The sequence below is a fragment of the Sander lucioperca genome, chromosome 8 (genome assembly GCF_008315115.2).
Source record: "Sander lucioperca isolate FBNREF2018 chromosome 8, SLUC_FBN_1.2, whole genome shotgun sequence".
NCBI lineage: Eukaryota > Metazoa > Chordata > Actinopteri > Perciformes > Percidae > Sander > Sander lucioperca.
In genome coordinates this window covers 32,907,275-33,046,215 of record NC_050180.1, presented here as the reverse complement: position 1 = coordinate 33,046,215, position 138,941 = coordinate 32,907,275, and the positions used below count along the sequence as shown (strand labels likewise).

The window sequence follows — 138,941 nt, the reverse complement described above, 5'->3', positions numbered from 1 at the left end:
TAGAGTAGGCCTAGACCATGCTCTACAATTTACAAAGACCCAACAATCCCCAAAGAGCGAGCGTTTGGTGCGACAGTGGCGAGGAAAAACCTCCTTTAAACACGCAAAAAAACCTCAGACAGAACGAGGCTCTTGGTGTGCGGCCATCTGCAGCTGCCGGTTGGGACACACAGACACAGATAGAGATATGGAGAAATATGATTCATAATAATTATAGCAGTAGGTATTATGAACAGTGGCAATTATTGTATGAATAAAGATAATAGAAGAATGACTAATTTGTTTCAAATCTACGGAAAATCGGCAGAAAATTTCTGCGGTATTCTGCGTCTGCAGATTGCATGTGGCCGTGGTTATCAGGCAACTTGCAGGTACACGGACCGTTTTTCTCTAGAGCATGAACCATAGAACTAAAACGGATAGAAAGGCCATTTCCATTCAAATCAACGTAGCAGATTGGTCAGAGCCGCAGCCATTTTTATGATGATTGATTTTTATTTCAACTTAACTGAATGCTTCATCCACACAAAGCACATCGCTATGGCCACGAGTGACAGCTTTATTCGGCTTTCTCACCCCTCTCATATAACGACCCTGTCTGTCTCCTAAACTTTAACCCTTGTGTTGTCTTACTGACGACCATGCAACCTGTTCTTGTCCTCCTGGGTCAAAATTGAAAATGGCCACTATTTTAGTTTTTAAAATAGTTTTTAATGCTTTTTTTTCAACGTTTTTTGCGCTTTCTTTTACTACCACTAGTATATACACCACTAACACCAACTTATTGCTACTAGTTTTATACAGATTTTTGAATTCATGGTCAATAAACCTCATTTATATGAAATTATGCCCATTTTTTTTGGTTAAAAAAAATGAAATTATGAATTATTTTAAATAGTTAATATCAGAGGAACATATGTTGATGGATAATCACAGACCGTCAAAGTTGAGTCAATCAAAAAAAATCTCAAGTGCTATAAAATTGAATAAAACATCCAAAATTCAACTGATTATTAATTGTACTTGCAAAGAACATTGTATGGAACATCCATGCTATTTTGGGGCAATATGGTTGAAAGAAACCCATATTTCTGATATAAAAAAAAACTTTGAAAACGGGTCAAATTTGACCCGAGGACAACAGGAGGGTTAACATGCTCAGCAGGCCACCGTGACATCTATTCATGCTCGCTCCTCAGGAGGTAAAATCCAACAGGACACATTTTATTTTAACAATTTTATTTTGGTTATCATAAAACATTTTGGCGGAGCCGAGCCCCGATCCTATACTTAGAGTAATGACTGGTGCCGTTTTACATGGACATGTATTCTGATTAGGCTGTCATTTGGATAGATGTCTGCGGCGGCCACAAGGCCACCAGACACAGTTCACATGGAAAACAACAGGAAAACAGACAAACAACAGGCATAAAAAGATTTGAATGTGCTCACTGCAGGGCTGTCCAATTAATCGAATTTTAATCGCGATCACGAGTTTGGCTCCTAACGATCACAAAACCTGAGCAATCGGGGGGAAAAACATATTTTGCTCATTACGTTTTGCAGGTAAAGGTAAAGGTTTTTTTGTCTTGTGTTCTGAATGGAAAAAAGGTTTAAGTGGGAAAAGTATGAAGGGAAATGGCACAGTTCAAGGTGTTTTCACTGTTGATTTGTTTAACTACATTAGTGCTATTTAACTTCATTAAATGCAACATCTTTCTCTGTCTCTTAATCGTTAATTTCAATACTGACCAAAATAATGATTCATCGTGATTATGATTTGTTTGTGCCCTAGCTCTCTGTCACTCATTTTCTCTCTCATTCACACACAGATGTCCATCGGTCCCACGTTTGTTTCAAGCCGGAACTGCATGAGCAGTGTTGTTGAGAGACGTTTCACAGAGCCAGCAGCACGCCTCGGCCTGACTGGAGGCTGCTGGGAAGGCAGGGTAAGAGTCTGGGGCCAGGAGTGGAGGCCAGCAGAGGTGAGGAGAGGGATGTATGTGGAGCGCTGGGTCAATCGTGTGGTTAAAAGGCCTCTACTGCTCCCTGTTGGCCACAGAGAAAAACACTCTCCACTGTGTGGACTCTCTATGAATGTAAATGGACTGTATAGAAACTGTATTTATATAGCGCTTTTCTAGTCTTAACGACTACTCAAAGTACAGGAACAGGACAGGAAAGTACAGGATTCACCATTCACACACATTCATACGCTGTGGCCGAGGCTGCCATGCAAGATGCCACCTGCTCATCAGATAAACATTCACACACGTTCACACACCGATGGCTATGAACCTCAGTACATGGGACGCACGCTCTACCAGGTGAGCTACAAGGGCGCCCCAATTCAGAATGGTTTGACACATATTTTACCTTTAACGAATATTGCGCCCCCTCATGCGATTCGGATATTGCACTATAGTCCAGATTGCCATTTTCGATAAAATTGCGCTTAATTGTGCAGCATGTTTATGTTCATGTGTACTCAAATGCCTCCTAACTCAAAACCTGTGGCGCTTTTCTCTTCAAAAGCTCCCCCCGATCCCCTCAGAACCCAAGACAGAGTTTATTTGATTGCTGGTCAAACTATGTGGTGTCACTATGGGATAACAAAAGCCTGTAAGCCTCCTGCATTACAGAGCGCAAGCACAACACTCTGTGTGCATCCAACACACACGCAGCTGGAGTTACAGACGCTAACCGCCGCAACCTGTTATTCAAGCTTTTCTCCTGTAAACACGCTCGCTTTCATCTCATCCGCCTTCTGATTTTTGTGGAGAGGTGTACTCCGACACATACACACACACACACACATATACAGTGAGAGTCAGTTACAGCTCTTTGCGAGGAGATGTACACAAATATATACACTTGTGCTGGACCACGTTGATTGCAAGTTACAAGCATGCAAAATGTGGTCCAACACAAATATGAGCAGTAGACAAAAGGGCAAGAATGTGCACTGTACACAAGATGCAGTCCAGACGAAAACAAGTAAAGGACAATCTTAACTTTCTTGAAATCAGTGAAAAGATTAAGATGTGGTAAATTCTCTAATTTCTTCTACGAGAATAAACCAAGAGTATTTCCTTTCTTCTAGATATTAGTGTCAGACAGATCACACTTGATTCAAGAACAATGTCAAATTAATTTTCTTTGGAGAACTTCTGAAGGAAAGTTGGACAAAAATCTGGGTTTTTTTCCACTTATGAAAGATATGTTTTGCATTGCTCGTATGAGTGAGACAGCGAGGGTCAGTGTTGAGAAGTAACCGAGTACATTTACTCAAGTTCTGTACTACTATTTTTTTTTTAAAAAGATACCTGAACTGTACTCAATTGTTCCATTTTCTGCTATAGATATGACTAACTTTGCAAGTTAAGATTTTACACATAAAACAACCCTCTTATATTATTTATAACAACATAATATAACACTCTGCATAATGTTTTCTTTCTTGTACTTTACTTTATTATATGCAACTTTATACTTCTACAGCACTACATTTGTTTGTTGGTTGGGGGGGAAGTATTGTACTTTTTACTCCAACTCTTTATCTGGCATCTTGCTCTGACTTTGCAGGTTCAAGTTTTATAATCAGTTTATAAAAAATATAATGCATGTTATAAATCAAACTAACCAACAGTATATCAATTCCTAGGGGTGTACTATTCAGAAAATTTCACAATTCGATAACGATTTTTAGGCTCAAGATTCGATTCAAAATTGATTTTCGATTCAAAAAACGATTCACAGTATGTAAACGTAGTTACTTTTCCCATGTGATTGCAGTAGACATACAATTTAAAAGAAAAGAAACACAACAAATTAAATGTAGTTTGATATTACTTTATATGTCTTCATACAAAAATAAAAACTTTTGCAACTAAAAACTGCAAAGTGCCAAGCTTTGGCCAGCTTTCAAATACATTTAATTCAAGTATAAAATAAAACTGTTAAGTAAAAAGAGCTTTTCATTCAGAGTTCAGTGGGAGTTTAGAGCATTGAAAGACGGTGCGGTGGTTGACTGGCAAGTTAGGTACTTTAGGTTGTTGTTCATCCACGTCTTTAATGTTAATCTCTGGGTGACGGCGTACCATGTGAGTTCTCAAGTTTGTGATGTTTCAAAAATACTTAACTTTCGCTTTGCATATAGCATGATTCCTATCAAGTTCTGTCTTCCCCTTGAGGCTATAAAAGCCGAAATGTGCCCAAACTCTCGCCTGCCATGAGGATGGAACAGGTTGAGTCATTCTTTCTGTGAGGTTTGCCGACTAAACTACTTCTGCTGCACTCATTCTTCTTTTGATTATGACAAGAGTGCCCAGGCGTCAGTGCATTCGATGCAGCGCCATCTATGGGAATGCGAAGGTGTTTTTCAACTTGTTACTGTGCAATCAGCAAAATGTACTTAAAGTTACTACAGTAAAAGTACTCATCATGCAGAATTACCAATTTTAGAATAATATGGATTATAATTATTGTAACAATGTGATCATCACTTTAGTGTTGCAGCTTGCAAACATGGAGAGGATTATCTTTACTTTAAAATGACTAGGTAGGCTCAATAAAGTTTTATCTTTTTATTTATTTGTTGATTATATGTTGTATTATTAATGTGACTCTGCAAAGTAACAACTCACTTAAGTTATGAAACAGATGTAGTGAAGTAAAAAGTACAATATTTTATAATATTTATATTGTTATTTATAAGTATTACGCAGCAGAAAATGTAATTATTCAAGTTGAGTAACTTAGATAATGTACTTATACTTTCCAACACTGCTTTTGAACGTAAGAATATTTATATGTTTAAAGATTTGATATTTTTCAATGAGGGAGAAACAGTAGTTTTGTGGAAAAGAAGATTATTCAATAAGCAGTTTTTATATATGTAAAACATGTCCGGAGGGGATTTCTAACATCATTAAAATACTTTTGATTCATGTACATTTTGCTGTTAACTTGTAGTATTATTTTCTACGGTTATGGTTCTGAAAATGTCCCCCATTACTAGTGAAAGTCAACTAGCTCCTGCCTGCTCCAGTCTTATCAGAGTGTCTATCTGAGCGCTGCCTGTCTGGCAAAAGAAGCAAAAAGGGGGGAGAGAGATGGAAGGTATGACACACTGCCTGGTCTGAAGCCCAGACACCCAGCTCCTCTTACCAATGAAAGGCATGAAGAAAAACACAATGGCACAATGGTGGTGGCAGGAGGGAGTACAGTGTGTGTGTGTGTGTGTGTGTGTGTGTGTCTGTGTGTGTGTGTGTGGCAGGTTTGTGAATGCATCCCTCCTGCACAGTTGGCAGCCGTCTCTGCTAACTGTGAGTCACTGCTTGCATGCACCTTGTGCGGATGTAGAAGGAGTGAAGAAACTAGAAAATATTCACATTAAACAAGCTGGAATCAGAGACAATCAAAACAGATAAATCGATTATCAAAACAGTTGGCGATTAATTTAACAGTTGACAACTAAATCGAATAATCGATTCATCTTTGCAGCTCTATATGTGTGTCTGTTTACAAATTGCTCAGACTGCGCTCAAAATCGGCATCTGAACCCAAAGCCACATAACAGCGGGAAGTCGTGAGAAAGCCATCAAAGGGGAAAGAAAGCAGCTAAAGAGCAAAAGAGAGAGAGAGAGAGAGAGAGAGAGAGAGAGAGAGAGAGAGAGAGAGAGAGAGAGAGAGTGAAAAGACAGAGCCGGGGGAGAAAGAAGATGTCGAGTCAGAGCGAGTCGGCGACATGTGTTATTTATTTCCCCCCATGTAAACACAGAGAGAATGCAGACATAATCAATAAGAAACTCCAGATTGTAAATAGACGGCTCTAATAGCCTAAACACTGGCCGCTATAGTTACACTCACACACACACATATCAGCAGCACTTAGACTCCACACACAAAGACGAGGAGGGGGGGGGGAGAGCAGGGATGGGTAGTGGAGTAAAAGGAAAAGATGTAAGAGCATAAGGAGTGGGAAGTAGAGAAAGAAGGGGCCAGGCTGGGCGGGCCACCCTTATTTACCAATAAAGAGTTCTGATGAGAAGATAAACACACAGGAGACAGTCTGGGCAGGAGGAGGGAGGGAGTGAAGGAGAGAGGGAGGAGGGAAGGAGAGAAGGGATTTGAGCTTTTTATCCTACACTTTGTTCCAGCGATAAACAAGCAGTAGTAGGGAAGCTGAGAGAGAAAAGGTGTGAAGGTGTAGAGGTCAGACATCTGCTCCATGCAGACTGTAGGAGTTCCGCTGGGTTTCCACAGGCAGCGTTTTTCTGCAGCTCTGCTGTATCTGCAACGTGCAGCGGATTCCAAGAGATATTCTGTCACCACAACGTGATGCCGATGGTGTTCACGTTTTGCAGACAAATTGTTGTTGGTGTTTCGGTCAGTCTGTCAATCTGGCCGATCGCAAACTATTCGGCAAGTTTTCTACTCCAGTCACACACTTTGCCGCTTAAAAAGTTGTGTTGACTTTAGTTCAAATTAGGGCTGCACCATATGGGGAAAATATGCGATATGCGATAATGTTGTTGGATATAATATATGTATATATATAACGTTATTACTCGCGATACATAAACAGATATTAAATAGTACTCAGTTCTGCATTTGAGAAAGAATGACAGTTACGTTTTAAAGTGCAGTTTTCTACTGATATTTTCTTTCAACTAACACAATCAAATCTGTTTTGTGTCCATCGTTATATGTCGCAGCCTTTCGCGACATGTATATTGTGGCAGTTGATATTGCGATGACGTTTAAAAAATTTTTTTTATAAATAATTGTGCAGCTCTAGTTCAAATAACGTTATGTATTGCTAGCAACCAGCTAGTGGTCATTGCTACAATGCTAATGTTACTACAATGCTACTACTACTAAAACAAATAGTTTATAAAAATTCACCAGGAGTACCAACAGGCTGGGCAACCCTCTGCCAAGCTAGCTGTTAACAATCTTGTAGTCACACAGAGACGTATCATAAAGTAGGCTAGAGGAAAATCACAAGGCTAATGAAAAGTGATATAATATAATATTCCCATTTACATGTAGCCGTGCAAAATACGAAGTTTACCAGCGGTGGCAGACTTGTTGGACCTTGCGTACACAGCGTCCATCTTTCATTCCTTCAACCAGCTTCTTGAAAAGGTCGACGTAGCGATGTGTGCTCATATCCAAAAACCTGTTGATATCCAAGTCTTTGATAATTTTTAAAAGTAGCTGTGTTTCTCCTTCTTATCAGGCCTGCAGCCCTGCAAACTGTTGGCTGTTTGGTTTGTGTACAGCAACCATAGCAACGCACAGAGCTGACCATAAGCCGTAAATATAGCCTGGGTGCCAGACGAACTTAGCCCCGCCCGCAACATTTGAGGTCGGGAAGTTCGGTCTGGACTTGATCCGTTGTGGAGCAACTATGCTCGGACCAGAGCTGTTCGGACCAATCAAATTGTACGCCAAAGTTACTTACAGAAGGACCCCAAACTACGTCATATGCAACTCCCCTGTATACCCTACTACTAACTTACTGATTTACCTGACAGAGAACGTTGCAGATTCAGAATGTAATCACAAAATATCACAATGAAAATGTGGAGTAATCAGACATTAGCCTCATGGACTCATGGAAGTGTGCTACCCACCCGGCCCGTTATGAGAGCTAATCAGCACATATCTATGTTAGTGTTGGCAAATGGCTTTTTGTTGAGTTTCCTCTTAGCGAAAAAATAGACATGGAAAAGAGTAGCAGCTTTTTTTCGCCAACCTTATTCCACACAACAGTTCCTTTCAGCTATCCGCTCGTGCTCCAGGAAAGTGAAGAAAAGTTAGTTTGGTATATCAAGCAATCATGTAGCTAATGTTGGAAGCAGGAAAAGAGTCAAAGGTGGTAACCCCCCGCCCCCCCGCGCTGTTGTAAACATGGATGTATTAAGGTTGTGAAGAGTTCTGCAAGTCTGCGTGTGGCGTGCAGGTTACCTTCCTTGTCTGCTAGCCTGCCTATAAGTGGCATCATGCTCTGTCTGCCACTTGTTGTCTGTAGCTGGTTGTGCTTTGCATGTGTGTGATTCTGAAACGTCCTTAAATTCGGGAATTGTCGTTTGTTTATTCAAAGTCAAAGACAGTCCAAAGTAGTGCTACTTTGCAAATTTTTGTGGGTCTGAGGTGTATGTCACATTTTATCTGCCAAAGTGCTCAGTCAGTGTGCAGTGTGAGAGGGGGAGTGTCCAGCGGCTAGAGCGGCAAAAGCCAATGTGTGCTTCTTTTACCAATATATATTTAACGATATCTTTTGCATTTCTAATCCAAACAATGTCAACTACGAGCACTTACGCGTGCTCGTAGCAAGACACCTGTCAAGTTTGAAATCCATCGGACTAACGGTTCTAGAGATATGCGCATAACACACCACAGACACACACAGACACACACACACACACACACACACACACAGAGACAGACAGACGTTCCTGCAATTTATAGATAGATTGCTGCATGTATACATGGCTTTCATCAACAAATTCAAGCAGTCAGATATATATGATCTCCCCTTTTATTGTATCTGCTCTTACAAAAAGACATTTCCTGAATGTAGCAGAGTCTGAACACAGCGGACAAAAGGTAAAAACAAAAAAAAAGCAGTGACCGGAAAATCAACATGTAACATCATTAGGCAATAATCGATTATGGTCTGCCACTGCCTCGATGCAGAATTGCCCAGGTCTGCATCGCGATGCATGGATGCAATGATTCATTTCAACACCCCTAATGAGTAACATACGGTGGCCCTGACAGCTCAAAGCACTGCAAATTAAGAAAACACAAGCAAATAGAAACAACACAAGGAAATGAAGTAACATCTTTACCAATTTACCAGTTTTCCAGGGGACACCAAAAAAGGTGACACGCTTGTTGCTGCCATTTGTGGATTATGAAGTTGTTGAAGTAGGCCAAGCCGTCATTGTAATTGCATCATTCAGATATTGTAATAAACAATAGGCTAACGTTAATATCTGAATCACAATGTTGTATTGTTGTAATAAGCCAAAAAAAAAAAAACATAGGTCATGTCCCAGCTGTGTGCATCAGCTTTTAGTGTCCCCCAGAAACAGTTTTCCGTTCCAAGCTTCTTGCAGCGCTTTTTAATTATTTATTTTTAATGTTTCGCTAACCTTAACCAAAGTGCTTTTGTTGTATAAATGAGGCACAAGACATCTAAAATGTTTACTTTCGATGGACTGGTGAAGCCATAAAAACATGCAGTCTCAGGTAAGGAGTTAAAACAAGCGGATACATTTTAAGATCATTTACCAAACCCTAAAGGGGAAATAAAGTTGTGTCATCAGTTGTGGTTACAAATATTGTTTGGTTTAACTATACCCTGAAAACTGCAGTCAGGATTAAACATGTTTCTCAGCTACGTAGACTTTAAAACTATTAAGTTTTAGCAGCTAATAGTTATCATTTTGTCCCTCTTCAGAAATGAGTTAAAAGGTAAGTTGAGCAACTCTGCCCAATCCTTTTAATATTTCTTGAAGTTGGAAAAAAACTGTAAGTGCTCCCCTTATTTAGTCGCCCACTCTGCTTTGCCACCAGACGTTCAGAAAGTCTGGAGTCCTGTTAAAAACATGTATTATACGTGAATACATTTCATTTTTAATTACAACTTGTCTGATGCTGGTACGCTTAGACATAAACGAGTGAGTAAAATGAGACCGGTCGCATTCAGAACCCCAAATTACTGCTAATTTGGTGAAATGATTAGAGAGCAACCTTCCCGTAAACATCAACCATAAGCCTGATGTTGACCCATTAATTGTTTGCAACAGCTACTTAAAAATAGCTTCTTATCAGCTCCTATTTTGTAGAAATGTTCACAGGGTTTCCTTAATGTGGGAATAATGAAGCGAAGGCTTTGTTTAGAAGCTGCTCTTTTACTTGGAATTGATATTTGAGCGATACTTGTGCAAAAGTAGTTGCACTTGAGTTAATTGTATCAGTGCTCCAGCCGTCCCTAAGGATGTGGCTTTTTGTGCTCTTGAATTCAGACCCTGTGTGTGTGTGTGTGTGTGTGTGTGTGTGTGTGTGTGTGTGTGTGTGTGTGTGTGTGTGTGTGTGTGTGTGTGTGTGTGTGTGTGTGCGTTCGTGCACGCGTGTGGTTTTGGTTGTTCATGCGGTGTCAGAAGTCATCAGGGTGAGGCTGAGCGGCGACCCCATGACCCCCATCAGAGATCAGAAGTGAAGCACTTAGCGGTCGCCCCCCCCCCCTCCCTTCCTTCCTCCGTGATCCACGCAGACAGCCTTCTCTGATTCCACCGCTGCTGCTAATAAAGGCTGCAGGAGGCTAATTCAAGTCAACAGTTGAAGGGGAGTCCTTGAGAAGGAGAAGAAAAGTTAAGGGCGGCGCTGTCACTCAACTCGCAGCTCTGCCTTCTTTAAGCAACTGATATTATACTGAAAGTGAAACAGGAAATTCATTCCAGCGGGACAAATATGTAAAGAGAAGCCATCATATACTATAGGGAGCAGAAAGGGAACTGCTGCGGGTTTTTTTTTTTTACATTGTATTTTCTGCCATTTTAATAGTTTCTGATTTCTTGCCAGGTCAAGTACTCCAGTCCAATCAATTACCATCGCCAGGTTCATTTACAAGTAGTCTGGTGCAACAGATGTACATTGCTGGGATAAAGCCTGATGGACCAACCCAGTCTCACGGCAGTTTGTGAAATGGGCACGTTATTTAATCTATTGATTCGTGTACACGGACACGATTCTCTCGTTTATTTCAATGGGAAGCATCTTTCGTGATCACTACGACTACACACGACCACGGTAGCGAGTAGTATGAAATGCCGACACAGGACGTTCACCCACCGGGGATCGTGGCCTGCGTGTGCCGTTTAATTTCCCCGTTGTTCTTTTCCTAACTACAACCGTGCATCCTAATCTTAGCAATGCACAGGATAGTTGCGATTGATTTTAAAGAAATACATAAAGTCAGAGCGTTTCTTTTCCCATATCTCAGAATAGATAAACGGTGTAGCCAGACCATACTCCTGCGTTGACACAGAACTGTGAAGGTATAGGTCAGGCAATGCGAGACTAACAGAACTTTGGCAAATTCTTCACAATAGACACAGAAATCGTTTGGAAAAGTCTGACAGTGTAAAAAATCAGCGATAGTGCTGTATTTTATATCAGTATTATACATACTGTATAGTGTATGTTGGCAGATTTACAAATAGATATTGCTGTAAATACGTGTTTTATGGGCTGCAACTTTAGCTATTTTGACACCTTTTTTAATTTAAAATATTTTAAGATATCACATCCTATGTTTTCTTGTATTTTTTGGTCTTAATTCACAGCTTCTTTTTCTGAAAGATTTACTTGTATATAGGCTATATTAGCCCTCCTACACAATCTGGACTGTGGTCACAACATCTACATCTTACAACTTATTCCCTGTTATATATTGTTCTTAAAGTATATTATTTCTTTTCTTGTTTGTCAAGCAATTCTATTATGTTTACATTCTTATCTTTTCATAGTCATAGTTAATATTTAATAATAAGCTATTGCACTGTTCAATCCCTGCACTGTTCACTTTTGCACTACCACCATTACACAGACTCTACCATAGCACCTTATCATGGTCATTGAATCACATGGTCAGTCCATACCAGACCTTTGTAATCACTTCACAAATTGTTAACTCTTTAAATTCCTGTGATTTTTATGTATGTGAGCTATATGTGTGTATGTGTGTTTGTTGTGTTATGGTTGTCTAAGCTACTATATGCCTAAAATTTCCCTCGGGATGAATGAAGTATCTATCTTGTAAGTGTATTGTTCAAGATTGACTGTTTGATAAAGTTTAATATTCATCTGAAAAATAATCTGCCTATTGCCACAACTATTTCATAACCAGATTTGAGGGGCAGACATTTGTGTATGCAAAACAGGATATTAGTCAATTTGTATCCAAACTTTTTGGGCTCTATTGTTTTTTTGCTTTGTGAAGGAGATGCCTTTTGTGTTTTTGAGTGTTGGAGAGCCTCTGTACTAAAACAAAATATGGAGGATGAAGTGATTGTTCAAATCCAGACTCTTGTCCTCTGTTATCAAGTAAGTCAAAAGCACCCCCCCGCATATATATGATGAATTAAAACTTGTTTTACTGCACCTTCAACAGTGAATAGGGCTGGGTATCGCCAATGATTTCCTAAATCAATTCGATTTCGATTCACAAGGTCCTGATTCGATTAAATTTCCGATTCAATTTGATATCAGGAAATTTACAATATCAATTCTGCTGGGATATAAATGAGATTCTCAGAGATCTTCTGCTGTAAATTGTACAAGCAAGAAGCAACCCCTTAAATATGTTTATAATACAGCAGGTTAATGTTTACATTAAGAATTCACCCCCAAAATGTTTGTGGTGGGTTATACATTGATGGTGAAATGGATGTATTAAAAGATTGATTTCTGGATTTTATAAATCAATATCAGATCACTCTGAAAGTCATATTGAAGAGTTGAAAAGGTCTGACAAAGGCTGGACAAAGAAAACGGAGAGACAAGTGATAATAACATTGTTAGGATAAACCTATGTGCTGTAAGAAAATCCCTGTCTCCTTCCCGGAGGTTGTTGTCTAGAACCATTAATTGCTGGTGCTGCGTGGGACTGTGGGAGTTGTTGCTCATTTCCCTCCGTTGGAATGCCTGCTTCATTAAATTGACTGAGCGGGACGGTTTTGAGGAGAAAAAGATGATAGTTTCTCAGGGTAATAACAGGCCTCAGGATAAGCTATGTTTAAGAGGTTACCGCAATGGCTGCCCTGTCCTGCACCGCAGCACTCCCATGACCCTGGCTGCTGGGGACGGCACTGGCCAGACACAATTAGTGGTCACAGATACCTAGGTGCGTGTGTGTGTGTGTGTGTGTGTGTGTGTGTGTGTGTGTGTGTGTGTGTGTGTGTATGTGTGTGGGTGGAGTCTTGCATGCTTGGACGGATGGGCGTGTGTGTGTCTGCATATATATGAGTGCATAGTGTGTGTGCATTTGTAAGCCCATAAAACCCACATTCCACATTCAGTATCAGTGTTGGTGGGTTTGTACTGCCCGTCTGTCCGTCCGTCCGCCTGTCTGTCTGTCTGTCTGTCTGTCTGTATGTCTGTCTGTTGACAACGACAGTGTCTACTGTCAACATGTCCCTGAATAAGCGCTGGACAGACTGTTGGTCAGTGGAAATATATCTGCCACCTATATGAAGCTAAAACACAATGGGATTGAAGAACTCCTGTCTTTCTTCCTCTTTTTGGTAAAATATTGTTATTCTGTCTAACTCCATTTTTTTAGTAAAGCTGATGATGATTTGGGGGATTTTAAACTGAGAAAATCTTTACATGAAGATCAAAAACCAACCACTTACCCCCCTTTTAATGATTTTAAAGAAAAGGAAAAACGTTTTATTTCATGATTACTCATCATTGTACATCATTACCTCTGAATACATTTGTCCACTTGCAGCACTCTTGCAGGCTCTTTTGAGGCTTCTTCTATCATTCTTTTCACTCAGATTAACAAAAGGAGAGCACTTTATAGCAAAAGAACAAGAGAAGACATGGAGCCAAGTGTTCGCAACGGGGAGGCTCATGTGGACAATTTGGCCCTGCAGGAGACTGAACAGCGGCGTGTGTGTGTGTGTGTGTGTGTGTGTGTGTGTGTGTGTGTGTGTGTGTGTGTGTGTGCGTGTGCGTGTGCGTGTGCGTGTGTGTTAGTATTTATTTTCAAGTTAACCAGAAAATAGCTTTCTGTCTTTTCTTTGTCTGTCTAGAATGTTTGCAAAGGGCAATTTACAATTTATGAATCCCACCTATATTGAAAATTATATTTACTGCTTTGTTCTGGAACTTTTTTGCTGAAGTGCGGTAATATAATTTGATTATGTGATTTTTGGACTTGTTCACTTTGCCTCCAATATTTATGAAATCTGAACTTGCAGCCAGTGCACGCAGACAGCGTGCTGTATTTGCTTGCATCAATCATCACTTTTCTTTCAACTGTAAGGTCTCTGAAAAGCAATCACTTTTCACATGTCTATTGTCTAAATATCAAAGGGGGATTTTTGTGTTTTTAACATATTTTGTACAGCCTTGCCATTGTAATTTGGTTACCATTGCCTGTATAAAATATGGACGTAGTCTCTGCGATGTCACTCATAGGTTTCTGCAGAGCCAAAATTAAGCTCAAAATGGGTGACTCCCGGTAGCGCCGGCTAATCCAAAAATGGGCAAAGAGGTAGAGCATGGATGGAGCTGAGGCGGGCCGAATGACGCCGACAGTTTATACTTTCCTCCTGTGACGGCAGCAACCTGTCACTCAACGTGGCCACGCCCTTAATAATGCGTAACTTTAAGGCTGAATACCATTTAGATGAGTTATATGACGATAACGACATTACTTGCAATAAACGACCAGGTATTAAAGTGTACTCAGTTCTGCCTTTCTGCTGCTTTCAGTAGTCAACTTAAATGCAGCAAATTCATTGTTGAATTTAAAGGGTAACTACCCTTTTTTTTCAACCTGGACCCTATTTTCCTGTGTTTCTGTGTCTAAGTGACTGATGGGAAAAACAATCTTTGACATTGGTCCAGTATTAAGCAAGATCGCTGCAGTCGGCAGCGGAGAAACAAGCTACAATGTAAGTTAATAGGGCAATTGTCCAGCTTGTATTTACATTCATGAAAGTGCTGTTTTTGCCACTGACAGGCTCAGATTAATATCCTAAGTGGCTGACAATATTATGGAAAGGATTTCTAAGGAGGTTGACCTTTCTGTTAAAGAGTATTACATACAGTAGTACATCTGCGAAATTGCGTTCGCTAAACCCACCAGAATCCATGAAAATAAACAGTAATTTTAGCATCGTAAAATACACTTCATTCAAAGTCGACAGAAACAAAATAAAACTATGAAAAGCAGTTTTGGGTCGTCATTCCACTTTTCCAACCATCACAACTCTAGTTTTGGTTGAAATAAACACATAGTTTACTGATTTACATATGAAAATACGTTGATTCTATACACGCTAAAAGTATTGTTTTTTTAAATGGAGTCTGGTGGGTTTATCGCTAGCGACTTCAGAGCTGTTTCTGGTTAAACAGAAAGATCTCAAAGAGGTTTTAAAGGTCTATCTTTGTAGGGATTCTTTCCATAATGTTGTCAGACACTTTAGTAGCAAAACAAAAATCACTTTTAGTGGACCAAACTGACGCTGAACATTTGCCCCATAGGGTTACATTGCAGCCAGGTCTGTGGCTGCAGGTTACAGCGTTCACGATTAATACTGGACCAATTTCAAAGATTGTTGTTCCTATCAGTCACTTACACACAAAAACATAGGAAAATAGGGTCCAGGTTTAAAAAAAATGGTAGTTACCCTTTAAAACAAATGAAAGGAAATCATTTCCAACATTCTTTTATTGAACATTGAATTAAATATAAATGGCACTGATATACTGTATTTTCTTTCAGCTAAAAAAATCTCTCTGAGTGTCTTTCGCAATATGTCGCAGCCTTTTGCAATGTGTTTATTGTGCCAGTTGATATCGCTATGACGATAAAAAACCCGATATATTGTGTAGCCCTAAGCAACGTCTTAAAGTCCTCCTTTATAATAAAATCTGTATGGACCACATTATTTAACTGGATTTCGCATTTATGTGGAGTTTCTAAAAAATAAGTTTTGCATATCAGTTGCTCTGTGAACCGAGTCGAGGCTCATGAAGGCCTCTGGTTATCCTCACTGTACCTGCTCAGGACCAACAGGCTCTCACACACACACACACACACACACACACACACACACACACACACACACACACACACACACACACACACACACACACAAGTATGGCAGTTCTATTGGGGCTCTTCACATTGTCCAGACGGCCCAGTGTCAGGCAGCGAAATGAATGGCTGTTTATATTAGAAGGCTGGTTTAATGAATTAGACCCACAGCTCCTCTGTGTCAGCACCAGGCACATACAGACCAGACCCTCTTCCTCACCCCTTACACAAGGTAGGGGGGGGACACCCTGATTGCGTCCTTCGGGACGGGTGAGTCAGGACGCCCAACGGCGCCCCTCTAAGGACTCCCTGCTTATTTACAAAGGGCATCTGGCCCTTACCATCCCCCTTCTCACTAACTTCACCCATCGCATCTCCCCCATGGTAGCCGAGATGGGCAGCGGCCTGCCTGTTTATATACATGTGTGGGAGGGGAAACAGAGTGGGGAGGATTACTGAGCATGTTTGAACAAATATGTATACAACATGAGGTTTGCCACCCAGCCGTACATATACACAGGCCTCCAACGAGACCCACCTCTGGTTCTACTCAATCTGTGCGAGAGGAAAAGAGAGAAAGATGGCTGTCATCTCACATCTTCATCAGCCGGCTGAGAAGAGGAGCTTCTGACTCCGTGCCTCAGGATAGACAAGGATTAACAGATGGAGAGGAGAGGAGGAAACAAGAGGATAGGGGAAAGGAACAGAGGGAATGAGAGGGGAGGAGAGAACAAGAGGGTGACATAAGTGGAGATAACGAGAGGAGAGGAGTGGGGGAGGGAGGGGAGGAAAGGAGAAAGGAAAGGAGAAAGGAAAGGAGGAAACAAGATAGGAAAGCAGAGGAGAAGAGAGAACAAATGAGGAGAAGAAAGGGGAAAGGAGGAGAGGAGGAAACGAGGGGGGAGGAGAGAACAAGAGAGGAAAGTAGAGAAGAGAGGAGGAAACAAGAGAGGAGAAAAAGAGAGGAGGAAACGAGAGGCGGGGAGGAACAGGGGAGAGGAGAAAACAAGGGGAGAGGCGAGAACAAGAGAGGCAAGGGGGAAGGAGGGGAGGAAACAAGAGAGGAAAGTAGAGAGGAGAGGAAGAAACAGCAAAGGAAAGAAAAGAGGAAAGGATGTGAGGAGCATGGGAATGGAGGCTGAGATAAGTTTGTCTCTCAAGTGACTCTTGAGAACTATTACAATAATTTCATGAATCCAAGTAACATTTATGGTTGAAAAAAACCCCCCGAAGAACATGCGGATGCTCTCTGGATGTCAAATACAATTACAACAAAACGAGACACACATTTTACAATCAGCAAAGCTTCTTCTCTGCACACACACACACACACACACACACACACACACACACTCAAGCTTCAGGAGCAAATCACCAACTGTTCACACGCGGCCATGTGCTAAGAAATGATTCCTTCTTCCCTTCATAAACCAGTAATCATTTTTTGCGCTCATCTCCATCTCATTTTCTTTTGTCGTCTCCCTCACCCGCTCCCTCTCTCCTTCGTCTCTAATTTACCCAGCATCCTGCAGTGCACAGGAGCCTCGCAAATTGCCTTTGTCCATTTGCGTACGAGGCTGGGGACAGTGTGTGTGTGTGTGTGTGTGTGTGTGTGTGTGTGTGTGTGTGTGTGTGTGTGTGTGTGTGTGTGTGTGTGTGTGTGTGTGTTTGTGTGTGTGTACATGCGTAGGGAGTCTGAGGCAGCGGGGTGGTGGGTTGAGATTGCTGTAATCATGGAGTGCTACCTGTTCATTAAACACACAGTGGGAAACCTGCTCACAGCGTTTAGGAACCAATTAAAGCAGCACAATCTATTAACATTAGCAACATTAGCTGGAGGAGTGTGTATGTGTGAGTGCCTGTGTGTGGAAAGAAGACAATTCAATATACAAACGTACAAGTGCGTCAGTCATTTACAAAGCACTTCCTAAAGTGACTAACTGACTGACTAACTGTTGATTGATGAGTCGTCGAACGTGCAATCAAGTGAGAACATAAAAGAATAGGGGGGATGATTCAGGAGGATAATACAGCAAGGTAAATTCAAACTTTAGCAAGTTTGTGAATGGCTATGATTATAGTACAATGTCTGTGAAGATGGTGTGTGATTGCTCAGGTAGGGGGGGTGGGACTTGTCAGGTCTTCTGGAGCGGGAGGGCTCAGAGAGGTGCGACAGTGATTCTACCAAGTATAATTATCCACGTACTCCCTACCTCACACAATAGAGTGTGATTTGATATAGATGAGCAGCCTTGGTGGGACCTCGTTTGTTGCGTCCCGAAACTGATTTTTTTTTTTTTTTTAGGATTCATCCATTAAAAAACTATTTCCAGTTTCCAGCTGTCTGTTGTGAATTCGGTACTTGTGGGAAAGAGAATGAACCAAGTTGGAGAGGTTTGGATAACAGCAATGCATTTGACCAGTTTCTTTCAAGATGGAAGAGGATGAAGAATGATAAAACTCACCAGAGAAAGTACACAGAAAGAAAGAAAACAAGAGTCTTCAGCCACTAGCAGCTCTTTGAGGCTGTACTTAGAAACAGCGGTGGTCAGTCATGTATTTTCATGTATTGAAACAATCTACTTGCCGGAAGTCCATTTTTACTGGCCCCTTTACAAATATACATATATATCTTTTTAAACATCAAAAGCGTAGAGAGAAAAAATGTAAAAAATATGTAAAAAAAAAAAAAAAAGAAAATGGCAAACTTTGAAAAAAAAACATTTGGAAAAAAAACGTCAAAAGCGTTGACAAAAAAACTAACTATTTTCTAATTAGCACACAATTTAAACCAAAGCTGAGGCTGATGGGTCATCAGTTTTTGAAGTTACAGGAATTTGGAGTATTTGACAAATTTGAATCTGATGATGGCGTAAGATGAAAAGTCAGAAGATTATATTTTGTAGCAAATCTCGTTTTTGGGAGACATTAACTCAAAACCATGAATGTCAACTTCATAGTGGCGCTGGACGAGTCAGAGAATCACCAAATACAACAAGACACATCATCTGGGAAAAATGAATGTCTATACAACATTTGGTAGCTGTGCACATATTCGAAGGATGAGTGAAAACTCTGACCTTCTGGTAGTGCTACGGCTTCTTCCTCTGGGGAACATGAATATCTGAACCTAATTGTACAGTGATACATTCAACAGTTGTTGAGATATTTAAGTCTGGACCAAAGTAGTGAGCCAATCAACCGACAGACAAACAAAGAATCAATCGTTAAGTCTCAAAATGGAGGAAAGGCCTGACACAAAGTGTGTGTAAAAATCAAAACCAGAGATGAGGCATTAAAACTGAACCAAAATGCTTATCTGCATCAGGCAGGTGGTTAAAAAAAATCTCATTTCTTTCATCTAAACTTTTCCAACAAAGCTCCACTCTGTGTCACCTCCTCTGTGCCATATTTAATACCCATATAACGACAGACCAGATAATGTCTGAAGTATAATTGTTCACCAGGAGAGGTAGAAACATGCAGCGCCATTGTCCGTCTGCCTTTTGTAGGTAGTTAAAAGGGGGATAAATAAGATGCACTTTAGACTTTTAAGAGATGTTTTCCCCCCCTCCTGCCTTAATCACCGTGAAATTACCTCTGGGTGAGGGCTGTCATTAAAATAGAAGAGGCACTTGCTTCCTGGATGCTCAAGGCGCGTATGAAGTGCTAATAGCACAGCGCCTCAATGGCGCTAACAGTTTTAACGGGCCTTGTATTATCCTGCTGTGCATGCAGTCGCGTCTACACCACCCACTCACAGAGGATGTCTGATGATGGTGTATTTCTAGTTTCTCACAGCTGTTACAGTACTCTGATAAATACACAGAGAAAGATGTCATCCAAAGCTGCAGAGCCATGTAGTTATTTTTGGCGCTGGGTTTAAATAATCAATTCTCTGATAAAATCAATCTTTGTCTTTTGAGTGATCTGATATCGATAAATTAATAATGTATGCCTTTTCAACTCGACTGTCATGTTAGTCCTGTTGAGTAAAAAGTAGTTTAATAAACCTTTTGGGGCTTAATCGTAACGGAATCATTGACCCGGTGCATTATAAAACATATTTGAGGGTTGCTTCTTGCTTGTACAATTTACAGAAGAAGTTCTCTGAGAATCTCTTTTATATCCTAGCAAAACTGGTATTGTAAGTGAAATTTCCCTAACCTAATCGATTTCGAATCGAATATGTAATAAAATCGGGACGTTGTGAATCGAAATCGAATCAATTCAGGAAATCATTGGCGAAACCCAGCCCTAGTTATTTTCAAACTAAATTCATTTTCCTGCTAAGCCCGCATGCTACACGCACATAGGTTCTGCTCTGACAGTATGTGCTGCAGCTCAGTCAATATTACAATCCAACACAAGCATGATTCTTTTGCTTGCACTTCAACGTAGAAGGCAAAGTGACTCCTGCTGTACGTGCACCATTATTGCTGCTGCTCCCAGTCTCAGAGGCCTAGGCTTGGCCCTGGGTGGATGTCCCTCAGGGTGGCTTCTGGCCGCCAGGCAAGCAGTGACGGGGCCAACAGCCTCCAGATGTTAGCCTGCATTAGGGCCTGACAGCCTGTCATGTCACCGCCTACACTACCACACAGTTCCATCACCTCCCATCTGCTGCCCAACACCTCCTGAGGGAGAGGAGGAGGGGGGGCGGGCAGATACCGCAACTATGTGACTTCACTGTACTTCAACCCAGATATAGAAGACAATACATCACAACATTAACAGATGTGTCATGCTGCCGGACTTGTTAAGTTCTTGTTGATAAGTGAACTGTGTGTGTGTGTGTGTGTGTGTGTGTGTGTGTGTGTGTGTGTGTGTGTATGTATATATATATATATATATATATATATATATATATATATATATATATATATATAGAGAGAGAGAGAGAGAGAGAGAGAGACCATGTTTTACATACATGTATATATATATATATATATATATATGTATGTATGTATGTATGTATGTATGTATATATATATATATATATATACACACACATGTATGTAAAACATGGTCAGTCTCCATCCGCAGGCAACATGCACATCTCCTTTTAATCCAGTACACACACACACACACACACACACACACACACACACACACACACACACACACACACACACTTTACACTTTACTTTTCTAAAAATAACTGATTTTTTTTTTCATATAACACAACATGCCACAAAAACTTTGAGCAATCACGTAAACTAGAGCAGAAATGATCGACAATAACAATTTAATAACATCTAGCAACTACTGTATTTTGATAATCAATGATCGTTCCAGTCAGTTTTTTTAAGTGAAAATGCCAAACGTGCTGGTTTCAGCTCATGGTTTTGATGCTTCTCTGTTTAATGTCATTGTAAATTTTATAGAATAATTAAATGAATAAAAAAAACAAAGGAAAAACATTCAAATATAAATTGCAATGATAAGATTTAATGTAAACTGAATATACTAATAACTCAGCCTTAGTATCATTCAGCATCCAAGATATTCATGTAAGTGAATTATTTGCAATGAACTACCTGGTTGACATGTGAGATGATTTTCAGATTGACCCAAAAATGAAATAGCTTGATGTTTGGCTCCCCCTCCTGGAGATACAGAGTTACATCATGGACAGTACATGAACCACCTCAGACCTCGCAGGGAAAACTGATCTGAGAAAGTCTCACCAGAACGGACGGACGGACGGACGGTCTGTCGATGGATGGATGGACAGACGGATGGATGGATGGATGGATGGATGGATGGATGGACGGACGGACAGACGGACGGATGGACAGATGGATGGATGAATGGATGGATGGACGGACGGTCTGTCGATGGATGGATGGACAGACGGATGGATGGATGGACAGACGGACAGACGGACGGACGGATGGACGGACGGATGGATGGACGGATGGATGAATGGATGGATGGACGGACGGACGGACGGACGTTATTACACCGGCTACTAGAACTGACAGCCTCTCTCATTGGAAACTACTTAAACATTTGCTATTTGCAGAGTCTATCTTCATTTTATTTATGCACTTCATGTCCACTTCCAGTTTTTCCATTGAAAGATTGTAGTTTGCACTTTTAAAATTGCATTTAACGTTACAAATATGTTCTAAACTACACTAATGTGTGACTGTATTGTGAGTGGGGTTATGGGGTGGGTGCGGTTGGTACAATATCATAGAACTTCCTCGCTCTGTTGCACTTGTCATGTGCAAAAATACCAATAAAGAAATTTTGGATTAAAATTGGATTCAAAAAGATTTAAGAAGAAAAAAAGTGGGCCTGATAACTTTGACTTAAGTAGATTTTAGGGCTGCACAATATATCGTTTTTTTATCGTCATCGCGTTATCAACTGTCGCAATATCCATCCATCCATCCATCTTCGTCCGCTTATCCGGTGTTGGGTCGCAGGGGTAGCAGCTCCAGCAGAGGACCCCAAACCTCCCTTTCCCGAGCCACATTAACCAGCTCCGACTGGGGGATCCCGAGGCATTCCCAGGCCAGGTTGGAGATATAGTCCCTCCACCTAGTCCTGGGTCTTCCCCGAGGCCTCCTCCCAGCTGGACGTGCCTGGAACACCTCCATAGGGAGGCGCCCAGGGGGCATCCTTACCAGATGTCCAAACCACCTCAACTGGCTCCTTTCGACGCGAAGGAGCAGCGGCTCTACTCCGAGCTCCTCACGGATGACTGAGCTTCTCACCCTATCTCTAAGGGAGACGCCAGCCACCCTCCTGAGGAAACCCATTTCGGCCGCTTGTACCCTGGATCTTGTTCTTTCAGTCATGACCCAGCCTTCATGACCATAGGTGAGGGTAGGAACGAAAACTGACCGGTAGATTGAGAGCTTTGCCTTCTGGCTCAGCTCTCTTTTCGTCACAACGGTGCGATAAATTGAGTGTAATACCGCACACGCTGCACCGATTCTCCGACCAATCTCCCGCTCCATTGTCCCTTCACTCGCGAACAAGACCCCAAGGTACTTGAACTCCTTCACTTGGGGTAAGGACTCATTCCCTACCTGGAGAAGGCACTCCATCGGTTTCCTGCTGAGAACCATGGCCTCAGATTTAGAGGTGCTGATCCTCATCCCAGCCGCTTCACTCTCGGCTGCGAACCGATCCAGTGAGTGCTGAAGGTCACAGGCCGATGATGCCATCAGGACAACATCATCTGCAAAGAGCAGCGATGAGATCCCCAGCCCACTGTCGCAATATACATATCGCAAAAGACACTCAGACTTTTTTTTGTGTTAGTTGAAAGAAAATATCAGTAAAAAACTACACTTTAAAATGAAACTGTCACTTTTTTTAGTGGTGCCTTTTATATTAAATTCAATGTTAAATTTGACAGATGTTGACAAAGTTTCCTTTCAGGGACATAATTTGAAATTGGGAAAAATTTGAAGTTGTAAAAAAGGTAATACACTGCAATGTATCGCAGAATATTGGTCTTTGGTGTTTTTTGCCCGCAACGTCTCCTCCCAGGCAGCGCGGCAATGGTTATGTTTAGGGTTGAGGTTAGGGTTAGCTGCCTGGAAGGCACCGCTGGAGGCAAAAAACACCATCGAGCCAGAATATTGCAATAAGAGTAAAATTGCTAAAATATTGTATTGTGACATAAGTATCCTGATGATATTGTATCGTAAGGCCTCTGGTGATTCTCACCCCTAAAGGCTCCCTCCAACAATGCAGATACAAATGTGTATAACAAGAAAACCATGCAAGTAAAAATGTGAATCTAAGACATAAAAGTAGTAGATAAAATATAGGGATAAAATAAAACAATATATAGGCTATTTGCGGTCATCAGGTGTACAGTAATGTGAGATAAAAGCCGTGCCGAGTTCCCATAAAGCCAATATTACTGAAAAATAATCATGAGAACGGGCTGTGTCCAGGACAGCTGGGATGTTCCCATCAGTTCAGCCAATAACTAACATCACCTACTAGAGACCCGTTTACAGCGAGTCAATGGGAACACTAAACAATGGCGACAACCTACTGTATGAGGAAATTTGTACAAAATCAATTCAACCCTTAGTAGATTCAAAGTTATTTAACGGCTACTATAAATCAACAGCATTAAGGCATCATAATGTGCACGTGCCAGACAACCCAGAGATTATTCATCTTTAAATACCACTACAAGATGTGCAATTTATACCTATGCTCATACGCAACATGCAATAATGGAGGCAATAACAAGAGAGGTAAATAATTAGCAGACAACAGAAGCCAAGACATGACACACAAGATCAGCAGGAAAGAAATAAAGACAGCCAGCAACTTTACTGATATTCCCAAGCAAGCAGCAAGCTTTGTTGAAACAGCTGTCCCCAGTATCTCCGGGTAGAGAACTTAACTCTGGTCCCAAACAGCTGATATGACAAACAGCAGGGCCAGGCAATTTAGGAAAGTGAGTACCAAACACGAGCAGCAGTTCATACCTGCATGCAGCAGCAGGGAAGGTGGTGCAAACAGGAAGTCACATCATTTAAACAGGAAAGCTTCAACTGAAACATGTTATGAACAACAGCAGCAGCAACTTTACAGCAGACACTGCAAATGACGATGATGATGAGTTTGAAGAAGGAAGCAAGAAGGAGCGCTACCGCAGGTCCTTCATTCCAGCAGCAGTCAGGCTCTTTAATACAACATCATAATATAGCACTGCAAGCTGTTTCTGCAATATGAGCCATCACTGGACAATATTCTGCACTATGCTTTATTATTTATTACTCTGTGTCACCTCCAACTGTGCAATATTTCATTTCTATTCATCCGCACCTTACTCATCTGTATATCTGTGTTTATACAGTTTCTGTTTTATATACGGGTGTTTATTATGTAAATATGTTTGATTTATTACTATTATTACTATAACTAATTCTATTTTTTCTATTTCTTATACTTAATGTATATTTTTGTTTCGCCTATGTCTACCTAATGTGTATTTGTGTTATTCTGATGTGTGTACATTTTTTCTTTGAGCTGCTGTAGCACAAGAATTTACAGTGCGGGATTAATAAAGTCTATTATCTTTCATTCGTGAAATTGTGGCTTCTTCAATTTGAGGGCTTACTTTTTTCTATAGTTTCAACCATCATTTCAATCAGTTAGAAAAACATGGTACTCACCGAGGTAACTGCTGAGATGTGGGAACATAGGCTACCTCTTTAATGAAGTCCTTATGGAGCAGAGACACAAGCTGCCAGATTGTAAAATTAACTTTAGTCAGATTTCTAGCTAGCTAAACTACTTCATTTGGAGGTAAAACACAAAGTTAGCTTACTTGCAATGTTTGTAATAGTGTATCATTGCACAGGAAAATGGTGTTGTGTACAACTATGTCAATTAAATGACCAACCTGTTCATTTGTTTAAAACATGGCGGATTCCCCAATTGCTCGTGTCGCAGTCATAGACTGTATATAAGAATGGACCAACAGATCCCGTTGCTCTGGACGGAGACCAGTGAAGGCCGTTAGAAGCACTTTTCCGGTGAGCGTTACTGCGCAGCCTCCAACTGAGAGAGACGACGTAAATGTGCCGTGAGCAACCTGTCTGAAAGTTGTAAGTCTTCTGGTAGCTGTGCCAAGAGAAATCTCAATCATTCCCAATCTTGCAGAGACGGAGAGCGTAGGTATATGTAAGGAGATAACATAGTCACAGGCTAATTATTGATCACTAAAATGATAGTTAACATTAGTAATTACACTTAAACAGCTAATGTGAGACGAAACTGCCTGCGCGCTTCTCCTGTACTATACGGTAATTCCTCTACTATGAGACAGTAAGTCGCGTGGTTATGACATAATCGTTAGCCTATTTTTACAAAAACGTCTGCTACGGAGCCATAACGTGAGGTACAAGGTAATGGAGCCTTTTATACATTGTCGTGTTTCTTTAGAAGTAAACAACGGACAAATAGAGTCTTTAAACGCTTCAGATGTAAAGTTATTCTCTGTCAAAGTGACGTCAAAATGAATGGCAGTCAATGGGATGCTAACGTCGGGTGATCGCTTTGTAGCATTAAAATGGCGCCATAGAAGATTCGAGCTCTGAAGCGAAGCTTACCCCCTTGCTCGTGTCGCAGTTCCATTTCGAATCCTTGGATTCCGCTCGGCAAAGTACCCGGATTTAGTTCCAACGCTAACAAATCTCTTAATATGCGTTCACTAAACTGCTCTGGTTTATCTCCCTCCTCCTGTTAATAATTATTAACACAATATTTAGCTAGGTAGCAGACTTTCACTGGTTAAAATACCAAACAGATAGGCCTACAGTACAACTGATGCTAATCAACTGTAAAACTGTTGATGTTCTGTATTTAGCCAAATATTGTTTGTGAGAAAAAAAAACATCACTCTGTATCAGATTATGTAAAACCGCCAGGAGTTTTGTAGTTTATCAACACCAACAGAGTGGCAACTCTTCTCTAGAGAAATGATCTGTGTCATTCCTTTAAACCATTGACTGTAACATTAATATTAACAGTCTATGCATTCAACTTTTTTTTTTTTTTTTTTGTAAAACATTATCATATTTCCATTACAAGTAAGAAAAGCATAACATTTTATGTTTGTCCAACCAACAGCCCAAACCTCAAACAATTATAAAAAATAAATTAAACATTTTAAAATAGCTGAGAGCAAAAGTGCACATCCTCACATTCAGAAGCTGGAAACCATGACGTAGGATTATCAAAATAGTTGTCAATTCATTTTCTGTCAATCAATTATTCAACTAATCATTTCAGCTGTAGGCCTACTTGTACATTCTCACGTTTTCTTTGCCAAAATCTTTTGCAGTGGAGTGAAAAGTACAATATGTCCTTCTAAATTGTAGTGAACTACAAATATTTATAAAGTGGCATGACATTTAAGTAGTCAAGTAAAGTACAAGTACCTCAAATTTGTACTTATGTAGGCATACATCAGTACTTGAGTAAATGTAGCCTATTAAATCCCATCACTGGCCAAAACTAATGATCCTTCATTAAGGTTAAAGGCTATATTGTTGAAACTGTTGTAGAGACATGTAGCAGAATAAATAAATAATATTAACACTGGAATTATATGCCTGAACAAGCCTGAGGATAAATATACAGGAAAGAGACCGCACATATACACTTATAGCATCGGGACAGAGTGACAGATAAAGTAGAAGCCACAAGAGGATTTGGTCAGGAAACGATAACTTTATTTAATCTGGGATACATACTCTTGTTATATTGGATTACTTGTCAGATAGAAAACACAGTGGCTTTTCAAAATAAAAGCAAGGTCCATTTAATTAATTATATTTATTTGTTTTTAAAACACACTTCAATAAATATTTTTTTTCTTTTAGTCTTTTTTTTTCCTTCTTCTATTTTACAAAAACGTACAGTGACTGTAAGAACAGGGAACAACACTGGATTAAAGGTCAGCAGTGTAGACACAGGCCAACACAGACACTGCCGACGCCACGGGTAATAAAGAACCTAAAAATACCTTTACACATTTCCAAGTGTCTTACACAACTTTGTCCACATCACTATATGGCAGGTATAAACAACTCTTTCAATTATTTAAATGAATGTTAAGCACTATTTGACCACTGGTCTGCAAAGATAGGTAGCATCACACACTGAAGAGAGCACAGAGAGAGCTAGCTCTAGGTTAAGACACGCAGGTAAAACAGATACAATGCACCCTAATGCAACCCCCTGCTCTTTAGCATTGATCTGTCTACCGCTCACATCCTTCAAATTTAAAAACTGTATTACAATGAGACAGAGCTTTACATACTGTAGATCTGTTCCACTTTTAAAGGGAAGTTAAGGAGGGAGCAGCATTGGGTTACAAATGGGCAGGGCCACGCGGAATCTGCGAACGCAGAATTCTGCAGTATTTTCCGAAGATTTTCAGCAGATTTTAAACAAATTAAGGATGAAACTCAGAATGTTAACACATCTCCACCCAGGCAGAAAAAAACTGTCTGCTGAATCCCACAGATTTTCATTCTGGATTAAAAACTGTAAAGTAACAATATAAACTACACATAGTAAAGCACTGCAGTGAATGAATGACCGCAGTGCCTTTTGCAGAGGTAAACACATCAGGTAAGTGCAGTGACATATGAAGCAGATGTGTGAGAGGATAGGCAAACGCTTCGTACCTAAAACCTTATTTTTGAGTGTTCAAAGGATCATACTGGTGTTTGTGCAAGTTTACTTCATTTACAACAATTTATGTATGCTTTGCCTTACTGCTAGTCTGGCTCAACGGATGTACATTGGGATGTCCCTCCCCTTTTCGCTACCTCTGCTATGTATTTTCCGAGGGCACCATTGCTGCATCCAGGGCTTAGCGCCGCCCAGGACGGATGTGATTGGTTTCAAGAAATACAAAAAAAAGACAGAGCGTTTGGCAATGCAAGACTACTTTACTGCTGACCGTTTTCCAAAACTTTGCAACCTTCAGGGACTTGAAACTTGCTTGAGACGTGATCCGTCACAGTGAACATTATGCTTGGTTTTATTTTTATGAAAAGAGACATCATTGTGTGTTAATGCATCGATAAAGACGGATACATTTAAAAAAAAAAAAATCTGCTGTTCCAGGTGGGAAATCATGAGCTGCTGAAGCTCAGACAGATGCATTGGCGAGCTCTATTGTTAGAAATCTAGAAAAAAAGTACCTTGTGAGACAGATATTGTCAGTTTGGCAGCGTCTTGCATCACCACAATATCATATTTTAACAAAAATAAACTTGAGCGTGATGTTCGCTGACATGGATTGACTTAAGAATGCTGACTTCACTGACATCACCTGCAACCAATAGCTGCCTGGAAGGTATAAAAGCACATTCAATCTATATGATTCAAATACAATTGTAAATGATTTGAAATAAGTAGGTTAAATCATGCCAAAAACACAGGTACGGTCGGTCCTTCAGTATCACCCAGCTACAAATTAGCGTCAGGCGTCATATCTTCCTGACATATTGCGGTTATTATCAGTTATTACATGTTGCTTTTCGTGCAGCAGTAGCAGCTGCACGGCCTGCCATAGATCTTCTTTGTAAATATCTAAGTACCTAATGAATTATTCTGAGAATGAGTTCTAACTTAACTTCGGAAAGTATTACTGAAACCTGACCCCCTCTACCCTTTAGTTAACCTATGCAAAATGTAAACCCTGTGACCTCCATCTTTGCTGTATCCCCTCGCCTGTTCGCTCTCTGACCCAGTTGTATTCCCCGTGTCAGCACGTGTGTAAAGCGGAACACAGAAAGCTAATACTGTGGTTTGTTTTACTGGAGCTGATGCATCATTAATGCAGAGAGATCCTCCCTGCAGGTATGCAAGTTCTCTGAGAGAGCTCCTCTGACAATTGTAGTTTTCATATACTCGAGCTCTGGGTTGCAGTGGAGAGCCGTGAAATTTCTCCGGAAGCTGCTGTCCGATTCAGTGATCTTTAAGAGGAAACATGGCAAATAGTTTTGGCAGCGACTGTGTATGTAGGAGAACCAGTTTGTACCATCAGGCCAGGAATTAGGGCACCACGGTATCATGACAGACATTAGCACACCAGCACATCCCGAGGCCACCAGTGAGTCAGAAGGTTATTAATAGACCAAAAGCAGCAGGTGCTGTCACTCCGTCTATAGCTCACAGCCAATTATGAAGCTCTGCAGGTGTGCCCAGCCAACCACACAGGCAACCAGAAGTGAATCTGATATCAGTCATTTCTTCTTCTTTTTCTACCCTTCAACCTTTGCTCTCTCTTCAATATATGTCGTCTACTTTTAGAAACGTATGCCTTCTCCCAAACACAACACACACATACACAAAAACACTTGCATGGAAATGTTATTAGGTCAACCTCATCCTGTGGCAATGACTCAGTACATTAGCTCTGCCACCCCCCCACTACCACCTGCAGCCTCCACTGGAGCAGCAGGAACAGGATGGAGAAAAGTGGAGGTATGAAAGAGGGTAATGGTATTAAAAAAAAAAAAAAAGAAAGGAATGTAGAGATAAATTAAAGGCAGCGAAACAGAGCACAAAAGTATGGGATGCCATTCAGAACGTCCAGCAGTCCTACACCTGAACTTAAAGAAGGGTTAGTAGACCTCAGCGTCGTGCCCACGGTCTGTGATCCTCGCCTCCCGTCGGTCGGTCCACCTTCCTGCCTCCCTCAAACGGCAGAATAAACATTCAAAATGTCTTCTTTTCAAAAGTTGCCCGTTGTTGCAGCCCTCACGCCTGCTTGGTTCAAACTGATTGCAGAATTAGGTGGAAAAACATTTGTTCAAATCTGATCTTTTTTAATGACATCAATATGGCTGCCCTCTTTTAGCCGATTAGTCGACTAATTGGTAGTCGATTTCTTTATTCGATTACTTTTTTTTTTTTGCTTTTGCATGCTGAATGACTTATTTCCAAGAAACCTATAAGGACATCTCTGGTAAACACAAGATTTAAAGTGGTGGTTCTGCATGACAGATCTGTCCAATAAATTAAACTTATCGTATATTGTTGATAAAACCATAGGAGTGTTAATCGACTAAGAACGCCTCTACTTGCGGACAGCCCTAGACGTCAATCTTTGGAAAGCTTTCATCTGCAAATCACCTACAATTTCTTGGGAACTAAGAAAAAAATAGCCTTGTACAAATATAACAAAGCCTGAAAATCGCCAACATTGGACATGGGATTTTGTTCGCCAGAGAACAGAATAGGATCTAATCTTAGCTTTATAGTCCTGTGTGTTGTCTTAGCATCACTATTGTCAAGTTTGGTTCAAACGCAGCATTACGCAGAGAGAATACAAGAGTACAAAAGCGGAGTTAAAAGAACACGTATCGGGTGTTTTCCTGCGTTAGTTAAGAAACACACAGTTGCACTCAAAGGCCAAGAGGAACGCCATCACTTACAGGAAAAGCACAACTATACGAGCCATGGTCAGTAGCACCTGCTGGACACCACTGTCGTTTTCACACACATGTATAAGCATCACTGAGCTATGAAGTTAGTTATATTGTTTTCAATCCTTCAGTCGGTACACATTGAGTTAAACAGCCTCATTAACTTTCTTCTAACTAACCATTATTATTATTATTATTATTATTGCTACATCAATACAGTGTACTTCATCAACGCTGCATGGAATCTGTTCTACACACAAACACACACGTGTACGGACTCTGAGCGTCCATTACCCAACACGTCGGCATCGTGAGGAGGTTATGTGATCCACACGTGTACGTGTAGTTCTACAGTATCAACACACATCCACAAATTCTCCAATTACTGTGTCTCTTCTCCAATACACGTCCTGTCTTCGTGTTCCAGCTGTCCCCTCGCCCAGGTGAACATGACAGGCTCAAAGGCCATCAGGTTGAGATAAACAAGAGGCTGTGTGTGTGTGTGTGTGTGTGTGTGTGTGTGTGTGTGTGTGTGTTGGTTATTTTACACAGTACATGAATATAGCAGTTGGATGAGGACGTGTGTGTGTTCTCAGAGTTGCAAGGGGATCTTTGTGTACTCTAGTTAAAGGGTAACTTTTTCCTTTTTTTTTCAACCTGGACCCTATTTCCCCATGTTTTTGTGTCTACGTGATTGATGGGAACAATAATCTAAACCCACCAGACTCCATGTAAATAAACAGTGATTTTTATCATCGTAAAACACACTTCATTCAAAGTGGACAGACACAAAATTAAACTATGAAAAGCCGTCTTGGTTAGTCTTTACACTTTTCCAACAATCACCACTCTGGGTTGGTTAAATGAACACATCATTTTACCGATTTACTTATGAGAATATGTTTTCTCTATACACGCTTATTTAAATGGAGTTGGTTGGAGAAAAGGTTTGGCAATAGCCAGTTTCTGGTTAAACAAAGAGGATTTTACTCTTTTAAAAAGGTCTATCTCTGTAGGAATCCTTTCCATAATGTTGTCAGACACTTAGAATAACAATCTGAGTCTGTCAGTGGAGAAAACTGCACTTTAAGTTGATGAAATTGACGATGCACATTTGCCCCATAGGGTTACATTGCAGCCCGGTTCGCGGCTGCTGGTCGTAGCGTTCTCGCTACTGGACTGGACCAATGTCAAAGGAAAATACTTTTACTACTACTACTGCATAAGTTCAACTGCATTAACTGCAGTTACATCTGAAAACAAAAGTACCATTTATCTTTTTTAAATAGTAATATTACACTGAAAATCTAGGCTACTTGAATCAGTTCCTTTCCACCTGTGTATTTTTTTGTGGGACACATCCTGTCAATCAATCTCTTAAAGCACCTTCCACCAATTGCAACACTGTAAACACACACACACACACACACACACACACACACACACACACACACACACACAAACACACACAGACACACACAGACACACACACACACAATCTTGTTGCCTGGGGACAAGCTGAAATGCTGGGGCTGAGAATAACTTGTCCCTTCAGCTCAACATCCATTCTGCATTCTACCTCTAAACACCATCTGGTGTCACACATTATTCAGGTGTCTGTGAGTTATTATGAGTCTGTTAATGAGGAAAACCCGCAAAGTTACAATGGTGAAGGTTGAATGACATTTTTTTTCTCACAGCAAAACAAGCAGGAGCCGTCAAAAGTCTAAGTACCCGCGTGGAGAGTCTTTCTTACGACATTCATGAAAAGCCTCTCTGGAGGCCGGACCTTCAGTGATCACGTGATGAACTCACCGTAAGGCTTCAACAGATACACCGCTCTGGTCTAGGCTCGTCTAGACACACACTGCACTGTATAAAGGGAGACAATCCTTTGTCATATTTCCTCATCTGTGTTACCCCTTTGTAATTACCCGGCCCACTTCCTTTTCATCTTTGGCAGTGCGCTGGATCCGGGGTGGGTAGGGGGGTGGGGGCGTTTCAGATGCGTCCGTTGCCATGTGTGCTGCTTCGGCGGCCGAACAGAGGGTGGGAGGAGTAGTGCAGCTCGGCTGCGGAGAAGGTGGAGGCCGAGGAGTTGGAGGAGGTAAGTCCGCAGGCTTCGCAGGCCAGAGCCAGCTGCCTCAGGGCATCCAGGGAATCCATCTTAGCTCCACGTAACAGATCGCTCTGACCCTGCAGCACACAGGAAGACACGGGTTTGACTCATGTACGGTATGTGTAAAGGCTGATTTATGCTTCTGTGTTAAATCTACGCCGTGGGTACGTACGTAGGTACGTAGAGATACCGACCCTACGCTGGACCTTACACCGTAGCCTGACGTGCACCTCTCAAAAAATGTAACTACACGTTGCGGAAACGCACGTCGCTCGGCCGCGGCTTGGTAGCGTAGCATTTTCCCCCGACTCATTTCCTGGTTCGCCTTCTCCATAAACATGAAATCAAGGAGAGGGTTAACTTTTCCTGCTACAGATTTCCCACCGTGGTCAGAAAGAACAGGGGAGACACTTTGTTTCTCTCACTATGCCTCTAGAGTCGGTACTCGCTCCGAAGCTAATCGCCGTCACTCTCTCACTCGCTCTATCACACACTCACCGCGCACACACACACATGCCGGCCCTGCTATTGATTGTGATTTATGGTTGTGTGGAGGCTCCACACAGAGCTTTCACCATAGCCTACGTCAGTGGCCTGAAGTTTATACTTGTGCGCTGGCGTGTGCATCGATCTAATAGCAGGGCCGGCATGTGTGTGTGCGCGGGTGAGAGTGTGGTAGAGCGAGTGAAAGAGTGACGGTGATTAGGCATAGTGAGAGAAATTCTATTTGGGTCTGCTAATAAGGTACACGAACAGCAAGTAAGAAATAGACATAGATTGCAAAAAGTCTGTTTTAAAAATAAAATCAGTGAGTTCTGATTAAATCACTATAAGCTTCTCCTTTCCAAGTGGGTCTCAGACGTGTCACACTTACCATAAAACCAGATATTTATCTGCCATCAATCCTATAAAATCAGAGAGTTTGGATACCATTATGAGTACCTTGAGCACAGTGATGTTCCAGGTGAAACTCTCCACAGCTTTGCTCAGCTTGCGTCCCTTCAGTCCCTCCTTCTCCCCGAGCCGGGAAAGTTCCTCGTGGAAGTCCATTCCTGCAAAAACACAAACACACAGGTCCAGATGATTCCAGCCTCCCTGCTCACGTTTCCTCTCTTTTACTGTAGCTAGGCGCTCAATTCTATTTAAATGGAAGGATGTAACCCAGGGGTTCTCAAACACATCACTCAAAGGTCCGCATCTGATTTTTATTTCAAGACAAAGGTCCGGAACAATTGGCAATAACAAACAAAATACATTCGGTCCGTTTTTTGAGCTTCATGCAGTAAAAGTACAGCAGTATTCTTAGCTTCATGTAGTAAAAGGAAGTTTCTGCCGCTTTGACATTTTTGTTTATCTTTTCTGGCGTTTTTCTGCCTTTTAACGTTTTTGTTCCGCTTTTGCGATGCCTTTTGCATCATTTTTGTCGCCTTTTTCAATGTTTTTGCCAATTTTTTCACGTACAGTTAACATTACTAACAATGTATTGATCAATAGAAAATGTATTTCAAAATAGAAAACTTTAGGCTACACTTCATAAGGTATTGTATTCATAACACAAGGTATGGGCCAGGTTCGGATTGACTTGGTCAGGACTTTGAGAGGCCCTGATGTAACCCCTCAGATGCAACCTCAACGGTTCCATTATAGATTTTACAAAACCTGGGTCCCACTAATAAACTATTAGTGAATAGTCTACCTGGTCTGGAACTCATACCTCTACAGGTGGTCTGTCCTAGCTGTGCTTAAACACACTGTGATGCCCATGTTTAGGTCCGTTTTCCTGTGATCTGAGTCAGAATCAGAATACTTTATTGATCCCCTCGGGGAAATTGTAAAGTTGCAGTTGCTCACAGTCAGATTCAAGGTAAAAAAAAAAGCTAGCTAGTAGGTGTAATAGAAGAATATGGAGATAGAGATGTGAGGTGGAAACACGTGTTGTGAGCCTGTCTGTTAAGGACTCTGTTGTTGGTTTTGTTTGTTTTTTGGTTCTTTCCAGTACTCCTTATCTTTCTGTACATATTTGTACCTTGAGATGACAGCTTACTGTATGTTAATGCTCACACACAAACAAGAGCTTTGCCTCAGTTTAAGAGGGCGGGTGGGCATCAGCATTTCAAATTCAGGTAAATATAACTGTGTCAGACTGACTTGCTTGGCTCACGTTTGTGACTAACACAAAAGGTCTAGGGGCAGTTGTCAACTACATGTCTTGATGGATTGGTTGTCAGATACTGGATTTCCATATTCATGCAACTGACTTTTAAATTGACAGTTAAAGGTCAGGAGTTATCTAAGACGGTGAGAGGGTCTAATACACAGGTTTGACTGTATAGATGCCGATCTTTTCACTGTCAATGCTGTCATACTGCTGCATCACACCTTAGAAAATCCAAAATATGAATGCAAGACTATTCTGTGGTGTGTTACGAGTAAGGTTGGGTACCGAAACTCGTTCCTACACAACCGGTAGGAATCGGACCGGATTAGAACGCAAATTTCGGTTCCTCATTTAATGTGTAATGACGACTAAACTATTTTCTCTCTGTCGCTCTGAAACGGATGTAAAAATATCCCCCTTTTTCTGTAGTCTACCGTTAGGTAGCTACCGTAAATGTAGGCTTCTTTTAAAATGCCATATTTTCCTTCTGGGCTCACCAAAACGGACGTAAAAGCATATTAACCATTCACTGCACGTGATCGCTAGTAAACATATTACACTTGCTCTGCTAGTCTATCGTTAGCTAGCTAGCTTTTAGTCCATTTAAAATGCCTAAAGCGAAAACTCTATAAAAGAGCCTTTCCTCAATGTCATTTTTCAGTTTTTCAAGAATCGGTTTAGGAATCGGAATCGTTTTAAAAGTACCGGCTCGGCATCGGAATCGTGAAAATCCAAACGATACCCAACCCTAGTTACGAGTAGGGGTGGGAATCACAGGGTACCTTTATGATACACGATACATGGCTCACGATACTGATAATATCAGGATACAGCAATTCTGCGATAATCCATATATTGCTAGACAATCCTGTAATCAGGGTGCGATTGTTCAGGGGGGATGTGTGGGATTTCCCCCTTTCTGGTCTACATATTCCTGCCTTCCTGCCCCGGTGGGGCCGAAATGATCAGTGCTACTTCACCAATAGACCAATATATAATATTAATTATATACCTAAATTTGAAGTAGCCCAATTTAAACTAAGTTAAGCGCTGTAACGTGAACAGTCTATAGTGCGATAGAACGATAAAATCAAGCAGCAGCTGGTGGTTGTATTTAGCCTCCACAGAGCTCCAGTACACCGGCTACCAGCGGCAGTTGTTTAGCCGCCAATAGGTGACTGTAAGACGGCTACAGGCACCGCCCGATGACGGTGCTTTCAGGGGCCGTAGTAGTGGAGTTTAGCCAGGAAAAGTGAGCGTCATGCGACGATGACAGTTAAGTTTAGGCACAAAAACGACTTGTTAAGTTTAGGAAAAAGATTGTGTTTGGATTAAAACTCTCCCGAGGAAAGAACCAGCGCTTCCTGGGTGAAAGTATTTTGTTTTCGCCACATAGTGAAATCCGCTCTCTGGCTTGACAGCGCTGTGTTGACACTACGTTGTGTTATTTCATTTTGATTTCATTGGATATTGAAGTTGATAAGTAAGTGTTTTGGCATGCCTGGTCGAGTGGCTCTATCCGTGGTATTGGAGGGGGGATTTCATTCTTGCATGTTTTGTTTTGTTGTGCATGATCAAGCAAACATTCCGCGCCCATTTTTTCTTTTTTTTTTAATGTGTGTCAAAAATAAGAGGACTTTTTTTGGCTAATTAGAAATCCATCCTGCCAAACGTTTGACTAGGGTTGGGTACCAAATTCGGTATTTTTAAGACACCGACCCAATTGCCTCTAAAGTTTTGAGTATCGAAAAATGCCTCGTCATTCAAGGAGTAAATCTCATCAGAATCATTGAGCCAATCAGCATGCAGCGTGCTTCTATCAAGATCGAATAATGTTTGTGATTGGCTGTCTAACGTCGTAGAGACACGCAGGAAAAACTCTACGTTATGCACAGAGACGGGGCTCACGTAGTAGGAGCTGAAACATAAATGTGTGCCGTAATGTGTAACTTTGTAATTTCTTTTTGTTTTATAAAATTGGTATTGAAAAAAGTAGAATTTACGAACACGGTATTGGTATTGGTACCGGTATACATGATAATACCCAGCCCTACTTTTGAAAGTGTCAAAATCAACAGCGAGTACCTCCACTTGTAATGCAATGTTGCTTATTTACTGACACATTCTCTGAGCAGTCCCCTCCTCATTAGGTTCGGCTGTCTAATGTTCAAACTGCATTCATTTTATTCATGAGCGCTCATCAAAACTATTTTCTCTCAGCTCATTATCGCCCATGGTTCACTGCGTACTTTACCTTCTCTCTGCACATGGCCGATCCTCTCCTGAACACTGTCTGCGTTCTCAATCAGCTGTTTCTGGGCGGCAATCATCTGCACAGACAGGAAGAAAGTTAAGCTTGTTTAAAAGCGAGCACTGTTCAAACCCATAGAGCTTTATTTTAAATGGTGCAAGGAGTGTTCATGTTTCCACAAAATACCAAACACAGCAGGCTGCAAAAAAGGGAAATGTGTGATCTATTTCATATAATGCATCCATTACATACATCAAAGCTGAAACAATTAGTCAATTAATCGAACAGATCGACAGGAACTTCAGAAGCTATTTTTTTTAATGTATTTATCATTTAACTATACTTCTCTTCTAAATGAGTTTGGCTAACTCTGTATATATATATATATATATATATGTATTATACTGTATATACATGTATGTATATCTAGTTTAACTATTACATCTCATTTCATTTCATTCAACCTGCTAGAGACAGGTATTGGAAATTAGCAGTAGCTATAAATGCTGTGATACATTGCATTGGATAATTGTTGTGCTGCAATTCTCTATGTAGACTGTATTTGTCCCTATCAATGTCATTCATTAAATTAAATGAAATTATTATTTTTGCACATTGCACACTTCCTACATTTACTCTTTCTTCCTAAATACTCTTTACACTTTTGCACATTTCATCCTTTTTGTTTCAAACACTGAACACCTCTTCCGATTTAATAACCAGATATATTTAACATATTTTTTCATATTTTCTATTGTAAATTCTTCACTTACATAGTGCTTCTTTTTCTTTTCACTTAGGGACTTTATTTCAGGGGCCACCGGAGGAGTTTTGGGACCTTAAAGGACAATTCCGGCGCAAAACGAATCTAGGGGTTATTAACAGATGTGTACCTACTCTGTCGCTCTCTGGGACATGTTTTCATGCTAATCGAATGAGTTTGGAGCTTGAAAGACGCTAGCGCGGACCGCTGATTAGCTTACAACGCTAGTATTCGGGGCACAGGGAAAGTAAAAACAAAATCGCTATTTATACCACTAAAAAGGCTCAAAATATCACCAAACTTCAACGGTAGCATAATGAGGGTCCCTAAATGTTAACCGAACCACTGAGAACTTTGAAAGTGTACAGACAGTTTACTGAACGAAGAGCTGCGGGAGCTCTGTGAAAGGGCTACGAGAGAGAGAGAGCTACCGGTAGTCAATGCAGCAACACAGCCTCATACTTCGGGAAACTGGTGGTGTACCTGCGGACATTGTGCTATGGCCACCGAACAGGAGTGTCTGTGTTGCAAGGAGTGGGACCTGTTGCGTCGCAACACCCAAGAGACGCAGTGTTTTGTACAGTCTGAAGATTTCCCCTCTCTGATAAACAGGGCTGTACTACCGGTCTGGCGACCCAGGCCGGAGGGACCAGATGGACAGTTATCCACTGAGTAAGTACACTAGACAAGTTATGCGAGTGCGATTATTTCAGATATATTGAGCAAATTGCTTTTGATTTTAGTTTGCATCGTCAGCTGTAAGTCATAACTGGTTTCCAAGACGACGGCGGCGGCATGTAAACATGAACGCGAGTGTCTTTATAATCTATCTTTTCAAAAAACTGTCTGTACACTTTCAAAGTTCTCAATGCTTCGGTTAACATTTAGGGACCCTCATTATGCTACTGTTGAAGTTTGGTGATATTTTGAGCCTTTTTAGTGGTATAAATAGCGATTTGTTTTTACGTTCCCTGTGCCCTGAATACTAGCGTTGTAAGCTAATCAGCGGTCCGCGCTAGCTTCTTTCAAGCTCCAAACTCATTTGATTAGTATGAAAACATGTCCCAGAGAGCGACAGAGTGGGTACACATCTGTTAATAACCCCTAGGTTCGTTTTGCGCCAGAAAAGTCAAAACAGACCTGACCCTCCCTCCACCAGTGATACATTTTGAATTATTTTCCCAAATAATTGGGAAAAAAGGGATAACCCTCCCCAATGTTACATTGGAGCCTTCTGTACGGGTTTGCATTTGACAAAGATGTACGAATGTCCATTGTTTTTATGTTTCGTATGTTGTGGCTGTTTTTAAACCTCTGTTATGGTGTGGTGGCCATTTCAGTAGATTTACTCACTAACATTGTTGTGGAAACACAATAAGCATGGAAACTAAATGCACACTTCCTGCATTACAGTTAAACAACATACATGACTAAACGCATTCTGATCTTACGCACCACACTCCTCTGTTATGGTGTGGTGGCCATTTCAGTAGATTTACTCACTAACATTGTTGTGGAAACACAATAAGCATGGAAACTAAATGCACACTTCCTGCATTACTGCATTACTTCAAATACTAAGTTACTCCTCTAGTAAACTAGTATTCACATGAAATAAAACAATAAAACGTTGAGACCATTCAGCAAAGGACACTGGGTAATAAGAAATTCAACACTGGTTGCTATGGACTCGTCACTAGGTTTCCTCAGTCATTGTATATTTTAGCATAGGTAAAGCTGCCGAAGCTGAACATTATCCAAAACTCCATTTCTCAGATGAGAGTAAATTTTTGGAGCTTGCATGCTACCACTCCTTCCTTCTCTAAGGAATATATATATATATATATATATATATATATATATATGGACCGAAAGGATATTTGAGTTGGGTATGGCTGCAGCCTGGAGACCTCCCGTCTCATGCCCGCCCGGCTGTTGCTTCGACTTTTCAAAATAAAAGCTTGCGTCTGGTTTGCTATATTTCATATATGTTTTGGATGTTTTTTAACTAAACAGTACGGCAATCATGCTGATGAATAACATTATTTTTTCAGCAGATGTCTTAGTTACAACACGATGCAGTTGCAAGCAGTTTTGTGTTAAATATGTGTGAGCGGGGTTTATTCAGTTTGGGAAATCCCACGGTCTAAACAAGGAGGGACCCATCTTCTAGCGATAGGGGCCGAGACCTTTAGAGCAATTTGGAGCTACAAGGATAAATATGCGTCAAACAAGCCACTTTGAAATGTTGCTGTTCTCATGAATAGAAAAGGTGGGTGACCCTCCCATCAACAAAGAAAAAGACATGACCCTCCCCTATTTTCCTCCGGTGGTCCATTCCATAAATACCGAACGGCCCCTTATTGTGTTTATTGTTATGCACTGAGATACCAAGGCTAATTCTTGTATGTAAAAAAAACTATTTTGCAATAATCCTGATTCTGATTCTGAAGTGCAAATGGCCAAGTGGGATTGATTTGGAAGCTCCGAAGTTGGAACGCGAAGCACAAAGTCTGTTTTAAATAATCTGTGTAAAGAAACAAGCAGAAGACTGGCTACAGGGCAGCAGAAAAGAGAGAGATGAGAGTGTGTGATGACTCAGCCGTGTGTGTGCTTCCAGGAAGGCTGAAAGAGGTGTGATGTACGACTGGAGATCACACCAACTATGGCTACATTACACTGACCTGCTGCGCTCATATTTGCTGGATTCACACTCAAACATTATTAGCTCCAGTGCTGCGCTGAAAAACAACGTTATAGTTAGAAATAAAGCACTCTCTGTGCGGAGGAGTGTGTGTGGAGGTGTAATAGCCGAGCGCTGAAACAGGTGGGAGAGATTCATCCTTATCTGCTGCAAGAGGAAATGGAGTAGGAGGAGATGCAGCTGGCTGTCTGTGTGTGTGTGTGTGTGTGTGTGTGTGTGTGTGTGTGTGTGTGTGTGTGTGTGTGTGTGTGTGTGTGTGTGTGTGTGTGTGTGTGTGTGAGTGTGTGTGTGTGTGTGTGTGTGTGAGTGTGTGTATCTGTTTCATGCATGTCACCTCAGAGTCTCTTTCTGCATATTTAATATTTAATGCTTCAGGACACTCCTGAGTAATACTCCAGGATACTGAGTAAACACACTAAACACAATTTAAAACTGTCTGTCTGATGACCGTCTGATGACCGTCTGACATTTTGACTAAACTTGAAAAACAAAATTAGGAAAAGCAACTTCTGAGTACTATGAGCTAACACATACTGTGTTTTTAACCCAGTTCATTTTGATTTTTAGGGGACAAACCCCAGGTGAATAGATATCACCATTAAACTTGATTACTGACATTAAGACAAATATATTGCTGAAATTGTATGTTTAAATATGCAAATGATGCTTTATCTTGTTAAATATGCGCTTATTCGTATACATTTTCAGAACAGAAATCTGAATATTGGATTGTTGGAAGTTTTCTAAAATGTTTGTTTAAATATGCAAACAAGTTATTATCTAATGCCAACTTTTGGTGAATTTAGGAGAATGCAGAGTGGGGTAAAATAAACATCTAAATGTGTAATTCGGATGTTTTTTTCCCAATAGTTTGAAAAAAGAGGATATGCTATGGAAGCAAAATTGTTAAAAAACTTTCCCCTCAAAGTAAACATAGAGCGCAGAGAGACCATAAAAGTATAATGCTAGACAGTAGTTTTTGAGTGCCAATTCATGAATGTTAGCATTTTGATTTGCTCAACTAAGATGGTGAACGTGGTTACCATTACACCCGCTAAACATCAGCATGTTGAAAAATGCCCAATCACGCCCCTGAACCCTGAACCCTAAACCCTAAACCATGAATCCTAAACCCTGAACTCTAAACCCTAAACCCTGAACTCTAAACCCTGAACCCTAAACCCTGAACCGTAAACCCTAAACCCTGAACCCTAAACCCTAAACCCTAAACCCTTACAGACGTCACCTGGTAAGTGCTTGAGTGCAAGAGGCTGCAAGGGCTCGAAACAGTATGACTGGAAATGTGAATGCACTTTGGGACGACACATCACACTACCTTGATGATGCCAAAACCTGTTACTTACAATTGTGGGTTGAGGAATTTGTTTCTTTACGATTTTATTCTTTCTTCACGGCCATGAAGGCACTTAAGGGGCTGACTGCCTGATTTGAACGTCTTCCAGGCTCTTGCCTCGACGGGTCAAATAATCAATTTCCTTGTTTTTGTCAAAACAGCATCACAATTAAGCCACAATAAGCCCTATTCTCTCCAATCAGTAATGAGCACAAGCAGAAACGCATTAAGACTGCATTTAGTTGGTGCCAGTTTTAAACTATCGACATCATTTCATCTTACCAAAAACTTCAGAAACATGGGTGAAGTCCACGATGCAAACTAAAGGGTGAGAAAGCAGAGGCTGCAGTGGGTTTACCCTCCACCTTCGTCTCACTCACCGTGTCGTAGGCAGAGAGCAGTTTGCGCGTCGGCTCTGAGAGGTTGACCAGAGGCTCCAGGCATGGGTATCCCTCCTTCAGCACCATGCTGGCCCCCATGGTGCCCTCGGGGCTCTGCAGCCTCGTTGCCAGGCTCTGGATGCACTGCTTCAGTTTGGCCACCGTGGGGAGCCCACACTGCTCTTTGAAGCTGGCGGTGGTGCTCTGGAAACGGTCAGACGGCAACAGAGAGAGGTGAGAAGGAAGAGGAGGACAGGGGAAATGGTATTAGATCCGATGTACAGTTCCTGCTGTAAAACCAAGCTGGGAAAGGTCTCTCTCTCACACACACACACACACACACACACACACACACACACACACACACACACACACACACACACACACACTATCCCCTGTCATCTGCTGTCTGTCTCCCTTGTGAAGTAAATCAATATGGCAGTCATTGCTGCTTAATCCAGTGAAATCAGTCCTAGCTTAAGCACATTTGGCAAAAAAAAGAAAACAAATGGCATAAATGTGGAACCCGAAAAATCATTCAACTGCTGTAGGTGTGTCAGGATGCAAAACTGGGTTTGTAAGCGGATCTGACAGAGACGAGAAAAAAATTAGAGTCAATCTGCTGAAATGTAATTTGGGGTCATGATAAAGGTAAAATATGTATTCCTGCACATACAAGCACAAGAACGCAATTTGCCACCTGGCAGAGCCCCAACTGGACTAGAGATTATCACGTCCCACCCGTGTGTGTGTGTGTGTGTGTGTGTGTGTGTGTGTGTGTGTGTGTGTGTGTGTGTGTGTGTGTGTGTGTGTGACATAAAGCAATAGAGGCATAATGAATAATAACTGACTGTGGCAGATGAGCCCACAGCTGGACTCATGGCAGAGAGACAGGGACACAGAGGAGGAGGGAGGGGAAGGGACAATGAGATTGAATCAGGCAGATTGAAAGCAGTTTGTAAATGAGCAAATGTGTTTGTGTGTAGGACTGAGTGTGTGTATTTGTGTGTGTGAAATGATAGGGATTTATCTCCTCATAGAGGTGATGCTGTACCGTTGATACTGAGAGGGCATATCAACCACTGTGGGAAATGGTGAAACGATTAAGCGAGAAATGTTTAATGGCAATATCGGAATTACATGGGTGTCATGGAATACCTTAATCTTTTTAGATGACCGAATGCCTCAAAACCAGAGATTCCCTTTCAGTTATTTAAGCCATACATTTTCACTAGATGGCAAAAACTATGTGGACACTCAAACATTACATCCATTGTGAATTTTGAATATGTTATTACAAAATCATACTTCGACATTTAGGCAGTGGTGGAAAAAGTATTCAGATCCTTAAGTTTTAGCAGTAAAATGTACTGAAAGTACCAAAAGTAAGAGTACTCAGTGCAGTAAAATGTCCCCTTGTTGTGTTTTCCTCTTTTTCTGATGTTTCTGGATTCATATTCCTGCTGCATTCATGTGCATGTTGCATTTTCCTGCTGTAGATGTTTAAGGTTGTGCTCATTTTAACTCCTTCATATACTGTTGGGTAGTTTAATCTACAGCAATGCATCATATTTTATAAGATGATCATGTTTGTAGCGTCGCTGTCCAGTGAGAACCACGTATCTCTAAAGAGTTTTGAAACTTTTCATGATGTCATGAAAAAACAGCCCTGGATCTTCGCGCTCTTATACAGTCAACATGGTGCATACAGTAATAAAAATACATACGAATTACAGAGCATTACTTTTCATAGCTATATGTACGAATGGTTCATGAGAACAGCCTGCAATTTTCATACAATCTGCTGCTATAACAGTCTCCACTCTTGGCTGCAGGGATGTGCTCCCATTCAGCTGCAAGAACATTACTGAGTTGGGTTACTGGTTTTGGGCGATCAGGTCTGGTTCACAGTCGACGTTCCAGTTCATCTTAAAGGTGTTGGATGGGATTGAGGTCAGCCTAGTCTCGCATTGCCAGACCTTCTTCCACAGCACTGGGGAGGAAGGTCTGGCTAGTCCACGCAGCATTTTGGGATGGGAGAAAAATGTGCTTTAGTTTATTGGCATTTCTTTGAACCAGCTGTCTGGATTTACCCTGCAGAGATCTGAGGAGCAGTTAACCATAGTCCCCAGAAATCCACCGGAGGTTAGAACTGCAACACAAAGAAAGTGGAAGGTAATGGACATCCGGCGGAATTTCCGGCACCAACGGAGCAGTCCCGCTTAAGGGGACCGTTGTGTTGAAACAGGAAAACAGGGGTGTCCACCTACATTTGGCTTTACAGTGCACATTTATATCATAATATACATCTCTAAAAACAGATAGAAAGACACATCGCCCACACTTAGCTCATTTGTATTCAGTGCTAAGCTGGTGGGTGCTGTGCGACCAGGTTCTATTATTGCTGGTATTAATAGAAGCTTTTTTAATCATCCTCCTTACTGACTTTTCTCTTGTCTCTGGCTCTCCTCCTCCTCTCTGTCTCCCTCCTGTCTCTCTTCTTCACCCGACAGAGAAGTCTCAGGTGGAGTCTGATTCCCTGATATTCGGATTAACCCACTTAACCAGAGCTCTTCATCAACAAAACTTAAAACCATAAAAGCGGAGTGACACCTGATCTGCTGTGACTCAGATGTTGGCATTTTCTTTTGACTTGCCTGGCTGGGGTTCAATCAAACACAAAGTGCCAGAGAAACTATTTTGTCCATCTTTGTTCAGCAAAACAAAAACATGTATAGTGCCTAGATTTTAAGATTTCTGCCTATAACCCCAACACAATGAAGAGGAATGATGACAATGAAACATGAATACCTCCCTTAACATTTCTTTCCAGGAACAAAGTCCAAGTTACTCAGGATAATCCAAAATCCTCATTTAACGGTTTCTTTTATTTCTTCCAAAAACAAATTCCCAAATGAAAACCATTATGAAGTCGGTGGATTATCCCGTGTGGCCAGTACAGCCATGTGGACACAGCCAGTTCACAGACTGTACGGACATTATCTGTGCAACGGACAAACAGATTTGTGTTTTTGTGGCAGCTCAGACTCTGAATGGTGTAACCAGAAACTCTGATCTGTCTATTTCCGTCCAGTCTCTCTCCTTTCACGTCTCGTGTCTGCATGTTTATGAAACAGATTCATAAGTTGGAATTTTCTGCTCTGATTGAAACATTTGGAACTTGGCTTTGTGTCAGTTCGTGCTGCCTCCGGACGAATTTGCATCTTATTACGTCTTTCCATTGACACTTGGTGAAAGCTGAAGTTTGCTCAATGTCCTTCTGGATCCATATTTTTCATATGTTTACAATCTATCTATAAGTTTGTCTGTAATTTTATGTTGGCCTACTCTGTACACACAACATCTATTTCCTGTCTGTCCGCCCTGGGAGAGGGATCCTTCCTCTGTTGCCTTTCCAGAAAGTGTCTTTTAATTTTTCCCCGTTAAATGTTGGTTTTTGTTGTTTTTTTTGTTTTTTCTTTTTCCAAATCGAGATTCGAAGGACAGAGGGTGTACAGATTGTAAAACCCCCTTGTGGAAAATTTGTGATTTGTGATATTGCGCAAAATAAATAAAATAGACTTGACTTTGTATGCAGTTGCAGCACCTGTAAAAGTTGCCTTGCTTCATGTCTGAACACAAGAGCATCGCATAAAAATTTCCCTCGAGAGGAATAAAGTATCTATCTATCTATCTATCTATCTATCTATCATCTGCAGGAACTTGTCCGAGGGTAACGTTAGTGGCAAGGACCACAGTGAAACACATATAAAAACACTATTAATTCAAACAGCGTTTTGCAAGACGCATCGTTGCCGAATTGCACGAAACTTCTTTCCAAAACCAAAAAATGTATAAATATAGTCTCAATTGGTTTTGTACTTGATTTATGAGCAAATTAATTTATAAAATGGTCATATTTTGAGTTAAGTTTGACCAACAGTGTCAAAGAAAGGCAAAGGAAGAAGCTCCTGAAATAGGACACAGCCGGGGGGCTTAAGGTCTTACACTGAGGAGGAAATAAAATTATACAGGGCTGTGTTAATGGTAATGTTTTATGAATATGTCAGTGTGTATAAACAGTCTCAACCGCTTTTGTCCATAGTCCTCATAAATCCACCGGAGTTTAAGATCCCTGTGTGTGTGTAACAAGCATAGTGTGCACACGCTGTGCATAAGCCTAGGCGCTTTTTACTAATTCACCTTTAAAATAACAATGAAATGCTGCTTTATTGACTTTAGACCAGGTTTTTGTTGGTCAATGGCGCGATCACTTCCCGCTGCCTCAAGATAGCAATACGCCCAGAATGCACCTGAACACACCTCCCTGTAAGACCAGCACGCCCAGAATGCACCTGAACACACCTCCCTGTAAGACCAGCACGCCCATGGGCGCAAAGATGGTCGGAGAACTAACAAAAAGGACAAAACTAATTTACGGAAAAATGTCTTGTCCCCATTTAGGAAAAGACACATCAAAGGTGTTATAACAACAAGTTTACAAATCTGTATTATGAAGTTGTGTCTGTATGTGTGTATTTGTGTGTGTGTGTGTGTGTGTGTGTGTGTGTGTGTGTGTGTGTGTGTGTGTGTACACATTTGTGTACATCTGTCAGGACAGCACAATTGTGTGATATATTGTAGGTCTCAGCTGTTTGTGTGTGTGTGTTTGTGTGTGTGTGTGTGTGTGTGTGTATGTGTGTGTGTGTGTGTGTGTGTGCGTGTGCACGTCTGCATGTACATGTGTGTCCGTGTGTGTGCGCGTGTTCATCTGCTGAAAAGTACAGTAGTGTGATCCATTGCCCTATGGACCGTGTGTGTGTGTGTGTGTGTGTGTGTGTGTGTGTGTGTGTGTGTGTGTGTGGGCGTGTGTGTGTGTGTGTGTGTGTGTGTGTGTGTGTGTGTGTGTGTGTGTGTGTGTGCGCATGTTTATATGTGTGTGTGTGTGTGTGTGTGTGTGTGTGTGTGTGTGTGCATGTTTATGTGCTGAAAAGCACAATAGTGTGATCTTTTGCAGGTCTCAGCTACTGTGTGTGTGCATGTGTATGCGTGTGTGTGTGTGTGTGTGTGTGTGTGTGTGTGTGTGTGTGTGTGTGTGTGTATGTGTGTGTGTGTGTGTGTGTGTGTGTGTATGCATGTGCGCGAACACACGTGTACATGTACATGTTTGTTGTCCATGTGTGTGTGTGTGTTTGGGTGCATTTCCATGTGGAAAGCACAATAATGTGATCCATTACATGAGGTAGTTCTCAGCTGCTGTTTGTTTGTATGTGTGTGTCTCCACATGTGCATTCATGTGTGTGTGTGTGTGTGTGTGTGTGTGTGTGTGTGTGTGTTCATCTGCTGTAAAGCGCAATAGTGCCCCAAAAAATTGACCCGGGAATACCACAAATGCTATACAATTAAATAAAACACCCAAGTAGTGATCATTAATTTTACTTGCAAAGAACGTCATTGGGAACCACCCATGTTATTTTTGGTTAATTTGGTTGAAAGAAACCCATATTTCTGATAAAGAAACTTTGAAAACGGGTTAAATTTGACCGGAAGACAACACAAAGGTTAAACTAGCAGAGACACTTGTGTCGGGCTTTGTGCTGCGCTGCGCTGCGCTGCGCTGCGCTGCGCCGGGTGTAAGATAGGGCGCCTGGACTAACACAACAATGACTTTAATCAACTTCTTGATATATTTCCCTCTCACCTGAGCCTCCTCCCGCAGGTCCGTAGCCTCTTTGAGGGGCGCACTAGCCGGTTTGAAGGACTCATCCACCACCTTGATGCCGGTGTGTCTCAGCGTGACGTACTCCCGCCCTCGCCTCCCCACCCTCCTCACCGACAGGCCTCGGCGCTGGGCCTTCCCGCCGCCTCGCCGGTTGGTGACCGCCACGTGGACAAACAGGCTGGTGTGGGGTAAGGGGTCTCCCGTCATGCCCAGCAGGGGCACATTGCGGTAGCCGGGCTGAAGGCACTCGAAGGCCACGCTGTACTGGCCGATGAAATCGTCTCCGATGTAGTCGTCGTCTAACACCACGAAGCGCAGCAAGGCCAGCTCCGGCATGTTTACCTGGAGACAGGAAGTGAACAATGGAGTCGGAGCCATTCATGCTGAAGTGCACCAGAACAGAAATAGAACGAACATTTCACAATGTTCTCGCCCACGCCGACAATGCTCATCTCTGAAGATTGGGGCTTTATATCATTTCAATTTCAGTGAATCTGTTTCTGACCCTGGGTACTGATTATTGTTCTTATTAAAACCTGGTTCTGAATTGTGTCATAAGAAAAGAAAAACACTTATTTTGAGAAAATGAATGCTGCCATAGTATACTGTGTTCCTTTTCCGGTGATCAGTTAGTCACAATATTCAGCTGATAAATCCGAACAGCATTTCCTGTTAGTAAGAAGCTGGTCAGGCGAAGCAATAATGTTAATTATGCGGTACAATAAGCAGCATCCTGATGCTGCTGCAGAGGGGAAAATAATGCTAGTTCAGATATTACAGATTACACCTTCAGAGGACTTTAATGGCTAATAAGGCTATTAACACCCATACATGTAATCACAGACTGTCAACACACACAAAAACATGCGCGCACACGCACACGCACACGCACACACACACACACACACACACACACACACACACACGTAGAGTAAGTGGGAGAACAAATGATGCCGAGCATGTGTCTCTGCATTTTAATTCTGTGTTGAGAAACAGAGAGTAAACACATTACACAATAAAACATTATCAGCTAATGGCTGTTTTTTTCTTCACAAAGCCTGGTACACACACACACACGCGTGCACGCACGCACGCACACAGGATGGCTACCAGTGTCGTGTCTATAGGAGAAAGCAGTACGAATCTATTATTTGCCACAGAGAATGAGAATAAACTTGCCCCAAGCATGTCTGTCTGTCTGTCTGTCTGTCTGTCTGTCTGTATGTATCCCCAACAATAAAACCATATGAAGTCTTCAGGTTCAGAAGGAAAATAAACTCAAGCTGCACAGTTGAGACATTGATTCCTTCACGAATACTGAGATTACAGTTGTGTGTCTAAAAAGTGTGTGTGTGTGTGTGTATGTGTGTGCGTGCGTGCATGTTGTAATAAATGTTCTGGATTACAGCAGTACAGACATTCCTTTGTTCCAAAGCTCACTTGTTGAGCCCCCCCAAACAAAAACCGCAGTGCTGTTTTTCATTCGGCTCAAGATTTATATTCATGGACGGCCGTAGCTGGGAACCAACTCATGGTCCACTGTCTTTGGATGGATGGATGGTTCGACTGTTTAGAAAAGCTGAAAGCATTATATTAGCTCATGCATAAAAAATGGCTGCATGTCGCAGCTATATTTTCAGGAAAAGTCTTTGGAATGTGATAGAACATGTTGACCCGAAATGCAACTGTCAAAGGAAGTAGCCCCTGAATTGGGACACAGCCATGGGAGGCTTAGGGTCTTACACTGAGGAGGAAATAAATTCATGCGGAGACATGCAGGGCCGTGTTCGTGGTTTTACAAATATGTGAGTTGAGTATAAAGGAGAAGCTGGTGCTGATGGATGAAGGAGCAGAGAACATGTCACACTGACTGAACGAGGACTGGCTGCCCCTTAGGCCTGGACTGCACTATTATAAAGTATATACTTCTGTGTGTGTGCGTGTGTGTGTGTGTGTGTGTGTGTGTGTGTGTGTGTGTGTGTGTGTGTGTGTCTCTACTCACATAAGCTGTGAGGGAGGGCTGAAGTTTCATGCATGGGCAAGCCAGACAGACAGCCTCAGCAGAATGTGTGTGTGTGTGTGTGTGTGTGTGTGTGTGTGTGTGTGTGTGTGTGTGTGTGTGTGCGCGCGCGCGTGCGTGTGATGTGCGTGTGTATGTGTGAGTGTGTGAGTGTGTGTGTCAAATGATGACTTCAATCCAATTTTCAATTTTTCAGGAACAAGCCCACGGCTGAGCAGAAAAGCTCTGTGACAGTTAATTCAATCAGTTTCAAACCAACTGCTGCTCTGACAAGACAAAGTGAGGCACAGGACACTGAGTCTCTACTCTCCTTACGTCTGGAGTTGTTATGTTACAAGTCCAATTTTAGTTTGTTAGACAACACTGCCCTCACAGCTCCACGCACTCACAAAAACAAATTATGGCCCTAGATCATTTCCCATTTAATTTTTCAAATGCATTTCATTGGAAGAAAATACCTTTACAAATTTAACCAAATAGTTTTTCTAATAGAGTTTTATGCAAAATACAAATACAAGAATATCTTTTTCAGGTGGATCCTTATTAACATAGTACAGGTTTAAAGGAAAAAATGTGAATGAGTGAACTTGGCTTTAGTACCATTTTCCAAAAACCTTAACTGGCCATAAAAAAACATCTTCTTTATAAATAGATTTCAAATGAATGAACAAAATCATGTTCTTTAAAAGAAAAAAATCGCTTGTAGTAGGGTTGCACCATATTGACAAAATATGATATTATCGATTATGAATATTGCGATATCGATATTAATTTTGATATTTTTAAACATATGTAAAATTACAAAAGTTACGGGAAAACACATCAAAATAGATTCATTTATTTATATACAGTTATTTCAACTGACGGTCATATTGGACTGGTCCAACATGAATAAATAAATAAGGACCATGTCTACAGAACAGGACATGTTTTACTGGTTGGACAGTATAAAATATATAAATAAAGAGAACAGGACATGTTTTACTGGTTGGACAGTATAAAATATATAAATAAAGAGAACAGGACAGGTTTTACTGGTTGGACAGTATAAAATATATACATAAAGAGAACAGGACATGTTTTACTGATTGGACAGTATAAAATATATACATAAAGAGAACAGGACATGTTTTACTGGTTGGACAGTATAAAATATATAAATAAAGAGAACAGGACATGTTTTACTGGTTGGACAGTATAAAATATATACATAAAGAGAACAGGACATGTTTTACTGGTTGGACAGTATAAAATATATACATAAAGAGAACAGGACAGGTTTTACTGGTTGGACAGTATAAAATATATAAATAAAGAGAACAGGACAGGTTTTACTGGTTGGACAGTATAAAATATATAAATAAAGAGAACAGGACACAACTTGTCTTTCACTTCTCTGATTCGTTCCGTTTAGTTGTCTCTATCTATTTCTTCACTCACACTGTCACTGTTGAAATATGCACAGACGTGGTACGCTCCATAGGGTTTGTCACGTAGTGGACCCGTGCGCTGACGTGCACTAACATGTGCAAGTGGCACGGTAACCATGGTAACTGGCCAATGAAATGATGATCATTACAGCGTTTCAAGTGGGCTCTAAATCAAACACAACTAAGCCACACAGCCAACGGACGGGACGCAGCGCTCCACAAAATAAACTAAATATTGCATACTTATTGCAACACTTTCGATATATTGCGATTACGATATTGAGTCGATATATCGTGCACCCCTAGATATAATATTGCGCAACGTGATACTGCGATAACAATATTGAGTCGATATATCTTGCACCCCTAGCTTGTAGACAGACAGCAGCTGAAACCATGACAGTTCAAAATGTTAATGTATTGTAATTTAAGTGCACCGTCTGGCATATAAAAGAGTACTCTGCCAATTTGGCGTTGCACTCCTGTAACATTTCCACACTTACTTTGTTAGTGTGGCTTATTTTACTTAGTTTTCTTTTTATATGTGGCCAGATTTGATTTGTTTTGTTCAGTTCACACAGCTTCCTTTTAAAGCCACAAAAGGCTTTATTCAACTTTTTTCACATACACTAGATACAAGAACTCTACAAGATCTGTCAACAGACTCTGATGTGTAAAATCGATGGAGTTGCCCTTTAATGAACTGCATGTCAAGCAAACCTGTTTGGGAGACATAAGTGATTAGAAGTACATAATCCATTATGATCCAATTTCTAGTTCCCTGATGCATTTTATAACATCTTTAAACACACAGTCCCACCCGTATTGCACACAATGTGTTTTAAGAGTGCAGACAGCTCAGACAGTGGTTTTCAACAGGGGGAGGGAAGATAAACTGCCCTGTGTGTGGTAAGGAAGTGTGTGCTGATGTGGCTGCCCAGTGTCTGAGCCTGGCCGCTGTGTCAAAGCCTGGAGGACAAGTGATTAAGACATATGAGAGCATGCTTCAACAGGCTGATGCACACACTAACAGTATAACCTTGACTGTGCCTCGACACGGCCCTCCAGTTTCAACACTCGGCTTTTACTTACAATCCACCAGTCCAATGAGACGGGCAGAGCCAAACACTTAGGGCTCCTGCACACTGCCTGCGTGGCGTGAGCGTGTCATCTGCGTGGCGTGTCCGTTTTTATTTCGGCTCCCATGTTAACAGGTTAGAGCTTGCACACTGCCTGTGTGACACGCACGTCTCAGGCACGCCGAAAACGTGTGCGTGCTAGAAATAGGACCGACGCCTATTTTTCACGCAAGCGTGTTGGAAGCGTTTCCAGGCAAAATAGAATACGAAAAGATGTTTATATGTCATTTTGACACGAATACATTTAATAAATGACATTTTGATGTTTGAAAGTCTCTAGGTTTTGACATAAATGCAGATATATATATATATATATATATGTGTGTGTGGCCGGGGGCAGCAGCTAGACATGGGCCGGTTACCGGTTTCAAGGTATACCGCGGTTTTGAACGAGTTACGGTTTCAAAACGACTAAACTTTTCCGACATACTGTTTCTGCGGTATGAGCTGAGTCATCACGGACAGAAAGTGCAGTTTAGAAATTCCGTCTCCCTGCCAGCGTGCAGTGATATTTTTGCTGAAGGTTATCGTACCGTCAGACTCTCATACCGGCAGCAGCTAAACGGTTTTTTTTAGATACCTAAAAAAAAAGGACTACCCTTAAAGTGCTCATATTATGCTCATTTTCAGGTTCATAGTTGTATTTAGAGGTTGTACCACAATAGGTTTACATTGTTTCATTTTCAAAAATTTGTGTCGTACTGCACATTGCTGCAGCTCCTCTTTTCACCCTGTGTTCAGGTCTCTGTTTTAGCTACAGAGTGAGACCTCTCACTGCTGTAAAATCTTTGTTGGCAGTCGCACATGCTGTTTGTTTCTACAATTTCAGTAGTACAAGGCAGGATTAGCCGGGAGACTTCTTCTAAAACGAGGGCACACTTCCAACTTTGCGTGGAATACCTGCAGAACAGGGACATGTAAGTAGTTCTTCTGTAAATCTTTTGTAGCATGCTACGGTTAGCCACCTCGTTTCGGCTAGTGACGTAAAAAGCCCTGCGATTTTGAACAGCTCACCCAGAGACTGAAGGCAGGACACATTCAGAAACCGTATCTCACTCTAAACAGCATGGATGGATTTTTTTCAAAGTTTGTATGCGTGTGGAAGCACCAGAGACACAAAATAACACCCAAATCCCAGAAAAAGTGATTTTTTTCATAATATTGGCACTTTAACAAACAAAACAAAAAATGTGTACGCTATATTTAGAATATTTTCACCGCTTCACCTTGCTGTCAGACAGGTCTTTACGATGGGGAACGACCGTCCACAGCAGTACGTTGCTTAGCTTCCCGTGTCGGTACTCCTGTCTGCTTCTCCAAACTGGGGGCGTGCCGACCGCCATCTACTGTAGCTAAACACACTGACTATGGAGAAGTAGCTCATACAACCACACTTCAAAAGATCTGAACTATCTCTTTAAATCTCACATGGCAGAACCTGCAATGCTCGCTTATGCTCACACACTGAACATTAGCGCAGAACTCCTGGTCAGTTTTGTCCTGTGACAATTCCTACAAAATGTTTTCAAACAAAACAACAGCGCCCTCAATAATGATGACAGAAAGACAGCACAATTTAAGTAGCATTACAGAAAGTAAGAATTAAAAAAATATAGAGCTGCAGATGGCTGGAAGATGCTGTTCCAGCCATTATCCAGGTCTGTCCTACAGCGAAGTTCAATTTGATATCACAGCAGTCTCCATTTATTTAACCGCAGCATGCAAAATACTCCACCAGAAATATTACAACAAGCTCGCTACAGTTTAGAACAGATCTTCTGACAGCAGCCATGTGGGAAATTGGACCAGGGAACTGCTCAAACTATAAGACAGCTGACCAACATTTCTGACATGCCAGAAATCCAACCGATGGCAATTAATCAGGCGCCGTGACCTCAAACCGAAACTCTGTCATGTGTGTGGATTGTCCTGAGCAACAGATAAATTCTTTCAAGAGATGTTGAGTTGTGAGAGGGACGAGTAGGTAAAAAGTTGCAAAGAGTGTGCGTGAGTGAGAAGAAACAAAGACAGATATATATTCTCTCTCTCTCTCTCTCTCTCTCTCTCTCTCTCTCTAATAAAACTCAAGTATGCAAGAGGGTAACTTCATCACCATAACACTGGTGCAGGGAAAGGTATAAGGGTGACATAAATGTCTGTCTCCTGCCAAAGATCGAATGCATATAGTCAAATATGGTTTTGGATTACAGGTTGCACACAACTTGTTTGCAGGTACATGTTGACAACACACACACACACACACACACACACACACACACACACACTATGTGTCCACAGAGAACATGCCATATCAGTTGTGACGGCTTGTCATGATGGCTCAGCCACACTAGTACAGGACTCAAATCAGCAACACAGCACTCATCAAATCATGTCTCCTATAATACATTCACTGTAGACATAAGTGTATTCATGGGAGCACCTGATTTGAAATCCTGATGGGCTTGACCCCCCCTTCAATTAAGCAGTCTGAGCTCTGTTTTCATGCAGGTGCAAAGCCGACAGAAGAGCAGACACAGACCTCTCCAAAAATCACATAAGCCACTTTTATGTTGTTGACATTTCTCCTCTTCCGCTTTCCTATAGATCTTTAATCTAGTACACTTTTAAATGTACATTAAAACACAATTTTGTGCAATAAAAGCAAAGTGTGCACTGGGTTAGATTAATGGATTATTCCTAACTATACAGTGTAATCATCACTGATCTGGGACCTCAGAAAGCATCCATTTCTTTTTCTATAAGAAATTCACTAAATAAACAATTTTCTCTAGAAAATGAAAATCACATTTTTGCTCCTGTAAACAGGATTATTACGAGGAGCCGTCATGCAGTTATGTAAAAAGCTTAAACAGACTATTCTCCGTCTTTGCTGCATGGACATGATTGTGTGCACAGCCCAAATATATCTAACGGAACGCAACCTTTTAAACGCTTACTAACTGCAAAGATATCATTCTCGAAACATAAGCGCATAAAGCTTGTTCTGCCCTTTTAAGTTGATTTGTAATGCTGTATTTTCATATTTCAGGTTATGCAGTAGTGTATAATAACATTTAGGGGTGCTGTATGTTGCCCGCCTGCAGTCTCCTCCTGGCCCATTAGGAAAACGCTTGCTTCTTTTAAAGAGGATGAGAGGAATTAATGTGACTTGCAATTACTGAAGCCTAACCTAAATCCACCTACCAATAATACATTCCTCCTAATAATGATGTATTAAGGCTGCGTCATGCCCTACTCATGCTTGTACCGTGGGGTGCCATACTTCAGTTTTTTTTTCCTTGCAGTAGTCTATATCTACGACGTTCCACTTCCGGGATTGCTCCGCTGATACCGGAAATTCCGCCGGATGATACTCTTTTCGGCCGGATGTTCGTCACCTTCCTCTTTCTTTGTGTTGGCATTCTAACCTCCGGTGGATTTCTGAGGACTATGGTTAACTGCTCCTCAGATCTCTGCAGGGTAAATCCAGACAGCTAGCTAGACTATCTGTCCAATCTCAGTTTTCTGTTGCACGACTAAAAACAACCTTTGAACGTACACGTTCCACCAAAACGTGTTCCTTCCCGAGGCTATTTTGCAGCTGCACTGTGGCTCCGTACGGGGCATAGCGTCGCCCAAGACGATTGAGATTGGTTTAAAGAAATGCCGATAAACCAGAGCATGTCTTTCTCCCATCCCAGAACGCTGTGTGGACTAGCCAGACCCTCCTCCGCAGAGTTGTGGAGGAAGATCTGGCGATGTGAGACTAACCTTGCAGAGATCTGAGGAGCAGTTAACCTTAGTCCTCATAAATCGACCGGAGTTTAAAATGCCAACACAAAGAAAGCGGAAGGTAACGGACATCCGGCCGAAAAGACGGACATCCGGCGGAATTGCCAGCGGCACCGGAGCAATCCTGGAACTGAAACATCGTTGATATAGACTAGCGCAGCTGTTAACAGGCCTTACCTGAAACTCAAAGGTCTCATCAAACAACGGGTCGTCCTGGTTCTGAGCAGCAGTGCGGGTCCGCTGTTCAGCACAGTCTGCTGGAACGCCATGCAGCTCCAGGACCACGTACGGGTCGATGACCTCTCCCTTAGAGCCCGATCCCAGAGGCTTGGGCAGGTTATGGGCACTGATCACCTGCACAGTCCAACACAAAGCAGTCGATGTCACATTCATGACGTAGTTGATATTTGAGTGAAGAAAATAAGAATATTGCAGGAAAACTCACACTCAAAATCAAATGTTTCAGCGAGGTACACAACACACGAGAATCGAGCCGATTTTGAGCCCGATTCCCCCCTCCCGACAATGGTGAGCAAAGCCCCGCAGATTATCTTGACGAAATACTCTAGGCGAAGGTCCGAAACATTAGTTTGCTTTAATAAATGGTTATGCTGTAGCAAGAGCAGTGTGCCGGGATTTTCCTTTTTTTTTTCCCCAAGTCTGAGATATTTTCTAACGCACCTGCACAGAAGAATTGTTGGATGTGCAAAAAGATTATCTTGCCAGATTTTCCGGTGGCGTGAGGTATGTTAAGATCATGCCCCGATCTGCTCGGAAGTCAATCCTGGCCGCACTGATTTCAAATCTAAAATATTAAACACGTTTAATATTCCATTGTCGCCATGTTTGTATCCTTGTATACTTTAAAGTCACATTTAATCGCGCGGGTTTTCCAGTTTTGAGATATGGGATTCGGACTCAGGCCCGTAGCCAGCCTATTGGAGGAGGGGGATTTCAGTCCAAATCCACGCATGCACGCCTCAATCATTTTGCTATGAGTGCATGAAGTTAGTTACGTGGATTGTTGATACATTAGATGTTAGATTGTTACATGTTGTGTGCCAGTTAACACACTCACAGAAGTGGCGCTTTTACCAAGATTAGGGCTTCGGTTTGGTTTAGATCATTTTTATTTGAGTGGGATTCGAATTATTGGCCATCATTATTTCAAAAGACACTTGTTTATTACAACAACAAATACCGAGTTCACAAAAAAAACCCGAAAACTTTCAAACCACCCAAACCCCTGCCCTGTCTACGGGCCTGGTTTGTTTGTGGAATCGGTTAGTGTGTGGTGTGCTGTTCTGGCCGAATCGTTGCTCTCCACAAACTGTAGGAACAAAACTGTTAAATGTATCATTATTATCATTATTATTATTATTATTATTATTATTATTATTATTATTATTATTATTATTATTCTTTATGTTGTTATGTGTGGGGTCTCTCACATTTTCAGCATCTGTTCAGTCTTAGTGTGGGCCAGGCATTCATGAATGCTACAAAACACAACAGAAACATGAATACAACATCTGCACCTTGATCCGTAGAGTTTGTGCTGGCACTCCTGGCACGCAGCCCTGCGTATGAGCGCTGAAATACGACACCTCGTCCCTCATCACAGCCGGTCGGAGAACGTAACCGCACCCCCCGTTCTGTGAGAAGCGGCCTCTGTGAAGGTCCAACATGGCGCCGGGGGTCTGCTGGTTCAAACCCACCAGCTGGACCCCTCCTTTCCAGTATCCCTGTGGGTTGGGGTTACTGGAGTCCAGACGCACCGAACTGGGCCGTACCCTGGTCAGGGTGCGCTTGGTGAACATCACCAGGTCCTCTGGGCTCTCAGTGGTCAGCCGGCCGGCCTCTCCCTCGCCCAGTGAGCACAGCGTCCAATAGGGCGGCTCAGGAGGCATCGGCGTGCTGGGAGAGGAGGGGCTGCTGGGGGGCGAGTGTTGCTGAGCCTGCCTGTGGCTGGCTCTCTGCGCGTAGAAGCTGCGGCTGCCCGTGCGAGCGATCGCCACCAAGTCCGACAGCTCCTTGTGGAGGCGCAGCTTCCTGGGTTGTGAGGGTGGAGGCACCACCAAGACCACGCCCAGTTCTTCCTCGCCAGGGATGGTCATTCGCCGCCCCGCCAGAGGCCCGCCTCCCCCTATCTCCTCATCCTCCTCCGATATCTCCCCATCGGAGCCGTCCTGCTCCGGAGAGAGCTTCTTCCCCACTATCAGGATGCGTCCTTTCAGCTGCTCAGGGGAGGGTAAGGTTGTTGCACGCCCGCCAAGGCTGAAAGGGAGGGCCTCTGGGGTGTAAAGACGGGCGCCAAACACTTTCTTCAGGTGCTGTGCCATGGTGCGCTGCTGGCCCGGAGAGCAACGCTGACACAGGTACAGCAGGAGCGGGTACTGAGAGGTCAGGAAGGCGTACTTATTGACCACCTCCAGAGCAGAGCGGATAGTGACAGGCGCATGGTGGTGGTGATGGTGGTGGTGGTGGTGGTGGTGTTGGCGGGGGATGTCCGGCCCGTAGTCGACCCCGAGGAGAGGCTCCCCCTCCGGGCCGTCAGTCACTCCCAGCTCCACGCACCGACAGCCCGACTGCAGAGCCTTGATCAAGCCTCCGAGGTCCGCTCGGCCGTGGACCTGATCCTCCAGCAGGTAGGAGCGGTACGAGGTGCTGAGGAAGCAAAAGCATTACATCATTAGGGCTGAGTATTGTTCAAACATTTTCGGTATCGGTACCGATACCAATACTGTGACTTCGCTACCGGTTCTTAAACGATATTGTTTTCCGATACCAAACAAAAAGAAATTACAACCTTACACATTACGGCACAAATCTTTTATATTTCAGCTTGTACTTCGTGAGCCCCGTCTCTGTGTAACGTAGGGTTTTCCCCGCCTGCCTCTTCGATGTGTAACGTTAGACAGCCAATCACAGACATTATTAGATGTTGGTAGAAGCATGCTGCATGCTGATTGGCTCACTGTTGCTGATGACATTTACTCCTTAGGTATTGAAATTGGATATTGCATGAGGAGGCATTTTTCGATACTCGATACTATTGAGGCAATTACTACATTAGACATCATTACTCCAAACTAGGGCTGCTCAAATTAGGAAAAAAAATCATAATCCCGATTATTTAACACGATTACTCGTTGACTTTTGAAAAGATGTTGCAATTACTAAAGTTAAAAAAAAACAGTGAAACAGTTAAATCAAGAGTAAAAACCCCTTGAACTGTGAAATTCCCCTTCATACTTTTCTCCTTCAGAACACGCGACAAAACGTGATGTGCAAAATAATCGTTTTTTGTAAGGAGCCTAAATCGTAATTAATTGCACAGCCCTACTCCAAATAATGTCCTGCTTCTAAATGAGGTTTTATAGCATTAATAATATTTAGGGACAGCTGAAAATATCTTGTGAAATGTTAGAGAAGAGGACGAAATATAGTCTAGAAATCTAGACGCACCCTAGCAGCAGCAAATGTAATTTGCAGCCAGGGTCAGTCTAGCAACTCTCCGTTGGCTTGCGACCTGGAAAAACCAAATTCTGGTCAGGCCAATCACATCGTGTATAGCGTCGTTGGGCGGGCTTAACATAAGGATGGCAATTCCCTGCTACTTGAAAACAAAGAAGATGGCTGCTGCTGCAGGCGAACAGTGGTCTTTCGAATCTGTTTTGGCCGCGACTCTGGAAGACTTGGAGTTAATCACTGAAATCATTCTTAAAAAAAGAAGATGTGTTCAGAGTTTTGCCGACCGGATACGGCAAAAGTTTAATCTATCTACTAGCTTCGCTACCTTCTTCTTGCTCTGCCTGGTTGTAGCGCTATCCTATTGTGTGCAGAGGGAATTTGAAAGACAACCGTTTATCCCGCCCCTCGTATTGAGTATGAAGGTAAATATGGTGCAAAAAGGGAGAGCTTGTAGAATACAATGTGAGAACTTGCAGAACAAAAAATCTGAACTTGTATGTTAAAATTTGCACTTGTAAAATTTAATTTGCACTTGTAAAAATAAAATTTGCACTTGTAAAAAATATTCACACACGTGATCTGAATTTGAAGTCATACAAAGAAAAAAAACATGAGAGCTTGTAAAAAAAATCTGAACTTGTAAGTTGAAATTTGCACTTGTAGAAAATGTTCACACACCTGTATTCTGAATGTGAAGTTACAGAAAAAATATTCACAAATGTGTAGATTGATATTTACATGAACACAATGACAGCTGCAAACTTATAATGCAACATTTACTCGTATACTTTTTTTTTTTACTCTGGTTCATTTTCCATCACAACCACAACTCAGTGATTACAACCTCTGGAATCTGTCACTGCAACTTCACATATGTGCTCTCTCGCATCACAAAGTGGCCAATCTGCGCACCTCGACTTTCACAACACTCTTGACGATACATTTGGTGCAAAACTAATTTGTACCTGTGGACTTAGGCTGTGGAGCTCTGAGCTAACAGAACGGGAAAAGTCTTCTTATATACAGTCTATGGGAAAATCAGGGTTTCTATCACCAGATGAGGGACAACTCTGTGCGGCTTATTTATGTAGCATGGAAACTTGGTGGAATAGCATGCTAGCGTTAGCTAACTAACAGCCAGTCCGCTTCTAAATAAATACCTTTTAATTATCTAAACACTTTTTAACAGTCAAACTAAAACACTGGCGGTGAGCTCCACGGCCTGCAGCCGCAGACGGACCGTCATCAGTGGGGATCGACCAGCGTAGCAACACTGCTTTTGCCAGAAAGCTTCGCTGCCGACCTCGACCTGCAGTCGGAGCTCCAGCGGGACACGGAGATCCCCACATCCGGTAGCAGCGGCCCATCCCCCGGCCATGACCAGAGCTTGCTTTGCTGATGTTGTGCATCCCTGCTAAGAATTGCACCCGCTTGGGCAGAAACAATAATTTCTGCAGAATTCATTGCTGCCGAAAATTGCATCTAGGTAGCAAGGAAATGCTACTACAGAGTCTGATAAAACATTGATGTCTCTAAACCTTCTAAAATCCTAATCATTATTGATGAACATGACAAAGAGATTTACTATTGCCTAGTTTTTAAACAGTACTTTACCTTATAAAATCATTATTTTCCCTAGTGGATGCAATTCTCGGCAGGGATGCGAAACTTGGCACCTGTTACCCACTGATGACGGTCCGTCTGCGGCTGCAGGCCGTGGAGCTCACCGCCAGTGTTTTAGTTTGACTGTTAAAAAGTGTTTAGATAATTAAAAGGTATTTATTTAGAAGCGGGCTGGCTGCTAGTTAGCTAACGCTAGCATGCTATTCCACCAAGTTTCCATGCTACATAAATAAGCCGCACAGAGTTGTCCCTCATCTGGCGATAGAAACCCTGATTTTCCCATAGACTGTATATAAGAAGACTTTTCCCGTTCTGTTAGCTCAGAGCTCCACAGCCTAAGTCCACAGGTACAAATTAGTTTTGCACCAAATGTATCGTCAAGAGTGTTGTGAAAGTCGAGGTGCGCAGATTCGCCACTTTGTGATGCGAGAGAGCACATATGTGAAGTTGCAGTGACAGATTCCAGAGGTTGTAATCACTGAGTTGTGGTTGTGATGGTAAATGAACCAGAGTAAAAAAAAAAGTATACGAGTAAATGTTGCATTATAAGTTTGCAGCTGTCATTGTGTTCATGTAAATATCAATCTACACATTTGTGAATATTTTTTCTGTAACTTCACATTCAGAATACAGGTGTGTGAACATTTTCTACAAGTGCAAATTTCAACTTACAAGTTCAGATTTTTTTTAAAAGCTCTCATGTTTTTTTTCTTTGTATGACTTCAAATTCAGATCACGTGTGTGAATATTTTTTACAAGTGCAAATTTTATTTTTACAAGTGCAAATAAAATGTTTACAAGTGCAAATTTCAACATACAAGTTCAGATTTTTTGTTCTGCAAGTTCTCACATTGTATTCTACAAGCTCTCCCTTTTTGCACCATATTTACCTTCATAATTGAGCCCTGTCAATGGTGAGTTCCCAGACCCAACATCTTGATGTGGGTCTGGCTTGTCAAGCTAGACGAAATATGTACTGGCACAAAAAAAAAAAACTGATAAATAATCACTGACTAATACCTGCCTAAAAATAACATTTAAATGCATTTTTTTTAACATCTCTTTATTGAAACTATAGACAACATAAAATCACAATTAGGGCTTCAACTTATAATTACTTTTCATTGTCGATTAACCTGTTGATTATTTTCTCGATTAGTTGTTGGTCTATAAAATGTCAGAAAATGGTGAAAAATGTCGATCGGTGTTTCCCACAACTCAAAAGATATTCAGTTAACTGTCACAGAGGAGAGAAGAAACTAGAAAATATTCACATTCAAGAAGCTGGAATCAGAGAATTCATACTTTTTCTTTATAAAAAAAGGACTCAAACCGAATTATCTTTGCAGCTCTAATCAGAATATAATACAAAATATAAGACCGCCCTCCCTTTTCCCAACCTTTAAAGGCAATTTTAACACACACTTAATCTTATGTTGCTTGACACATATTGCATAGCAGTGTGGTAGTTTACAGCCTCAAAAAAGACATAAAATGACCTCGTATATAGAATGTAATTCTGGCACAATATGTCCCATTTAATGATGTGCATATTTTTCTCAAATGTTTGTTTTGGTGGCATGCAGAGTGCAGTGAGTAAGCAGAACCATCTGGCAGATGAGTAGACCAGAAAGGAACCGTTGAGTGAATTCATTCAGAAATATTCAGCTGATAAAGATATTTCCTAACAGTGGAATCATGTGGCTAAAGACTGGACTCATGTGCTCCAATTATTAAACAGATTAACTGTAAATAATAAGGACCTGTGCCATATGCCATTTTATATTCATTTGTACATTTATCTGTATATATATATATTCTCCCCACCTGTAAATACAAGAAGTGTCTGTACTGTACATATTACCGTTATTACTCTCTTCTTATTGAAAAATAAACTTTTTACTTTTTCCTACTACTTTTTCAACATGGAGATCCTTATTTGAATTAATTACAATAATTTTTAAAGATGTGTTTGCTGAGTATTTTGTTTTTGTTTGGTTTTCATGCTTGTATTGAAATGTACATGTTGTTATTCATCTTTATTTTTTATTTTTAATATGTACAAAATAAACTTTTATTTCCTATTTTATTCCTTGTGTATTTTTTATTCTATTTATATTGATGTGTTTGTTATTTGTTGTACTGCGTTGAGCTGCTGTGCCAAGTGAATTTCCCCATTGTGGGATCCTTATGGCGCTTTTCCATTACATGGTACCTGCTCGACTCGCCTCGACTCTACTCGCCTTTTTTGGTTTTCTATTACGAAAAAAAGTACCTGGTACCTGCTAACAGGTACTTTTTTTAGTACCTCCTCAGTCGAGGTTCCAAGCGAGTTGAGGCGAGAAAAGATGACGTGAAAGCGACAGACGGGGGTGTCCTGAACAAACCCGCTATTTTTAAACAGTTTAGCCAGCTGTTTGTTTTTTTTTGCTGCCTCCAGCTTCATTTGAAACTAAATGTGTCTTCTGGCAACAACACACACCTTCCACGTTCTGTGTGTGTGTGTCGCGTTAGGTCACAGTAGTTTACTGCGGCGCCGCTTACAGTTCTGCGGAGGCTCCGGCAGAGCTTTCGCCGTAGCCTAACTACACACACACATGGCCGGCTCCACGCACACACCAGCGCACAAGTATAAACATCAGGCCACTTTTACACAGGCTACACAGGCTACACAGGCTACACAGGCTACGGCGAAAGCTCTGCGTGGAGCCTCCACAGAACTGTAAAACAAACTCAAGTGGCCTGATGTTATACTTGTGCGCTGGTGTGTGCGTCGAGCCGGCATATAAGACGACCAGCCACGCTGAGGCGGTACTAAAATCTGCAATGGAAAACGGACGCACAGTGTGTCGAATCGAGTCGAGGCGAGTAGAGTCGAGGCGAGTCGAGCAGGTATCATGTAATGGAAAAACGCCAATAGTCTCGCTTTGCCAGACCTTCCTCCATAGCTCTGCGGAGGAAGGTCTGGCTAGTCCACATAGCATTCTGGGATAGTAATAATAGGGATAGGGATAGGGATAATAGGGAATCGTCTTGGGCGGTGCTAAGCGCCGGACGGAGCCACGGTGCCTCTGCAAAATAGCCTCAGGAAGGAACTTGTTTTGGTGGAACGTGTACGTTCAAAAGTAGTTTTAGTCGTGCAACAGAAAACTCAGATTGGACAGATAGTCTAGCTAGCTGTCTGGATTTACCCTGCAGAGATCTGAGGAGCAGTTAACCATAGTCCTCAGAAATCCACCAGAGGTTAGAACGCCAACACAAAGAAAGAGGAAGGTAAAGGACATCCGACCGAAAAGAAGGACATCCGGCGGAATAGACTATGGGATCCATTAAGTCTATCTTATCTTATTTTATTTTATTTTATTTTTTTTATCTTATCTGAACTTTGTACATCCCTGAAATATTTTTTGCACATCCTACACTAATACATGCAGCCTCTTTTTTCTTTCTAAATGTTATTCAGTTATATCTATGTGTTATTTGTTTCTATATTTATTGTTCTTTTTCATGTTTAAATATGTTTATACAGTATGTACGCACCAAACCATAGTCATTTTCTAGTATGTGCTACTTACCTGGCAATAAATCTTTTCTGATTCTATCTGATTCTTGTTAATCACCGCACACGCACCTGATGTAGTAGTGGGACAGAGGCATGTTCATGTCCTGACAGACCCCCAGGTGCTCCGGGTCGAGCAGCTGGCACTCCGGAGACTGCAGGTAGCGGGCGAATCCGTCCAGACCCAGCAGCCCCCTCTCCCTGCCCTGGGCCGAGGGCTCGTAGCGCCTCAGGATCTCCCAGCAGCCCTCGGTGGTCGCCAGAGACAAACCCTGCTCCGTCTCCAGGAAGAGGCGCAGGTCGTGAGGGTCCAGACACTCGCGGTCCTTGGACAGTTGCACCAACAGGAAGTAGACGTCGGGCCGGGTGCAGAGCTCGCAGAAGGCCTCATGGAACTCCTCGCGGGTCACGTGGGAGGTCAGCTTCTCCTTGCTGCGCTGGATCTCCTTAAAACGCAGACGCACCTGTGGTAAGAGAAAAGGAAGGTTTATTGTGCGCAGCGGTGGAAGACGTATTCAGATCCTTTACTTAAGTAAAAGTGCAAATACCACACTGTAAAAATACTGTGTTATTAAAAATTGTTAGAAACTCCAACTATCCAAACAGTTCTGTCAATCAAGATCAGATCAGATTAAAGTAGAGAAAAACCAGCGGTGGAAGACGTATTCAGACCCTTTACTTAAGTAAAAGTACTAATACCACACTGTAAAAATACTCCGTTACAAGTAAAAGTCCTGCATTGAACATGTAACTTAAGGAAAAGCATTTAAGTATCATCAGGAAAGTGTACTTAAAATATTACAAGTAAAAGTACTCAATGCAGCAAAAACCCCTCACGTTTTAGAAACTGAAAACGATCCCAACAGTTCTGTCAATCAACTAAGTGTTTAACGGTCTAATCATTTCAGCTGGACTTGTAGGCCTGTATATTGTTGGGTAGTTTAATTTATAATAAGACATCATATTTTATAAACTATGATGTGTTATGTGTAAAAAAAAAAAATCTTAATGTGTAAAGTAACTAAAGCTGTAACAGATGAATGTAGTGGAGTAAAAAGTACAATATTTCTCTCTGAAATGTAGTGGAGTAGAAGTAAAAGTGACATAAAAAGAAAAGACTCAAGTAAAGTACAAGTACCTCAACATTTGGACTTAAGTACAGTACTGGAGTAAATGTACTTAGTTACATTCCACCACTGATTGAGCGAGAGATGAAGTGTGGTAATTAGTTAGCCTGCTTCATTCACTGAGACTTGATTAAGCTTTAGTTATCTTGTTTCAATAAGGATATTAAAGTGATCCATTAAACAACACAACAGATTAATAATTTCTTCTCTGTCATCTCTTCATCGTTTCCTTTCATCTGCTTCCTCCTCTATCGTTTCATCTTGTTCTGTGCTCAGCCCGTGCTTGCAATAATCTTCCCTCTCCGATATCATCTCGGTAAAATGTGTCTGTGGATATTCGGCAGTCATGTCACCTGTCTGACCCAATACATCCGTCTATGCTCTCTCTCTCTCTGTTTCCAGGGTAACAAAGCTCACTCTATTCATGCAGCACGTGAAACAGGAGGAAGAAAGTGACTGAGGTAACAGACCTGTGTGTATCTGCACTTCTTATACCCTATTTTCCTGTGTTTCTGTGTCTAAGTGACTGATGGGAACAACAATCTTTGACATTGGTCCAGTATTAAGCGAGATCACTGCAGTTGGCAGCGGAGAAACAAGCTACAATGTAAGTTAATAGGGCAATTGTGCAGCTTGTATTTACCTTCACAAAAGTGCTGTTTTTGCCACTGACAGGCTCAGATTAATATTCTAAGTGTCTGACAACATTATGGAAAAGAGGTCGACCTTTCTGTTAAAGAGTAAGATCCTTTTTTTAAACACAAAAACATCTGCGAAATTGCGTTCGCTAAACCCACCAGAATCCATGAAAATAAACAGTAATTTTAGCATCGTAAAATACACTTTATTCAAAGTCGACAGAAACTAACTAAAACTATGAAAAGCCGTTTTGGGTCGTCTTTCCACTTTTCCATCCATCACAACTCTAGTTTTGGTTGAAATAAACACATAGTTTACCGATTTACATGTGAAAATACGTTGGTTCTATACACGCTAAAAGTATTGTTTTTTTAAATGGAGTCTGGTGGGTTTAGCGCTAGCGTCCTCAGAGCTGTTTCTGGTTAAACAGAAAGATCTCAAAGAGGTTTTAAAGGTCTATCTTTATAGGGATTCTTTCCATAATGTTGTCAGACACTTAGAATATTAATCTGAGCCTTTTAGTGGCAAAATAAATTTTAGTGGACCAAATTGACGCTGAACATTTGCCCCATAGGGTTACATTGCAGCCAGGTCTGTGGCTGCAGGTTACAGCGTTCACGCTTAATACTGGACCAATTTCAAAGATTGTTGTTCCTATCAGTCACTTACACACAAAAACATTAGGAAAATAGGGTCCAAGTTGAAAAAAACGGTAGTTACCCTTTAACCGACAAATCGGACAGGCATAAAACTGAGGAGGAAGATGAGCATGATGGGAATGATTTTGTTGGAGTGAAGCCAAAAAGTAAAATAATTATACAGAAATGTGTTTTTGCAACTGGTGGTGTACAGCTTCATATTTGAAACTGAAATGCAACCAGCAAACCAGTTTTTCTGGCCACAGTTACAACATTTTGCTCCCATGTGCATGCAGCGTATGCATTAAGGTGTATGATTTTAAATGCCCCCCCTTCCTCACCTTGGCTTCCTTGATACCGGGGCAGAGTTTACAGATGGTGGCGACGGCCACGTCCTCTGACACGATGCCGTAGCCGTCTTCGTCCACCTGGGCGAACTCGGCTGCCAGCCACTCACTCCTCATCTTCTCTCCCAGGGTGCCATCTACCGCCACACCCCCTCCTTCCCCCAGCCCCCCTACTCCCCCTCCACCTCCACCTCCTCCCCCAGCACCCCCGATGACTGACGGGTGGGCCAGCAGGTAGCGAAGGCCTGTCACCCAGATGTTGGCCACGTCTGCCGACAGTGCAACCAAGTCCAGAGACTGCAGGGAGGGACAGAGAAAGACATTACTGCGTCAAAGGATGGAAGGATGGGAACACCGACAGGTTGTATGACTGTAAGATTATTCACTGTAGAAGGATGAAACAACATTAACATGGTAACTAGGCCTGTAACAATTATTACATACTTCTCTAATCGCAATTTCTTTTACGTAATTGCAGTTTCTTTGTTTACCCGCAATTAATTGCCAACATTAGCTAAGGTCCTAAGGGGTGCGACTGTTGATGGTAATTGTGGATTTTGTTTAGATGTGCCAAATTGTAATTACATACAGTAAGTGATATTGGTCGGACAGCTGAGCTAAAGCTGTCACTTGTTGCCATAGAAACTCCAAACATCCTGGGCTGTAGCTGCCTCAAGCCAGTGAAATTGAACTTGCTTGTGTTTCTGGCACGGAATCTGCCCCACAAACCCGCTGATTAAATAACTTTTTTTTGCCCACTATCCCCACCTACCACCTTTTTTTGGGGGTCTATATATTTTTTATTATTATTTAAATTGTTAGTTGTTGGCACTTGTCCCTATACATGCAACAAAAATGACAAGGGGGATACATTTAGAAATAAACGTAAGTAAAGAAACATTGATGACTATATATATATATATACATATATATGTAGTTTTGCCAGTAGTGATGATTATGTTTTGCTGCTTCAAACACGCCTAGTTGGGCAAAACGTTACATTATCTGGGTCACATAACAGTGATATAACCAAAAGATGTGTCCTGGGATGTATGTATATGTGTGTATATATATATATATATATATGTGTGCGCCTGCTCTACCAACTGAGCTAACCCGGCCACAGGTAACGTGCTTTTAAAGTTCTTCATGGCCTCGCACCTTCGTATATGTCTGAACTCCTGGTACCGTACACGCAGATACGTACCTTGAGATCCTCGGGCAGAGGTCTTTTGTCTCTTCCAGAGGCCCGGCTGAAAACTAAAGGGGAGTGTCCAGTCCAGTCGGGGCCCTGAGGCTCTGGAACGATCTGCCCGAGGATATCAGCTCAGCAGAGTCAGCTGTCTCTTTTAAGTAGTATCGAAAAATGCCTCGTCATTCAATACCCAGTTTTAATCCCTGAGCAGTAAATGTAATCAGCGACAGTGAGCCAGTCAGCACGCAGCATGCTTCTACCAAGATCTAATAATGTCTGTGATTGGCTGTCTAACGTTACACGTCGTAGAGACACGCAGGAAAAACTCTACGTTACGCAGAGCTGAAACATAAATAAAAAGATTTGTGCCCTAATGTGTAATGTTGTAATTTCTTTTTGTTTTATAAAATTGGTATAAAAAAAGTATCTATTTAGGAACCGGTATCAAAGTTACAGTATTGGTATCAGTACCGGTATCAAATATTTTGGAACGATACGATTAAAACATACTTTTATCGGAGAGCGTTTCCAGATTTTATTTTAGCTTGAACCTCCTTTGAATTGTCTTTTATTGCTTTTTAAAAATAGTTTTCCTATTCGTACCTACACCGTACAGGATTTTATACACCAAATTATGTTTTTATGACTGGCCCTTATTTATTTTGCTGTTTTGTGAAGCACTTTGTAATGTGGATTTTGAAAAGCGCTCTATAAATAAAGATGATTATTATTATTATTATTACCTGGTAGTCGTCTCCGTGTATGATGGAGAAGGCTGCTTCCTCGGCCAGGTGATCGGAGAGAGGGCCGTTATGCAGGAACGTCTCGGTGCTCTTCCCGGTGCGGACCTCTCTGATGCTGGAGACGTCCAGCCGAGCCCGGTCCGCGTCCTTCTTGGACGGCTCCCAGCGTAAGCAGCTGAGGTCGGGGTCCAGCATGAAGAAACGACAGTAAACTCTGGAATTGGGACGAATCTTCTTCAGTTCACAGCCGCCCTGCATGAACGCCAAACAGTCCGCTGCACTGCTCACCTGGGATGGAAAAGCAACTATTACAAAAGTACAACAAAAGGTTTTAGTACTATTATGAATATGTCATTCTATGATAATAATTTACCTTTTTCTCAGAGGGCATGCTGCTGAAGGACACAGTCTTCTTCCTGCCTCCGCCCACCTTCTGCACTGAGGGATCCTGGGAAAAGACAAAGACAGAGGGCCAAGAGGTCAAAACGAGAAGAAGTGTTTCGACATGTCAAGGGGAACAGACGAACAATCAGACTCAAGGAACAGTCTAAAAAGGATAAGATAATAAGATAAGATAAGGTAAGATAAGCCTTTGGCTCCTATCTGTCTCCCAAATAACACACACATTTTATCACTTATTATTCATTAATTTCATTGAAAGCGGCACAAATGAGAATTTATACTTGTTAAGCCTGCAGTTTGGTAACCTGTACCTTCTGCCTGAAGGCATCAGCTCATACTCAGATTAGTGAATTAGTGACTAAAAAGCCCTATAAAAGAACGCTATAAAACAAATCAACTCAGAATAAAATAATGACATTAAAAAGTATTACCGAATTTTCGACACAAAACTAATTATTTTAGAAGAAAATCCGTTTCACACACAACTTAATTAGAGTTTTGAGGTTAACACCAAATGGCCAAGAAGTCAAAACAAGAAGTGTCTTACATGTAACTACAAATAGTATGATTTTAATAATATCAGTGGAGCCTGATCTTTATGTGCAGTTGTGCAGAAAAACTGTCTTTAAACAGAATGACAAAAAAAAACCTGCATTTGAATGTTGATTTAGAATTTGAATGTCAACGCTATGAATGAAGCTTCGAAATGTTCGATACAGCCGTAGTTGGTACGCTGGCAGTTTCCACACTTAGGGTCAATCTTTAAATGTACAAAAGAAGGACTTCTGTGGAAACTATGCCAATGTTTTAATATTGCATCCTTAACATTCTTGGCTTGGATTTTGATATTTCTGGGGCTGGTATTTTCTAATCGTCTTCCTGATCATCACATCCTTATTAAGCCTGGTGGGCTGGCTCGCAGGAAAAGTTTTTCATAAGCGGTGATGAAAAGCTCGGTGCATGCAAAGGCGTGAGAAGAGAAGAGGAACTTTTCATATATATTTCGAGAACATTTGTTTCCTCAAAACTGCACGGTGTGAAACTAGAAAACAATCACCATTAACATTTAAGAGTTTTTGAAATGTTATTCAGAGGAAGAAGGAGGTTTCACACATTGAAGGAGGAAACTGCTGTCAGTCTGTCTGGAAACAACCAATCATTTTGGTTCCTCTGGTTCTGGACCTGAGCTGAGCAGGCAATCTGCAACAAGTTTACAGTTTTTCTCAATCGATTTGGCACATTTACTGAAACAACCTTACAGTTGTCAAAACTTGAAGTACAATCCTCACACCACGTGGTACATTCAGCATACCACTCGATGTGACCTGCAAAAGGTGATTACTCCATCAAAATAATTAACTCCGGTTTCAAACGTAAATAAATCCATCAATGAATACATCATTGCCATCAAAACAAAATGTTCCTTTATCATTGCTTAGACCAAGACAGTCAAAATGCAAAGACATCTTGTCAAATGACAGTATACTCTAAAAGGGTGATAGTTACCCACTATGTCATTGTCCAGTTGCTAACATTGTGTATTTAGGCAGCTGACTAGTATTGATGTCAGCCATGGCAGACACTATAAGGAAGCTTGTACATTAAAAAAGATATACAACAGCAATATATATATTTTTTTAAGATTATTTTTGGGGCATTTTTAGGCCTTTAATGACAGGACAGCTGAAGAAATGAAAGGGGAGAGAGAGAGGGAATGACAAATCAGCAAAAGGCCGCAGGTCGGAGTCGAACCCGGCCCGCTGCGTCGAGGAGTAAACCTCTATATATGGGCGCCCGCTCTACCAACTGAGATATTCGGGCGCCCTACAACAACAACATTATCAGGAACTGTAAATATGCTACAAATGTATCAAGCTCAAGGGTCATCTAATCTCTCCTCTCTGTCTGGCCACAACATTTCATCGTCATCAGACCCGATATCCTCCCTTGCAATGCAACAAAGTATGACGTAGTGCCCCCCCCACCCCCCTGCTTCCAAAAATCTCCTGTGATATCGTCAACTGTCACCTTGTATTTGTGTTAGGTTGCTCTACGTTGTGAGGAAATAATAGTAAATTGTTCCGAATCTAGCCAGTCTATCCATCTGACAACTTTTACAACAATACCACATACCTATTATGTATCTAATGTGTGACAGGTTATTGTGATTGTTGGTTGCACTATTTTGCATGTAGGGATTTATACATTGAACATGTGTATAGTTGCATTTGAGAGTAATATGATTTAATAGCAAATGAATGCTAACTATTTTGATCTATAAGGCTCACTCAATGCATTTTGTGCCAAAGCAACTATAAATGACTATAGCCATGTGAACAACTGGCCTAATGTTCATGTAAATAGTCATATAGTTTGACAAAGTTTAATAGTCATTCGACGATTGTGCCAAAGCGATTGAGAAAAACTGTAAAAATCAGGTTTTAGTTTTATTGCATATAAGACTATATTTGATGAACTTTTTTTCTCCCTCTGCAGTCTTATAAAGCCCACCCACACTGTTTATGACTTCTTTTGAGAGGAATTCTTCACCCAAAATTGATCAGTAAATCCAGCGCAATACAGGATCCTCCTCTGTTAACATGTCTCCTCTTATTATTTGCATGATTCTCCCTTAAATACATATTCAAAGGGATTCAGAGGTGAGAGGCCCTCATTATTTTTGCGTTTGGGACTTCATTATGTCAACTTGATGTCTGGGGAAATTATGATGAAGTTGTCTCAAAATCGCTGACATTTTACAGAACAAACGGTGAAGAAAAACATTGCTTTTTTCACAAATGGAGACAGAGGTACAAATCTTAGTTTACCGGTACACACACACACACACACACACACACACACACACACACACTATTTTGTAACCCTGCTTCCTGCCTCTGGTTATCTCCAGCTAGTGACAGATTGACTGGCAGCTCGTTCTCTGCTTGCTGAGCAAATGTCAATGTTAAGTTAACTTTCATTAGCGCTGCAGCATGGGATTTTTACTGATAATAGCTCTTCACTGATTTGTAACGAGCTGCAGTGCTCTTGGCTGAAATGACAGCAGTAATTATATGTGGTGCTGAGTTCAGAGCGTCGGCCACGGCTCCTGTGTGCAGACATTTCCCGTTACCTCCATCAGTCAGTGTTTGTACAGATACAGATATACTGTATTGATGTAGCTGCTTCCGCTCAATAAGTGAAATGGCTTCAGAGTTCAAAAAGCCTTGGAACGCTTGACCCCAAGATGGTTTTGCTGCACCTATATCCATCAGACCGAAATCTGAAACCCCAAGAATATAAATGTCCAGATTTTGCTATACTACAGGCAAAAAGGACTACAGCTCTCATCTGGAAGAAAATGGAGGCACCTACAATTGGTGCTTGGATCAAGAATATGGTGCAATGTATGTCCATGGAAAGAATAGCATATATATTAAAAAACAAATTGGTGGTATATGAGAAAATCTGGAAGCCATCTAACCAATTTATAAATAAAGGAACAGGATACCTAAAAATCAAACTAGTGATGAACCCCAGAAAAAAAAGCCTTGAACACGGAAAAAATAAACACTGAAGATGAATTGGAGGTGATACAAACACCTACATGTGTACCTAGTTTGCACCTAGTTTGAAAAAGCTGTGAAACCAAATATTGCGTGTCTGTGTTTGTGTGATTGGATCTGTTGAGTGTGTGAATAGCAAACAGACATACAGCAGTAACCTGACATCATCCTCATCATCATCATCATCATCATCATCATCATCAATAATGCACATGAAGGCGTCGAGGGCAACCTGAGCTCGCGCTGGAAAACCAGGATTACAGACTGACAGCAGATCTGCCTCGCGCAGCTTCAACATCAACAGTCTGTGGTTACAAACTGAACTTTTAATCATTGTTAATATCGTTTGTATGTGATAAGCAAATGTACACAGTGATTCATAGTTTTACAAGCTGTTGTGCCTCCAAGGAGATCCATGTGAGCAGGGCCGGCCCGTGGCATAGACAGTATAGGCAAATGTTAGGGGCTCCGGCAGTCCAAATAAGGAAAGAAAAGTTAAAGATAATAAGAAAGAAACGCCACAAACGTCGGAAAAAAGCGCCATACGTCAAAGAAAAGGGACGAAAAAGTTGGGAAAAGCAACAAGAACGTCGAAAAAGAAAAAAAAAAAAAAAAACACCAAAAAAGTTAAACTAAGCGACAAAAACGTCGGAAAAAAAGGGGCCAAAAAATTTAGGCAAAAAGCGACAAATGTCAAAGAAAAGGGACGAAAAAGGCACAAAAAGTGACAACTTTTTAAAAAAAAAAAACACAAATCGGAATAAGCGCCAAAAACATCGAAATAAACAACAAAAATGTCAGGAAAAAATACTAGTTTGAAAAAAAAAAAAAATGCTAAACAAAAGCAACAAATACAGCTGAAAAATTGCCTAGGCTCTGCATGTGAAAACCTGCTGTCGCTCACAGCTGATCTACTGTCCACAGAATAGGAATAAACAAGGTCCACTATGTCCGCACACACACACACACACACACACACACACACACACGCGCACTGCTCACTGGTTCACAGAAATCCAATTAAATGATAAAACAGCATTGAGACTGCGTGTGATACTTTATGACGAGAATATTAAGCCTCCTTTCAAAATGCCCCAGGAGCCAACACGTGCAGCTGGAGCTCCCACTGTGGGGACATAAGGTCCAATGATTAACTGATCATGAAGGAGCTAAATGTCAAGCTTTAAATGTTTGTCACCAAGTCCTGTAAACACGCAGGGTAGATGTGAGCCCTCGCAGGCCCTCGCAGGCCCTCGCAGGCCCTCGCAGGCTCAGTTTCCTGAGACTCTGACGGATGGATCAAACCAATCTGGTTGTAGGTGAGACTTCAGGGAACAGGCAGGAGAACCTGCACAAGACCCGACACAATCTCCGAACCTAAACGACAGAATAGGTCGTTTGCCAATGACTCCTTAAACATTATATGCAGAGTTTCTGCAGGTTTCACCAAGTCAAATGTAAGACCTTTTTAAGACCATTATGAATGAAATTTAAGACCTTCATCACAACATCGACTAAGCCCTAAATTCAGTTTTTTCAAGCCAAGTATCGCACACACGCGCACTGCTCACTGGTTCACAGAAATTAACTTGCACTTCCCCAAAGCTGAACAATAAAATCTGTTTTATGTCTGTGGTACAATCTGAAAGAGAATCACGCCAATCACACGAAAGCTGATTGGCTGCACAAGTTGCATGTTGGTCTCATTTGTAGTCGTAATACAGCAAAATTATATTTGGACTAGCGACAGAAAGAACTACAACACCTCGGAATAAAAAGAAAAGAAAAAAAAGAGCATTAGAGGTAGTGTTACATGGGCGTAGAAAAATGAAGATCTGTTTAAAATGATTTAAGACCTAGAACACAATACTTCAGCGAATTTAAGACTTTTTAAGGTCTAAAATTTTGATTTTGAAATTTTAGACTTTTTAAGACCCCACGTAATCTAAGTGCTAGCAGCGCATATTTATAAATATACAGTGCTAAGCATAAGTGAATACACCCATGCTAAAGTTGACTAAAAAGAGGAATAAAAAAATCATCTTTTGGAAATTGGGAATAGGAAAAATCCAACCTTTAAGGACACCAATTTTCTTTATGAATGAATAATATATCGTAAATAAATAAATGTTCTTCCTTAAAATACAGGGGGCATAAGTAAGTACACCCCTATGTTAAATTCCCATAGAGGCAGGCAGATTTTTATTTTTAAAGGCCAGTTATTTCATGGATCCAGGATACTATGCATCCTGATAAAGTTCCCTTGGCCTTTGGGATTAAAATAGCCCCACATCATCACATCCCCTTCACCATACCTAGAGATTGACATGGGGTACTTTGCATAAAATCATCTCTCAATGCAAATCAAACCAGCTATTAGGCTAACTGAAATAAAACCATGCCAATCTCTAGGTATGGTGAAGGGGATGTGATGATGTGATGATGTGGGGCTATTTTAATTCCAAAGGCCAAGGGAACTTTATCAGGATGCATAGTATCCTGGATCCATGAACTAACTGGCCTTTAAAAATAAAAATCTGCCTGCCTCTAGAAAATTGGTGTCCTTAAAGGTTGGATTTTTCCTCATTTTTTTAATTAAGGCATTAAGATTAATTTCCAAAAGATGATTTTTTTTATTCCTCTTTTTAGTCAACTTTGGCATGGGTGTATTCACTTATGCTGAGCGCTGTACCATCCGACCTGTTGACAGCAGACTATCTGAGTAATGACATGATACATTACACACAGCAAGCGTCTTTCTTTGGGGCATTTCTAGATAGGCTCATACCTTCTCCTTGTTCAAACACATCAAAATGTTTTGCTACGGATGCGAAAAACGCAGAAGCCATTCCAAATTGTTTTTATGACGGACAAAATTTTCGGAGGCAGTGCGTAAACATGATAGACTCAACGTGAGGTCGTATTCATTTTTTAACGTCCAAAAATTTCGGACTCAGTGTGCAAGGACCTTTAGGCCATCAAAAGTTAATTCTTTTTCATTTTGTTTGTTAGATCATTGTTCGTTTTTTATTCCGTTTCGGGGATCCTAATCATGCTGTTTTGTACTATATGTCTGTGTTGTACTCATTCACCCTCTGAGGTCTAAGGGTATTTTCACATATCTTCTTAAATTGACCTTTTTAGGCTATTTGCATATAACTGATCCTTATGTGTTTCATATCAAAATGTTAACAACAAACTCAGCTTTCCGTACAGTGCCGCCCAAATCTGTCCCAGAGCAACGTGTGAAGAGATAATTTGGCGCTAAAGCTGAAACGTTGACGTTGGCTTTTTGAAATTCCTCAAATCTCTTTTTGAAAACAAACCTTAACTTATGATGTGTTGTACGAATTGTGTCGGTGCTTGAAATGAGTTGACCAAAGTCTTTAGGCTATATATATATATATATATATATATATATATATATATATATATATGATTACAATAGTAAATAAATGTCTGAAATGAAATGATGCAATATTGCTTTTTGAGTAGGAGTTTTGTCAAACACCGTCTTTCGTCCTCAGAGGGTTAAGATCTCATCTGCAGGGGCGTCGGACTGGGGGGAAAAATGGGAGTACACAGGGCCCTCATGTGAGGAGGGCCCAAAAAGATGATAGGATGAACAGCTGATGTGGGGAGGGGCCCGCAGAAAGTATCTTTCTACAGGGACCAGAATTTTGTGCTACGCCCCTGCTCATCTGAGTAGATTTATGGCATTCGAACTCCGAGTTGTAGTTTAAAACTTTTACATTATGTCGGGTTTTATTCAGGCTCAAGTCCATAAATACAGTTAATGCATACAGGCACGGAGAACGGGAACTGATGGCTCGGTTAGTGGTTAGCTCCATTATAAAGATATGGAGTGGAGGTGCTCTTTAAGTTTGGAAAACATCCGCAGAGGAAGACCACGAGAAGTGCTCGAAAGCGTTGGAAAGCAACACATAAGTTGGTTGTTTTACACCAACAGGTGAATCTAAGATTAAATCCAAACACTGAGCGTGCTTATGTGGCCAAAGAAACAGAAGAGCCCGGTAAACAATGCACAGTGATTGCCTCAGAGAGAGGGATGGTGGGGGTCGAGGAAGCGCGAAAGAAAGATCTGAAAATCGTTGCCTCGTCCCATTCACTCCACAAACTCGTATTGATTTCCAATTCCAATATTCCCACAACTCCCAGCACGTGGGCAGCCACAGAGAGGCAGCGAGGTCAGAGTTTCCAATAAAGGCTGTTTGCTTTTGTCTTTGTTTGTTCACATTACTGTCCCACAAAATGTCTTTTTTTTTTAGTAATGTGGTCAGCAAGAAGGCTGACAGACGAGCTTAGAGAAAGCAGGTCAGCGGGTATTTAGGTGGACAGGGCCGGGCGGGGGCGGCCATGTGTCCTTCTCTCTGGCCGTGTCAGTGATGCTTTGGGGCAGCGTGGACATTTGGAAAATTTGACAGTGTGTGTGTGTGTGTCTGTGCATGCGTAAGCGTTGTGCATATTTCAACTGACATCTCGGGTCATGAGACACGATGCCGTCCAGGAAACTATGGCCTTGTCCTCCTAAAAACCTTTAATGCAACGCTCTGTTTTGCCAAAAAGGACATCTATCAGTTATAATCTCTCTCTCTCTCTCTCTCTCTCTCTCTCTCTCTCTCTCTCACGCTCTCTCACGCTCTCTCTTACGCTCTCTCTAGCTCAGATGTGATCATTCTCTCCATCGCTGAGCTGCTGCCAGGGAAAGGAAAAAAAAAAAATCTCGGCACAGATGGAGAGATCATGAAGAGAAATGGGAGCAAAAGCTAGAGGGGGGAAAAAAAGAGACGAGATGCAAAGAAAGGTCAGACGAGACAAATGATAGGATGTTCTTGGGTGGAAAGCAGAGCAAAATGTCTTGGAAATTAGCACACAGAAATAAAAATCTAAAAAACACTGAATGCAAACTGAATGAAAGAATAGATGAGAGGTGGGAGATGAAAAGAGGACTGAGATGCAACAAGTGGGAACACCGAGAGCAAAGGCAGAATAAATGGATACGCAACAATAGGTCCTTGTAACAGGCATGCACAAGTGTTTACAGCAGCACGCTCTACACTCTTCAGCATGAAAGTACGTGCACCAAGAGAAAGACAGAATATTGTGAGTCTTTTAGCATTTTTACTTTTGTGAGGCACTTTGTGACTTTGCTTTGTAAAAGGTGCAATATTAAATGAACTTATTATTATTATTGTTAGGGCTGCAACTAACTATTTTTTTCATAGTCGATTCATCTGTCAAAAATGTTATCTGAAACTATAATATTCCAGAACAACTAAAACCAAACTAGAAGAGGACTGTTTTCTGTAAAGAAAAACTGCATTATTGTATATGATATTTCTTGGTGGCCTAACTTGTTTCTTCTTTATCCCTAATGGCTTTGCAATAAAAGACACAGTTACACTTTACTTGAAGGTATCTACATAAGAGTGACATGACACTGTCACAAACGTTTATGACATAACGCTTCTGTCAGTAAGTGTCATTCGGTTTTGTCATGACAAGTTATGGTTAGGGTTAGGATTATGGTTAGAGTTCATGTGTCATGACTGTGTCATGACAGTGTCATGTGTTCATGACAGTGTCATGTCACTCTTATGTAGATACCTTCAAGTAAAGTGTTACCAAAGACACTCACGTGTATACATCCCTGCACATCAGCTCTTTAACGAGGAGATGCACAAACTGTAAAAGACAGGCGACTTTATTCTGACAGTGACCTTCATCAACTGTAGCACAGATACTGACTGTGCTGAAATGAACTGAATAAGCCAATGGAACGTTAATGTAAAAATCAATTTAGAGCTGTGACAAAAACTCACAATCCTGTACGCACCCGATCATTCATCAACACCTCCGCTGTGCCTGCACCCTGCCTCGATGTTTCCATCCATTGACAAACTTGTTTATACAACTTATTAACCTTGTGCCTAATACTCTCTCTCACACACACACACACTCACACACACACACACACACACACACACACACAGATTGCTGAACACAACAGACCGACACCTGGCAGTTGCATAAATCCAGTTCCAATCTGATCCCATGATCTGGCTAATAATCCCTTAGCACATTGGCAGAAGATTACCACAATAGATTACCGCGCTGCCGCCCGCATCCACAGTCTTAGAGCAACTAATCCACAGCAGACAACGGGCCGCTGTGCATCACAGTCAGCAGAACTGCACAGAACACACAGAGGCATTCAGGGCTCGGCACATATCAACCACATTTACACTTCATTTTAATCATTAAAAAAAGTCTTATTAACTGACAATATTATGTAGTTATAGATACACTTGTCTGATAACCTTTTGCTACTTTTGTGGAGGGTTCCACAGACACGATAACCTGATCGCGCCAGATGGTTTGTTAACACAGGTTGCAGTTGCAGATGCAGTTTGGGACTTAAAGTGCTCATATTATGCTTCATTTTCAGGTTCATAATTGTATTTAGAGGTTGTACCAGGATAGGTTTACATGGTTTAATTTTCAAAAAACACCATATTTTAGTTGTACTGCACATTGCTGCAGCTCCTCTTTTCACCCTGTGTGTTGAGCTCTCTGTTTTAGCTACAGAGTGAGACCTCTCACTTCTGTTCCATCTTTGTTGGGAGTCACACATGCTCAGTACCTAGGTAAGGACTACTAGCCAGTCAGAAGCAGAGTATGAGAGCGTGCCCTAACAGTACCTAGGTAAGGACTACTAGCCAGTCAGAAGCAGAGTATGAGGGTGTGCCCTGACAGTAGCTAGGTAAGGACTACTAGCCAGTCAGAAGCAGAGTATGAGGGCGTGCCCTGACAGTACCTAGGTAAGGACTACTAGCCAGTCAGAAGCAGAGTATGAGGGCGTGCCCTGACAGTACCTAGGTAAGGACTACTAGCCAGTCAGAAGCAGAGTATGAGGGCGTGCCCTGACAGTACCTAGGTAAGGACTACTAGCCAGTCAGAAGCAGAGTATGAGGGCGTGCCATGCTAGCAGCTAGGTGAGCATTATAACGTGTGTTCCAAAGTGACCACGTTTGTCTCTGAAGTAAAGGCTGGACTACAATAGAGCTGTTTGGAGCAGTTTGTGAACAGTGTTTTCTGTTGGAGATGGTAAGTCCCTTTGGGGTGGACTTTGGGCTTTTTCACTTGTAAACCTATAACATACACAAAAAGATATATAACACAATAGTGTCTGGAGGCACTACAGAGCAACAGGTGACTCAGTTTATGCTTTAAGACAAAACAAGACAGCCAACTAGGGCTGGGTACCGAATTCAATACTTTTTAGGCACAGACCGAATTGCCTCTAAAGTACTGAGTATCGAAAAATGCCTCGTCATTCAACACCTAACTTCAATACTTAAAGCCCAGTTCAGACCAAAGATTCACGACGAAACGAAACCATCTTCGAACGTCGCAGGGAAAAGTTGCAGCGGTCTGAACCGGCCCATCTCGGCTCGACTCAAACCAGCTGATGGTGTCGCTGCGACACAGCTGTTCAAGTTGCAGAGGCTGGTTTTAGAACGTAAGAGACAGTCACCTGTTTCAACAGCCAATAGAGAAGTCAGCTGGTAAAGTCAGCGTTAAACTATAGAAATAAAATGATCCATAATCCATTTTATATTTTATGTTACAAAATGCTGGTCAAAATGGCAGAGTTTTAGACAGAGCCTCGACGACCGCCCAATAGCACGGTAAGGTTATATGGTAACGTGAAGAGAGAGAGAGCGCCCAGCGGCGTTAGAACAAAGCCGTGAATCAGAGAAAGAAAACGTTTTTTCGCCGATTCATCACTAGAAATGCAACTGTAGCAAGCATCTCAATACCACTAACGTTATCCACATTCATATTTAGACGATCTTTGGTCTGAACTGGGCTTAAGGAGTAAATCTCATCAGCGTAAGTGAGCCAATCAGCATGCAGCATGCTTCTACCAAGATCTAATAATGTTTGTGATTGGCTGTCTAACGTTACACGTCGTAGAGACACGCAGGAATAACTGTAAGTTACACAGAGTCTAAGAGTAGTAGGAGCTGAAAAATACCTGAAAAGATTTGTGCCGTAATGTTGTAATTTCTTATTGTTTTATAAAATCAGTATCGAGAAAAGTATTGTTTAGGAACCGATATCAAAGTCACGATATTGGTATTAGTACCGGTATGGAACATTTTTCAAACAATAACCAACAACAGCAACTCCAGCGTCACAGAGGAGCCACAAAAACCTCCAAAAGATGAAAATAGCCTGTCACAAAAGTCTGAAGATGCTGCTGCACTTTTGCCTTTTTGTGTGTGTGTGTGTGTGTGTGTGTGTGTGTGTGTGTGTGTGTGTGTGTGTGTGTGTGTGTGTGTGTGTGTGTGTGTGTGTGTGTGTGTGTGTGTGTCTTTCAGCCTGATGTACCTTCTCTCATGCTAAATTGCACACAGACACTGAGCACTGATGAAGCTTATTGAAAGAAGAGACGGACAGAGTGTGCTGAGAGTCAGTGTGGAGGAGCAGAAAGAGTCGTAGAGGAGAAAAAAAAAGAGGGAGTCGAAAGAAACCATGATGATTAATTGAGATCGGTGACTGAAAGTGTCAAGTGTGGTCAAGCGTGTGGGTGTGTGTGTGTGTGTGTGTGTGAAGATATTTCAGTGCAGGCCCACTGATTGTAATTGGTTGAGTCATCCCATAAAAGGTGTTATAACTTATAACCCTTCTTACCTTCCTACAGTGCGTCTGTGTGGAATTGTTTGTCACTTCCTGCACAGTATGGTTTCTGTGCTGCGCGGCGAACCGCTGCAACGGTCGGTCTGATTTAGATCAGTATAAATGCACTGCAGTTATCTTCGTCAAATCACTCTCACAACAAGTGCAAGAAGCTGTAACGTTCGGGCCTGTTACATTTTACAAAGCTCTACATCTCTGCAGTGACCTGAACGTCGAGTGATCTGTGATTAATGTGTGTGTGTGTGTGTGTGTGTGTGTGTGTGTGTGTGTGTGTGTGTGTGCGTGCGTGCGTGCGTGCGTGTGTCCCTTTCAATCTGGAAAATTGAAAACAGGACAAAACCAAATAAAGACTTGATTCTTGTTGTCTGTGCGTATAAAAGGGGAAGTAATGGTGAGTTACTGAAGCATGTAATTGTATAAAGAGAGAAGAAAAAAACAAATCAGTCAAACAAGTCTTATTTCGGTTTAGGTTTCTTTCTTACAGTTGTCTTTGGGACTTAGATTTTAGACAGCAAAGATTACAGCGATTATCTTGCTGAGTACAACGTTATCACAGTGTAACTGATAGAAAGAAAAAAAGGTCTAAGTTGTGAGACAAAATAATGGGTTAGGGTGTTAGTGTGGTTAACCCCCAAACAATAAGTGCAATACAACCTTCTTTTATTATTCAGTTTGAGCTTCTGCGTGCGAAAGTCATCAGACGGCACCATTTAGTAAACACAGCCATGCTGAGAAATACAGAGAGAGTTTTGTGGAGCTGATTGGGCTTAATTAGCTTTGTATCAACTCATTTGGCAATGGCTTGAATGTAACGGATGTCCATTAGTATAAAATAGTCGCGCACTATAGCTCTAACTGAGCTCCTTGCAGTAACCTGGACTCCTGCTGTGTCCTGTAGATGATTGTACTGTAGATGATTGTGAAGGACATCAGAGTTGATTGGGACATTTCAATCAAAGCCTTTGCACCACAGGCTCACACATACACACACACACACACACACACACACACACACACACAATTACCAGGCCCTGCTAGTCCCTAGCTCTCTGCCCGTCTGACCTTATATAATGAAGAGAATCTCTGATGGCTTTCAACAAGGCTTTTTGCTTCACCTTGCCCGATTCCCTTCACACATACAAACAAGCTCACACACACACACACCATATGAGGTGCTTGGAGTGCCTGAAATTAGTGTGTGAGCATGAACACATGAGACACTGAATACACAACATTTTTTGGCTTCAACTGTCTATGAAATAGATGGATTTTTGTCATTCAGACAATGGTGTCTTTTTCGGTAATGTTCCCTAAACCGGGACAGACACCGTATAGATTCGGCCTGATTTTAGCCCAGATTTGGTCGCCCTAACGGGACGAATGTCTGCCAGGTTAGTTGTCGTTTGACTTGCAGTATAATCTCACAAACAGTGTTGGGTGTAACGCATTACAAAGTAGTTACAGTAACGTAACTACTTTTTCGGGTAAAAAGTAGTGTAACGCGATACTACTGAAAATTTGGTAACGAAACGTAGTTCCTTTTTCAATTCGGCGCAACGTTACTTTTCCCAGGGACATTTGACAGCAACACTGCCTTCTCAGCTGCGCGCTCATAAGCTCCATACGGGACGTGACAGAGGCTGGTAGCAGAGTAATCATGGCAAGCGAGAAGCAGCCAAAGCTAACTTTTGAGAGCGTGTTAAGCTTCGTGGCTTTTTGCTGGACGGCGCTCTGACCCAGGCAGACACAAAGCTGACAACCTCACAGATGGATGCGGTGGAAATGGCCTCATACATACGCGCAGCGGACCGCTGTGGACTTGTGTTGGTTGCACGGACATGCAAGGATTTCCAGAAAAGAGCTGCATGTGTCTACGACAATGCACGGACCATCGTTGCTGCGCGACCGGTACAAGTCGATACAGACATTACATAGTATACACTAACACTGTGTAACTCCGATGACCTGCTGATGTGCATTCAACCCACGCTGGACTCGTTCATAATGAATCAATCGTCACTCTGTGAGTAGAGAATCCAGTCTGCAGTGGAGTTCAGACACTTCACTGATAAACCATATATTGGCTTTATGGTCAAAGATAGTTTTTGTATAATTAACTTCAGTCTCTGCCAGAGACCCCTGCTTTTAAAAGTAATGTAAAAGTAACGAGTAAAGTAAAAAGTTACTTTCCATAGGGGGTAACTAAGTAAAGTAACGGATTACTTTTTTAAGAAGCAACGAGCAAACACTACTTTTTAAAAGTAACTTCCCCAACACTGCTCACTAACACCTGATTAATCACCTTTCGGGCAATCGGTTGGATTTCCAGTCAGACATTTTGGTTGGCCGTCTTTCAGTTTGATAAGTTCTACGGTCTTATTCTCTTCATTGCTGCTGTCTGTAGTGAGCTTGGGTTAACATTACTGGAGGAGTCATGTCATCTTAAAACTGAACTTTACTGTAGAACAGACAGACGTATTGTATCTTGGCTCAATAGTTTACTTCCACTCATCGTAGAGTTGCTCAAAGCCACTCTCTCCTTTTGAGTCGACATTGTTGAGGATGCGGTCGTCTTTGTTTGAATAAACAAAACTGCCTGGCAGTTTAAGACATTTAATGTGAGTTACTGTAACACGACATACAGGATCAATAAAAACACTCAGCGTCTGCCCAGCTTTACAGCTTCAGTCAGACATGACATTTACAGAAAGAGTCACAAAGCTCCAGCGATATTGCTATACGCAAGGAGGAGGAGACGAGAGAGAGAGAGAGAGAGAGAGAGAGAGAGAGAGAGAGAGAGAGAGAGAGAGAGAGAGAGAGAGAGAGAGAGAGAGAGGAGAGGGAGGAGAGGGAGGAGAGGGAGCAGCAAGTTAAAACTATTGTGATAGCAGGGATGAAGACGGTCCTCTTTCAGGCTGCATCGCTGATGGATTTGAAAACTCATTTTGCAGTTGAAGCGTTAATTAATAAAACTGTCTTCACCCCAAAGTGAAGAATAGTTTTTAAACACTGATCTGAGAAGACTCTCCTTGATTGGCTCTTTCATTGCGTTTTTATAGTTTGTTAAAATGACTCTCTTTTCTTTGTGCATGAGAGATGATCGAGATGATAGCTTAATTACAGTGATTTTAGTAGAATGAGTCGTGCATTCAATCTCTTTCTCCGTGTGCATGTTTTATCTTGGCCTTCTGCAGTTTTCATTCTTCATACAGGCTCGTCGAAAGTGACACGGAAACACACAACATTGCCGTCACGACTTTCATATAAAAGTGACTCGGGTGCTTATTCAGACTAGAGCTGCAAAGATGAATTGATTAGTTGTCAACTAAATTAATCGGCAACTATTTTGATAATCGATTTATCGGTTTGAGTCATTAAAAAAATAAGTTAGAATTCTCTGATTCCAGCTTCTTAAATGTGAATATCTTCTAGTTTCTTCTCTCCTCTGTGACAGTAAACTGAATATGTTTGAGTTGTGGACAAAACAAGACGTTTGAGGACGTCATCTTGGGCTTTTGGGAAACACCGATCGACATTTTTCACAATTTTCTGAACGAAAATAATCGTTAGTTGCGGCCCTACAGCCTGGTCTCACGGCAGTTTGTGTAAATGTCACGTTATTTTTAATCTATTGATTCTCGTTTTTTACGTGGTGGCTGGCACGAAAATGTGAAGTAATGTATTTCAATGGGAAGGATATTTCGTGGTCACAGCACGAAAATGGTAGGGAGTAGTATAAAGAGCCGAAAATCCGCGTAGGGAGGCTGGTCTGGGTGGTGGTGGACATCTCCCGCCGTGTGAGGTGCCCCGTCCCATTATTGTCACGCGTCCCCAGCGGCCGTCTCCCGGCGTGTGAGGCGCCCTTTCCCATAGTGTTTTTCCTAAACCCAATCTCCGCCATCCCGTTATTGTTGCGCGTCCCCCGCGGCCGTCTCCCGGCGTGTGAGGCGCGTCTCCCGGCGGCCGCCTCCCGGCATATGGGGCGTCCTTTTCGGCCGTCTTCCGGCGTGTGAGGCGTCCTTTCCCCGTAGGGTATTTCGTGCTGGCCACCATGTAAAAAACAAGAAAAACGTCCCCGTGAACACGTATCAATATATTAAAAATAACGTGACATTTACACGAACTGCCGTGAGACTGGGTTGGGCCCTAATACAGACATGAGAGCAGCGTAGTGAATTGCCATCACACATGTACAGATGTGCATGTCTGAAAGGGCCGATGTGTGCGTATCTATTGAGAATCCATTAACCCGTGCCGACACATTTCTAACAGCCGATAACGCCCTCCTGCAACACACTGCACATAAATTAAACTACTGTGACACCAGAGGACGAAGCAAACCCACCCAGACAGACAGGACAGCTCCACCTCTCCCTCTTCTCTCTGTCTGTCTGTCTGTCTGTGCTCCATTTCCCTCCTTTCATTCCTCTTTTCTCCTCCTGAATCCCTCCGGTTTGTCCCCTCTGAGTAGGGCTGCACGATGTGAGGAAAAAATGTAATTGCGATTATTTTGACTGATATTGCGATATGATTCACGATATTGGAGGGAATGATCATTTTTGTATCATTGTTCTCATTTTCATTGAAAATTATTAACATTGAAAGAAATCAAAATGATTATAATGTCATTTTTGTGAGGATCTCTACCAAAGAAATATTTTCTCTTTAGTCTGTAGGATAGGATTTGTAGGCTGGGACGTCTCTGCGGCACCACAATACTTCATTCAGAATGGTTTGACGCATATTTTGTCATTAACAAATATTGTGCCCCCCTGCGATTTGGATATTGCACTAGTCCAAATTTCGATACAATTGCGATTAATTGTGCAGCCCTACCTCTAAGCACTGCACCTCCTCTCCTCTGCTTCTCGTCTGACTTTGCCCGAACCCTCCCTGTTGAACGCCTCTCCGTCCTTCTTCTTTGCCCTTTTCCATCTCTCCCATTCTTCTCTATTGTTTTGCCCTTCATCCGCACCCTCCTTTTCTCTTCCTCCATCCCTTCATCTGAGCATTAGTGCTATGAAGGGAGGCCTGGGGAGGGGGGGGGGGGGTCTTTAGTCAGTGGCCAAAAGCCACCCTTATCCAAATCAATGACACACTTCCAAGTCAAGAGGGCATTTGTTATGTAAAGCTTCCCGGCTTCTCTGGTGGGCCTCTGACTCGGCGGATATCTACACATGTGCACAGATAAACACACAAACAGACGAGCGCGCACACACTCGGGGAGAGAGCGAGAGGAGGGAGGAAAGATTAAGCTGGAAGTGAGATCAAGAGGAGGGAGAGAAAGTGAGGGAAGCGACAGAAGGGAAAAGAAAGGAGGAGGGAGAGAAAGAGGACAAAGTGACAGAGATTAAGAAAGGAGGAGGCAGAGAGAGAAAGATGTCGGGAAGAGAGAGAAACTGGAGGCAGAGGAGAAAGGAAGAGATGAGACGGGGGAGAAAGAAAAGACAGCTGCTGGGGGGGAGAAATTAAAACCGAGCCTTGTAGGGAAATTATAAATGAATGGAGGGAGGAAAAGAGAGAGAAAAATGAGAAGCACGAGCAGAAGAGGAGGAAGAGGTCAGCTAGGTATCTCAAAAAAAAAAAAACACAGACACCTAATCAGCTTCCACAAATAAAAATCAAAAAATAATACCAGGCTGACATCTGAGTGCTCTATTCCTGCCCCTCTGACTGTGGGAAGGAGATATGAAAACAAAGCTGAGGAGGAGAGAGAGAGAGAGAGAGAGAGAGAGAGAGAGAGAGAGAGAGAGAGAGTTGGATGGAAGCCCTGTACGCTTCTGAAAAGGAGATGTTTAGCAAATGGCTTGATGAATCTTTCAGAGCAGGAGGAGAAGAATGAAGAAGAGGAGGAGGAAGCTCGCTTTGAATAATTAACTATGAAGGCAATTAAATGGAGATACAGTACATCTCAGGGGGGGGGGGGGGGGCATCTTGATAATGATGAGCAGTTACAGTGTGTGTGTGTGTGTGTGTGTGTGTGTGTGTGTGTGTGTGTGTGTGTGTGTGTCTCCAGAAGGCAAAACGGTGGGTCTGTCAGACCAGAACCAGCACCGGCCGAGACAGCAGTTATGCAACCCCTTCCGAGACAGAGACAGAGACAGACACACACACACACACACACACACACACAATATTCACACCGTTGCTATTAGGGTTCTATTTTCAGTATGATTTCAGACGCTGCCTAGCAACCACAGGTGAAGGACGCTGAGTGGGATAATGAAAATGTTTTTTCCTCATCCTGAGCAAACAAAAAGAGAGGAGGAAACAACAGTGTGCACGTGCGTGTGTGCGTGCGTGCGTGCGTGCGTGCGTGCGTGCGTGCGTGCGTGCGTGCGTGCATGTGACTCTGAATGTGTGTGTTGCTCAACCCCGTGTCACACCCATTTCCTGTGTGATTGCTTGAAAGGATTTCCGCAAACAAATGTGTATTTGAACTCCACCAGTTTGTGCAAAAGAAATGAGTACTTTGATACTGCAGCAAAAGAAAATCTGCAGCCCTGTTCTTACGCCACGTTACCGTGGGTTCCCACAGTTAGCTGTAGCTGCGTGCAGCTGTGAGTGCATTGCATTTAAAAATAAATAGACACGATCTGAAAAAATATTCCCCCGAGCTTTCAAACTCTCTGTAGTAAAAACCTGCCCCATTTATGTCTGAAGACAGTGTATAGTTTGCATATGAAATATGTGTGTGACTTTATATTGAAGTTCAGCTGTGTGTGTTCTTCCTTTAAACACCATTTTTATACATTACAAGTCAAAGGTTGGACACACATTTTTCCTATTGAGAAAGTGTGTCCAAACTCTTGACTGGTACTGTACATGCATTGGATTTAGTACATTGGGTTAAGTTCAAAACAGAAACATATTTAAAACTTTATAGAGGAATCATATAAAATGCTTCCGAGAGTAAAAAAAAAAAAAAAAAAAAAAAAAAACTTAAAAAACACTGGAAAAGGGACAAAGACATTGGAAAAAAAAAATGTTGAAAGAAGTGACCCATAAATGTAATAAAAAAAAACAAAAGTGTGGCCGGTTAGCTCAGTTGGTAGAGCGGGCGCACATATGCAGAGGTTTATTCCACGACGCAGAAGGTCCAGGGTTCGAGTCCGACCTGTGGCGGTTTTCCTGCATGTCTTCCCCCCCCTTCTTTCTCTCTCTATCCCCTTTCATATCTCAGCTTTCCTATCCAATAAAGGCAGAAATGCCCCAAATAAAAATGTAACTTTTTTAAAATTTCAAAATGACTTTTAGTTTCACATGGGACACGAACACCGGTCTCCTGAGTGAAAGTCCTTTGTTTGACACAGCCAACAGCCCAACCTGCCTCCTTACCTGCAATTCGGCGCTCTTATACTTTGTCGATCGACCCACATTGCCGTTTTCTGAAAGAGGGCCGGCTGTTGTTGTTAATTGTGTGCTCTATAAATGGCTGAAGTCTCAGCGGTTATATAAGCAGGGATAGATCTGTTAAGTACTGTATTGTACATTCACATAGCTTTATAAGGTCATATCTGCCAGCTGTCAGCAGAAACTCAAGCCTTAATTGTGAATCTGAAAAATCACACTCTTACAATCATTCGCACTCCTACACTTTAACACTTGACCAGAAAATATATATAATTTTTTCCCAAAGAAAATCCTGTTTCTAACACAAAAATGTGACGTGCATTGTTACAAAACTACATATGCACGCAACAAAAAAAATATGGAAGATGTATTTGAATTGGAGTTTAAGAACTGAGATGTAAGTGGCATGGAAAATTCATGAAATACATAAAAAGGAAATGCATATAATAATGTGTCTTGTATTTCCCTTTAGGTCTTTGTTTTAATGTAGGGATTTTAAATATTCAACAGAAAAGGGAGTATGGTGCTTTAAAAAAAAAGGACATTTTACAACCTAATGGTTAAAATTCTCCGTTTGATTTCACAAAACATCTTTACTAAGCTGCGTGCACTTTTTTCTATTCAATTTCTTCTTTGAGTTTCTGCAACGATTTGTCTGCTGATGGTGTGTAAGAGCTCAATGACACCATGTTTGCAGCAGTTTATTTGAACTCAGAAACTCAGTGTTGTTTTTTTTTTTTCCTTTTAATTCACTTCACATTGCAAAGGTGAGATGAATGCCAGGTGGCAGCGATTAACCACACAGAAATGCAGAAATGAAAAAGAGAGACTGTTAACTGAACCAACCAACACAAGGACATGACCCTTCAGTAAAACAGTAAAATATTTTATGGGTACATATAGTCCAATGTTTTTCTAATAGGCAACATTTCCTTGTGCTTGGAAAGCCAAAGAGAACACAATGAACCAAAGACAAAATACAACCTGGACCCGTGCCGAGATCCACTTCTATTTCTTTAGTTTTCATCAGCATGACTGGCATGAGGAGGGAGCCCTAAACCTAACACACACAAACGCCGCAGACAAGTCAGACAATGCTGAAGTTACAGGCAAATAGTGGAAAAGGTCCTCGAAAGTATCCAGAGAAATGCTTATTTATACGTAACAGTCCTGCTAAGTCCTGAACAGTTTACTTTGGTTTAACTTTAAAAAGTATTGCAGGAATCTGCACCTCAAAACCGCCACAGCGTCTGACAAGTGAAGAGTCAAATGTATGGATGGATGGATGGATGGTCACCGGTAACGTTTAAACATGAAATATTAAGGTGAATCATTGGTTTAAATTATATATATATACATACATGTATAATGCATATATCTATATATATCTCTATCTATCTATCTATCTATCTCTCTATCTATCTATATATATATATATATCTATATCTATCCATATATCTATATATATAGATATATATATTGATTCTAGGGGGAAAAATAAATTTGAAAAAAAAAATTGTCGCAAAAACAATCACGATACATTAACGATTCCCACCCATAATGGATGGATGGATGGGAAAGAGGACAGAGCCGAGTGGGGAAGCAGGGGAGGAGGTGGCGATGGACAAACTGACGGCGGAGAATAGACGGGCGGTCAAACCGAGACAGCAAGCCAAAAACTGATTATGATAAATGTCATTCTATTATTGTCTGAATAGAATTTAGGACAGCGGCAGAGGGGCGAGACGGAGAAAGACAGAGAGAAGTAGAGTGGCTGAGGCGAGAGGAGGAGGTGGGCTGGAGGTTAGTAGAGCGGTAAGATGTGGTCCAGATGTGGATCATGAGATGCTGAAACACTCGAGACTGTGGGCAATAAGATGCCGTCTCCGATGACAGATGCAGACAGGCTGGACAGCATGATGTGTGATGTCAAACAAACCACATTCATTACTGCTCTACTGTAGACAAAGGATTTTAATGTCAACAAATCATAACTACATACATACTTTTGACCTGATACTACTGAAAACAAAGGAGACCTTCACTGAGAACATTGGAGCTCTTTGTAATCTGATTTCTCAATGTCGTATTTATGACTTAAGAAAAACTGAGATGTACAAGAACGTTATCTCAAACTCAAAGTTAATGGACAGAACATCTGATAAATCCCTAACAGGGGAGGGATAGCAGTCACAGCTCTCTAGCTAACACCATAAACTTATTTTCTGCATCCCAATTAAATACTGAATGCTTTGCCTAAAAGGATATGAGGTATGTTGTGTTTTTTTCGGCTTGAAAAGTGACAAAAAATTAACTTTATTTGGTTACACTTTACTTGAAGGTATCTTCGTAAGAGTGACATGACACTGTCATGAACATGACATAAACATAAACAAGTCATAAACATGATAAGTTATGTTTAGGGTTAGAGTTAGGGTTAGGGTTCATGTGTCATGACAATGTCATGTCACTCTTATGTAGATACCTTCAAGTAAAGTGTTACCCTTTATTTTTAAATGTTCTGTCGATGGACACCATTGTCCCACAGTGCAAACAAAGTAGGAGATGTTGCAGCTCTAATATTTATCTTGAGTACAAGTTGAAGCCGTTACGTACAGTAATCATCTTCTGTTCAATCCCTGCATGGGGATTGTGAGGGCATCCAGTTAAACAAACCGGCTTACTTAAAGAGAGTGACTGTAATTACAGGTGGTGCTGCGGAGCGTTTAATGTGGAACGTTGAAATAATTACGTTATTTGGGTTTTTTTGAACTAGAGGTTCTACGATGTCTGTGAACATGTAGTGTCACCTGGGTAACGGTTACAAATGTTTTCAGTGGGCAGAGATGCAAATGATTGAAAAGAGGAAGTAGTACGCATGTTGACTGACACCAGGATCGGGCGTGTGTGTGTGTGTGTGTGTGTGTGTGTGTGTGTGTGTGTGTGTGTGTGTGTGTGTGTGTGTGTGTGTGTGTGGGGGGGGGTGTCTGTGCACAAGATGATCTGCTTAAAATAAAGGTGTGTTTTGCTTTCATTGTATGGTTAACTTTTGAAAAAAAAAAAAAAAATATGCCAAGAATCAGAATCAAGAATAAATGTATAAGGAGGAGTCAATCAGGAATCCCAATCAGAGGCACACCATCTAACCCTCTCCTCCTTCTTGTCTCGTCTCTCTCCTGTCTCGGTCTCTGTGTCCTCTGCTTTTCCCCTCAACATTTGTTTCTATTTGTCTCTCTGTCGTCATATTTCCTTCTCTCTTGCTTGAGGATGTCTTTGTCTAGACGTCTTATTTAAGTCAATAACGTGGAGCGAGCAGGAGAGAAAGCTTGAGGCGCGTTTTCCTTCTATGAGAGTCTTTACCTTGTTGGTGTGTGTCTGTGTGTGTGTGTGTGTGTGTGTGTGTGTGTGTGTGTGTGTGTGTGTGTGTGTGTGTATATATATGACTGTGTGCTTGGGTGCAAACTGGGCAACAGAATAATGGGGGGAAAAAACCACCCAGGGGTTGTAGGTGTTGTAGGTGGATGCCGGGACTTGCCAGCTACCACTACTACTGTTTGTTTGGTCTCCCTGGAAAAAAAAAAAAAAAATGTTACATAATATAATCTCATTATGTAACAAACTGAAGTCACTACCCATAGAAACACACACACACATACACACACAATTCCTAAGACAAACACACATGAGGACACAGGGCCAGACCCATGTAAAGCAGATGTAAACACACTAACACACATGCGCACACGCACGCACACACACACACACACACACACACACACACACACACACACGTGACCCCATCAGCCTACCGGATGTCTGTGTGTTTGTGTGCTTTAGAGAGCATCATGGGAACACTGTAAACAGACTAAGGGAGGTAAATCTCAGAGCAGTTTTGGAAGATTTTTATAATTCAATTTGAATTTTCAATTGATTGAAGACGATTCATCCAATGGGTCATATTTACAGTACAAAGAGCCCAAATCCTGAAAATAATCGTTAGGTGCAGCCCAACAACTTCTACTTTTTACTACTTTTGAGTGACTGCACACGGCAGTAAGCATGATCAGACTAGTAGCTGGAGAGGTGCCAGTTCATCTCCAAGATACCCTTGAGCAAGGCACTAAATCCAAACTCTGACATCTCTCCATTAGTGTGTATAGCATGTAGAGGTCCTGAGCATGTGTGTAATTCAGGCCTGTGTGTAATGTGTGTGCAACTGTACTAACTGAGTAAAGAATTGTGAATTTCCCCTCGCGGGATAAATAAAGGCATGTCTTCTTCTTCAATTAACAAAACTGGTTAAAAAAAATAATATTAATATTTAAATAAATCACCGGGAGACTCCGGTACAGCTCTCTGGAGATAAAACTGAGATTAGCTCTCATATTCAAGTTTATGTTCTGCTTGTTCAACTCGTGTTTGCTAAATTGCTCTTAAAGACATTTAGAAGGGATTTGAATTGCTATTTTTATCCTCAATACTTCTCATTTTGGTGCTGGTGATTTTCCTTTTGGGGTTGGCTAAAACCTCTTTTGGGGGGTGCCAAAAATTCCTCTATGCAGGAAAAACCCTGGCGAAGGAAGCCCTTGTGATCGCTCAAATCCGCTGATACCATCTCTTCAAGGACTCAAAAATCTAAATCTATAAAAAAATATCTCTCCTAAGACACTTTGAGATCTTGACTTTCAGACTGCAAGACTCTAATTAACTTCCACAGAAAAACCAGCTACACACACACTTTACAGATAGAGGCCAGAACAATTTAACAATCCTTCCTGTTCTCACAATCTGGAGTGCTATTACAGCTGATAGAAGTTCACTTACTCAACATAAACATGTGCAACCAAACACACACAGATCTCGGCCCTTGTAAACAGCATTAGTCTAAAAGTCAGACCGCTTTTTCATGGTGTCCTACATATGAGCCATTCCCACAATTTGTCACTGCAATGACCTATCAGCCTCAAACTCATTCGCAGCACGTAGCACATATTTTGTGTTTCCATCCATATGCAACACATACTTTCTGTCTTTTTATGTACTGACACTTAATCTCACATGCTTTAAACAGCACACACACACAAACATAACATGCACACACACACACACACACTCACAGATCATGCTATATATAGACCGTAATGTTCCGTCTCCTTTAACGCAGCCCAGCCTCATATGGCTCTCACCAGCTCTCCTCCACCTCCACACACTCACAATGTGTTGAATTTATATTTGTCATTATGTAACGATGCATCGTTAATCAGTTAAAAAATCGATTTAAATGTGTAAAGATTACAACCACTTGAGATAACAAATAAATCGTAATGCAATTACGGCCTAGGGCGTAATCTACTTTCACTAAGTCTTCTTCGTTTATTTATTTGAAGAGATTTTTCTATTTATTGAGTTATTTTGATGTGGGATTTGTTTCAAAAATCTAAATATATATTTTTGATAAGAGGACATGGTGTCCTCCTATCAAATCTTATCTTATGTGGTTTTGCACAATTTATATCAGTCACTTGTCAGCAGCTCATTCTGTCAAAAAAAATCCTGAGTAAACTGTATCGTTAACTTAAAATCATGAGTTGAGTCAAACCGAAACGTCAGTTGAGCGATTCATTACATCCTTATTTGTCATATAACAAAAATGTGTTGGCGCACACAGACACACGCAAATTTAGAGAAACAGCCTTCCTAATAAGCTGCCTTAATGTCAGGACCATAGCCCAGCACCACTGTGCTCATTATCTATCAGCATGCATCTTCCAGTTTACAGTGTGTGTGTGTGTGTGTGTGTGTGTGTGTGTGTGTGTGTGTGTGTGTGTGTGTGTGTGTGTGTGTGTGTGTGTAAAAGAATAACTATCTCCATGGAGAACGCATGAGTCTATTTGACAGTTTTTACATCATTGTGAGGACTCCAGATATTTTCAGTCTGCATATTTAAAAGAAATAGTTTTAAAAGAGGTCTAAAGCACAGCCTCTCCAGCCTAAACAACAAACTTAGTTTTGCTAATGAGGACGAACAGATGAAATGAAAAGCAGTCATAAAAATGGAGGTACATCCATGAATATCTGGCTTTAAAGTTGTGGTTGTTTAGAAAATTCCGGTATGTTTCTGGCTCAGTCCTTGTTGCAGCGGGCGCGGGTTCACTTCTGACCTGCGGCCCTTTGCCGCAGGTCATTCCCAATCTCTCTCCCACTTTCCTGTCTTAATATGTCAGAAAAATGAACTTAAAAAAAATAAATAAATGAAAACGTTTTTCAAGTCCGATACTGATTATTAGTAGTTAATGAAACTGATAAAAGGATATTTGGAACCGATATTCATTTACAGTAAAAATGAAAATCTTCAAGTCAAAATTAACATTTTGGAATGTTACAAACTTCAACACAAAACTTATACTTTAAGCAATTATTTAATAAATGAGAAACTTTCAACATAACACCCAGTAACAGAGAGTCAGATAGTGTTGTGGGCGGGACATTAAGTCAGACTCAGTGGTGAGTGAGACCGAAGCAGAGGGACAGACACAGAGCTGGAGCTGAGCCAAAGTAGAGCACTTTTTAATTCATTAACTTTATTGGTTATCAGGCAAATAAAACGCTGATACAGATTACCTGCAAACTGCCAAAAAAACAGCCCAGTAATCGTCCAGGGCCGATGATCGGTCTATCCCTACTTTAAATGTCCCATGGCATGAAAATTTCACTTTATGAGGTTTTTTAGATTAATATGAGTTCCCCCAGCCTGCCTATGGTCCCCCAGTGGCTAGAAATGGTGATAGGTGTAAACCGAGCCCTGGGTATCCTGCTCTGTCTTTGAGAAAATGAAAGCTCAGATGGGCCGATCTGGAATCTTCCCTTTATGATGTCATAAGGAGAAAAGTTACCTCCCCTTTCTCTGCTTTGCCCGCCCAGAGAATTTGGCCCACCCATGAGAGAGAGAGAGACATCATGGCTTGAAAATGAGCGAAGCATGGCAGTTGGTGAAAGCCACACACCCCCCCACCCCCACCCCCCCCCCCTCCACCTTGCCCCCCCCTCTCTCCTCCTCAATAGAATTTAAAGCTACAGACACAGAAATGGCACATCCTAAGGAAAGCTCATTGTGGGACTGGCTCTAGTGGCTGTAATTCTGCACCAAGGCTGAATTTCTGGAAAGAGACTTCAGATACAGTATTAGGGGACCACTAAGGTCTATATAAAAGAGACTTCAGATACAGTATTAGGGGACCACTAAGGTCTATATAAAGAGACTTCAGATACAGTATTAGGGGACCACTAAGGTCTATATAAAAGAGACTTCAGATACAGTATTAGGGGACCACTAAGGTCTATATAAAAGATACTTCAGATACAGTATTAGGGGACCACTAAGGTCTATATAAAAGAGACTTCAGATACAGTATTAGGGGACCACTAAGGTCTATATAAAAGATACTTCAGATACAGTATTAGGGGACCACTAAGGTCTATATAAAGAGACTTCAGATACAGTATTAGGGGACCACTAAGGTCTATATAAAAGATACTTCAGATAAAGTATTAGGGGAACACTAAGGTCTATATAAAGAGACTTCAGATACAGTATTAGGGGACCACTAAGGTCTATATAAAGAGACTTCAGATACAGTATTAGGGGACCACTAAGGTCTATATAAAAGAGACTTCAGATACAGTATTAGGGGACCACTAAGGTCTATATAAAAGAGACTTCAGATACAGTATTAGAGGACCACTAAGGTCTATATAAAAGATACTTCAGATACAGTATTAGAGGACCACTAAGGCCTATATAAAAGAGACTTCAGATACAGTATTAGGGGACCACTAAGGTCTATATAAAAGAGACTTCAGATACAGTATTAGGGGACCACTAAGGTCTATATAAAAGAGACTTCAGATACAGTATTAGGGGACCACTAAGGTCTATATAAAAGAGACTTCAGATACAGTATTAGGGGACCACTAAAGCCTATATAAAAGCATCCAAAAAGCAGCATGTCATAGGACCTTTAAATCTTGTGTTTACTATAGATGTACTCATACGTTTCTTGGAAATAAGTCACTCAGCATTAAAAAAAAGCATTAAAAATGACTAATCCACTAAAGAAAGCTTAGTTGACTAAGACCAAAACGGCCGATTAATTGACTAAGAGAGGGCAGCGCTAAAAGGTTTAACAAATGGCCTAATCAGATCTGCTGGCCTCCATCTGTTAATCAGAGCAGCATTCAACAGGTGGAGCATCAAGCGCAGAAGATCGGTCAAGCTACATAAAATCGATTTGTGCACAATAATAATATTTTGGTTTTTCCTCCCTATCGTGACAATCGAACTTTAAAAAGGCAGAACACACTGAAGCCACTGAAGAATAAAACAATATTCAAGCAGACCGATCGTCACTGGAGGCAAAGCTTTGGGCACATTTAGGATTTAATAATCTCCCAGGAGCTTGACGTGACTCATGCCATATGCAGCTTTTAGAGGCGTTATTCTACAGTGTGCTGAGCACTAATAACAGGAAAGATTTAGTTTTTTTTTAGCCTACTGCAAGAGGAAACAAATGTTGCTTGAGTTAGGAGATCTTGATCAACGTCAGTGTCTGACTAAAACAGTAAGAAATAAAGCAGAGGAAAGTTTTGAGCAGATTTGTTGTGTTACATATTTTGATGTAGAAAAATGTTTTTAAAAATGAAATAAAAACCATAACATTCTCAAAGATTTCCACCCCTGATATATTAAATATCTCTGACGATAACAATCAGTACTTCTGGATAGTGTGGCTGTAAAATAAAAAGGAATTTCAAAATAATAGGCCTAACTTACAAATCAATAAAGTATTTCTTTGAGATTTCTTTACATTTTGTTTTTCGCCATCTCTCAGCATCTCTCTGTCGTGTTGAGTGCCTCTCAACACGACAGCAACCACTCTCCACCTCTCCTCCGCCTTTCTTCAGCCCCTTGTGCTCCACTTTGTCGCTGTATTTTTTTCTCCCATACGTGCATCTTTTTTTCTCCCACAAGCTCCAACATTGTTGTCCCCCCCCACCCCTCGCACCCCCACCCAACTCTCTCTCCTCTCACAGCTGTAAAGGACACACACAGGGCAGTAATGAGAGCACACAACGATGTCTGCAGGAGGCACGCTTTCATAGGCCATCCTGGATCACCGTAACCATGGAAATAAGTACCACTGTGGTGACACACACACACACACACACACACACAAAAACACACACACAGACTCAGTGGGATGTGGTGCTCTTGACTCCTCAGACACCAAACGCATTCATTCTGAAAATCTTTACTGTGAACAGTTTGTCACTGCATCACTCCACAGGGGCAGCTTGATCCTCGAAGAACACATTAATGCTTCAGGGGACAAAAATGCTAATGATATCGTCTTACAGAGTGACAAACAGAGTGACAAATATACAGTAGGTATACGTCACAAGACAGGACGATGAAAATACACGTCACATGACAGTCACCTTTAGCGGTCTTTACAATTGAGTTTAGTCGACGAAAAGGTGACTGTGAGCCGGGTACGGAGCACTGTGAGGTCACGGCCTTTCTGCGGCCATTTAAGTTACGTTAAGTCGACGAAAGGTTGCTGTCATGCAGCAACAACAGTTAAGTTCAGACACCAAAATAACTAGTTAAGATTAGAAAATGGATTGTGGTTTGGGTTAAAACACTGGTGCCCTTAAGTAGTACTCCAGGGACAAAAATACCCCCTTCTTGGGTGAAAGCATGGGCGGGGCTAGAAGGGGGACATGGGGTGACACTGGCACCACCCGAAATATGATTTCCCCCCCTCCATTGGGCTAGAGTGCTGTCAATCTGACAAATGTGATTTCCATTGGATCAGAGTACTGTCACTTGGCTGCCTGTTCTGCCAATTTCCCCAGCCCTTGTCACATGACCAATTAATGTTTCCATGATAACTATCCAAAATTCTGATACCATGGAACCAGCACTGGAATTGTTTGTTGATGTTGACTAACCCTAATCCCCCCTCCCCCTCTTTGCCACCACACTTAAAAAAAATCCTGGAATCGCCCCTGGGTGAAAGTCTTGTGTTTTCCCCTTAACTTCTTTTGGGACAGGAACTCTGCTCCCCCACTTGAAAGCCCTGTGTTTTAGGAACCTCCTATCTACCCCGAAGTCCTCCATATATGCAGATATGTGTGGTCTTATACAGTGGCAGTCAATGTGGTGCATACAGCAATAAATACGTGGAATACATACGGATTACAGTGCTTTACTTTCGTAGCTATACGTACGAATGGTTCAAGGAGCCTGCTTAAAAGGGGAGGGAGGGACACATGACAAAAACACAAATCCTCACTGGTATATGACAGACAATGGTTCGAAGGGCTTGTCTAATGGAAACATGACCCTGAAACCGCCTGTGAGTAGGAGTTCAACAGGCGTGAAGGTTGGAGGGCAGAGTTGAGCTTAGTGAGAAAAGAAGAAACGGGGAACGAAATTGACAGCAGCATCCATTCTTGCAGTTAATTGAGAGTTGGAGTTCCTATTTGGCCGAGGTAAACCACAGTCAGTGGCGAGAATACGAGGCGGACGCGCACTGCTGCACAGCTAATGGTTTGCCACCACAATGTTGTGGGTCATGCCGTTCCAAATTTCAATTACATCTGGTGAGAACACACCCGAGCACACAAACACGCACACTCTATCGGCCTCTCGGTGCGCAGTAAGAGTATTTGCATTCACCCCAGTTTCATGCTTCACTGACATGCTCAAGACTAAAGTAGCTCTCTAATACAGCACTCAGAGATAGGACCGGACTTCTCTCAATGGAAAGGTAATTGCTCTAAAGAAATGACCCCAGAAAAAAGTCACATGCACACATTCTATATTCATTAATAAACACAATACGGCAACCCACAAATTCACACACTTGTGCACAGACACACAGACACACACACAAACAAGGTAAAGACTCTCATAGAAGGAAAACGCGCCTCAAGCTATCTCTCCTGCTCGCTCCACGTTATTGACCTAAATAAGACGTCTAGACAAAGACATCCTCAAGCAAGAGAGAAGGAAATATGACGACAGAGAGACAAATAGAAACAAATGTTGAGGGGAAAAGCAGAGGACACAGAGACCGAGACAGGAGAGAGACGAGACAAGAAGGAGGAGAGGGTTAGATGGTGTGCCTCTGATTGGGATTCCTGATTGACTCCTCCTTATACATTTATTCTTGATTCTGATTCTTTTATTTAATTTTTTTCCAAAAGGTAACCATACATTGAAAGCAAAACACGCCTTTATTTTAAGCAGATCATCTCTGCAATAAGGAATTATTTTTCATGACAGAATATTTTGAAACCTTTGGATCACGTTTTTTTCATCTGGCTCAACGGATGTACATGAATGGGACGAAGAAGCCTTAACCTGACACGCTAGATGGTTTGTTAACACAGAACCATGTGAGAAGCCGTCATTTTAAAACTGTTTTAACAAGGGCAGACACTTAAAAACGAACGGTCGAAATATGCACGCCATGCTCCGGATGTCCCTCCCCTTCCGCTTTCTGTGTGTTGACGTTCTCTAAATCCCTTTGGTTTGCGGAAACAGCAACAAACTTCCAGCTAGCAAGCTACACGCTGAAAAGGGCAAGTTGGCCTGCTTGGTTCTTTCGGGGAATGGTTGTAATAACTTACAAAAGAAACACGATTACGGTATTTACTATCTAACTGAGACGTTTTGGGACCGATTGGTGGGGATTGCTATGGAAGAAAATGAACTTTCACCTCTGAAGTACCTCCTCCAAGTACTGATTAATGCATAATTGGAAGGGAGAGTGATACACCACCCAAAACATGTGTGAGGTCCTAACAGCTGAGAGTAAAGTAGGATGCACAGAGGAGAGCAGGAGAGAGGTGGAATTAAACTCCTGATAAGATAACGCACTGAGGCTAAAAGAGGGAGGTGGGACACAATGGTAAAAGGACAGGAAGAGAGATGAAGTGAAGATGGAGGAGCACAGACAGTGTGTGTGTGTGTGTGTGTGTGTGTGTGTGTGTGTGTGTGTGTGTGTGTGTGTGTGTGTGTGTGTGTATGTGCTGGAAAGCGCTTTAAGCGAGCGAGGGTGACAGGCGAAGACGGAGACGGAGAGCACAGCTTTGTGCGCAGGCAGACATGGAGCAGCGCTAAATAAATCAGCCAGCGCTGCAACTAAGTGTGACTGAAATGTTTACAATACGGCAGCATAATGGAGAGACAGACGGGGAGAGAGGGAGAGAGGGAGAGAGGAAGAGAGGGAGAGAGGGAGAGAGGAAGAGAGGGAGAGAGGGAGAGAGGGAGAGAGGGAGAGAGGAAGCCTGCCTGCCTGCCTGTTATCCAAGAGACAGAAAAAGAATTAAAAAAAAAAGACAGACAAAAGAACAGTCTGACTGAGTCAAGTGCTCTGTAAAACACCTGTTATTTTCTATACGAGCCCACACCACGATGCTGTGTGCTTCAGGATATGCAACAGACCTATGACCCGTTTTATTTAACAGCCAAGGCATGCATGTTTCTGTAAATGGTATCTGCGTACACAGATGCATTGTGGGCGCATAGAGTTTGAACAGTCACGTATTTTGGGCAGCGCCGACATGAGCAGCAGGCAAAATTTAAAGCACACAGACCTTCCAGGAACCTCACAGCTGCGTGTAACAGTGTTGCCAGATTGGATTAGAAAAAGTAGCCCAATTTTATTTCCATTAAGGAGAAGAAGGAGAAGAAGAAAAGTGGCTTTGGTCTGTCTCTGTCTGATATCGAGGAATGTCGAGTAAAACAACTGCTTCTCGGTTATCGTGGTAAATGGGTGTAGGTGACAGATGAGTGCGATGCCCTTAAGCGTGAAGGTGGAACAGTCCCACAGGAGCCGGCTAATTACTACTAATTGGTGGCATTATGTCGCTAGCAGTTGTGTTTAATGTATGAATAGTGACTTTAGCTCTGTGTGTCATCTGTGTTTCAATGTATCCAATTAAGTGTCTTGTGTCCCCAATCAGTCAAAGAGGCAAAGTATGATAGATAACAAATAACCAATTATCTATTAGCAGGTTCTGTTTGCAATCTATCCATGGACGTGCAGTCCACACAACTATTACTGGATTACTTTGATACTAGGGCTGAACGATTTGGGGGGGAAAATCTAACTGCGATTTTCCTGCCAGATATTGCAATTTATGATTCAAGATATTTTTTAGCTACATATTGCACCTTCTACGATCATGTTAAAGAGGCGCTATGCAGTCTTGACCATTTCTTCGCTGTTTTCTCGCTTTTTGCTGGCAGGTTTCTCTATAGAGCTCCCCCTACAGCTTCAGAATAGATATTTGGCAGCTCCTATGTTTACTTGTTTACTCCTCGCTCGGTCAGTCTGCCGTTTCTTCTTTCTCTGTTCCTCCGACAATGCTTTCCTAGCTTTCTGCTTCTTTTTAGCTGGCTCAGCCATGACGATAGTGTGAAAAACTCCATCGCTACCTTGTTAGCCGGTTCCTGAATGCACGTATGTGTGCAGTGCCGTGAAGCAATTCGTTACATCGTGAGACCTGATATCACGCAATACTTCCTGATGCTGAGGCCGGCGACTCGCTGGCCTAAAGTTGCAAGGGTGGTTTTTCCGCTCACAGGCGCTAGGGGGAAGCGAGACGACCACCATTCAACTCGAAAAAAGTCATATAACCATTCCAATGACTCCGAAGCTGTTCAGTTAAGGTAAATTAAGCTAAAAAAACCTGCATAGTTCCCCTTTAAATAAAGTAATAAAACATGAATGAATGAAAGATCCACTAAAAATAGGACATTTCTGTAAACAATCTGTGATATCTAACATTATTTCGGCATTTATCTTGTAAAAAAAACAAAAAACAGAAACTATAGTAATAAAAAAAAGAGGAATAAAATATGTTAAACCAAATTTTACGCCAAACATTCAACTAAATATTTCACATTCGATTAATCGCGGTCTTCACGAGTAGCTAATCGCAATCTTTCAAATAGCGATTTCGATAAAAAAAAAAACGATTAATCGTTCAGCCCTATTTGATACTGAAGAAAAAACTTAAAAAACACGATGATTCTCAGGCAAGTGAAGTGAGTGTTTTATTACTATGATTTATGGGTCGTTTTTTGCAACGGACATCCAGGATAATGATATCACCGGAAAATGTACATAACACTGAATCTATTAATATGTGTATTATGTCTGTGTGTTTAAATATGCTCAAGTTATGATCGGAGAAGGAGTGCCATTCTGACACAAATTGCGGCACAAAAAAAAAAAAAAAAGCACTGCCCGAGTTTCTTTTTATTAATGAGCTGGGCTTATTAAATCCAGTTTTTGAACACAGGTGTTTATTCGGAATATGAGGAGAAATAGAAAATGAATTACTTTGAGGTACTCCGGTGCCTAACAGCTGCTTCATTTTCTGTTACCGGAGGCATGTTCTGCTTGAGGCAAAAGGACCTTAGTAACTCTTACCTGCTGTCAACTCAGAAAAAACATCTACTTTTCCAATGCGTGGCAACGTACAATCTACTGCCTACTTTATCTTTGAAGAATCTGGGAATCTTTTGAAGAGACATTTTTTTGGTAAATGTCTGTAAAAACCTAAAATGATAAGCACGCATTACCTTCGTTAGATCGCCGACCTTTCACCTCATGTATGCACCCCTGAATAGGAATAAGCAGGTATACAAATTGAAAGGATGAGCAATTTAACCTGATTGTTTAGTAATCCTGTCAGAGTTAGCTACAGCAGATTACCTCGGTCACTTTGACGTAAAGAGAAGTAAGCATTTCATTGATGATTCGTTGTGGTATTGCAGAGGGCAAAGGAGACTACTGTATAATAGGATTGAAAAGTCCTGAACTGCTGCCTTGTTAAGCCTACTGTCACACAGAAAGACAAACATAGCTGGACCACTCACTAATATAGAAGCTCTAACGACGGAGCCGATTACGCTGAAGCCGTGTGTAGCGAGACCTGCTTGTATCTGAAATCCTTTCATGTGCAATATTTCCAGTTCTGCCTGACCTGATGCAACTGATGAATGGATCCATATGTCTATCTGTCACACACACACATATATGTGTTCCATCTTTTTGAGCTTTGTTGCTTCAGGTGCCGTCGCCTCATACAGTCATTAATAACCAGCTGACCTGAATAACACACAGAGTGATGAAAGAAGAAATACACAGGAAATACATTCAACACTCTGTCAAGAGTACTGGATCTGCTGCCAACCAGTCCTGGGCTGTGCAGTACTGGACCTCCTGTCACATACAGTACAATCCTCAATGATTCATACACAGTCTTTATGGGTTCGCTGATCAAAGCGTGATTTATGCTTCTGCGTTAAATCTACGTCGTGGCTACGTACGTCTTTCACTCGCTCAACAACACACTCCCCACACACGCACACACACATGCCGGCCCTGCTATTAGATCGACGCACACACCAACACACAAGTATAAACTTCAGGTCAGTTATGTATGCTACGCCAAAAGCTCTATGTGGCGCCTCCACAGAACCATAAATCAGCATTTAGTCTTGTTCCAATTATCTGTTTTTGCTTGATAAATAACTAAAACAAAGAACTGCCTATTCAAATTGTCGGTAACACTTTACTTGAAGGTATCTACATCCCTAACCCTAACGCTAACTCTAACACTAACACTAACTTGTCATGACAAAAACCGACACTTACTGACAGAAGCGTTACGTCATACACATTTATGACTTGTTTATAATGTTTATGACACGTTCATGACAGTGTCATGTCACCCTTACGTAGATACCTTCAAGTAAAGTGTGACCAAATTGTCTGCAACAAATATTTGTGTCAAACTGACTAATTACTTAACTGATTTAAATGCATTCCTGAAACAATGGCTGACTAAATTTACATATTTGAATGTTTCCAAATGAAATCTTGGGATTTTAGAACTTAAAACTCGTATTAAATATTGAATCCAGGGGTGCGATGTGAACAAAATGATTCGTCAGTTATTACGGTTTACTAAATCACGCAGTAAAAGATTTAACAATGTTCATCATCGTCATCATAGGGTCATAACACATAGCATTTAGAAATGCGTGCAATAATATCACGGTCACCCCTTCAGTACATTTTAGCAGCTAAAGTGGGTAGTGCAAAGAATGCCTGCTATGCTAAACTGATTGGAACACTCTTGTACATAGCAAGGAAGACTATTCTCAATTTCTGGATCTCTAAAAACATCCCTGGACGATTGGTATAAGGAAAAACAGACTTACACCCTTCATGACGTCAACGTTAAGGGATTCATTAAGATATGGCAACCAGTTTTGGATGCAGCGGATCCCACTGGACTGAACTTTGTCTTACCCAATTAATAACATGGGAACTGACTGCATGTTCTAGCAATTTGGATGTAATTATATCCGCCTGGTGGTGTGTGTGTTTTGTTTTGTATTGTTTTTATCATTATTATTGTATATCTCTGTCTTACTTTGTCGTCTTTCGTATGATGTACTGTATGTATAGTGAGAGCCCTGCTGTGTTATTTCTTTTCTTTTGTTAGATATGTTCAGTTCATGAAATAAAGTGATATCTGGAACTGACATATGTATTGACTGCCAGAACCCATATAAAAAAGTAATAAAAAGCTTAAAAAAGAAAGAAAATAGTGAATTTACTGTACAAACTATTCTCAGAGCTCTCCGACATTGATTCACACAGACAGGATTTGTAGATGTATTTCTCTGAGGAAAGCTCAAGGATAACTGGTCGAGTGTTTATCCATCCAACAGTCCTTTTACTTTCAATAAAAAAAAAAATATCGCAAAGATAATCACATCTGCAATATCAGAAAAGTACAAAGATGACGTCAGTGGGGTTACATAACAAGCTATTCATTTGAATGAATCTTTTTCTTGGGCTCAAAGGCAATCTCAAGAAAACCGAACATCAGCAGATCCAGTTTTGAAACCTTGAAGAGATGATAGATAAAGTGTACGGGGAAAGACATACAGAAATGATCACAAAGGCGATGTAAGCAGTAATGACTTAATGGGAGACAGGAAAAGCTGGCAGATGAGTGAAAGTAAGAGAGATGTTCATACAGAGAAGAGAAGACTATTTGGGGGAGTAAAGAGACTCCTACAGTCAGTGATTATGACTCCATTTGTGCAGCAGGAAAAGCAGAAGGGGGAAGACGGGTAAGAACATCTCTTCATGCTAGAAAAGCTGTAATTATTTTAATTAGCCCTTGTTTAAATCTGAATAGAGGCCCAAAGCTGAGTTGCAGCACAGACTTGAATCCTCATAGTGTGTGCGCGTGCGTGCGTGCGTGCGTGCCAGCTATAGATGTCTTATGTGTCTTACTATCCTCGAGAGGAATCACTGCTTTGCAGCGTTGACTTATTTATTTTTATGTCTGGCTCTGTGTACCAGCCGGGTTCCCCGTCTCCCTGCCTGCTCAACAACAAACACGCCTGCTTATCAGCATCTCCGTCCATCACTGCAGAAAACGTCACAGGCGAATGGGGAGTGATAAAAAGTAAGAAAATATTATCTAAAGAGTAAGAGGAGCCGTGAGCAGCTCTGTGTGGTTATGGATCATCAGTTTCAGCTTGTACTGCCACACGCAGTTTCCATCCAAATATGGCACAAAGACTCTCCAAAAGAAAATGTATGTGTGATTAAATCCAGAACTGTAATATGAATATTAGGAGAAGGAGAAACCATGGCTCATGACTAGGATCATATCAAACTTAAGTAGAAACTGGTTTCAAAGAGGGATCATTAATGTAGTTATAAATGTAACATTGTATCATTGTTTGTATTTTGGACACCATTCATTGTGGAGATTTGTGGATTTTAAAGGCTTATCTAGGGCGTGCATGAAAGAAAATGATGCTATAAACTCGCAATGCCAAATCGAGCTAGGGGCGTATAGTGGGGGGGCTTTTCTACTTTCTACCCCCCTACTTCCAGCGCCCTAGCTCTGACCACACACATCCTCGAACTCGGTCTTTATTCAGATCACAACTACACACCTGTAAATTTTCGTGACTGCATCTCGCATGGCTGTCCTGGCGCACGCAGGACACAGGAAAGTGACTGACTTTATCCAGCATGGTAAGTCGGACACTATAAAGCTGTAGAAAGAATATAAAGTGACATGCAGCTGAGCTGCCATGCCGTAGGTCAGACGGCCTATTATTCTGACAGATAAATAGTCCATTATCTCTCTAACACCAAAATAAAAATACAACTTTGTGGCAATGCCTTTCATCCTATCTATTTTGGCACGTATTTCAGCAACATGGACAGAGGACGTACATCTACATTTAAAACATGCACACACAGCGAGGCACACGAGAATACGCACACACACACACCACACACCACACACCACACACACAAAAACAATACCAGCTCGTGGCTGGTAACCAGATGTTGTAATTACAAGAGCTCCAATCAGAACCTCAAACGTTGGAAAATGATGTGGAAAACATGATGGAAACATGACACTATTGTTTGTTTTCATGTAATTATGTGAGGAAGGTTACCGTTCCTCATCGGTTCGCACAGATCTGATGTTGTTTTCAGCTCTTCATTGGACGTTTTCAATCTGTTTCTACTGCATTTTGTTTTTATCGATAAATCACTTCCCCACCTCAGCTAAGCACAACAAACTTTTTGGCCGATATTTCAAGTTTTCCTTCCAGCGTCTCCACTCGGGGGACACATAAACACACATTGCGGTCTTCAGCTTCCTACATTCAACAGCCTGAACTCAGACTGCTGTACACACAGCTGAGACTCTCCAAAAATCTGCAGAGAGAAAAAAAAAACAAATGGGTGTGCGTGTGAAAAAGAGAGCCAGATGCAGAAGTCGGCAAAGCTATATTTTTTTTCCCCCTGCTCAGTAGCCAAGGAAACCAACCAAAGATGTCCTCATCCTGGGTCAGAGGTGACGGGTGACGTGCGGGAAATGGCTGCTGGAGGACAGAGAAACTGATGGAGAGAGATTGGATTCTACCATTTATAGCTATAGTGTGTAGTTTCTCTCGCCCCCATGAAAGATTCTAAGTAATGACAACAACACAGTCCACATGACGCAAGCCTTCGGTGGTCAGGCCGCACCCCTACCCCTCCCCCACGCAGTCGCTAGTAGCGTTTATCCCTTCAAATCAAGGAGGAAACGGTGTATAAAAAAAAAAAAGAAGAGATGGGCGATATGGAGAAAATCTAACAATATTTTTGACCAAATACATCAATGTCAACATTGCGGCGATATTGTAGGGTTGACCATTGGTGCTTTCACAAAATATTGACACAATGAAAGTTTTGATAAATAATAACCAATAATGTGGATACAAAGACTAAGGGCGCTTTCACACCTGTAGTTTGGTGGACTCGGTGACATTCGGGAGGGGAAGTTGCAACATTGTTGCATTTTTCATTTGGTTGGGTTTGCTTTCACACCGCACTTTGTCAAACGCACCAAACACTGTGAAGACACGCCACGCGATCGAAACAGTCGCTTGTTTATTGTCCAGAATATCCGAAACTCGCCGACACTTTTGGTCTCAGAAATAATGGAGCAACAGCACATTTATAACGTCTTGGGTTTTCTGGTTCTGCTTCAGTATTTCTAATACTTTAGAACAGTGTTTCTCAAATGGGGGTATGTGTACCCCTAGGGGTACTTTGGAGGACTGCAGGGGGTACGTGAGATACTTAACAAAATGTTTAATAGTTACAAGGCTGTTGTTCCTCTTTATGTAGACTGTGACATTTGTGTCGCCTTCTTTGGACCTATTCTTGCCTTCCTTCCTTCTACTGTCCTACTTTTTACAAGTTTCTCGCTTTTTCCGAAGTTATGTCACTGTTTTTTAAGCTTTTGATACTATTTTGACCTATTCTTGCCTTACTTCCTTCCTTCTTTCTACCATCTTTTTCCAAGGTTTTGTCTTTTTTACAGTTTTTGTCTTCTTTTCTCATTAGCATTTAAATGTTTTTGGGTTTTTTTCAGTTACAAGGCTGCTGTTTAGTAAATCTATCGCTGACAGCGCTGTATTGTTCCTCTTTATATAGACTTTTTTTTTCTACTAAAAATGATTAGCGCTGATCAGGGGGTACTTCAATTAAATTCAAAAGGGGTACATTATTGAAAAAAGTTTGAGAACCACTGCTTTAGAAGAAGTCGAACAATGATCAGCTGACAGACAGCGAGTGACGGAGAGAGAGATGATGATGTCACGCAGACTGATGATGTCCACAGATGATCAGCGATGTGTGCTCAGAACAGCTTATGGACCTGAAAATGATCATCCCTTAAATCATATACAAGTCTGTAAATTGTGTGCAGTAAATGCTCTGTTTTTTGGTTCCCTGCCTGTATTTGGGTCTTATCGCATTCTCACCTGAAGTGAACCCAACTCTAGTTCTCTTGGAAGCGAGCATTTTCAAGCGGGCCAGAGTTTGTTTGTTTGGCCCTGCTACACCCTGTAACACCCTGCAGTGCCCTGCTACGCCATGAACTACTACAACTACTTTTTCTAGTCATAGTTCCATTATCTTTATTGTGACTATAATCGCCACTGTTCATCACACCCCCAACCGGCACCGTCAGACACCGCCTACCAAGAGCCAGGGTCTGTCCCAGGTTTCTCCCTAAAAGGGAGTTTTTCCTCGCCACTGTCGCACTAAATGCTTGCTCTTGGGGAATCACTGGAATTGTTGGGTCTTTGTAAATTATAGAGTGTGGTCTAGATCTACTCTATCTGTAAAGTGTCTTGAGATAAGTCATTATGATTTGATACTATAAATAAAACTGAATTGAATTGATCCGCACCAGAGTTCGTTTGAGCTTTCACACCAGCCCAAACGTGCCGGACTGTCCGACCAAACGCTGCAGGGTTTGTTTTAAATGGGCCAAACGAGGTAGGTGTGAAAGAAACCTAAGTGTGTAAAGGCAAATAATAAAACAGCTTGTACTGTAAGTCTGGTAAGTTCAGAAGATTACATCACTTCACTGTAATGCAGCCTTTAAAACCAGGAAAAGACAACACTAGTGTCACATCACGATATTCAATATCCAAAACTGAAGACGATATCTAGCCTCATATGTGGATGTCGATATAATATCGATTTATTTCCCAGCCCTAACATAGCCATACAGAGAAAAACGGAGAGTTTTGTGGAGCCGGTAAGCTTTCTACCAACTCATTTGGCAATGGCTTGAATGTAACGGACGTTATAGCTTTAAGCTCAAAGTGATACAACAGAGTGTGACAGGGACAAAGAGGAGAGCCTGAATGGTCTTAACAAGGTTTTTATGGCTGATGGGAGATGTGTCCACTCCACCCAGCACGTCTGGGAGCACAGTGACCTCATCATCTGACTGCAGAACGATATGTACAGCAGCGAGCAACTGGACTGAAGTAGTCATACCATTCAAACAGATCCTTATCAAACTGGACCCAGCTGGACCTGTTTAACCCCTTGTACAAAGGTGTTATTTATTCACTGCTGCTACTCATATTCACACTGTACTTTTATTTTTTTTAATTTATGTCTGTACTGTATTAGTCGACACTGCACCACAATAGAATTTGTACAATCCATTTGAAACTCTTTTTAACTTAACCCTACTTGTAACCTAATCTCACTTACTTCTACTTAATGTTTTTTTTTTTTATTTGTTATTGTAGCTATGTTACTTTATACACTTATTGACTTGCTCTTTTCTTACTCTTATTTTACCTTGAATGTGACTGTGAGCAACGGCAACTAAATCATTTCCCTGAGGGAATCAATAAAGTATTCTGATTCATCATTATACATCAGTCATGTGAAGCGCTTCCATTATATTTGTTGAGGTTTTGAGATATCTTTCACTCAAAACTTCTGCAATCCATACATGGAAGGTCTAGACCATGAGGATCTAGCATGCGGCTCTTTAGACACTCTCCAGTGGCTCCTTGTGGCTTTGACAAAAACAATTATATGATAATGAACATAATTACAATTTAGTTTTCATTTATCATTGTTGTAGGCCTAGCATGATTCTTATGGTGCCATGTCATTTCTCCGACGCTCCATTGTTCCGACCTCTCAATAACCCGAAAAATTCCCTTTGGTCCTACAGCCCACTAGTCCGACGTCCCACTATGGCCACGCCAAGACCCGCCCTTCAATAGCATTTATTGGCCAGGCGTCCATGCTTACGCAAGGTAACGTAACCCCATTTGTACAGGTCCTATCTCCTGACCAATCAGCTATCCTAACCTTAACCACTCGAGGTCAAATACCTAACCCCAACCAATCGAGAGCTCTGCTTCGTAGGGCGGGTCTTGGCGTGGCCATAGTGGGATTCGTAATTTCGCCACAAAGGGACGTCGGACTAGTGGCCTGTAGGACCACGGGAATTTTTCGGGTTATTGAGAGGTCAGAACAATGGAGCGTCGGAGAAATGGGCGGTCCCCATTCTTATATTCTCTATTTAGGCTACATAACATTTCAGTCAACTAAAATTTGCGTCACAGCCTTCATATGTCAATGCCCCGGCACCTTATCCTCTAAATTTTGCCAAACCTCAATATCGGTCTTGAGTTTCCATAGGCAACCTCTGGAGTACAAATTCAAAAAGGTATTATTGAAAGACATTTCTCGAACAAAGCCCACTGTATTTGCCAGAGGTGGGACAAAGTCATTGTTATGCAAGTCACAAGTAAGTCTCAAGTCTTTGCCCTCGAGTCCCGAGTCAAGTCGAGTCAAAGATGAGGCAAGTCCCGAGTCGAGTCACAAGTCAAAGCCAACAAGTCTCAAGTCGAGTCCAAAGTCCTACCATTTTAGTTTCGAGTCATTTCAAGTCCTCTTACCACAGAAATAAAATTTATACAAATCATGTATGTCTGTAAGATTTGTATTTATTTAAACCTCTTTTTATACAATGACATTAATCAAATAAGGGCCCGCATGTTTTGCAAATTGCAACTCTTTTTTTGTCGAGTACCTCATAATTTTTATAGCCAAACGAAACTATCTTCGGTATCATTTTGCCAACTGGCGCGTTGTTGCTTGTGCTTCATTGGTTGTCTTGCAATGTTCCTGCTTAGATGCTGTCGAATCAAAACAACGTGGGACTACAGTGATTGGCAGGCAGCGCGCGTGCTCTCTGCATGCATACAGGTGGTGCACATTTTTTTCACAGATGCAGATAAACTGAGAGCGGCGCGGCCGTGTGAACATTTTCTTCCCCAGTTTTCATGGGAAGTAGCAAGTCTTCTCGAGTCAAAAGGCGCAAGTCCAAGTGAAGTCACGAGTCATTGATGTTAACGTCCAAGTCGAGTTGCAAGTCTTTGTACATTTTGTCGAGTCGAGTCTGAAGTCATCAAATTCATGACTCGAGTCCAAGTCACATGACTCGAGTCCACACCTCTGGTATTTGCTAAAAAATATGCGACTGGTGATGAGAGAAAGAGAGCAATTTCGGAACTGGTGCAGAAAGCAGAGCAGCGCAAATGTATTTTTAAAGCTATAGTGCGTAGTTTCTGTCCCCCCCATGAGGAATTCTACAACAAAACTGTTGGCGCATCCACATGATAAAAGCCTTCCGTGATCGCGCACCGCCCCGCTTGCTTAATTTATTATCATTATCATTATTTATATACTGTATTGTGTGTTTAAATGCCTGTCTTTGTTTCTTGCAAAGAAACTCCTGCACACTCTTTGCAACTTTTGACCTACTCGTTCCTCTCCAACGCACCCGTCTCATGTTTTAGATGTGCAAAGTATTTTTCTGTTCTGTGTTTTTGTGTCTTGAAAGCAAGATGGTACATCTTAAGGTTTATCCTCAAATTTAAATTTTATATGCATTTAAATACGTCCCCTTGGACTTGGTGCGATGGACATCATTTCATCAAGTGAACAAATACTCAAAAATCCTGGAAATAACCGACAGCTCCATGAAGTACATACATCGCGAAAAACGAAATTTGAAGAACGACATTTGAAGAACTCAACGGGAAAGTCCCTCCCTCACAAGCAACATCCCAGTTACCTCACTGTGAACCGTTTTTATTAAAACTATTTTCTGCTGAAGAAACAGCCCCAATTAAAAGTCTTCACCATGTGTGTGGATTGTCCTGAGCAACAGAGAAATTCTTTCAAAAGATGTTGAGTTGTGAGAGGGACAAGTAGGTAAAAAGTTGCAAAGAGTGTGCGTGAGTTTCTTTGCAAGAAACAAAGACAGACATTTAAACACACAATACAGTTCTCTCTCTCTCTCCCATGTGGGAAGGTTTTTACTATAAAGAATTCAGTGGATGTTGTGGTTGAAGGTTTTATATAGAAATTATAAATCATGCAACATAAGTGTTTGGAAATTAAAGAAGACAGCGAGCCATCACCCTTATGACATGTTATTTATCAAATCTACAAAAAAAAACACTCCAATCCAAAACAAAATGCCCTTAATGTGTTTATATGACATCTAAAAATCTGCTCACAGTCAGTCTGGGGACAAACATCTTTATGTTAGGCTTAAAGGATAAAACTGGAGTGGTTCTGTATTTTTTTAGATTGTAGATAAATCCCATGAACAGATCAAAACCAAATAAATATCAGTCTACAATCCCAATGTCTATTTGTTCCTGCTGAGGACGCACATCCTCAAGAACACAAAGAAATGATTTCTCTCTTCTTTTTGTAAAGGTTTAGTCATTTCCTAAGACAGCTGATCACTGCATTAAACAGTGAAGGTAAATCTACGGCACAAGGTAGAAACAGATTGATTTTGGAATAACACAGAGGGATGAGGAGTTTATAAGCTGTATAATGGATTGTAGAGGGAAGAAATGCAATTGTGGGGAAGCAGCAACACTAGAAAAAAGAAAAATAGCAAAGACAAAATTATATAATTTGGGGTAAAAACAGCGTAAGAATGCTATTTTAGATTGGAAGACAGCAATGTAGTGTCCATATATTGCTGTGGGAGGATATATATATATATATATCCACACGAAGAATCAGAGCGATTTGTGCCTTCAGACTGTCTCTCGCACACCCTTGAATCAACCACCCCACCATGTCATTATCATTTTCCTCTTTTCTGTAGCTCTCCAGCGACTTGTTCTGCAAGGCTGAATAAATGAAGATGGAAAGAGAGAGAGAAAGAGAGAGACATAGAGAGAGAGAGAGAGAGAGAGACAGAGACAGAGAGAGACAGAGAGAGAGAGAGAGAGAGAGAGAGAGAGAGAGCGCACTAGTGTGATAAATGCAATCATTTTTATAAGAATTTCTTACAAAAGTAAGGAACTAAAAACCAAAACAAAATGTCAAACTTTATGAGGGGAAATGATAAAATATTGAATATAATTTGTAGAAAAAACATCTTACCTGGATTTTGATACAAGTTTACTAGCTGTGAAGAATGTATCATTTTACATTACATGTATGTATTTTGTCTTGCTCGTGCATATTCAATGCAAATTTCAATACAGTCTGCACACATGAAGATGACGAGGATTTGTTTTCCTCCAACTTCCACATAGTAAAATAATCCATCAAAGCATGGTAAACATTCTTGTTCTACTGTTTTTTTTCTCCATATTTTCATATAGTGCTGCCACACATTTTGCACATTAAGAAGTATATATAATAAACTTAAAAAAAAAAAAATCAAACTTAAAGGGGATGATATGTTAATGTTGTGTTTAGAGCTGTTTCTGCTGCCCCCAAGTGGCCAAAACAACTTTGATTAATGCAGGTTTATGAACCAGGAGAGATGGAAAAGTAGCTAATAAATATCACACACATAAACAGTAGTTACAGTCCTGAAAAAAGGACACACACACACACACACACACACACACACAGAGTTTTGGGGAGTGGAGGGGAGAAAGGGAGCTGGGTTTGGGTTAGAGGGGTAGTTTGTCATGGGTCCTGTATGTGGTTGCTATGGCAGCAGGTGTGTGCGGTGCCAGGGATCTCCGCCGGTCCCAGTGAAGTCACAGCAGCAGAGTCTGGCAGCCGCACAACATTCCTCCTCTCTAAAAGAGCTGAAAAATGCAAATGCACACACACACACAGCATGTGCATGTGTGTTTGTTAGTGACTCACTGACGAGAAGAAGCCCATTCAAAACACACCCACCCACACACAAGCTACCTCAAGTCGGTTCATTTAATCGGACTACAACAAGTCCTCTTTAAGTGCACAAGACACACACACCCCACCACCACCACCACCACACACACACACACACACACATCTGGTAAATCAGGACACACCCATTGGCATTATAACCAGAACAAGTCAGCTGGAGTGGACAAATAACAGTGTAATTATGAAGCACTGCTGCAGAAAACAGACAGATAAGAGCAAGGAGAGACTTAAAGAGGCTTACATTTGCTTTCAAACAACTACTTTAGTCTAAAATCACCTAAAAATTTGGTAATTTGAACTAATGTTTTTCTTTACGACGAAAATTCAAGATTGCACATCACTACCAACATTCCTGCACTGCGGGCAAAATAAAACAGGAGAGATAAAATGCCTCAACATGATACTACACAACATCTCTGTCTCTCTAGTTGGATAGTAGAAGACTTGTTTTTACTTATTTTTGGCCCACATGGGAGGCAGTGTAAAAAGTTAGCACTAGCTAGCCTGGAAATCCAGACCCAAATCAGAAAGATTAAGGGTTTGGCAATGAGTAAAGAAAATGGCCCAACTCGAGGGGCGGCACCAAGCATGCATTTGATAATCTCACTGCACGCAATTGGACAACACTACGACCAATCACCACAATACACGGGGTGACGTATCCAGAGCCCCATACGCTTAGCTACCAGCGGAGCTAACTGGTAGATCAAACTCTTAGCTACCAGCGGAGCTAACTGGTAGATTAAACTCTTAGCTACCAGAGAAGCTAACTGGTAGATTAAACTCTTAGCTACCAGATAAGCTAACTGGTAGATTAAACTCTTAGCTACCAGAGAAGCTAACTGGTAGATTAAACTTTTAGCTACCAGAGGAGCTAACTGGTAGATTAAACTCTTAGCTACCAGAGAAGCTAACTGGTAGATTAAACTCTTAGCTACCAGATAAGCTAACTGGTAGATTAAACTCTTAGCTACCAGAGAAGCTAACTGGTAGATTAAACTTTTAGCTACCAGAGGAGCTAACTGGTAGATTAAACTCTTAGCTACCAGAGAAGCTAACTGGTAGATTAAACTCTTAACTACCAGAGAAGCTAACTGGTAGATTAAACTTTTAGCTACCAGAGGAGCTAACTGGTAGATTAAACTCTTAGCTACCAGAGAAGCTAACTGGTAGATTAAACTCTTGCCGTATCCGGTCGGCAAAACAGCAAAAACGTCGTCATCTGTTTAGCTCGCCTCTGGCCCACCTATCAGATACACCGATGTGATTGGTGCAGCTCGGCTACAAGGGCGTAGTTAATGAGCATCATTACTGAATGCCAGAGTGACTCGCTGAGCAAATTCAAATTGTGCTCTCACAAGAACTCTGGATTTCCAGGGTAAGCACTAGTTTCCAAAAGTTGCTCAAAGTTGCCAGATAACGTCACATGCTTTTTTGATGTACATGTTGGTGACTTCATCGCATATCATTTGACTGTGGTTACTCTGAGAAGCATGCATGAAGCATGCAAGTTAACTATAATATATTTCGCTTTTTCCCCCCATTGCTAAATTTGTCACTAGTCGTTTTTTTCAGAAATAAAGCCGTTGAAGAGTCCCTAAATCTAGCGAGAAAGTCTCTAAATTTGCAACACTGATGGCAGGTCATAATGCAATAAAATTATGTTGGAAATGATTTCCTTTTGTTTGTTTTAAAGTCAACAATTTGTTGTGTGTTAGCAGAATACCGAAAGCAGCAGAAAGGCAGAACTGAGTACACTTTAATTCATCGCACGTACAGTAACATCACAATCGTTATCGCAGTAATCAACAACATTATCGCATATCGTCCTAATTTCGTGCAGCCCTAAAAGATACCAAAGAGCACTGGTGATGTTGGGAGTGGGATTTTGTGTGTGTGTGTGTGTGTGTGTGTGTGTGTGTGTGTGTGTGTGTGTGTGTGTGTGTGTGTGTGTGTTGCCCTCTAGGCTGAATCTCAAAACAACAAAACAACCCGACATGAAGTCTCTAGAGTTCTCCCCCGATCTTATCCAACCTGAGGTTGACACCACACACTGCCACACACACGCACGCGCACACACACACACACACACACACACACACACACACACGCACACGCTTGGATGACTCCTCTTTTTTCTTCGTCTCTCTTCCTTTCTCAGTATTCCCCCTCACGTTGCGTCCTCTGCCCTTCACTTTTCTACAACCTGTCGAAGCCTATTCAGTGTTTCTCTTTATCAATCTGCTCTGGAGATGCTCACTCTCTGCACCTAGAAATGAAATGTCACCCTCTTCTTTGTTTCCCCGCATGTTCAAAGAGAAATTAGTGACAGTGATAGAAATGTAAACAGCTTGTAGGGCGGTTTGAACAGGAAGTGATTTGTAGATATACACGTCCTTGCTACAGTCACCCCTGGCAGCCACTCAGCTTTTAACCGTGTGTGTTTTCAGTTATTCAAATCTAAAATCTTCTTTATGCTCTGGTGTTTTTTTATTTCTAGCAGTGGAAACCTTGCCGCCTGCAGAGTGAAGGTCACTGTTTAAATCCCACATCATTCACACTAACCCTAATGCAGACATGAACACGAGTATTAAGTCTCTCTCTCTCCGTCTCTGTTATTCTATCTGTCACACTAATTTCCTACAGACACTCTCAAATACATACTTAGAAGTCTTACGAGCTTTTAATCTAAAACTGTTAACGTCCAACTGAGATTACATTGTTTATTATGCAAAAGCGTCCTGTACTCTTTCCAGAAAAACAATCAATTCAGTTCAATGAAACTGGTAAACTACACCTTCATGGTGCATTTGAAGTTATTGTAAATGTCCTTGGTGGTTGTTTTTGTCGTTCAACAGCAATTTACTAGTGAAATAAGTTATTGTTATACATTATTATTAAATCATTTAATTTTGACCATATGGCCTTAGTAATAAACAAGCCGTTCTTTAATGTCACCGACTGTTGTTTAGTACCCTTTGTTTTCTTTTCTTTACTTTCTTAAAAAGTATCGGTTCAGGCACCGTTAATTATGTATGCGATTAATTTCGATTAATTAATCACAGAGTCTGTAATTAATTAGATTAATTTTTTTAATCGATTGACAGCCCTAATAAAAATGTTTATTTATGTACTGGCCCTATTTAAATACACTCTCTCAAATCTTTCTCAAATGTCAGGCAGATGACAAGCTCAACCACTCAACAGCTAGATGGTCATCTGTCAGAAGTCCCCAGAAGTGATAACCCTCTTGCTTACTGGAGAAGTAATCACGGCCGCTTTCCTGACTGATTTTATTTTATACTGTGCATTGTTGCAATGTGCTAAATAAATATTTGCATAATTTGTAATTGATTTATTCTTTGAAACTTTAATATTAATTTATACAATTGCAATGCCTTGATTTTAGTAAAGTTAGTACACAGTCATAGCCATAAATGCAATGGCACTAATAATTGGCATAATTTCTTTCGGTGTTTCGGTTTTCGGTCTTGGTTTCCTCTTTTTCGGTTTCGGCCAAGAATTTTCATTTCGGTGCATCCCTAACATAAACTTTGCATAAAGCAATAACATCACTGTTCTATCGTTGGCTGAAACAATCTGAAACCGGTTTACTGCTGTGTGTTTGCAAAATGAAAAACAAGTACTACAGAGGTCAAGAATCATACATATAAAATAGATATTTACAATACAAATATGAAAAATATATTTAAAAATATGTTATAAAATGAAAAGAGCTGTACAGTAACAATAGCAACCAGACAGTATCCCTCCACACAGCACAGACAGCCACAGACTTTAAACAACAATCCACTCTAGCTTTCTGGCTGAAGACTTCTTCTTATCTACAGGCACGGACACACACCTTGTGTCGCATCCTAATTCGCTAAACAAGCTTCCAAACAAACATCTCCCGGGGAAAATGCTCATCTATGCTGCATGCTAGATACTGTAGCTAATTAGCCAGCCTGTTATGCAGATTAAAACCAGTTTAAAAACATAGCTGCAAAAGTCAAAATTGGTCAGTTTAAATGCTAAATTGTATGGTTTATACTGTATTCTTCAACGCCGCTGCTAAATAAACCTGACATCTGTCCTCAGCATGTATGTCACAGTTTGTTGTGCAAGTTTGTGTCTTCTTTCTGCCCGTACTGGAGCTTTTAATGAGAAGCTTTGAGGCTAAAGGAACATTTCTAAAAGCATCTCCAGGATTATTTACCTTCCTTTTAATAAAGAAAGAAACAATAACAACACATTTTAAAATCACTTTGACATCCTTTCTGGACTGAAAAAAGAGACTTTTTGTGATTTCAGTTGACCTTAAACAGAAGAGAGCAAGACATGACTATAGCATTATTGGCTCAGACGCTAAAAAAGAAAAGAAGAGAGAGAACTAGGCAGGGCTGTAGTCAAGTCCACCTTTGTTGAGTCCAAGACAAGTCCAAGACCAGGACTAGTTGAGGCCGAGTCAAGACCGAGTCCAAAGAGGTTCAAGTCCAAGTCAAGACCTAGTCCAAATAAGACAGTCAAGATCGTAGAAAGAAAGGGTCAAATTAAGCCACATTATTTACTTAAAATATAAAATATGGCAAAAGTTCCCATTCTTGAACTTATTACTTGTGATGAAGAATCCAGAGTACAAAGTGCTCACTAACATTGTGTCTGTGGCCAAAATTAATATGGTTGATGCCTGATGATTGAGGAATATGATGCAGCCAGGTGTATACCAGGTGACCTCAATGACTGTTCTAGATGGATTCTGAATTAAACCAATACCTGTTTTCTGAACAAGCGCGCTTCATCAATGGTTTTGTTTTGAAGGAGGAAGTTACTTGGCCGAGTCCGCAACAAGTCTGAGTCCAAATACCAATGAGTCCAAGACAAGTCCGAGACAACAGAAAAGCATCTTGAGTCCGGACTCAAGTACTACAGCCCTGGAAGTAGGTGCTCTAACAATCACTCGTACAATTTGTTGTCAAACTCCTTAATCAGAAATCAATGAAATTACAGGTATTACACATTCTGTGTGCAGGTCGGACAGAGAAATCTGCCCCGGAGTTTAACACAGTTTTTTTCTTGCACGCTCCTGTGAGGTCCAGAATAAATATATAAAATAACAAGATACTGATAAGATTCCTCACAGCGCTCCGATTGGTTTTCAACGTGAAAGCCAGTTGATATGTGTAATCAGTTAATCGCTCTTTACAAACGGTTCACACACGGGGCTCAGCGGAGGCACAAACGATTACATAATGTCAGTTTCCATCGGTCAGGCACCCGTTGTTTTAGACTTGGGGCTGTTTGGAAATGTCTTTCCTTTAACTTGAACCTGAACTCCAGCGCATTAACCTCTCTTTCTGTGAAGAATACGGTCTAAGATGCAGAACACGGACTTTGAAAACTTTTCTGCAGCAGGATGTCCTCTCGCTTGAGGTAGGAAAGAAAGGTTACATTACTGTTTTCAGTTGCAAGGGATTGGTTGTATTTTTTTTCTAATCTAGCATATCCAAAGGATGGTACCAAAAAAGACAATATGGTAGACAGCTATGCACGCCACATTTCTGACCCATTAAGCTAAAGTTATACTTTCCCTAGTCTACGTCGACGGCTGTTCATTTATGGGATAATTCCGGTGCCACCGGAAGTTCCGTCAGATGTCTCTCACTTTCCACTTTCTTTGAGTTACAGCTATAGTGACTAGTTTCTGCCACCCCTACGAGGAATTCTAAGTAATGACAACAAAACTTCCACATGACGCCATCCTTCGGTGATCGCGCACCACCCCTCCTCCTCCACGCAGTTGCTAGTAGCCAAGGAGGACACGGAGGATAAAAAAAAAACATGATGGGACTCTTCAGAAGAGGTCATTATCTTCACTTGAGTTTCTGCATGCGAAAGTCGCCCGACGCCACAATCTTCTGAACATAGCCATACTGAGAAATACAGAGAGAGCTGTGTGGAGCTGATAGTCTGAATTAGCTTTGTAGCAACTCATTTGGCAATGGCTCGAATGTAACAGACGTTCATTAATATCAAAAAGTTACACACTAAAGCTTTAACTTTAAAGCTACATTGTGTAAGAATTTCTCCCATCTAGCGGTGAAACTGTATATGACAACCAACTGAATATTAATTTCTAGCCCCTCCCATTCCAAGTGCATTTTAACTCCTATGGTGGCCGTATTAGTCCAAGAAGTACAACTTCGTCCATGAGTGTTCCTTCCAGTGTAATAATAGTTTTATGTTATTTCGGTACCATTTCATTGCTAACATCAGCTATCAGGTTCCCAAACATATGCAAGCTAATGTTAGTAAAGTATCAGTGCTATCGTTATTCTGTATATTGTACGAGATTGTAAGGCAATGTTTACAGCGTAGGAGACAAGCAACGGAGGTTTGTGTTTTTAATGTTTCTCTAAGCAGCATGAACAATGTCGATGAAACCGAAATTAGCTCTTAGTATCTCCATCGTTTACACACAGCTGTTCTAGCTGTAGCTAGTCAGTGTTACAACTGCACATGATGTGAGTTGTCTGCCAGGGAAATCACGACACATGTTACAAGGTAGACAATCCTTTTTCATCATTGACGCAAGGAAAAGTATCCTTAGACGACGTTCTAGCGTTATGCACAACCATGCTTTAGTTAGCCAAGCAACTATAAAACTTTTTGCAAATCTCACTACAGGCTGTAGGTGGTGCCAGAGGAGCCGGATTTCTTTTTAAATGACCTGCTTCATGTAGTTCTACTGGAACATAGGGTCAGTTTCAGCAAATATGACAGAAAGTTAGTTTTATAAGTCTTACCTATCCATCCATCCATCCATCTTCTTCCGCCTATCCGGTAACGGGTCGCGGGGGTAGCAGCTCCAGCAGGGGACCCCAAACTTCCCTTTCCCGAGCCACATTAACCAGCTCCGACTGGGGGATCCCGAGGCGTTCCCAGGCCAGGTTGGAGATATAATCCCTCCACCTAGTCCTGGGTCTTCCCCGAGGCCTCCTCCCAGCTGGACGTGCCTGGAACACCTCCCTAGGGAGGCGCCCAGGGGGCATCCTTACCAGATGCCCGAACCACCTCAACTGGCTCCTTTCGACGCGAAGGAGCAGCGGCTCTACTCCGAGCTCCTCACGGATGACTGAGCTTCTCACCCTATCTCTAAGGGAGACGCCAGCCACCCTCCTGAGGAAACCCATTTCGGCCGCTTGTACCCTGGATCTTGTTCTTTCGGTCATGACCCAGCCTTCATGACCATAGGTGAGGGTAGGAACAAAAACTGACCGGTAGATTGAGAGCTTTGCCTTCTGGCTCAGCTCTCTTTTCGTCACAACGGTGCGATAAATTGAGTGTAATACCGCACACGCTGCGCCGATTCTCCGACCAATCTCCCGCTCCATTGTCCCCTCACTCGCGAACAATACCCCAAGGTACTTGAACTCCTTCACTTGGGGTAAAGACTCATTCCCTACCTGGAGAAGGCACTCCATCGGTTTCCTGCTGAGAACCATGGCCTCAGATTTAGAGGTGCTGATCCTCATCCCAGCCGCTTCACACTCGGCTGCGAACCGATCCAGTGAGTGCTGAAGGTCACAGGCCGCCGATGGAACCATCACCTTATCGTGGTGGAGAGGTTTGTGTGTCCCTATGAACCTGAGGGCTGTGTTGTCTGGAGCTTTGTGCTCCTGGTAGGGTCTCCCAAGGCAAAGTGGTCTCAGGGGAGGGGCCAGACAAAGAATGGTTCAAAAACCCTATGAAAAAACGAGGTAGAGATGGAGTGACCCTGCCCGGAGGAAGCCCGGGGCCCCCGTCTGGAGCCAGGCCCAGATGGAGGGCCCGTCAGCGAGCGCCTGGTGGCTGGGTTTGCCACGGAGCCCGGCCGGGCACAGCCCAAAAAAGCTACGTGACACCTCTCGTAACCGTCAAAAAATAAATCTTAAAAAAATAAATAATAATCATTTTTAATCGCAGCCGATTACAATTTTGTTTGCGTTACTGGTAGTACACTCAGAAATACGTTGATGTCCCTTCAAGACCCACTGGCCAATTTCCTACACTTAAGCACTTTAAGGTTGTTTATCTGAGTGGAGCCACAGTTTTCAGACCAATTTGTGTCACTTAATAGGATAAAAGTCTACATTTTCTATTGTAATAATCTGTTTTAATCAAGTTTATTTTGTATGAGGGACAGTGGATTAGTAAATAAATAGTTTTTTTTGCTTTTAGCTACAAGAGGAGTCTTGTGTGTGCAAAGGTTACGAAACACAAGTCAGTTTTAAAAGGTCCAATGTGTAGGAATTTCTCCCATCTAGCGTTGAGATCATATATCGCAATCAACTCTCTCGCGCCACGCAGTTCAAAGTACGTATCACAGCTACGGTAGCCTTCACGCTTTTTTCAGATGACGCCGGTCTCTTGCTCTTTTCAATATCCTTTTCCTTTTTCTGGGTGAAGAAGAAGACTCCTGTTCCTGAAATTTGGATTTTGAATACGTGTGGTCCTCCATGTTTCCTTCTTCAAACTTGCCGGGGCCGGGAAGCTACGATACCCATTAGCAGAATTAGCAGCACCTGTGAGTTTATCATGTGACAGAGAAAATGCGAAAGGCAGAGCAGTATGTCCTGTATGTCCCCAACCGGCTAACGTATTTCAAGATGGCGCATGAATATGGAGCGTATACCCCAGTTCATGCAAACGCAAATGTAAAATTTCAAGCCAATAGGAATACTTGGAATTGATGTTGGTGGTAAATATTCATGAAAAAGGACAAGTTTGTGAATAGGCAACACAGATTTTCATAATGAACAACTAAACATGCTACACACTGGACCTTAAATTTACTGCAATATTCTTTCACTGCCATCACTAAGTGTTCTCTGGCACAGCCCCTACTCTTGCTGCATACCTGCCAGTCATCTGCAATCTGTCATCTGCAATCAGCACACCTATCTGCAATCAAGCCAACAACTCTGCACCAACAGCCAGTCAGCCTGAATATTCTACTTAGACCCTACAATGAAGAAGAATATAAATGTAATGATTTTGCTATATTACAGGCAAAAAGGACTATAGCTCTCATCTGGAAGACCATGGAGGCACCTACAATTGGTGCTTGGATCACAAATATGGCACAATGTACAGAGAGGAAAATTTGGCGGTGTATGAGAAAATCTGGAGGCTGTTTGACCGGTTTGTAAAAGACGAAGACATAGGGGAGCTCCTACTGTGATACTGTCATATAATTTGCTTTTTGGATGTTGTAGAACGGCAGAGGTTGAGAGAGACATTTTATTGTGTGTGTGTGTGTGTGTGTGTGTGTGTGTGTGTGTGTGTGTGTGTGGGGTATTGCTTTCAAGTACTTCATACAAGACTGCCGCAATGAATGCCGCCTTGTAGAGCTTCTTGTGTTGTCAATGAATTTACAGTATCGCAATGCCAAACTCTCATATCTGTATCTGCCTCAAACATTCACATCTGCTGTCTGGATTCATTTTGGAGAAACTTTGCTACATTCAGGAAATTCTTTTCAGCTTTAAGATGAAATAATCTACAAGACAAGCAGCGGAAAACACAAACAAAGGCACTCTTTGTTTCAGTGTTTGTACTCTAAATAACAGTAGCAACCTCCTCAACACTTTAGCTACAGTGTGCAAGATCTGACAAGGACAGCTGGGTAATGTGTGTGGCTTTACAATTTGAAGATGCCGTCCAGAACCTTCAGCATCCACAATGAATGCGGCCTTGTAGAGCTTCCTCGGTTGTCTGGAAAGAGTCGATTTGCATTTAAGGCTGCACTTTGTGCTGATTTTTGTCATGAGTTGTGAGGTGTTTCAGAGCTTTGTCTCCCTGGCAGTCACACACATTAAACTGCGGAGCAGCAGCTGTGATGAGGTGGTGTGTGTTCCCGGAGAGATGTGGCACCAGCAGCGGGATGATACTGGGAGACAGAAGGCTCTCAGTGGCCCAGATTGCTTTGCATACTAAATCACAGGCGATACATTGTCATTACTCTTGACCGGTTTCCAGGAGAACGTTGTTTAGAAATCATTGTTGGCTTCTCGGTACAGCAGGAGAGGGATGGAGAATTAGAGCGAATGCAACAAAGTGAGAACAATAACGCCAAGAAAAACAAATATCAAAGTGCCACTGAATGAAGGACGGGGGAGGACAAAAGAAAACACAATGCAGAGTTTCATACGCTGCGCAAGGAGGCAGAGTGGGATAAGAAACTGAGAAGGGACAAAAATAAACTCGTATCAGGTTCCCACTGTGGCCTTGATATGAAATTCCATGACTTTTCCATGACTTTCCATAATAGAGTGGAGGCACATCTGTGTACTAGTATTTATTTTTAAACTTGTATGGTATTTATGGTTCTGTTTCTAAGGTCATGATGATTTATAGAGAGAGATGTTGTATTTATTGAACTTAAAAAACAGTGAAAACACCTTGAACTGTGAAACTTTCCTTAATACTTTTCCAGTTTTAACTTTTTGAATTCCACTTCAGAACAAGACAAAATAAAGAGTTTACTTGCAAAATATAATGTGCAAAAATAATTGGTTCTCTCGATTGCGTTGTTTCTGTGATCGCTAGAAGCCGAAATCGAAATAGCAATCAAAATCTGGTTAATTGCACAGCCCCCTAATGCATCGATTGCTATTTAAATTCCCAGAAATTCGGTGACCACTGGACACCCTGCAGTAACACTAAACACAGTCTGGCGGTCAAACTGTGAGACATCAGAAGGCTCTGACGGTGTCCTTACAGCGAGCAGTCAGGCTGCACACCGGCCTGTCAGGGAGACATCCAACCATGGCTCCCCCTGAGCCTCAGCCTGGTAAACCTGTGTGTCCGTCCGTGTGTGTCCGTCCGTGTGTGTGTCCGTCCGTGTGTGTGTGTGTGTGTGTTTTAATCCCACACCGCTCTCCCCTCCCAGGCCTGAGTGACTGCCGTGTCTACGGCGGAGCCTTCTGATCTATTCCTGAGTAATGCTGTAAGCTCATCGCTGATGGTTTGCTGTGGGAAAATTAATATAACAGCCTGAGCACCAATGGGTTTAACTTGATTGACATTAACGTCCCTTTAACTCGCTCTTTATACGTGATGAAGCGGCGCTCTGGCAACCGCTCCAGCTCATCTGGCGGCGATGAATCGCAATGCATGAATGAGTGAAAACAAGCCTGAACGATGGAGGAGGAACCGTCAAACAGTTACAGACTTTTCGTTTAGTTTTGGCACATTTGTGGGTGTAGTTGTTATTACACTGACTGGGAGACATGGCTTTTCTGCTGTGCTCTCGAAACAGACACACACACACACACACACACACACACACACACACACACACACACACACACACACACACACACACACACACACACACACACACACACACACACACACACACACACACACACACACACAATATACACTTCTCTATTGAAAAGATACTCACCCAATTTCACAACTTAATTAGCTGGAGAGAAAATGATAGTTTAAAGTTATGAAAAGCTCATCTTCCTATTCGGTTTTGCTTTTTTCCGGCTGAACATCCTGAAGGAGCAGCAGGCTTTTTTCTTAAGCCAGCCAAGCACACAAAGTTATTTTCTTATTAAACTAGAGAAGAAGGGAGAGTTATTTCTGGCTTCAAGGGTCAATAGGTGACTGGCCGTTGGAGAGTTTTCAAGGGTTGGATGGACGTGGAACTCTCCCGGATGAATCATCAGTACAAAAGATGAACAACATGGAAAAAATATTGCTCTTCGATTAAAAAAAAAGAAAAAAAAGATACAAGTTGCTGTGTTGTGGAATAATGTAATGTAACAATCCTGTGAAAACCATCTTTAAAACTTTTCGTGACAAAAATAGCACTTTTGGGGGTGAATGGTAAGTCCATATAACCATGGATGGATCTCTGAACGGGCACAAATCCAGGGGCCCAAGGGTTCAAGGGGTCAGGGGCCCAAAGTGTCAGGGGTCCTGACTCACAAAATGGAGGGGAAAAAAACGATCACAAAGAGACACAAAACAACTACAAAGAGACACAAAATTACTACCAATAAACATAAACCGACTATAAATAGAATTCAAAATTACCACAGACACCCAAAGCTACTACAAAGAGATGCACAAAACCACCATAAAAAAGATGCCAAACGACTACAAAGAGACGCAAAAGACTACAAGGAGGTGCAAAAGACAAAAAAAAGACACAAAACGACTACAAATGTCCCAAAACGACACAAAACCACCACGAATGACTCAAAATAGATGCAAAACCACCAGAAAAAGACGCAAAACAACTACGAAGAGACGCAAAACAACCACAAGATGACCCCAAAGAGACACGAAACGACCACATAAGATAAGTCAAACTACTAAAAATAGATGCAAAACCACCTCAAAACGATGCAAAACAACTAAAAATATACGTAAAATTACTACAATGAGACACAAAACTTCTACAAATCGATGCAAAATGACCACAAAGGGATGCAAAATGGCAGGACTGCTGCACCCTCAGTGCAAGAAGGAGCACCTCCGCAGGTCCTTCATTCCAGCAGCAGTCAGACTCTTTAATGCAACATCATAATGTAGCACTGCAAGCTGTTTCTGCAATATGAGCCATCACTGGACAATATTTTGCACTATACATATTTATTTATCACTCTTTGCTACCTCCAACTGTGCAATATGTCATCTCTACTCATCCAGACCTTACTCCTCTGTATATCTGTTTATATACTGTCTGTTTATATAAGGGTGTTTATTGTGTAAATATGTTGGTTTTATTATTATTATTTTTTATTATTATTATTATTATTATTATTATTATTATTATTATTATTATTATTATTATTAATTCTATTTTTCCATTTCTATACTTTATGTATATTTTTCCGCCTATGTCTACCTAATGTGTATTTGTGTTATTCTGGTGTGTGTACATTTTTTTCTTTTGAGCTGCTGTAGCACAGGAATTTCCCCAGTGTGGGATTAATCTATTTTATTTTAAAAGTAGACTCTGAGACTGAGAGGGTCTCTTGTTCCTATGTATACAGAGCGGGGGGTCTCGGACATGTCTATGCCCAGGGGCCCATCGTCTTATAATCTGTCCACATATATAACCGATTCGACCCTTTGTTGCATGTCAGACCGTCTCTCTCTCTCTTCTCATTTCCTGTCTGTCTGTCTCTGTCTACATTAGCAACTGTACAATAAAGGCAAATATGCCGAATAAACATCCCTTTCTTAGCTTTGTGACCATGTATGTTTCAGATAATGTCCAATGAGTTTTATTTATTTAGCCTCTGAAGGTAGGAAACATTTTCTCAACCCATTAGGGGTGCACGATTCAGAAAATGTCACGATTCAATTCGATATAGATTTTTAGGCTTACGATTCGATTCAAAATCGATTTTCGATTCAAAAACGATTCTCGATTAAGAAAAATTATTCACAGTATTTAAATGTAGTTACTTTTCCAATGTGACTGCAGTAGACATCCTATTCAAAAAAAATGTTAAATTTACTTTTTTTTATATGAATCAATTTATGGAATTCTATGATTCGATTTTGAATCGGTAGAGCTTGAATTGTGATTCCAATATGAATCGATTTTTTTGCACACCCCTACAACCCATATTCAAAATCACCAAGTAGGGCTGCAGCTAATCTGCCGATTCATTTTTTCTATTTAACACTAAATATTTAATTTACGGTCATATTTAACACAAAAAAAGCAAATAGTCATATTTGAGAAGCTGGACCAGAGAATGTTTGCTTGAAAAAATGACCAATACATTTTTTGTCAATCGACTGATTGATTAATCGTTGCAGCTCTGTCTCGATTTTTGGAGATACAAGGTTTTTACTGGACAGTGACAAAATTACACAATGTAGTTAAAATTACATTGTGTAATTTTTTTGAGTTGATTCTTAGCAAAACCCCCTTTGTTCTTTCACAAATATGTGCTCATTCATTTGTAATTACTTCCACCAACTAATAAAAGTATTCTGGTAGACGTAGAATCTGCCATTCAGAATCATTCAGAATACATACGAGCGAGTCGCTCGAATGACGGCAGCCATGTAGCTCCTCCATCTTTAGAATACATCAGCCAAAGAGGGACATACCTCCGCCTTTCCCCCTCCTACACCTAGTGGCACCGTGACGAATGCCAGGGGGAGATTACTCGCCAGGGAAGCAAAAAAAGAGAATTTAAAACGACAAAGCGACAGGCAAAGCAACAAGACCAAAGTTAATATTGGAGTGGCTAGAACAGCTGCGTATTAAAAGATGGAGATACTAAGAGCTAATTTCGGGTTTGGCCACCGCAGAAGTTAAAACACGCTCGGAATGGGAGGGGCTAGAAAGTAATATTCAGTTGGTTGTCATATACAATTTCACCGCTAGATGGGAGAAATTCTTACACAATGTAGCTTTAAAGAAAAATGGAAATATACGTTGGGGGAAAATACATCTATGAACTACTGTTACTGTAAGATCTGAGTTGGACCAATCTTCTCTTTTCCATCCTCACAGGAACACATTTACCTTGACACATCTCTATGTGTGTGTGCAGTACTGTAAATGAATATGTATGCATGTGCAGGTCCAGATGATCATGTGTTTATCAATTCAACCATATCGTCGCTGCCAGAAAAAGTGTGAAATCTTTGCCTAAAAATGACTAAAAAGATTACTCAATTATCAAAACTGTTGCCAATTACTTGACTAATCTAACTTCAACTGAAAATCTGCGCAAGGATTTGGTTCCGACGGTCAGTCTTTTGCCCGTTATTAATACTGCGACATATTTCGGAGGATTCTAAGAGGTATTGGTACCCAGCCCCGGCTGTCACAGCTGATCGGTTACTATGGCCGAATAAATTAAGAAAAGAGCGATCACTACAGACGATGAAACTTCAAAAACAAATGAAAGTGAGAATTAACAACACCCAACAAACTGCAGTTACAGTTTAGCGCCAAAGTTGCCGCCAAAGACAACGAAACAGAGATCTTCCAGATTGTAACTTTAACTTTTTCCATTTTCTACTAATCTGAGGATTATTTTCTCAATATTTAAGACTTTTTGTCAACAAAAGGTCACACAATTGTGGGAAAAAAAATGGAATGAATATAAAATCACAGAGCTCAAACTGTTGTCTTTTTCTGAGCCCCAAACCCAAAGATATTCAGTTTACAATCATATAATCAAGCAGAATATCATCACGTTTCATAAAGCTGGATCTAGAAAAAGTTTGGAATCTTTGCTTAGAAATGACTGAAACGTTAATTTTCAAAACTGTTGCCGATTACGTGTCTAATCTAACTTCAAATAAAAATCTGACCAAGAATTTGGTGCCAACTGTCAGTCTTAGCCCGTCATTAATAATCTGACATATTTCGGAGGATTCTGAAAGGTTCTGTATTGATACCCAGCCGCGGCTGTCACAGCTGATCGGGCCTGTCACTGACATCACGCCTCTCATCTGTCCATCCTTTCATGCACTTCCTCCCCAGCAGCAGTCAAAGGACTCTGTTCAGCTGGGTCTTACAGATGGGACTCGCTGGGCTGACTCCCGGCCGCTCATACAGTACAGATGCATCAAATGTGAGAAGGTCCTAAACCTCCTTTAGCAATCTTTAAAAGGGATAGTTTGAATGTTTTGAAGTGTGGTTGTATGAGCTTCTTCTCCATAGTCAGGAGGAGGGTCTGGCTAGTCCACACATAGCATTCCGGGATAAGAGAAAAACGTGCATTTCTTTAAACCAATCACAATCGTCATGTGTTTTTAGTCCTTTTTTAACATTTTTATGTTCAAAAGTTGTAACGACACAGGAGCTAAGCAATGTACTGCTGTGGACGGGGGTAGCAGCTAAACACATTTTACACATCTAAAAACATTGATATCTGTTTAAGTGTACACTATATTTAGAATATTTTACCTTGCTGTCAGACAGGTCTTTATGACGGGGAACTGAAGCCGTTATCTCTGCTCTCTTCAAAGCCACCAGACTCCTTTGACAAAAACGGTAATTTTACCTCACAGAACATGGGAGTTGCTGGTCTACCGCTGCCTCCATCAGTTAGTTTGTGTTATTGTGTGACTTTCGTGTTTTCAAGGGATTTTGTTCGGATTCACCAAAGTCAGACAATAACAAACAAACCAACCGATCGAGGCAGCAACTCCCGTGTTCTGCGAGGTAAAATTACTGTTTTTGCCAAAGGAGTCTGGTGGCATTGAAGAGAGCAGAGATAACTGCTTCAGTTCCCCGTCGTAAAGGGCTGTCTGAAATGTTTAAAAATGTGTTTAGCTGCTGCCCCCCATCCACAGCAGGACATTGCTTAGCGTCCGTGTCGGTACTCCTGTATGTTTCTCCAAACTGGGGGGAGCGTGCTGACCACCATCTACTGTAGCTAACACACTGAGTATGGAGAAGTAGCTCAGCCCCACTTCAAAAGATCTGAACTATCCCTTTAACGTCCTCCTCCTGTCTGATTTCAGATGAGGTGACACATGACCTGAGGCGGAGCGGATATGTTAGACATTAATGATCCCCTAACATGATCCTCACTTCCCCACCCGGCTCCTTCGCTGACCTGCAACCTGAGCACAGGTGAGGGTGGAAAAGCTACGTCTACTTTACTACATGTCAGAGAGAAATATGGTACTTTTTACTCCACTACATGCATATGACAGCTGCAGTTACTTTTCATATGAAGATCTGACCTGAAACAACATGAGATATATTGTGTAGAAATGCATCACATTATTAAAAATTAAACCTGTGGTTCCCTGTGCTTTTTGGCTTGTGGCTCCTGAAATGTATTTGGACCTTTGAAAACTTTCAGATATCTTCTGTATAAAGAGACATTTTCCCCTCTAAATAACCATTTGAGGCCCATCCCAGTTTTTAATCTGGTGACCCTTCGGTGGGGCCCGACCCTGCATTGAACTAAACAAACAGATATCAAGTAATTAAATCCAGCTCCACCTTGGCCTGATTTACACACTGATACATCATATTAACAATCTAATGATGTCACATATAATAATATATCAGTCACAGAGGACATTTTTCATCCAGAACAAGTACTTTAAGTATATTTTGCGGATCACACTGATGTACTTATACTTCAGTAGGAGTTTAAATGCAGGACGTTTACTTGTAGGGGAGCATTTTGTTTTTAGCATTTTACCCAAGTTAAGGATCTGAGAAATTCCTCCACCACTGTTCCAGACTAGACCAAGGCCATACTTATATATTAAAGATAAGAGTACACCCTGATGACGTTAATCTGCAGTGTGTGAGGGCGTGCGGTGCATTTGTTTCTAATATTCCCACAGAACATTCCAGCAGACTTTCTTGGTATTTAATCCTTTTAAAAGGCACATTCTTATAAGGGGGAAACTAATCCTTAAGGACCTTTTAATTGCATGTTTTATGAATCGCCATGCAGCAGCAGTTCAATGTCACACAGAAAAGCAAAGGCTCAGAAGTCCAAAGTTGTGTTTCCCTTTTGCACAGCTATCCTATCATCTCAGAATGTGGCGTGGCTACTTTGAAACCTCTGGCAAAGCACAAAGACGGAGAATGTGGAAATTGTTCATTGTTTGAAATTACGCACATGTGACGCGCGTGAAAAGGACGCGAAATGAGGGCTTATTGGCGGACTTGTGCCACAAGGTGTGCAGCTGTCAAACCCCTGTATGGCCTTAGAGGACTCAGGTGAGGAGTAGACTGGTCTGTGAACCGTGGCTGTGTTTGGAGGCTAAATTAAACCCGACCTGCGAACGCTGTGTCTCCATTTTTTTAACTCCAGCTTCACTTATTTTAAGAGATTTCCCACATTAAGGTGCTATTTTACGCCACCATTTCCCAGACATACTTATATTCCCTTGAGGGGGGAGCGTTACGTGTAAAATGGAGCAAATACAACTGGAAACATGTCATGTTTTCTTACCTTGATGATGCTGCTCCGGCGAGGTGCTGCCTTCAACGTATCCAGGAGAATGGTGTCGGGGTCCTGGCCGCCACCGGGGAGGATGACACCGCTCCGCCGGCCGCGGGACGCTCTCGGCGGGACGAACTCCGGCGCTCCGTCGCTGCACAGCCCGTCTCCATCGCGCTCAGACATGTCGACGGGAAAGGCAAAAAAAAAAAAAAAAAAAAAAAGGGAGTGCTCGATTTATGAAACACCGGGTGAGGAAAATTAATCAAGTCGTCGGATCTGACCCGAATAAAGTTTGACTTGGCTGCACGTGGATGCCATTTATTAAAGGAGAAATGGGTTTTCCTAAAGCAGCAGCCGCTCAGACAGACTGGAGGAAACTAATCTCTCCAATTTCGTTAATTATGAACAGCTTCTCATAGTGACACACAGTCCATTCCTGCTCCACTCAATGAGAGTCGCTGCTGAAATCAGAGCATCACACGCACTAGACAGTGGCGACTTGGATGAAAACTGGGCACTGGTGCGCTCCCCGGATGCGCGCAACAAGTCTTCACCGTGCCCAGTCTTGCTTGCTTGCTTGTTCTCGAGGCGGCGAATACAGTTTGTGAATCATAAAAACGTGTAAAGCTCCAGTGCGTGACGAGAAATAATGTACGCGACGTGATGTTGGCGGGGGGAAAAAATGTTTGAAAACAATCCAGCGTTGACTACACGGCTACCCAAAACCACCCTAATGTTACTCCTCTTCTCCCCCCCCCAAAAACACACCGATGTCAAAGTGCAGAAAGGAGCTAACTTCCGCTGCGGTTTGCGTCGAGAGAAGATCCGTCCATGTGTCAGTGCGGAGCGCGTTGCTCAGACTAAACACGGCTTCTGTGCTGTCTCGGTTGTACCCAACAGCAACAACAGCCGACTTTTGACGAGAACAGGGAACACAATTGACAGCCGCACCGCCTCTACCCTCCGCCACCCCTCCCTTCATCCTTGCCAGCCAGCCCCTCCCACAGCCCGCCCGAATCATGACCGAGTCTCCGGGGTGGCCAATGAGCTTCGCCGCTGCGAGATTTGGAAGCAGTCGGAGGCGCTGATTGGTGGAGAGTCGAGTCCAAGGGGACTGGGAGAGCCTCCTTTATCACTTTTAAAGACAATCGACCAGGCATTGGGAGCACTGGAGGGGGGGTGCAGGTACAGTAGAAACCCCAGGGAACTTGGACACTAATTGGATATTGTTTGATTATAATTGTTTTTGCTGTCTTCATTATAATCTCTTAAAAATGATGAGAAACTAGATTCAATTAGATTCACTTTATTGCCTTATTGGCTTCTCCCAAAGTACAGCAAATCTGTTTACAATGCACGTAACAGCACACCATTAAAACATATATATATATATATATATATACATACATATACTGTATACATATACTGCATATATACATACATATATATATATATTGTATATATTTATTATAATACATGGGCAGGTAGCACCAAATAAGTTAAAATACAAGGCAGTAAATCTTTAAAACAAAAGAAATAGCACAAAAAAAAGTCGATGGTCGAAAAAGCAGAAGTCGATGGACAGAAAATGAACTGGCAACCTTTTTGATGAACAGTTAATCAATGATGTCTTGTTTTCAAGCAAAATGCAGACCAATCACGCCCTGGCCCCCAGCTACCTAGCTGGTATCATTCATCCCCAGGTAGCCCCCAGGTCTCTCAGATCCTCCAGCCAAGGTCTGTTGCTGGCCCTCAGCTGTGGAACCAACTGCCACCTGACATCAGAAATGCCCCTTCAATTACATTTATTTTATTTTATTTTTCATTATTCTGTGGCTAATGTGCTATGTACAGCACTTTGGTCAGTGCGAGCTGTGTTTAAATGTGCTATAAAAATACATTTTACTTACTTACTTTCAATTTGATGGTTAAACAACATTTTCACCACTCGTCCGTCAGTGAGACTGATTATGTGGAAGTGTCTTAAATAGTAAGGTTTTAGGGGAGAGGCATGTGTTTGGGAAGTACTGAGCGTACGACTGAATGATCGAGACTTGGATTATACCACAAGACGTGTGAGAGAGTTTTTAAACGGATGTTTTGATATAGTTATGCTGTTGTTAAACTTGGCTGCCTCTCACTTCAATGCATCAAGACTTTTCTCCGTTTATTGATTCTCCGTTCACCGGGGAGGAGACTGTCATCCCACGAAAAACGCTACCATAAGTTGTTTGTTCAAGCAGCAATTCCGACTTGTCTTGAGCGGTTGGTTCTGTTCCATCTCAAACCCATCACAGCTCCCCATCTTGATCCACTGCAGTTTGCTTACAGGGCAAACCGCTCAGTGGATGATGCAGTCAATTTAGGCCTGCACTATGCTCTGGACCACTTCAACTCTCCTGGCTCCTATGTAAGGATGCTGTTTGTAGATTTCAGTGCCGCCTTTAACACCATCCTACCCGAGCGGCTGCGGAGGAAGCTGTCACTGATGGGGGTGGAACCCTCTATCTGCCGCTGGATTATGGATTTTCTCAGCAACAGACAACAGCATGTGCGGCTCAGCCAGCACATGTCTGATCCCCGGTCCACCAACATTGGAGCACCTCAGGGGTGCGTGCTGTCACCATTTCTCTACTCACTGTACACCAATAATTGCACTTCCAACAACAGTTCCATCAAGTACATTAAATTTGCAGACGATACCACCTTGGTCGGCCTTATTAAGGGCAATGACGAGTCTGCTTATAAGCAGGAAGTGTCTCATCTGGTTGCTTGGTGTGACAAGAACAATCTGGAGCTTAACCAACAAAAGACAGTGGAAATGGTGATAGACTCCTTTCTCCCACCCCTAACCATCAAGCGCTCTGTTGTTAAGGAGGTGGAGTCATTCAAATTCCTAGGCACTGTCATCACAAACAACCTGGAAAACAGTTCCTCCATTATCAAGAGGGCTCACAGTGGAATGTTTTTCCTAAGGCAGTTAACCAAACTGAACGTCTCCAGCTCTGTTCGGTCTAGGTTTTACAGAGCCACTGTGGAAAACCTTCTGTCAACATCCTTTACTGTATGGTTTGCCTCAGCATCGGCCCAGGCGAAGAACAGACTGCAGCGCATTGTGCGCACAGCAGAGAGGCTGACTGGACAGAGGCAGCTGTCAATCAGTGACCTGTATGAGGCCAGAATCAGGAAGAGGGCAGCTAAAATTGCTGTTGATCAGTCCCATCCAGCAAGTGACATTTTTAGGCTGCTTCCCTCAGGAAGAAGGTACAGTGCGATGAGGACAAGGACCTCACGCCACCTCAATAACTTTTTTCCAAGAGCCATTTCCCTCCTGAATAGCTGATCCACTGCGCCCTCAACCCCCCCCACCCCCCCCCACCCCTTACTATTCTATCTTTGGACTATTTTATTTATTTAATTGTTTTAAGCATGCTTTATGCAGCTATACGCATATACTGTTTGTTTGTTGAGCTTCTGTGTTAATGATTGCCATGTCAAATTCCTGTGTGTCTGCTGATGCATTTGGCGAATAAAGTGATGCTGATTCTGATCTGAACAGCACTTTAACTCAGAAGACCGGGGTTCATGTCCCAAGTTTTCTTTAACTTTACGGGACAAACAGAACTACGTCACATGCTTAACCGGAAGTGAAGTAACGTAAGAGATGATTTTTACCCAAACCACGATCTTCTTCAAAACTTAACTAAGTACTTTTTGTGCCTAAACGTAACCAAACTGTGACCGTTTCACAACATGAACGTCGTGTTTAAAACCATGAGCGTACGTTCTCCCATTAACATCGCCTTCACACTGGCACTTGAAATCAGCTCCGTAATACGCAATGCGGTGGACGTCGTAGAAAAAAAAGCCAGTAGCGAGTAGAAAAAAAAATCTTCGTGTGAATTTAGATGTCTGACCACTGACCTCTTCCTGTTGTCCAGTTGGAGTTGGTTCAGAGTGACAGGCAGACTGGTAAAGATTGGTGTGTAGAGGTATATTAAAACTGTGAGACATTATTCATCCCTGTGGTGAAATTGCCTTTTTCTCTCTTGGGGCTTTTCCAGAGAGGTCAGGTGTCAGGGTCAGGGAGGCAGCAGCTCCTCCTGGAAGGAGCTGACAGGGATTAAGTGTCCTGCTCAAGGACATGAATGACAGGAATATATACTATATATATATATATATATACACATCATAATTTGTATTTTTATATGTGTAGCAGGGTTACATATTGGTGCAAGGCTGACCTTTAGTATCGACAGTAGTGGAAGAAGTATTCAGAAGCTTTACTTCAGTAAAAGTGTTAATACCTCATTGTAAAAATACTCCACTACAAGTAAAAGTCCTGCATTCAAAACCTTACTAGAAAATGTATGTTTCAGCTTAATGTAGTTAAAGTACTTAAACGACTCATTGTGCAGTAAAATGTTCCCTGTGGAGACTGTCCTCCCCCTGAAACAACACAGGACTTTCACCCAGGAGAGAGGGAGTTTGAGTCCCGTTTAAAAATAAAAGTAAACAGCGATATTTTTTTAAAACTTTACGCATGTCACGTTCAGCATCACGAGCGTAACCGGAAGTGATGTAACGTCTGATTTTAACCCGATCCCCTATCTCAATTCAATTTCAATTCAAACAACTTTATTTTTTGCGGAAGGGCAATTCAATTTTCAGTCAACCAATCACATGAAAAACACACAGACAAGAATAAACACCATCGCAATCATTCAATCAACCAACATGTCAGTAGCAGCAGGTCAACAAATGGG

At 41.6% G+C, this 138,941-nt stretch overlaps 1 protein-coding gene and 2 long non-coding RNA genes across 3 annotated transcripts in view; 1 reads left to right on the top strand and 2 right to left on the bottom strand.

Annotated features, from left to right (window-relative positions):
- Positions 1-7,953, top strand: part of LOC118495672 — a 15,100-nt gene extending 7,147 nt beyond the window's left edge. The window contains exons 2-3 of the long non-coding RNA XR_004898172.1: positions 1,579-1,593; positions 7,944-7,953. This is a non-coding gene — a long non-coding RNA (uncharacterized LOC118495672). The remainder of the gene's footprint in view (positions 1-1,578; positions 1,594-7,943) is intronic.
- A 21,325-nt stretch (positions 7,954-29,278) lies between these two features.
- LOC116048391 lies at positions 29,279-31,811 on the bottom strand. The gene is made up of 2 exons (XR_004104624.2): positions 30,329-31,811; positions 29,279-30,284 (listed from the first exon to the last, which is right to left on the bottom strand). It is a non-coding gene; the product is annotated as an uncharacterized LOC116048391 (long non-coding RNA).
- Positions 31,812-32,489: 678 nt separating this feature from the next.
- plcl1 (phospholipase C like 1) lies at positions 32,490-135,134 on the bottom strand. The gene is made up of 12 exons (XM_031297403.2): positions 134,185-135,134; positions 70,346-70,420; positions 69,973-70,260; positions 68,029-68,331; positions 65,356-65,747; positions 58,166-59,294; positions 56,805-56,981; positions 48,226-48,588; positions 42,525-42,728; positions 37,327-37,402; positions 33,857-33,966; positions 32,490-32,991 (listed from the first exon to the last, which is right to left on the bottom strand). The coding sequence occupies exons 1-12, from the start codon at positions 134,356-134,358 to the stop codon at positions 32,797-32,799; spliced, it is 3,486 nt and encodes a 1,161-aa protein (XP_031153263.1). The 5' UTR covers positions 134,359-135,134; the 3' UTR covers positions 32,490-32,796.
- Positions 135,135-138,941: the final 3,807 nt, after the last annotated feature.

Bases quoted from the DNA above. Each gene is read 5' to 3' on its own strand.
- plcl1 (XM_031297403.2), bottom strand. From the start codon at position 134,358: ATGTCTGAGCGCGATGGAGACGGGCTGTGCAGCGACGGAGCGCCGGAG. The intron at 68,332-69,972 runs GTAATAATAATA...CCCTCCCTGCAG, and splicing joins TACACGGAGACGACTACCAG to TCTCTGGACTTGGTTGCACT. The intron at 32,992-33,856 runs GTACTCATAATG...TGTGTGCTGCAG, and splicing joins GGAACATCACTGTGCTCAAG to GGTCAGAGCGATCTGTTACG.